The sequence below is a fragment of the Carya illinoinensis genome, chromosome 12 (assembly GCF_018687715.1).
Source record: "Carya illinoinensis cultivar Pawnee chromosome 12, C.illinoinensisPawnee_v1, whole genome shotgun sequence".
Lineage (NCBI taxonomy): Eukaryota > Viridiplantae > Streptophyta > Magnoliopsida > Fagales > Juglandaceae > Carya > Carya illinoinensis.
Window position 1 is genome coordinate 29,157,970 of NC_056763.1, and position 106,978 is coordinate 29,264,947.

Consider the following 106,978-nt stretch of genomic DNA (forward strand, 5'->3'; position numbering starts at 1 on the left):
TTTAAAAATTAAAAAATAATTTATATTTAGGTGATATTAAAAGAAAATTATAATTTTTTTTTAATTTCTCATTTTGTCTCATTACCTGGACTGATGTGTGGGGTAAATATTTAAAATTTTCATTTTATCTGATATTAAAAAAAAAAAAATAATTTTTATAAATCTTAAATAAATAAGTTCTTGTAAAAAAATAGACATCACCTTAAAAAGATATTAAAAAAATTATTTTTTATTAATAAGATTCACTCTTTTATAAATAATTTGTATGAAATGTTTATTTTAAAATTGTATCCAGAATTACTTTAAAAGAAAATCTCATCTCATAAAAAGGGCAAAAACCCACTCCACAACAACCAAATACAGCAATTTAAAAAAATAAAAATAAAAATAAAAAGGAGGCTACTCATAATCCTACGTCACATATTATATATATTTTAATTTTTTATATATTTTATTTTATTTTTATTAAATTAATTAAATTTTTCCACTCATCATCTATATATTATATATTTATTATAAAAAAATTAAAAGAAATATGAGGTGATTGGATGAAAAATAAAATTTTTAAAAAGATAATAATATGGTGGCTATCAAATATGTCTATTAAATATGCACACTAATACAAATGAATTTTTAATTTTAATTTTTCTTTAACCATTTTTAAATATCTTTATCCATTAAAAAAATTATTAATAATTACTTATTTAATTATTAAATAAAAAATAAAAATAAATATGATTGGAGAGGTGCGTAAAGGAAAAAGTTAATTTACCTCTCAATTTGTACCACTATAATATATTGTTATATAAATTATTATTATTTAATAATTAAAGAAGTAATTTTAAATATATTAATATATATTTTTATTTTTTAAAAATATTTAAATATATTATTATTAAAAAAAAAAAGCCGCCTGACTAACACGCAAGCGGTAAGAGGTGGCGGCATAACAGCCCGACCCCTTTTTAGAATGGAATACCGGGCGCTGGAATGTATATTCGCAGCCCAACATACTTGCGGCTTTGACTGACTCAACTCTCATCTGTTTTTGTAATTTTTTGGCGATTTCGATTTGAAAGCACCACATTTCTTGTGAGAAACCCCCAACGAATGTGGCACGCAACCACTTAACCTCACCTCACACGAGGGTCCCACGCTCAATGTCCCCTTCCGCCAAAGCCGAAACCCCGCCGACGCGCCGGCTTAACTGTCTGTCAGCTTCAAACACGGCACCGTCATTGCACTAGCCCAAGACATCCGTACTATCCACCACGTGAAATTGCCCACTTGGAGAGAGGTGATTGGCTGAAGGACCGCATCATAGTAAAACAGCACGAGAGTGAGAGAGATAAGGATCATTACCTCGATTCGCGGATCCCAGACGACACCACAGCCTAGGACCCACCAAAAGCGGCCGCCGCGCCCCTACCTACGAGGTCTATTTCACACGTGGACCGTTGCTGTCTCTCCAACAAAGTTTTAATTAAAAAAAAACCCCGAAAAAGAAACAGAGTCGGTCTCAACCTCTTCAACATCAGCCCAAACATGTTTGCGTTTTCTCACTTTCCCCCCCCCCCCCCCCCCCAATATTTTCTTCCCACTTTCTTTTTTTTTTCCCCCAATTCTTTAAACATTATTTTAAGGAATACCCACGATACGAATCATGAATTTATGATAATTTACTTAAAAGAAAGATATTATTATAGACTTAGATATTATTTGATTTGTCATGCTATTAAATGTTTAACACGTACCCGTAGACTTCTGCACCTGCGGGACTTTTACCACATAGCATTTAATTATAATGTTCTGAGTAGTAAAATCTCAGATTAAAGTTTCGAATTACCTTTTTTTCAAGAAAAAAAAAATTCTCGAATTACTTTTTTGCAGAGACGATTATTTATATAGAAATGATATTTTTATGGTATATCTATTGAATAAAATAATTTAAATAATTTAAAAAATAAAATTAAAATATATATATTCTTATATCTATAAAAAAAAAAAAAAAAAAACTGATCTATTACGTCAGTGCCGGTATAATCCGAGTAAGCATTGATTTCGTAAACGGTAAACCATAACAGAAGAAAAAAAAGTAAAATAAAAAAGAAAACCATAAATAATCGGACGGTGGAGCTTCTACGTGACGACTACCCAAATCCCGACATGTACATCCCCGTCAACACGGTCTTTACTCCAACCGGGGCCCGCATGAAGAGCCGCCCCCTTCTCTTCAATTAAATAAACCCAGCTGTTTCGCCGTCGGTGCCGCCACTAATAATAACGAGATATGTGGGAAATATTCATGTATATATTATCCAACACAAATGCAAACGACCAAGTCGTCTTGGCCCACCTGTCGCCTCACCATCCATTAGATTAAATGAAACTCGAGATTGGTGCCCAAGATGACAATACCCAGACGTGAGTCACGAGGGTCTCTGAGAGAGAGCAGACATAGGCAGCGCCCCCACCCCAATCCTGCTCCGTCCGTGTGTTTGTGTTTCACAGCTTTTACATATTATTTTATTAACTGTTTTAAAAAATAAATCCGATTGGATTTTGTTATACAATCAAACAACACTTCAATATCTCTTTTTTTTTTTAATTTTTTAATATTTTTTTAAATTAATTTAATTATTTTATTCATTACTTATATATTTTTTAATTTTTTTAATATTTTTTAATTTATTTTTTTAAATTAATTTAATTATTTTATTTATTATTTATATATTAAATATTTGATAAAAGATAAAATAATAAAAATTTCAAAAAAAATAAGAGTATTAAGAAATTGTGAAGATTTTTTTATATAAAAAAATAAATATTTATAATCGTAATTATATTAATAACATGCAATACGGTTGCTCCGTTCAACTCTGCCGATCTACTGCTTTCCGGCGGCCTAGGGCGGACACGCGCCCCCTTTTTAGCTTCTCCTAGTGCCGATCGTCTTTCTGGCGGAAGGTATCTGTCCATCCAAGTGCCGCGTTTGTCACACGCGCGGCTTAAGCAGCGCGTGGTTTTCACGAGCCGCCGTGCCTCGGGGAGCTTTCCGCCTTCACGCGTGGCAGTTTCGGGATCTGCGACATCTGATCTTTCAGATCCTTCATGTCTTGTCTCTCCAGTTGTGGCGAGTGGCCTGCACGCGCCGCCATCGCCGATTCCGCCAGCTCGCCGGAGTTTCGACACAGTTTTCGGATGCTCCACTATGTTTCAGCTTTTCCTAACTAAAGATCAAGTAAAAGTGGATGTGATAGTTTCTTCCAGTCAGTCCAGACCAACACGTTGCAGCACAACCCCCTTCACTGCGGCTTCCAGCTGCAGTTTTATTGTCTGTTTATCAGACTATTTTAAAACCGTCGCCAAGCGGTATTCCCCTTGTGGGAATTGGGTGGGAGCCATTTATTTGGTTCTGATCACTCCCTTTATTTTTTCTTTTTGTGTTGTATTGTGTGTTGGCTTTGGGAAGATTGTAGGGGACTCCCACCCCATCAAACTTGTATCTTGTTTCTTATAGTTTATCTATAAAGGTTCTACTTGCTAAGAAAAAAAATATATATATATATATATATTAATAACATGCAGTCATTTTAAAAAAAATAAATTAATATAAAATTTATATAAAAAAATTATCTTTTTAAATATATAATATTACTAAATTAAGAACCACGCGATTGCGCGGAGCTTAAGAGAGACGCAAAAAATGCCGGCAACGTGTCTTTTCGTTCTTGCACAACAACCCAAAAATGGCGTGGAAATCAAAAGTAGTAAAAACCGTGTTTGGGCGGAAGGAAAGTGCGAACAATAGATGATGTCTTCTTTGTTTTTTTAATTTTCTTCTCTCGAAACGCTTCGATTTTAATAATTGTTTGGGTGCCAGGGGAAACAGGAATGTTGGGTCCCCACAGTTGAAATTGCCAAACGAGGAGAACGGAGAGAGATAATGGCGCAAGAAAATTTTTGACTTTTAACTTTCTTTTCAAAGGTGCAACATACAACACGTACTAGCAATAATGGCAGAACAACAGTGAGAAAGTCTAGATAGATATCTCAGTTGCAAAAATAAGGGAGAGTTTGGTTATCAATGTACAAAGACGGAGGAGTCATCATCGGCGAATCCGTTCAACAAGTCAGCTAGCTTTCTCCTAACTAACGAGATCCACTTTCTATCTCGATCGGAACCCAAACAAAGGTAAGAAACTGAGAAATAAACTCGGATACTGAATCTGACGCCTGGAAAACTCGGATCTTCGCCTGCGATCAGGTAGAATTTGAAGAAATCAGGCAACCTCCGGCGCAGGGAGATTGAGGTCAAGGTCGAGCATTCTTTGGGTTGAAGGCTGGTGGAAATCGACGACGGACGATGAATCGGAGTCGCTGTGGGCCCCACCGCCAACGGTTTGGTGGAAATCCGTCTCCGCTCGACCGAACCTGCACAAATCGCGGTGGTTCCCGCTCATATTCGCGAACGCGTTGAAAAAGTAAATCGGACGCACAGCCGTGACCACTGGAAAGGCGACCGTTGGGCCGGCCGGGTACTGAGCAGACCCTCCCAGAGTGAGATCGAGTGGCGGGGGCGGCGTGGAAGAGGAGTCGACGGTGCTGCTCTGGCTGGGGCTGCGGGTGGTGGAATTGTTGTTAAGTGATGTGAGGTCGGAGCAGGTGTTGGGAAAGTTGGTCTTGGCCTTGACGCCCCGAAACTCGCGAGCAGCGGCGTCATAGGCACGTGCAGCCTCCTCGGCTGTGTCGAAGGTGCCAAGCCAGACGCGGGTCTTCTTGCCCGGGTCACGGATCTCGGCGGCGTACCGTCCCCATGGCCTCTTTCTCACGCCCCTGAACCGCATCTCCTTCGAGTCTGAGTCCTGGTTAACGTTATCTGATCCGTTTCTCGGAGCCATTAGAGGTCCCGTCGGGTGTAAGTTAGGCATGTAGGTGGATAATGACAATTTGTAACGGGCAAAGGTCGTCGGAGACAATCGATGCTTGATTGAAGAGTGGATGCAGGTGGGATTTTATAGAAAGGGGTGCAAAGGCAAAAGGGCATAAGAGAGATAAAAGCTACGTTCCTTTTGGGCTCTTGTTGTGTACAGTTTAAGCAGGACGTGGCTTCTCTACCACGATCCACTTTGCCAACGTTTTTTTTTTTTTTTTTTTAACCATTCACTTTGCCAACTTGCATAAGAAGCAATGTTTTTGAATATCGTATCAAATGTGTATGGGTCAAAACATTAAAATAAAATATTTTGATATTAATATTATTTTATATATTATTTCAGAATAGTTAATATATAAATAAATTATATATATAAATATATATATTAATAATATTTTAAAATAATAGTGTATATATAAATAAATTATACATAAATACATATATATATATATATATATATATATATATAAATTATAAATAGTTTGGTCTAAGTTGAGTGTCAAAAAATGAGTTTGTAATTTAAAAAAAAAAATTTAAAGTCAAAATACTAACTGGTATTGGCTGGTGCAAGTCGAAATCAGTCGAAATATAGTATGATTTTAAAAACCAAGATAAGACATTCTCATGTTTTGCCATTTCAATAAATATTTTATTTATGTTTAAAAAAATTATTTTTATACTAATTTTCTGTCAATTAATAATCAAATTTTTTTATAAAAATAAATTTATAAATTAAAATAATTTTATATAATACATTAGAATTATTTTATTATAAAAATAATTTTATAATCTAACATATTAATCGTAATAATTCTTCCATTTATTTTTATAAAAAATTTGATAGCCAAATTGTTTCTCTATTTTTTTTATTATCTCATCATGATTTAAAATTTTTAAATAATATTTTATTCAAATTTAATGAATAATATCACCTTAGATAAACATATTGGCCAACTCTCAATTATAATTTTAAATATACTATATGTTATTATATTTATATTTTATTCAACTTCTATATAAAATTTAAAAAAATTATATTTATAAATAGATGTAGATAACATACTTAATAAAATATTTATATAATTTAATTTAATTTTAAAAAATAAAATTAAAATTTTATAAATTAAATTTTATTATTTAAATACTGTAGATAATATGCATTATGCATCAATATGTAATTTTGATAACATAATAACACTAAATTTGTGATACCCTTACTCCATTGGACAGTGAGATGAAAATTCTTAAATTTAGAAGAAAGTTTAAAATATTATTTTTTAATATTATTATTATTTAAAAATTTTAAAAAAATTAAATTAAAATTTTAAAAAATTATATAATAAAATAAAATAAAATAAGATAATAATTTTAAATCTCATAATTTCATCTAACTTGCCAAACCTATACTAAATATTGTCCTCTTCCTGTCATACAATCAGTTCGATGACAATTTTTCTTTCAACTTCTGTAGTCGAATATTCGGTTTTGGATAACTTTGGAAATTGCATACATTATTTATTTATTTAAGAGGAAGAGAAGCATTGCCACGTGGCAATATCGCGCAGTTCCGGTTGCGAGTGAGAAGAATGAGTAGCAAGGTTCTCTGATGGCTGTACTTTTAGTCCTAGTTTTTGACATGGAATAGGGTTTGATCTCATTTTATATTATTATTATAAGTTTTTTAATTTTTTAAATAAAATATAATAAATAATTTAATTTTTTAAATATTAAAAATAATATTTTATCTAACTTTTATTTAAAATTATATTATATCATATTACTATCTAAACTATACTTTTAGGCTAAATTTGGATTAAATAATTTCATAATTCATCCCAATCACTCATTATAATTTTTTTAAATTAATATATAAATATAATTACTAATTCAAATTTTTTAAATTTTAAAATAATAATAATAATATTAAAAAAATATTTTAATAATATTTTATTTAATTTTTAACTTTTATCTCAAATGATCATTTAAACTTACATTTACGTTGTCTCTAGATTTTGAGATTATTTAAATTGTAAATAATAATATAAACCTTATTGACATAAATTTAATTTTTTAGATTAAAATATATAAATTAAATTGAAATGAATTTAAAAATAAAATAATTATAAATTCAATCAATAATTAATTTAAAATAATTAAAAAAAGTTGAGTTTGCTCAGTAACCGTTAGATTCGTTGGTTCCCATGAAACGGCGACTTTAGGTGACGGCAGAGTTGCTTAATTTATTTTATATATATATGTTACGTACATTATCAACCCGACATATTTGTCGGCATGCTCCACCTACTCGCCGCGTGAGATCGGCAACCGTGGGCGTATAGAACTGTGTTTAATTTCAAAATGCACCAATTTTTTTTTTTTATTTTTATTTTTTTTCATTTGATTTTCATGTTATAAGGGTAAAAACTTATATTTTAGGGCAGTTGCCTCCAAATTTGTATTTAGTAAACCATATTTTAATTAATTCTCGTGTTTTATGAAACTATATTAAAGTATATTGCCTCGAGACTTGTATTTAGATAGAATTATAGAAATATGTAATATTTCATTGTTATATATACTAATTTCAATAAGCTAAATAAACAAGTTTAAGAACATTGTTAATAGATTATACGTATGTAAATAATAATTTTGATGAATATAAGATGAATTTATATTTAAGTTATTCCATTTATATAAATCTTTATATTGGAATAACTATTTTTTATTATATAACAATAAAATAATATAAGATAAAATTGATTTTGGCTATTTTATATCAAATCTATACATTAGATTATCTATTTATTTATTATATAGTAATGAGTAATTAATAATTTAAAAAATATTTACTTTTTTTAATTATTCATTTATTTTATTTTATCATATTTTATTTATCCATTATTATTATATTTTATTTTATCATATTTTACTATTTAATTTAAAGAAACTGATGAAATTTTGTGAATATAGACAAAGATAAGAGAGGGTGTTATAAAAATAATAAAATAATATTTGTTCTTTGTATATTATAGATCAAATTTTATATTTTCCTTTAGAATACTATAGCTAAAAAGCTACAAACTTTGCCGATAGCTAATCCATTGTAAGTTTTTTTTTTATCAAATAGTTAAAAAGTATAAATTATTTTAGATATAAGATTTCCAATGAGACGGATCTAAAAGGGAAATGAAATTAGATAAATATATATATATATATATATATATATATGAATTCTAACCATTAAATCAAGGATCTTGAGCTACAAGATGGCTAGGTTGAATTATTAGAGTTTAGTGGGATGGGCCGGGCTAGCTTTTCATTCTACGTTTATAAGCTTCAATAAGAGAGCTTTGGGCTCAAAGCCATCTTCAACCATGTAAAGTGGTACTGCATAGGGGTGGACAGTAAGAGCTCGCACCTTACTACCCTGCCTCTATATAGGTAGGTGGGCAAGTTGACTGCAGTGAGAATTTTACATTAATTAAATATAACTATTATATTGACTTTGCCTCCTATATAAAAATTAGCTTAAAAGATCAAAATAATTCAAAGTATAATTCTTAATTAGTTTAAAAAACTATGTTAGTTTTAAAATTTTGTTGTACTTATAAATTTTAATTATATTATAATTTAAGTCTAAAAAATAATTTTGAACCCATAAATCATTTTAAAATTCAATGAGCCATATGTAGTGTTGATTTGGATGGAGATGGGGTGGATGAGGTGTTCAACCCCACCATCGCCTATCGGGGGTGGGGTGTGAGGTTGAAAAACCTTCCCCCACATGGTGCGGGGAAGGGTCCACCCCACTTACACCATGAAAGTATCACCTCTACTTCATCATAGAGGTTCTCCTCTCAAAAAAGAAAAATTCTCCTCGTTACAAAATTTTTATTAAACAACCATACATTATATAATAATTACTGAAAAATAAAAATATTAATAATTTCATAACGAGCAGCTTGAAAGTCTATAAAAAACACTATATTGTATGGAATAGTAAGCAAGTTGATGAAAGTCACAACTGGAGATCCATGCAAAAAAGACATTACATTCTATTTTTTGATGTAGTAGTTAAGCAAACAGGTAGTAATGTAGCAACAATCTGTGAACCAAAAAAAGGCACCCAATTTTTTGCTGTTACAAAACACTTTGAAAGCCAGGATTCAAACATGGGAGAGATCACTGCATTGCTTATTGGCCTAGCATAGGCTCAAATTATTCAAGCAAACAAGATTGTTGTGACCGAAGACTCTTTAGTGATTTTACAAGCAGTCAATGATTCTAATAGTACATTGGATTGGACGATCTAACCAATAATTAGCGATATCATGAATGTTCTACAAACTTTAAAAAACTAGCAAATCAAGAAAATACATCGACATTTAAATTAATGTGCACATTCTATTGTGCAATGGGCCGGTTCTAATCAACTGTATGGAATCATTTTTCTTGATTTAATCCTATTGATTTCCTTAGTGAAAAACATTCCTATAAGTATGTAACTATTTGAATGACTCCATTTTAGTTGGTTTGTTTTAATGAATTAAGCTTGTTGAATAAAAAAAAAACCTACATCTCGAGCTCGCCTATCGATGCCTTATTAACTTTGGCTCTCGCTCGTGTTACCAAATGAACGCCATAGGATTTTCTACCCAATCTCCCATTTGTTTTGGAGTAGAGCTAGCAGGCCGCTTGCAAGCTTTTATCGTTTCAAGTGATGATCTTTAGTGTAAAATTAGTATTTTTTTAATCTAATTTTTTTTATTTATTTTTGTTATCATCTTTAAATATTTTTTAAAAATATAAAAAATATATTAATATATTAAAAATTATTTTCTTAATTATAAATTTAAAAAAAAAAAAAAATTTACTAAACGGTCAAATGAAGCGAAAAGCATTGGCGGCAAACTAGTTTTTTCCTTTGTTTGGACTTCAAAACCTTGTTCGTCTTTCTCTCTCTCGTACGCACTGCATCCCATTATCTCGGATTTTGACTCGAGCATTTGGTATCTACGATTCACAAACTCGCTCCATTTTGTTCAGGATCGGTGATCCTGTCTCTGTCGGTGATGTGTTTATGTGTTTTAATATTAATATTATATTTTTGTAACCCTTGATTTTATTTATTTTTTAAAATAAAATTCTTTTTCCTATGTATATATATACAAGAAACTTGCTTGCTTGTAGTCCAAGTTGGAGCAGAGTTATTTTGGTGACTTAATACTGCATGTTCATGTTTCTTCCTTTCTCACAAAGAAAACCACACCAAGAAATCGCTTTGAGATCGCCGTCCATGGAGTGGGTTCGGGTTGAACCAGTGGGTCATGGAAGCTTTGCAACCGTGAATTTAGCCATACCCAGAAACGGTTCCACTCATGCTTCTCCGTTAATGGTCGTGAAATCTTCCGAATCTTCCTGCTCTGTGTCGCTGAAGAGCGAGAAACAAGTGCTCGATCAGCTATCCACTTGCCCCCAAGTAATTCGGTGTCTTGGAGAGGATCGCAGCGTCGAGAACGGCGAGCAGTTGTACAATCTGTTCTTGGAGTACGCATCTCATGGTAGTTTGGCCGACCAGCTCAAGAACCGCGGCGGCTCGTTACCCGAGTCCGATGTTAGGCGATACGTGAAGTCGGTAATCAAAGGTCTTCGTGATGTTCACGCGAGAGGATTCGTTCACTGCGACATAAGGCTTCAGAACGGAGAAGCTGTAACTTTTGAACTTGTAATTACAGTAAATTTAAAATTAAAACTAAATTTAATATATACTATAAATACGTCAAATACTTATTCTATTCTTTTTATAACATTATATTTTCTCTATCTACGGCTATAAATTACGTCACATTTTATAACAATTTTGAATTAATGCATACTAGGGTATAAAAAAAAAAAAAGAAAATTAAAGTAGAGTCAATAAACAATAAAGGAAAAATAACATTAAATATAGTTAATTAAACGTATTTAATTAAACGTTTATAGTTAATATTAAATAATCATTAAAAATATAATTTTTTAATCAATAATTTAATTATAACATCATTATTAATTGGGATGTGGACTGCACTTAGAATTTTTCATAGATTATATGTTAATTAATAAGAAAAATTCTAAGTGCAGTCCGCACTTTGGGACTCCCCACGCACGACTAGAAACGAATCGTTTCATTAATAGTCAAAACGCTATCGTTCTATTAATTGGAGTAAAATACATAAAAGAATCTGGCCCAAAATCATCCGAAATCGTCGTCGCCTTCAGATCGGAAAACCGTCGCCTTCAGATCGAGATCGCTGTCTCCGATCCTTCATCGGCGCGGGACCGTTGTCCCCTTCCTCAGCTCGACAGGGCCGGCCCCTTCGATCAGCAAGGCAATCTTCTTTCGGATGAAAGGTTTCAGCTTTCCGTGTGAAAGCAAAAAAAAAAACAAACTATAAAGAAATCGACAAAGCCAGCAAAATATCAACAAACGCAATACAAAAAAAAAAAAAAAAAAAAGGCCATGGAAAACCTATAGAAACCTACCAGCAGAATATCAACTTGCAATAAAAAAAAAAAAAGGCAAGTTTTGCCATGATTTATGAACAAAACCAGTAGAATATCGAAGGCAACAAAAAAGAATATCTACAAAACCAACGAAAACTTGAAATCCAAAAAGACCAGCAGAAAACCAAAGGCAACAAAATTGACTTCGTGTAAATCTACCCATGCCGATATAAATAAATCTTTCCAATAAATCCTCACAATTCCGATATAAATCTAAAAGAATAATTAACAAAAAAACAAAAAAGGTTCGTTCAATGTTAGAGGTTTGATGTGGTCGGCGGCCAGTGGAGGAGAAGATGATGTCGACTATGCCGGACGGAGCTCGAAAAGTGACCAAAGGCGTTGAAGTTTTACGCTGGCCCGTGTTCTGGTCTGGAAGAGAGAGAACTTTGGTCTGTTGGGAGGGAAGATGAAGTTAAGGGTATTTTTGACTTTTGAACAAAATTTTAGTAAAATGACGTAAAAACCCTCCTCGTGCGCACGCAGGCTCCCAATGGGGCCTGTACGTAGCACATCCCATAATCTATTGAGGAAGCTCTATATCAGATCATCTCTGATGGCTGTGTGCCTTGCCACGTGGCAAGGCCAATGGGGGCAAACGGAGGGGGCACCAAAAGGGCATCCCATTTTCCAATTCAAATGGTCACTAAACCTCTGAAAACCCTGAAATATCAAAATCCCCATATCCTTTGATCTTCTCTCTTCAACTTGTATCGACCCGTAAGGTACTCTCTCTCTCTCTCTCTCTCTCGTTTGTGGGTTTTTAACCTATTGGTCTGTGAGGACGGTGTGGAACAATTGAAAATGAATGGGATATTCCACATTATGGTTCATATTAAAACTTTCCTTGATGTTTTCTATGTAAGCTTCTCTGGGATCTGGTTTTATGAAAACTGATAATTATTTGGTTGTCAAGAACGCCGTTTTTCATTTATGGTAAAATTTAAGAATAAGTTAAGTAGTGAATGCTGGGAAAATGTACGAACAGAAAGAACCAGAAGATTTTCTACTGACGCGAAATAATTTTTAGCTTTTTTGTTTTTCCTTGAAACAAACTATTCCCCCCCCTTCAAAGTTTCTCCAGAATGTGCAGCAGCGATATACATATATTTTGGGTCAAGAGAAATCCCAAACCTACTTTTTTCTATCCCATTCTCCATATGTTTTGGGTTAATTTTTATTGCAGAAAGTGGCAATCTTAGAAATAATTAGAATCACTTCCATGCTTCTTTTCTCCATTGAGGCTAGGTCAGATTCACTCTGCGGCCATCCTAACACTTCCGCCCTCTTTCGTGATAAAGTAGATTGCTTTATTTTTACAGCGTGTGGCATGGGCTAGTGTTGAAGGTTCAGGATGATTTACCTTCAAGGAGCGAACTTCTCCTTATATATTAATGGTTTGCATGATGTAACTATCTGCAACTGGCCTTACTGCCTTCTGAACTGGGCTAATCTTTCAACCTTCAAGTCTTACTACATTGGTACAACATTAAGTTTGGCTGCTGCATATCTTTGTGAGATTCTTCATTGGTATGAGCTAGTAGAATTCAGGCCAATTGTACTGGGAAAGGAATTAATTCTATTACTTAGACAACAAATTCTTAAGCCATGAATTTGATTAAGATTCTGTTACTTAGCAATTCTTTGATTTTAAAGAATCTGGTTTATCATCTAATGCTCCTATACTCAAAAGCAGTTTAATGGGTTTTAACAGCCACATATGGGAACCAGGGGAGTTATTAGTGATAGGTGGTCTATGAGGATTCTGTGGCTCTGTGCAATCGGAAGTGCAGTGGGTATGCATTTCCAATCTTTTTTCGTTTTATGAAAGGCATCTGATTTGACAACCCCCAACCCTCTTTTTGTCATAATTTTATATCAATGAATCTTATATGATTGCCAAATCGAAAGGTTGCAATTAGTTTATTAGTACTAATCGCCTCAATGATCTGTTTTTTTTCCCCTCTTTGGTGGTGGTGCTTACTACTTGTTTAGGCCTATATATGGTTGCTGTAGAAAGACAAACACAGAACAGGAACCGGATGTTGGCTGAGAATTTGAAGGCAATGGAGGGTGAAGGCAGCGACGAGCATGCTTAAATACAGGCATGTAACATGATAGAAAGTTTGTAAAATCTTTTTAAAGTTCTTTCCCAGGTTTCCAGATTGGGCCATCTGTTTATGCACAATGTTTCTTCTTTCCCCCTTCCCCCTCTCATGACATCAAATTTTCCAAACTGGTCGGCAGGCCTCTCTTTGATAATTATTTACTTTCTTTTTAAGTTTAGACCATAAATTTATCCCATGCCAACAGTGATTTATACACATTATGTTCCGTAAGGGATCGCCATTAAGTTTTAATGGAAAATTGAATGAGTTTATTGGAAATGCCATTTCCCATGTTATTTGTATAGTTTGCTCGTGAGAAGCAGATGATGCATGGCTTTTATATATATGCCTTAAAAGAACAAGAGAAATGATATTTGCAGTCGTGGTTGTGCAAGCGGCGTGCAGTCGTTTTGAAAAAATAAATTAATATAGGACCCACATGAAAAAAAAACTAATTTTTTAATCGTGGATCCCACTCTTTTTCAAAGTGATTGCGCAGCGTTTGCAATTCCACGACTGTATGTAGTATTGCTGAAAGAACAATCCCTAATACTCATCTGGAGGCCTCCGCTTACCGCTGATGGACAGAGACATTGTGGCAGAAGGGATCTAACCACTTGCGGAAAATTAGGGTCTTGGAGACTTCTTCTTCGAGTTACTGAAATCCTCCAATTGCGTGCACTGGCCTACCAAACCCATACCAAGTTGCCAACCGTGTCAATATGGATATTCTCCATGTCATTGTAGAAATCCTCCAGATGTAAGGGCATGGACTGTCTTCCCAACTATGAGCCCATGAGACCATCGAGGTGAAAAAGATAATTAAAAAAAAAAGAAGAAAAAAGAAAAAGTGCCACCAAGGAAGATGTTGAGCCTGTCCCACCAAGCTCGACATATGAGACACCAGCCTGAGACAAATCTCAACATGTAATTCTTATGGAAAACTCTTCTTGCAGGCACTCAGCGTATCCAATCGCAGACCAATATTGACGTGGAAAAATGAAACGGCGCGTTTTAGGTGATTTCGTTTTGTTTGGAGCGGGAAAAGAGTGGTTTTGGTGTTTTTTTTTTTTTTCCTTTTCTTTCCTTTTCTTCAGACTAGGTTGCTCAAAGACTCCCTCCATCTGAAACTCCTCCCCCATTGAAATTTCCTCCAACACTCTCTCGCTGAAGACTAAGACGCTCGAAGACTCCTCCCCCTATCAGATATAAGGGATTTGCATGCTCTGTCTATAGGGTAAAATAATCTTCGAGAAGGGACCAAAAAGTTCGAGTGAAGAGATGCAGTAGTCAAACAGGTAAAAGCTACGATCCAAACTCGAAAATTCTATAATTTGCACAGTAACTCACAGAGGAAAAAGGAAGGTGTCGGTAGCACACCCATTTGAAGATAAAGGCACAAAGAAAGAGGAACACTGTGCGACTGAGTTGGGCTGGTTGGAGTACAATGGCGACAGAACAGAGGGTGGCTCGACTATAGCATATTAGTGTGGCAGAAGACAGAGATAGAGAGCAAGATTTTAGAGTGAGAGACGGAGAAAGTTAACGAGAGTGCAGACCGAGAGAAGAGAAAAAAAAAATGTTGAAGTGCTAACCTCGGGAGGATGATGTGCGATGGCGAAAGGTGCTTCAAGGTTGGCTACGCTTGGCTTGAGGGAGAAATTGCAGAAAAAAAGTGGGTGGTGGATGCTCTGTTTCGGGAAGCTAAAATAGAGGCTTAGGGTGTTATATAGTGAGTAGGTAGTGATGGAACAAACCGTATTGCTTGAGGTAGAAGAGCTGCGAGATGAAAGCTGAGCAGTGGTTAAGGTTGATTCCTTTAAGCTCTACTGTATATAATATAGATACTGCCTTCTGCTGTTAGCAGTTTCATATGGTTGTCTTTTCCGTTTTGTTCTTTCCATTCAAGCAATCCTGCTTTTTCGAGCAAGTCTAGGTCTAGTTGAGACACAAGTCAATGCCCCTATTGTAAGGAAAATGGCGAGAATCATCTTATAGAAGTAGTGTTCTTGATTGTCGCTACTGCAGGTAAGAGTATATTTTTCTGCCTAGTCTTCCTAGTTGATTTTTTATTTAGAACCACAGAATGTTTGACTTGGCTTCAGAAAGTTAGAGCAGGTTCATCCTTGGTGATGGAGGTTTTATGACCAACTACTGCGGCGTCGTCGCTTGGTTGCGGAGTTGAGAGTGAGGGATACTTCAAGGTGAGACCACTGAGACGTGTGCCGAACATTTTTTAAAGAACAAAAATAAATGAAGAAAGAACATCTAATAAAATATTAAAATAACATTTAGTACGCGGGTTGGGTGCGCAACTCGCTTGCACTTAGCAAGACTCAATTCTCATACTCGACACGTTGGTTTCAACTCATTCTTTGAAAAGTATTTGTATGATCCAATGTAATTTTATACGAAGCTTTGTATTTCTAAAGGTTTTGAAGTGGCAAAGATCTTCCTTCCCTCCAATGCCAGCTCAAACTGGTATACGGTCCCTATTATTGGCTTCACTTCAATACAATATTGAAAGGCATTCAAATCAAGGCCGAACTTCGAGGTTTAGATGGTTCAAGGTCATAAAAAATCACTCGTATCTGAGGAGGCTCCTAATGTTCAAGAGATACATGGGGCAATACACAGTAATTGATCACATGGCTCAAGGAGATCCATACTTTGTTTGCTTTGGATCTATATGGAATTATCAGCCGAAAATGTAACGTTTTATCCAACACTAGTGTTACTCTTTCCTTTTAAGTTCATGCTTCAAACCACCCTTAGTTTGTTCTGCTATGAAAGGGATGTTGCCTTGGGTTAAAAGGCTGAGAAACTAGAACCTGACATGATCATTATGTTTAGTTTACATCCTTAAGTTTTCCGAATTTGTTAAATCAAAATCTTGTATGTTGGCATCCACTATGATACAGCTTATATCTCGCGACGTTCTAGTTCTATGACTCTGGGATGAAGATTATTATAGGGAACGATAGATCAAGCATCTCTCTCTACACATCTGAAATCCAAATAAAGCCTAAACTCATTCATGATATTGTTTTCTTCTCTTTCTTCATCGTCATTGATAATTGCTTCATTATCTTCGGATTGGCATAGAACAAGATCTTGAAATACCTTCTATCTTGGAAGACAATGTAACCGAAGAAGAAACTGAAGCGGAGGGTCGAAGGAGGGGTGCACTCACTCTGCTTGAGGTTTCATTGGCAACTGTAGAGGGGTTGGTTGCACTTCCAGGAGTTGGTTGCATCTCGATCTCAGTTAATGCACCACTGGAGGTTTCAGGGGCATCATCAAGCAACTCGTGATCTTCCTCGATTGACATTACCATGCTTGTATCCGTGTTTACTGTGGAGTTATCAGTTAAAATACCAAGCCTTCTCCTCCTGGCTTTATTTCTCCATACGTGGACAGTCTCTCTTATCCCTTGAGGAATTAAGGCTGCCTTATAGTTTGTTCCCATCTGAAATTGAAAAATTATACTTTTAGGAATGTTAATAGATGAAATTTCAAAGTGATTGTACGACGTTTGTACACTCACGATTGCAACTATTATTTTCCTCTCACAGGTAGTAGCTCCCATCAAGTAATCTCAATTTTTCAAAAGATCATGTTAGCGATCATACTTATGCCACAAGAGAGTACTACTAAATAGGCAGTTTCATGCCTATGCTACATTAAAATCTTACGTTTACACATAATATAATACCTGAGTAACCAGTGCATACAGAGGCAAGGTGCTGTAGCTGCACAAACACTGTCCAGCAAACCTACAGGATAATGACAGTTAAAAAAGGCCCCATGATGCTACGTATCCAAAACAAGGACATCATTTAAAAGTTTGCCTACCCCAAAGCCAGCCTTTGATACACGAGCAAATGATTCCCAATAAAGCAAGAGTTATACCCAAATTGCCACTGTAATTATATCAATAAAATAGTTTAGTTGGCATGCACAGACCTTCCATCCTAGCAAAGTAAAATAAAGGAAGCACTATCTTTTTTCTTCTTCTGTATCTTTTGAGGTGTATGATCTTGTAACCACTTAATGCTTTCCATAATTTAAACAGATTTCTCAAAGTTCTATCATTTGATCGACTAATCTTCGTCAAATGAAGAACATCAGAGAAAATTTCCAAGACAATATGAGATGATCAGTTTTGAGTTGAAAAGTCATCTCCAGCACCCCAATTAAAATGCCAAACTAGTCAAGGAAGAAAAAGAGAGTACCCAGAACCAAAAGAATGAAGCCAATTCAAATGCATTCTGCAAAGAGTTAAAACAAAGAAGAACATGCACATCAGTTTTGCTTTCCCGATTGAAAGTCAGTCCATAGAAATTTAAGAATGAACAAGAAAACAGATTTGCAACTATCTGCAGATGCGTCATGCTTTTTCCAACCTGGAACAGAATAAAATGGATCAAGGACAACAATAGTTCTGGCTTCTTAAACCAGAAAAGATCATCTCGAGGCCTCAGCTTTGCTCCTGTGAAGAATCCAGTTATACCTGCATTCTCTAATGCCAAGGTTGCAATAACATGCTGCAGCTTTGTGCCCACCAGAAGAACAAGCTGCACACAACATGTAGAACCAGATGACAAGACATTTACATGAGGGGAACTCAGAGCTATGTTATGTTGACTTTTCATGCTTTTTTCATTTGTGAATACACATCTATTATACCACCTTAGAATGTACACACGTATTCAATCAGCCTAGAAGTAACTGTGAAAGCTACAAATAAAAAATAAAAAAGAGAACTTACAGCAATAGGAATGATTGCTATCCAGAAATAGAGATTAGACCCTGTATCAAGCATCATAAACAAATGATCACAAGTTTAGAGAGTTCAGAATGATAGGTATGATCAAATCAGACTACAATATATTGATGGGAAATAAAGCTAGATGAGAAGTCCACGGTAATAAGCTATATTGGACATTGAGAATTTCTACTGAAAGAACCACTTGAAGAGGGATGAAAAAGTAAATAAATGAAGATAAAGGGGCCAGATTATGTTCAATTCAACACAATTAAACTTTTCCTTCGTATACCCAAAACAGGCAAAAAACAACTATTTGTGCCTCATTTCAGTAATAAGCAGTACCGTGTACATCAAACAGCACTAAAGCAACAACGAATCCCCATAGTGGACCACTGCAAGACATTAAACAAACAGGTAAATTAGAGGTCAATTTCAGAAGGGAAAATTCCCCAAAGAGAAGAATGAATTCAGAGAACCAATCATACAAAGTAATATTAAACCAGCAGCAAAAAACTAGTGACTAAGACAAACATGACTGAAGGTCCCAGAGGCAAGTATTCCCCAGTGCCACCAACCTCCTTCTTGTCCTAGACTAAACACAAAAATTCCTGATGCATATCATACACGCACACAGATATATAATGCCAAGTGACAAATGGAAAGTTAGGAGTGTTCCCAAGTAATCCTGTTCCCTCATCCAGATGCATTGTTAGGCATATAGAGATTCCACCTGTGGACCTCCAACTGCTTTCAGTGAGAGTTCAATGACAGTTCTTTACAAAATTTTTGCTTTAAATTGTTTTCATTCAAGGAATTTGTAATCACAGTAAGCTTTTGAGATAAAGAAGAAAGTACAATAGTTTGTCCGAAAAATGAACCCATAAGGTAAGTAAATCTGATGAATGCCAATTTGGTAATCATGTCCAGGAAGTATAAAACCAACAAAAAGGAATGAATATTCTGATGCAATAACAATTCCAGCAATGATTCTTAGAACTCAAGGAGGAGATATGTGAGCAGAAACTAATAAAAACAACTTCTGAACATGACATGGCGGTAAAAGTGGTTGAATTTAAATTATTTATTACCTCACACCAACTATCATTTGAAATTCTTCTTCCATGGAGCGAACCATATAGCCATGAAAATCATATTGTAGTTTGAGATTATGGTTCTGCCATGAATAAGGAGAAACAGAAGTAAATTTAATCAAGTAACAGGCATAATAGTGTTCTGAATATATCATCAGAAAACAACTTTTAAATTGCCAAATCCCTCACTAATTCAAATATCAAAAGTGGAGACATGAGAAGAAATCAGATTTTAGAATGTTGCAAACATAACCCATGGAACTGCAAGAGAACAATAACAAATGAGAAATCCGTAAGGGAGTTCCACAGTGGAACCCAGGACAAGTTCAACATTGTTAAGACTTCCAAAAACCTGAAATAATATGAATACTTCCTAAAACAATTAAAAAATGATATGTACAGTCTCCTATGAACAGAGATGTCTGTTTAGTAGATTGTGATCGTAAGATCATCATTCAGAACCATCCCACCTGTCCATAAATAGATATCATCTTCCTCTTTATTATCAGAAGTCTTAAATTAACTATTTTTTTTTCAGTCAAATATTGACATCGCATAAGTTTGTCTTAGCATGACTTGATCTGTACACTTTTTTCCAGCATACGGATCTGCAAGCTCGGTAGACAATATACAACAGTGACAAATGATATCTGGTAGCTTGAAGACATAATCTGTGGATGACAGAGTCTATAGGAGATTAAAAAAAATAGAACAAAAAACATAGAAAAAAAATCTGTATTACTGACTGTAAAACCAGAGAATGCCAGACTAAAGTTCTTATGTGAACCTGTGTGAGTACTGCATACCATGATGAAGCCCTCACGGAGTGTAAGGTAATCAGCACGAGCCACCGAATGCCGAAATTGCCGGAAAAAACATGTCTACAATATAAATGAACCATAAAGCTTAATATAAATTTTAAAAACTCAACAACCTCGAAGAACAATAAAAATGAATGTTTTTTCAATGAGAAATATAAAATTGCTCTTACAGCTGAGTGTGAGAGAGAGAGAGAGAGAGGAGAAAGAAAGTACACATGAGCTGACATCGCTAAAAAGCAGTAGAAGAAAGTGAAAACAGCATGGTGGGGGGAGGGAGAAAGTAAATATTATCCTCCTTGCAATTACCAAATGTTGGTTCGCTTGCACATGAAGACATTTACTGAAATTTAGAGAGTGAGGAATGAACTCACAAATCTCAAGCAATTACTGCCCTTACAACTGCATCATGACAATGTTGCCCATTCTAGTACTTAAATAAATTACAACTCAATTTTTTTCCCCTTTTGAAAAACATCTCAGACTTTCAAATTCCACTAATATGTTCAAAGAGCTTCTTAAATTCACTTCCACTAACCCTCTGACTAGATCCCTCTTGCATTGATTATTTAAAAGAAGGAAAAAGACAATATGTAGCTAAAGCACCCATATCAAACACACTATAAGTCCATAGTCTAGAGTTTTCTTTGTTTTTTCAGGCACACTATTATATTAAGCAGACAGTACAATACAGGAAACTAGAGAAAGTTGTGTACATACCAACCAGACAAGGAAACCATTCCTGACCAAAGGATTTGATGCATGAAACTTGACAAATGTTGATTGCCTTCGCAATGTCTCCTCTCTCGTGATTTCTATTACACAATAGATATATTAACAATTCAAAATGCAAATTATCAAAGAAAAAAAATGACAGAAACCATAAAATGGTCATACTTATTCACATCAACTAATAGATATGATTTTCAATTATAAGCATGCTGAGGAATATAAATGATCACTAGAAAACCAGTAGAATACTTTGAAAACTGTGCCTGCATGTTAAGAATAGTTCCTATTCTTTGTAAGTTGACTGAGAGTCAAAAAGATGCATAATGTACTAGTTACCAAGTAAAAGGCTTTAACCAAAATGTGGGAGCCCCTAAAGATGATTGGTATTCAATTATACTCACTACCAGTTTAGAGCTTACCAGTTAATGAACCGTGCCGGTACATGTGAGCCTCAATCTCCCATACCCTCCAACTATGAATCTGGTAAAATTGTTACAAGGTTATATGAAATACCAATACAACAAAGACGTGTTCTATTTTCATTGTTTTCAACTAAACGACTCTGCATATCAAGAGAATGAGTCCGCTTCAGAGAAAGATGAATGCATAGTCATTCAATAATGTAGCATTCCCTTCAAAAGTTTTTTTGAAAGATTATTTATATACAAACAGTTTTTTTTTTTTTTTTTGGGGGGGGGGGGGGGGGGGGCGGGTGTGGGGGGCATATAAAGCGCTCTTATTTTGACACATACAAAGTCAAGATATTAGGTCCTTTAGATCCTAAGGCAGTGCCAAGAGATACTGCTGGTCATAAACTATGAAGGTATGTTCTGACAACTGTACTAACTAGGACCAGAAGTAGAGGAAGAAAAAAACAGATCGTATAAATTTACAGTCTGGAATAATCAAAAGTGAAATATCTAGTTCCGAACCAAAAGAAGCAACAAAAGATTCAAAATATTAATTACTTCATCCAGAGGTACTTGTTTCTCTATCTGCAAGCAAACCATCTCAGTAGCACGAACATTGCTTTCATGGTTTCCAACAACATGTGCAACTTCTCCATTTTCTTTCATTGCTCTTTTGGGTGTTCACAACTTCTTAATTGGGGAAACCTGTACCCTCCCACTTCCTATATCTACTTGATAGAATTAATTGGCCACAAAGAAGTATGCAACCTCTGATTAAGATGACCCAGTAGTACCTTGCCCATGTTGCCAGGTCTTGACCCATATTGACAATATAAAAACAAGAAGATTCGACATAAATATGAAATCATACCAAAACAAGACATCAATATTTCTCCAAGTTTTTGCATCTCCTAGAACAACCAAATTTGAAAGAAAATGAACAAGGAAATTCTCGGTTATGTTTAGTGTTGGTATACCACAGAATGTACAACCTTCACAATTGTCAGCAACATCGTTAAGCAGCTGTAAGATATGTGAGTTATTGCCATGACAAATATGAACCGGTGCAACTGCTCGAGACCTTGATACGACACAAATGGCTCGTGACCCTGTAGGACAGAAGAAATTCTGAATTACTTCAAGACTATTCGGAAAGTAACCAGTACTTATAAATTACAGAGATATTTATACGTACATATATATATATAAATGTATGTGTGTGTGTGCGCGCACGCATATGACTGCATACAAGACAAAAGAAATTGTTACTTTATATTTTAAGAAATCACATGCCTCTCTGCAGGTATTTTTTTCATTCAAGTCACTCAACATCCTCCTAAACGAGTGAGGTAGAACAGAAACCATCAAGAGATTACGGTGCTGGGATGACTTCTTTTCAATCTCCGATATGGTGCATGGAGCAAACTTGCTTTCATAGAACTTCGTCGGTATGCAGATATTGGATATCATGCTTGAGGAAGCCGTTAAAAGGAGAGAAATAAACCCAAGCAGCATCAACTCTGGTGATAGAAGTCCAGAAAATAGAAGTTCATATATCAGCACAAATGAACAAACATGTAAAGAAGAGTCACTGATTACCAATGCATGAGATGGTAATGCCAAATACCTTCTTTCATTTTCTCCACAGCTGCAAGCAAGGGTTTTCGGTTAGTTTTCTGCAACCACTGAAACAAAAGAAATCCTTTTTTTTCATTAACCAATTCATTTTTTATACCATTCTTACCAAACACAAGGATGAAAAGGTTAACATATGCTCAATGTTATCATTTTTTTTTTTAATTAAAAAAGCTCTCTCAGTTAATACAGCTAAAAAAAAAAAAACATATTTGGATGGGCTTGAGTCGGCCAATTACACCGGTTCTATGAGCAATTAAAAAAATATATATTAAAATTGGTTAGGTCTTTTTCCGATTTCAAATTGAATTAGCTGAATTGATCCGAATTGTTATTTCAATTATCATTGATGGATGCAAAGAGAAGTGTATATATATATATATATTTTTTTTTTACAAGAGAAAAAAAGGAAATGTACATAGAATATAAATTTATTAAACAAGGCACGCTAGATTTAATAAGCAAAGAAAATGCGGGATACTACTACTTACAGAGCTTAGTCGGTGGATTGATCGTTCGACGAGAAAAGAAACGGCAACAAAGATCGTCAAGACAGTAGCAACAGACCACGTCGGAGTCAAGGCCAAAGACCTCATTTCTTGTGCTTTTTCCACCACTCTGAACTATTTTACCAGCAGATCTTAAACCTTTATCCCAAATACTACCCAATAACTCCCATCCCGCACCAGTCTCAGCAGAATTTTCTCAAAATTATGACCGAAATTTCTTGTCCTTTGATCATAAACAGGACCCATATTACGAAGACACAATCAGAATCATTTCTTGATTCTAAGAAAACATACAAATATTATGTGATCCCTTATGACACCCTGTTTCACTCACAAAAATATTTTTAGAATAAAAACTGCATCATTTCATTAATCAAACAGAGAGGTTTCAGGGGGCACTAACCATATAAACAAACATATAAGCAGCCAATTCAAAAAAAGAAGAAGATGCGTATCCCTTAATACTTATTCCCAAGCCAAAGAACATGCATCTTCGTCTCGGAATCAGATAAAGCTTCAAGAACCTCTCTAACCCGAAAGTGTAACTGCTATTTAAATCAAAGACTCGGCTTTTCATTAAAGAAATACAAAATCTTTCTAGTACCTTCAACTGGAGAAAATGTCTACTTTAACTGCAGGTTTCTTGGTGAACTACAGAACTAGTAGTAGTTATATTCACACTCTCACTCTCTCTGGTCTCTTTCTCGTTTAAAAGATTTCCTCTGGACTAATATTTTTTTTTTGCAGCTTCTCTTCTTACCAAAATGCCTGACTTTTTTTCTACGCAAAGACTCCGCTCAAATTCGACCCTTCAGAAAATACGGCACCCGCATTCAGCTCGAATTTACGTCAACTATGAAAACAGATTTAGAACGAGACAGCTGGTCCCTCTCAAATCCCATAATTTATCTTGCTTGGATTTCTTCCTCTGGCGCTTGGAGAACCAACCGCCACTTGGTGCACTGTATTGTTACGAGTCTCGCGTGTTTGGGGGTTGGGAGTAATTCAATATTTTTTAATATACTCGACTGTTATTTAATATTTTATTATTATTTATTATTATTATTTACAACATATATCAACATTCTCAATACCTAAAACTGGAATGAGAAAAATTTGGAGACCTCCGCCATGAATTAAGACCTCAAGCATATTCCTTCCCGAGCTTTAATCGGATGACAAGAAATTTATTTTGAAGTGAATTGACATTACAAAAATCTTAAGTACTTCAGTTTAAACTTTAGTATATGATCTTAAAAAGTTTATACATAGTAATATAAAAAGAATCTTATGTAATCAATCATTCTAGCACTTTCTTCTTTTCCAAAAGTTAGGAGAATCCTTTGGGAAAAAATCTATCGTATCGGTAGTCTTACTTTTGACAAAAGTACTTGAAACATTTTCATGCAATTACAATCTTCTGGGCCCACGAAGATTGTCCCTACCACTTCGCAATGTCCTGTATGGTGTTTTTCTGACGGAAAATTTTAATTGTAAGTATAATTGTGTACTAATCTGTATATCAATTTAATGTAATTAGTTAAAAAATAAATTTTATTAAAAACAGTATTAATTTAAATTTTAAATATAAAAAAATCAATATTAATATATAGATTAATACGCGATTTTATTTATATGTACAAAAAAACTCTTTTCTAACGCCTCCCATCACAGCAGAATTGGCTGAGCCATCTTCAACCGTTTCAATTAGAGACAGTAAAGACAGCTGAACTTGACATTACAAAAAGAAAATTGGGTTCCAACCACGTCCTCCTTTTGTGCTTCAAGTTCAATCCACGGCTCACCCTCAAGCATGTTTTACTTTGATAACACACTCAGTAACTAGTTGCGTGTGCTATGAGAGAATGTCTTTTCCACTTTTAAAAATTAAACATGAATTTCACAATTTATATATTCTCAAATTATCTAAAGTCAAGTCATTCAACTGATCTGACATTCATTTCATTTGTTTTTAACCATATTAACAGTGGGATTAGGAGATTTGCAAGTATCTGGCATAATAAAATATTATTAATTTAATAATAAAATATTTTTAATTTTTTTTCATATTTTATAATTGATTAATATTATATAAAATTATAAAATACGTAAATACTGTCACTTCAAAAAAAGGTAAAATCTACATTAAAAAAATATATATTTTTCATATAAATTCTTATTTATTCATTTTTTTAAAAGTAATTGCATGACACCTATGAAATTAAGACTATAACTATCATATCTCTTTACAATTATATTGAATACATGTTAATTAATAATTTAATAATATTTTGGAGGAGAGATAACACATAAAATATGCAATAGATGGAAAATAGTAACCCTCCAAATAAGTAGATTTAGTATAGCCAAAAAAATACATTTACCTCTTCCAACGAAGACAAATTAGTAGGGTTGTTAGTTAAATCTTGATTTGCATTTACATTTACCTAATACCTACACAAATACTAGTGCTTAGGTATGCAAAGCAGTAGTATGCTTTCCTTTAATTATTGCTTGAATTAACACCTAATGCCTACACATTTACCTAATACCATGTTGTGTGCAAATCATTTTCCTTTAAAGTATGCTTTCCTGACTTTTCCTGGCTTGTACACGATGTTGAGAAAAGAACAACCTTGCAATATGGTATAATTAGGACAAACTAGCAATTTAATACATCTGTAAATTAGAAAAACAAAATTTCCCATACTAGAAAAGACGACTGTCGAACCTGATACAAAACAAAAACCTATGACTCACTAGCAGGAAGCTGGTCGGAAATCTTTTCCTCAGTTGCTGGGAGCAACTCCGGCAAATCACCCATTGTGGGTTGGAGCTGCTTGGATGTCTCAGCCTCAGTAGCTGGAAGTGGTGCATCTGTGTCGCCCTTCAACTCATTCTCACTGAAGAGATCCCTTTGAACAGGGACTGTTTTTTGTTGCTGGGATGATATAACATTTGCAATGGCTTTAAAAGCTGCAGATGCCTCACTACTCTCCACACCTTCATCTTTGTCAATACAAAAAATATTGGGTTCCTCCAATGACTCGTCTTGTCGTGGAGGAGGCACAAAAAAGGGTATCTTACCCCTCTGCCAGTCGTGGAGGACCATCTTTGCCACAGTCGTCAAGTCAGGTTCCCCACCCTAGTCAGCCCATTCATAATATAGAGTCAGTCACGAAGCACAACTATTTATTTCAATAGCAATACATGAAGTTTTCACCGTTATGCATTTAAGTTAAAAGAAGAACCTTCAAAAGCTTGCCAGTCAATTTACATAGCTGAACCAGAAAGTCGTTTTCATCATCCCTGAGAACATCACAATAAGAAATAGTTAACATATTGAGGACAGTGTTGGGTAAAGGATTAGTAATCTCACACAGAAACATAGACAAAAGCAAGTAAAATAAAGTGTTGCAACAAAGTAATTGCACTTTACTGCACTTGTCACAGATACTTAGGTTAGAAAACAAGGCAGATATTGAACCACCCTGTTCTCTAATTCACTAAAGTCAAACTCAAAGATGACAATCACCTGAAATTAATTGAAAGCAACAGGTAATATGTGAATATTTGAAACTTTGCTCATTGATGCATCTCTAAGGAAGGTAAGTCAAGTGCCATGATATCACTAAGATTCCAACTACAGAGAGAGTGACATACCAGTCTTTTATCTTATATGCTCTTTTCAGGTGCTCCTTCTTTACACGTTTCAAAACTTCTCCAATGTGTTCAGAAGCATCCTCCAAATTTGTGACACGTACCTGGAAACAAGGAAAAATCCTTATTTTCAAAAGACATTGCTCAATAAGCCGCAGAAAAACATTAATATGAAACAAATACACACACAGCAGAACTCCCTGGCTTCAAAAGAATTAGGGCGCAATAAATGATTTAACAAAGATCCAACATTGCAAAAATTGGGGGGAAGCAAGGGAGAGGACCATATATAATAAAGTAAAATCCATATAAGTAAGCCCCAAACACAAGATATAAAGTATTATTAGTTTATCGATACAATGAAGCCATTCTCATTGAGCAAGTGAAATATATAAAAACTTAAAGATAAAACATTTGAACGCCAAAATCAAAATAAAGTTGTGACACCATTAGAGATGTTTACATATTGTTATACAAGGCCAAGACCAAATATTAGGAAGAATAGCTATAATGATATATATTTCCAAACAACAATCTTCTGCTTAATTGGAAAATTGAGATGTGAGTTTGCATAAGTTTATATGACCTTTGTGTGGGGTAGCATGAGTTTAGATCGGTTTCTGTCCTAAGAAACACTAAACTAATCGAAACGTTTTAACTCAAGTTCAAGACATTTTGTGTACAGAGATCCAAAGAAAGCCCAAGTCACATCTAGACTTAATACTCCAAAAGGACTAGACAATGTGGGATCCCATTCACAATCCTCGTATAATAAATTTGGAGTATGGTAATCTCTTGCCTCTCTAACTACCCAAAGAAGCTCAAACCACATCCGAACGCATACTCCAAAAAGACTAATAAATATCACAATTAGAACCCAATGAAATCATTATAAAATGCAAGAACTTATCACTCCTTGACAATGTTGAACTCCATTTAGTATCCTCACTTGCTAAATCTAATGTATTAATTACCCTTTGAACATGAGGCCTATCATAAGTCACTTTAACATAAAGGACTATCATGTAGCACAACTCAATCATGAAGACACTGATCCATTGGCTCATTCCTAGCAAATCAATGCTTCAAAAATGTTTACAAAATTTACTATAGAAGCAAATGATTAGAACATACCACACCCTTAAGTACAATATCTGTTTCAGAGTCACTGTTTTGGTAAACAACCCCAGGGCAATCAATCAAGAAGATCCTCTTTGTGAGGGTTATATACTGCCACACTTTAGTCTCGCCTGGAATTGGAGCAACCTTGCAAACCTTGCATGAAAAAAAGGCACACAAATATTTCAGCTATCAAAACCATTAAAGTAGCAAAATCATCATCCTCGTTAAAACTGGACTCACTTTTGACTCATAGCTAAGGAAATTGAACCCCTCCCTCATCAAGGAATACTAAAATAAAAAAATCCTAACAACTGGACTATGTCCTTTGCAAGAAAACTTCCTAGTGGTGACAGCAATATTAAATGTCAATGCTCTGCACAATGTGAAGCATCTGGAGAAATCCTCTTGCAATGGTGTCATTGAAGCAGAGAAGACAACATCCGAATTACAAAGATTGTACAAGAAAAAAAAAAAAAAGACTTTGCACTGACAAAAGGCTGAAAAAATTATTAGCTTTAACAACCACCACTACAGCCATGAAGCTTGCAACATGAATTTAATTATGATTTTCTTGTATTTAGCCTCATAATGATAGCTCCACACTAGCACATGTGATGTCATCCATGCAGTAGGCTGAGTAACATCCCCACATAATAACACCACAAGCACAGAGCTTTGAATGTATGGGCAGGAGTATACAGATTATCTGTCTAGGACTAGATGCCTGAGCTCATATAACATATTCACATATCCTAACATTACGGGATAATCAAGATAATCAAAGTCTACCACAGCAGATAGCCAAAAGAAATACCAAGCCTACAAATTTGGAAGCAATCCACAGCATATAACCAGAAGATATAGATGTATTTATAGAATTATGTCTATGCAAAAAATATGCATGCATGTCTATAATTATTGGTGTTTGTGTTTCTGCAACTCTGATAAAATTGCATTGAGAATGTAAAAAAAGTACCAATAAAAAAATGTCAGAGAACTGCAACATTGGAGGCAGCAAAGGAGAGAGAAATCTTACATTTTTTGTACGCAGTGTGTTAATAACTGAAGATTTTCCTACATTAGGATACCCAACAAATCCAACAGATATAGCTTGCTTGTCACTTTTTAACCGAGCGAATTGTCTCAATACTGACAGAAGAGAACCCTGTTTCCAACAAAGATACAATTTTGAAAAACAAACATTGGAACCAAAAGAATTAACATATCTAAAAACTTATACAAAGCTTTCAGCTTCTATATTAAAAACAAATCAAAGACATTGACTAAGTGAAGAATTGAATAAGCGTTTATCACATATGCTATTAGGATCTTTGTTTAGACTTAACTATAAAAAATGATTTTGATTAGACTTGTTTTATGGCATTATTGTTATCCATAGTTTTTATATGTTGGATTAGTTATATAAGAGGGTTGATCAATTGCACACTTGTATTTAGAATTTTTTTTATAAGTAATAAGAAGTTCTATTCATGAGAAAAAAGGCATAGCCCAAGTACACATGATGTATACATGAGAATCGTATTTGTAACTTTTAAACTTATATAAAAGGAATTTTAACGTTTAAAGAATTCTTAATCCTTGCGGTATCGAATGTAATGAAGTAGCATTACTAACCTTATTAGAAAGGGGTGTTACATGTATTGACCATTTTAACATAGAAAACTGCACATCCTGTAAAGCTAAAAGCCCTTTTCTTTTCTCAACAAAATAAATGCAATGAAGGAGATTGTTAATTGAAAGTGTGCAATATGGCACTGTAAAGAAAAGGTGTGATAATGTTACGGAAATAGATTTTAAATGGAGATAACAATGACTAATATGCAAAGCATATGACAAGTTGTTAGAATTCAAGAACTTAGCTGTTCTTATCTTGACCACATAAGCTGAGAAGGGTACCTTGCCAAAAGACTTGTTGATGCTTGCATGGAATGCTAGAGTAGGGTATTCCTTGGATAACACTCTAAGCCATCCTTTTGTAGCCCAAGCAGGAATCAAATCGCACTAGACAAACAGGTATTAAAATCTTCAAGCAGCTCAGGTGGGAACATGGAATAATAAGGAAATCCTTAACGGTCTCATAAAAGTCTCAATTTGTAAGATGAAACCAACCTTGTTTAACAGAAGAATCAAGTGTTTATGCTTGCAATGCTCTTTCAAATGTCTCTCTAGATGGTAACATCTAGAACCTTGTGGGTCCCTTGCATCCAAAACCTGAAATGCATAAGAACAAATTGAAGGAAACAAAAGAAAACTGGAGAGGGAAGGAAAGATGTTCAGTTACGCAAAATGTGTCCTACTAGCAGTACCTTGGTATGAACAAGCATGGCCAGCAAGCATAAGCAATTATCATTGATAGGTTAAAAAAAATTATAGTTCTTAATATACAGAAATATCTGATTACTCTATCCATCCATGTAACAGGCTCCTTCCATGACATTTAAGCAAAATAACGTGGAGGAGGCTGAAGCAAGCAATACTGTGAACATAAAACATCAAGGACCCTAACATATGCTTCTTTAATAGCAAAAAGAAGCACGAGTTCAATGTCTCACCATATAATTCCTAAATCTAACCCATGTAAAAAAATAACTTTATTCATTGCAGCCAGGCGAAAAAAGAAACACAAACCTGGACAACCACATCAGAAGAGTCAATTACTTTATAAAGCTCGCCCCATATACGTTTGCTTTGACCTTTCTCGAACATTGTATGCCGAACCAGATCCCTAAGTCCATCTTCTTCAGTTCCTTCTACAGAGGCACTAGCAGCATGTTTCTCCTCAAAGGCATCTGAGCAATCAATAAAAATAATATTTAATACATAACTATTTTAAATTTGATTAAAATGAGTTATCATATCAGCTGCTATACAAAAATTTTCCACATCCGTTCCAACCATGATCCAGCCCTAAAAGAACAACCAAGTAAATGGAAAAAAGAGAAAGAAAGGGAAAAGAGAGGGAAAAAGCATTCATATACCCTGAGAACCATCAGCTTTCTTAATCAATGACTCATAATCTGTTGCCAATAGCTTTGGGCGCTTCCTCTTAGTCTTAGGTCCAAATGCATCCTCAAATGGCTCAGTGTCAAGAAGATGAACTCTGGATTGCTTCAAAGTTATATAAAATCCTCTTGATTAGAAAAGCAAATGCATGGTAATTTCTGCAAAAAAACTAAAGTTCTGCCTAGGAAGATTTCTTGAAAAATAAATCATGTTAATGTTTAACTGGAGGTTGGCAATAATAAACAAAAGAGGCCCAAGTTTCTCATAACTTTTTTTTGTCAAGTATGTTTCTCATTCATAATGAGGCATTATATTATAACTTAATACAAGTCATTTAGAGATTTTTTTTTTTTTTTGAGAATTTCTTTTTACTTATAAAAAAACCTAGCTACGATGTAAGCAACAGGCACAGTGAGAGATCGTATTCCCAACAAGATAGGAAAATTTGCAGTCCTCAAGTGAGACTTGGCAGAAGTCAAGCTCATCATTTGATGAGTCAGCTTAGAAGCAGTCTAACCTCCAGGCAAGCATTGCAGGGACTGCACACATCTAAATCAGGTAAATTTGTTAAACGATATTGATTAACACTTGAAAATTTAATCATCTATCCACTGCCAAATATATTATCAACCAACCTCAAGTTAACCATGAGTCCTTATGTCCTACAAAAGGTGACCATGGAAAACAAACGTTCCATGAAAGGAGACAGACAACTATAGTTGGGCTAAAAACAGTGCGAGAGATTTGCCATTTTTCTTTGGGTGTACAATGCGTAATTCACCTTCAGATTCCTGCTCAAAAATTGAAAAGGGAGCTCAAATTAAGCAACCCTGCATACCTTTTGGCGATCATTCAGGAGGGACAAGGGTAGTTTCTTCTCCCTCAAAATGACATTGTAGTTACTGGACATCCGGTTTTGAAGTTCTTCACGGAAAAATTCAAGCTCTTTCTGATTCACAACTCGAGTATTCCCTACAAACTCGGCCAAAAGTTACCATGAAAATTGCAAGTTTGTTAATTGTCACCGGATTAAAGATCAGAAGCATTTTCTGCTTCTTAGTGGGAAAACGCTGGATCATTCAAATTTCCATGCCTTAGAGTATCGTCTCCGTGCATAAAGGCTTTTAATTCTTCGATAAATAAGTACTTCCCCGAACAATATATTGTAATAAGTAAATATATTATAATAAGTAATATATTATCTTACCTTTATGCCATAAGTTTATTGTAATAAGTACTTCCCCGGTGCCTATTGATTGTAATTATTAAGTTTTTGATGAATAAATATATTATCAACCAAATATATTATCAATCAAATAACAGTTCATTATTTCTCAAGAACACTTATAGGCACCGGTTAATACAATCAATAGGCAGACACTAAACCCCAAAAATTCAACAAAAAACTGTCATCTCCCTTCAAATTCATGCATCCAAGTCAACCATTAATCACAGATAAGCACCTCATCTTTTCCAGATAAGCCATAAGCAAAAACTCGTATCTTACCGAACCAGCGGCGGTCGGGTTGGATTCGAGTGTTGGGCAATTCCTTGGACTGAAACTCGTTCTTAAGGACCTTTCCTGCGCTGTTCCGCTTGGGCCTCGTGTTGTACATCTTGAGGCGCCGAACCGTGGCGGCGCTACGCGAGCCATCGGTCCCATCTTTACGGTTCGAGTCCAGCGAATGCTTCGGCTTTCCGGAGATGTTCACTTTCTTCTCCTTCGCTGCCTTTGTCATCTTAGAAAGAGTTTTTGGGTCTGCTTGGTCGCTGGGAAACTGGGGGAAGAAATAGCGGCCGATCTTTCCTCCGACTAAAAAAGAAGCCTGGGGTTTAAGTAACAACAACAGAGGGTGGGTTTTTTGCTTTTTCCCGATAAACAACGACCATAGTCCGAGAATAGTGTTGGACTGGACCTTAGTGGTTTTGGGTCAGTTTAGTGTCGGCCCAGTTATAAGAAAAAAAATACTATATATATACACACGAGTGGGGGAACTCCCAAACCCAAATTTGTTAGGATTGAGATGGGAAAAGTCTACCAAGCCCAAGGAAAGGTTCGTGAAAGTTTCAAAAGCCTTTTTATGGATAAGTGGGCCTATCCTTCCACCCACGGTATCTGTGTGCGGTAGAGTGAAGACCACCTTCTTTCTGCGAGTACTGTATCGCGGCGCAGAACTCCATCCCTCACGCACCCCAAGCTCTCTCTCCACGCCACCCCAGCCCCGCCATAGCCACCGTCGCGGCTAGACATTGCTTAAGTCACCATGGTCCCTTTTTAGGCGCTTCGGACACACACTGGCGGTGCAATTGTACTTCTGCTACTCACGATTCCTCTTCCCTGCTACTCAATACAGCTGCCATCGGAAGCCCAGCCCTTATCAGTTCAACAGACAGACCGACGAGACCAGGTTGGATTTCTTCCTCAAGCTCTCGCGCTCATTTGTCTGTGACCGTCGCGCTCTCTCTCTCTCTCTCTCTCTCTCTCTCTCTCTCTCTCGCTCTATTTTCGGAAAACCAGCCCAGCTCCACTGCCATCTCGCACAGAAGCCGCCAATCAGCCACTCTTGAGCCACTGAGTTGCAGTTGGACTCCGTTTTGCTGATAAACCACGCGGAACCCCTCTAGGTTCAAACGGACGTCGCCCAACGCTGCATCCTCCTTCGGCCGTGTACCTCTCGGTAACCATGCCCCCCCTCCCTTCTCTTTCCATTCTCGAATTGTTTAATGCGTAAGAGCATTCCAAATGCCAGTGCAGCTATATTAATGCCAGTGCACCAGAATTTGGGCCACTGTAGCAAAGTCATATGCGTTTTTTATTATTTCCTGAAACCCTATTTCGTTTCTTTCCCTCGGCTAGGCTCTGTTCTCTTCCTTCTATGTTTTATCTCTCCCCAGCTCCTCCCCGTTGCCATAAACACTTCCGGTTGAAGACAATAGTTCAGAGCCATAAACAACATCATCGCCACTTCGTCCCCGTCGGCAGCCCGTTCCCGTCGAGCTCGTCCATCATAGACAAGTGCCCGTCGCTATTTCACAGGTGAGTTTTCTGCTCTATTTATCTTTCAGTTTCGGTACTGCCATTTCAAATCATGAATCCCGACTAGATATGGTTTTTTATCCATATTTTCTCTTGTTATTCCAAGCTTTTCTCACATGGGGTTCCAATAAAAAAGCTGAAAGAAAATCCCAATACAACCACCAGGCCTATGCGTCCGCTTCTCTGCAGTAATGGCCAAACACTACGACGCTCTCCCCGGATTCTCATTCATTTCTCCTACATTTAATAAGCCCTGAAGGACAAGACACAAACCCTTCTCAACCACTCATAAACACCCAAAAAACCCACAAAAGCCCCCAAATTTCTCAAGCTGGATGCTGCATTGTCGTAAAAAAAGAAAATCATTGAAACCCAACAACGTCTCTCACTGTCTCTGAAGAAAATCACGAAAGTCCCAAATTTCTCAAGCGAATGCTCTTCATAACTATCCCATTATTTAAACTGAGATGTTTCGTTTGGAAAATTCTAGTGGCCATAAGCAAAAAATATGGAAAATTTTATTGGCCATACCCACAAAATATTATTCAGGAAAAGCCTAATGAAAATTGATGTGAGTATGGGAGCATGCCAATTTTAGGAGTGATTTACCTTTGTCACGAAGAGTTGCATTCTTAATCTTATCGAAGATATGAAAACCCAAGAAATGAGGACAGAGATGGTAGTTGACAAGTTTGATTGAGGTCTTTTGAGTATTGGGATCGCTATGATTTGACTAGGGTTGTATGAATTCATTAGCTACAGTAGCACGCATGAAATTTAATTTTGGTTTTGAAGGCAATCTATGCATGTGTTGCAGTGCAATTCATTTGCTGATAATCAGCTTTGTGGCTTTTATCCATGTTTACTTTTTAAGATTGGAGTAACATACTACTTATTTTTTCCCATGATATTTTCTTATTGAAGTGTCTTTTGAGTTTAAGCTTTTGCTCATTGGAGATTCTGGTGTTGGAGAATCTTGCTTTCTTCTGAGGTTTGCTGTAAGTTTCAAGTGTCCTTTTATTCCATTCTTATAGCCAATCCATATTTTAAAATTTTTATGACAGAAGCGATTGTTTGGTATATGTGTTTGTGTCTGCTGTAAGTTTAAGCTGTAAATTTATTTTCACAAATAACTCATATAGGCTAATAATTTACTTGTAAATTTAGTGAGTGGTCCGTAAATTTACTTGTATCGGATAACTTCTTCCCCATAGCATTGTGAATGTCCAAAAAGGGGCAGGCAGTTTTTTGGATGCATAAAAACTGAATGTGCATCCAAAACCTGTCAATCCCATGATAGTTAGCATCTCTATGCTTTTGTTTCTCTAGTTGACAATAAAAATAAAAATAAAAAGTATTTAACAAATAAAAAATAATTAAAGAAATATAAATAATAAAAAATAATAATATTTTATTATTATAGAGAGTGTGATGGCTAATCTAATGTAGACTTCAAGTTTTAAGTGATTAGCTAAAAGCAAAAAAGTTACATATTAGTCAAATTTTAAAGATTGGGATGGCTAATCCAATGCCAATGCTCTAAGGGAGCGATGTTTAGTGCATATATTTTCGTTTTGAACTTTTTTTTCATTGCTTTACTTTTTGTCTTTTTTTTTTTTGTTCGGAGTAGGTTTTTCATAACTGTCCATTAGGTCAGGTGAGCTGTTCATTTCTGTACTTGCATTGATATGCACAACACAAGGTACCTAGAACAAATTTTTTTTAGAGGATTTGTATTTCTACTTCAATTTGCTTGTTGGGTTTGAAAAGAAATGGTCAGAGTCCTCAAGAAGACACATTATTGCAAAATTGAAGTGATAGAAATCCTGAAAAACAAATAAAGAAAAAGTAAGATCGAGTGTTCAATTGCTCATTTACTTGTATAGAGTTCTAAGAAAATGAGTCTTGATTTCTGCCTCTGGTATGAAGTTTAACACTTTGATGGTGAACACAATGCTTGACATTTCAAACTGACTTCCCTTCAACATGTTTAGGATATGGAGGTAAGCTCGGTGCAACATCATCAAGGGGATGAAGAAGAATTCGTATTGCTTGATCTCAACAGTGTTTCTGGGCAACTTGACATCCCGTCAAATGCACCATATGTTCTCTCTGTAAGTTCTAGACATGCTCGACATCATTATTTGAAAATAATATATGTGGGGTGTGTGTGTTTATGGAGTTTCTATGTTGATGTTCAGCAACATTTTGAGTTTATATATTTTTTTGGTAGTTGGAATTTTTTCTAAGTCTTTCGCCCAATTTCAATTTGTTCTTTGATTCAGTTCCACATGGATCTGTTTTAGTTTCTTCAAATCTCATTACCATTCGTTGTATTTTTAGGGCCTGGACACATTGAATCCAGTATTAATTATTGATGACAAATTGAAGTTGGTGAGTTTTTTTCCTATGATAATTTTTTATTGCTTTGAGTGTGAAGTTAATTATCTAAACAGGTGTTTTTTTTTTTTTTGTTGTGTTTTTCCCCTCCAGATTTTGAATATATGTTTTCTTTTTCTTTTTTTAAGTTTGAATATATGTTTTCTTTCTTTCTTTAGGAGTTGTTGTCAGACAAAATTGTTGTCTTAATATTTGTTGGGATAATTTTTGTCTGACAGTAATTTTCTTCATTTCCTTTTGTTTAAGAATTCCCAGAAATAAGGCAATATGTGAGGCAGATTTTATTGAATATCATTTGTTGAGATAAGGTCATAAATATATAGTACAATAAATACTTCTGTTTAAGTGTCCTTTTCTGGAGTGAAATGACAATCTTGATTTAAAACTTATGATATCAGCTTTGTGTGGAGATGGCCATGTCTTTCATAAAATATAGATAGACAATTATAATTTAGGCTTTTAGCTAGCGATAGTCAGAATTAATCTTTACTTCCTCCTTGATATTCCAGATGGAAATTTTAGCTTTGATCTATTCATTATATTGGTAGTTAGTATGTTACTCGATATTGGTTTTTGAAGTTGATGCATTGATGGAATAACTAAACTTTAAGTAGAATTTAGTACTTTGGTACCATGAACTCCAATTGTTTTATCTTTTGTTTCCTCGTTGATTCTTGTGTTAATTTGTGAGGCTTGAGTCATGGTTCCTTTTAAGCCTTTACTAATACTGGTCTCCTTACAGATAGGTGAATATGAAGAAACAATTGGCACATGCTTGGTTTTCACGGAAGAAGGTGAATGGTTTTGGTTCCTTGTAACATTTCATACTCGGTTTGTTTCCCAAGAAGTTAAGAGGGATTCAGAATTTCCCCCCACTTCCATTATTTCGAAACATATGTAGGGTAGATTCTGTTCCAGAGTATTTATACTACTGTTTACTTAATTTCACTTTCATGAAATGCTTGCTTGTTAGTGTTGTAGAAGGGAAGTTTGGTATATAATATCACTAGAATGATGGTTATTGCAGCTGCCTTTATTACCTTGGTCGAGCACTCGAGCCCCCCCATATGACAGAAGAAGTCACATTGACCTATTTGATCCAAGAGCAATCGTCTATAAAATCATTCCTGCAGCCTCACTGCTGTCTTTTCTGGCTAAAGGATGTGTGCTAAATCCGCTTCTCTTTGCAGATGCTACCCCAGTGGTTCACGAAGAGACAGGACCATCCGAAGCAAACCTTTTCTCAGGAAAATGTATAATAGATCCAAGTCGAGCGCGAAGCAAGGATGTAAAACCAGTGGCACGGCTTCATAAGATTCTGAAGTTTAGATTGGCACCTGATGCTGACGATCAATTTGCAACATCTGAGCAGACTGAGCAAGTGTGAAGAATTCTTTGGTTTCCCAAATCCACACAGAATGTTGAACTGGGAACTGTAGCCGTTGCATGAGCTTTAAGCTTTGGGCCTGATTGGACAAGTTATGACGCTACTGGGTTCTGTTTTTAAAAATAGAGAAAAAAAAACAGAGAGATATGGGTACTTCTTTGCACCATCCTATGATATAACAACGAGATCCCCCTACAGCATTTCCTTGCATTTTAGGCCAAGTTTTGAATCAGCTGCTGAATTAAGCAATAGTTCAATTGATTTGATTCTGACTGGCTTGGTCGTTAAGGCTAGCACCTCGCCCCTCGGTATCTCTTTCATTTATATGGTTTTTTTTTTAATATTTTTTAAAATTAAATACACAAATTAATATAATTTGACTCGAAATGATAAATTTCTTTTACAATAAAAATATTTTTAAAATATAATATATTAAGTAAATTCACGTCAGGATTTATTTTCTAAAATCTAATCACTCAGAGGATACCGGATAAAGTATTTTTTTTAATGGGTGAATTAACATTTCTGTAATGAATATTGTATTGTATTGGGCAATCAATCACGGCGCTTTGTTGCTTCAGGGTGGGGATGACCCAATCATCAATACGCAAGCCAATCCAACGCATGCACCGACACCACGTTAGAAACACGCGCCAAACTTGTCAGGGAAAGCTAGCCAAAACTGTCAATTTGGTGAGAAGATATAAATATGTTAAATGAGTTTTGCTATACATAAATATCATCATATATTAATGTATGTATTAATATTAATTTATTTATATTTAAAATTTAAATTAATATTATTTTTAATAAAATTTATTTTTTAACCAATCACATCATGTTAATATATAATTGTATTTGTAATTATATTTTTTCATGTTAAATATATTATTTTCGAATCAGAAATGATTTGTACAGTCGGGAAATGCAGTCGGCTGTAAAAAAAAAATTAATACGGGACCTATATGAAAAAAAAAATTATTTTTATAACTTTTTATAATTCATGTAGGTCCCCCTGAATATAAAATAATTTTTTTATAATTTTTTTTTATTCATTCCGTACAGCCGACTGCACGCCGACTGCATTTCCCGACTGTATTTAGCAAAGCCCTTTTCGAATTATTTTATTTAAAAATTTTTACCCAAACTTAATAATTTTGATTTAAAAAATATATTTTAAAATTTAAACCTTATGAATTAAAAAATTATATAAATAATATATGATATAAAAGATTTTAAATATATTAGTCATAATTTTTTTACGGTTTAGAAAGATATTACTTTTGAGAGTACCCGCGCGACATTTCTATTTTCTGGGTGGCCGGGACACGTGTTCCCCAAATAGCGCGACATTTCATTTTAGAGTACCCGCGCGACCACTTATCGCACAATGCTTGGAATGGAGAATAGTACCCGGTGACGCAAAAGGCCCGTCATTCTGGCTATGTGTCGCCACCCAAAAGCCACACGTGTCATCAGACACACGAAAAGACAAGGGAAGTGGAAGCGAAGTTGTTGGAGAAGCCTCCCTCCAAAATCCCACGAAATTCCACGCACGAAGATTGTTTGTGTTTGAGGGAGGAGAGAGAGTCACGGATACAGCGGGCTTAGACTAGAGAGAGAAGCATGACAGCTAGGAAATGCCGCTATAAAAGAGCGCTCGAAACCCTAGAACTTTCTCTTCTGTCTAGTGGAACACTTTTGTCAGTTCACTCCCCGAATTCATTATTTTGGAGCTTAATTTAGCAATTTGTCGGCCAAAAGACCAGTGATCGGCACCGTAAAGCGTCACTACTTCCACTTTCCTCGGTAAGATTTCGCCAATTATGTGCTTCTATTCAGCTCTTTGATTTAAATTCGTTCTCCAAAACCTACATTCTCGATCAGCTACAGCGAACTAAGCTTCCCCACCCCCACCCCCCGCCCGCGGGACTCAGCCAATTTTTGTATCATTAGTTATTAATCATTTTGCTTTCTGTTGATGTCGTTGTTATAATTCTCTGTTGTTTCGATTCTTTCCCCTGATTTGCAGGCAAACGCTCGCATTGCTTCGAATTCACGATCCTCCGGGGTGTGGACTTGACTCTTCTGATGATTTATTTCCAATCACTGTTTCAACCACCCGTGAATTTCTCATCTAGACCCCCCTTATCCTACTCAATTTCCTATGTTTTTCTTCCTTCCGATGTGTTCTTTATATGCTGCTTCAATTGCCTTAGATTTCGCCTAAAAATTTGATATTACATCAGTGTTCAATAGGTAAAATCTAATTTGAGTTTGTACTTGTGGGGTTGAGTGAGCTCAAATTTAGCAAAATGGCGGATCGGTTTAGGTCGGTTTTGATCGAGGAATTGCCATCACATTTGATTTTGGAGATTTTGACCTCGGGCCGACTCAGTGCAACTGATCTTGTTTGTTTGGAGTTGACTTCTAGAACCTTTGGTGGGAATCAGGGGTTATACCCTAAAAAATTCCGGTCATTGGTGGACTTTGCGGCATTTCAGCTATGTGTGTCCAGCAATGTGTACGTTCGGATGACTGAGGTGGCTCAGATGATGTTGACTGATCGCTGTGGTGGGAACTGGAAGCGGCTGTTGAGGTTTTTGCAATTGGTGGAGCAATCGTCTGAGATGGTGGAGACCTCAGCAGGCAATGTACTATTTCTTTTACACATGCTGTTGCTTTTACATGGTTAAACTATGTGCACGTTTTGGAGGTGGGGTTTAGGGATGATCGAAGCAGTGTGCTTGCTTATATAATTGTATAGACTAATATTGGGTACTTCTTTAACTATCATGTTGAAAGTAAAAATAATTGAGTATACTGGAATTCAGGTAGAGGTTACGTAGGCTTAGCCCTGAATTTTACTTGGTATGGAACCTCAAATATGTGGAAAGAGGATAATATTGAGTTTTAGTTTCTCTTGTCTCATATTTGGGGGTGCTCTTTTGTACATCTCAGGATTTTTTTGAATGAGTTTACATAGAAAATAAGTCTTAAGTTTATAATCTCTCTCTCTCTCTCTCTCTCTCTCTCTCTCTCTCTCTCTCTCTCTCTCTCTCTCTCTCTCTCTCTCCTTTTAGCATGTTGAATAATGTTAATCTATTGTCACAAATTCTTTGGTACTGCAAATTTAGTTGTTTAGGAATATCAAACGCCATTACATTGACCATTTTAGAATCACGAGAATATTATTATTCAAGAATCTCCTTAGAAAATGATGTTGATAATATTAATCTGCAAGATGGTTGATTTTTTATTTTTTTTACTAAGCTCCTCTTTTTCCTTTTTCTTTTTCTTTTTCTATTTGGTGAAAAGTTGTTGCATAGCAGTAATTTATTGTCAATTTTTTGTAAGCAGATGCAGATTACCACCGGAAGGTATCACACATTGCTGATCAACAATTCATCAGTGTACTCTTGTGGTTCCAGCTTGTCTGGTGTTCTTGGTCATGGTCCTGAAACAACACAATGTGTAGCATTTACCCGAATTGATTTCCCATCTTTAGCTCAGGTTGTGCAAGTTTCGGCCTCCCAAAATCATGCTGCTTTTGTCATGCAGTCTGGAGAGGTTGGTAACTGCTCATACTTGAACAGTCTAATTATTTTGAGCGAATTAATAGGTATTAGCATGTTCAAGGTAGTTTAGTGTCCAGCACCATATCTGCCAAAAAGCTCTAGTTCAAGTAACACCTCCTTTTCCTTTGTAAGAACAGGACAGAGGGTGAGGTTGTCAATTCTCATATCATGGATAGGTGTGTGTGTGTGTGTGTGACTTATCGGTAAAGAAAAGAAAAAGGGAAAACGAAGGTTAAGGTGACTATATCAGATTTTCTTCAAGGTCATTATTCTGGTGTATGAAACATAAAAGTGGGTGAAGAACTGTTAGACATGGCAATGTCCAGGCAACACATCTGAGATCTGTGCTATTTGTCTTTTGAGTCACCCGGATGCCCGAAAGGTGCTGCATGCGTCATATCATTCTTATAGATTTTGGTGTGGGACAAGTTTTGTGTGTGCGCATGTGTTGTGCTGCCCATTATTATGAGACGTCTACCATAATCATGTGGTGCTGGCCATTATTGATGCAGATTTTCACTTGTGGAGATAATTCATCATTTTGTTGTGGGCACAGAGATACAACACGCCCCATTTTTAGGCCTAGGCTTGTTGAAGCATTGAAGGGAGCTTCTTGTAAGCAGGTACTTGAATACTATGATTCTTATTTTTTAAGAATAATTTTAGACTTTAGTTATTTCGTTTCTGGATTTAATGGATTTTGATATGTTTTAGTTGATAGTTTCTATAGATAGGCAAGCTCATGTGTGTTTCTTTTCACATTATCCTGGTATGCTTTTGTTTTTCTTTTTCTTTGTACTTTGTTTTCAATTTTAAGTTTTTAATGTGAATGAGGAAGTTGTTGAAGTTTGAGTTATTGGTTGTTGTCTGTGTTTATGATTGTCTAGTTGTCATCCAAAGATTGACTTTCCTTCCCAAGAAGTCTTTGCTCCTTAAGTTCAATGATTGTCTGCTTTATGTAACAAGTATATAGTGGTTGTGAGGTGAGATATATGCATTAAGTCCTAACCTTAGCAGTCAGTGAAACATCATAAATTTGAAGAAACTACTGCTGACTCTGTGCTGGCTGGTTTTAGCATTCTAAGCCATCTCTAAACGTACCTTTTCTTCCAATGATACATTTAGCACCGTGAGTTTAACACGAGGGCAGTATGAATTTACTGAAAGGTTTTTTTTCCTCGAAATTTTTTTTATTCTCAAGCCATTGTGTAGAGCACACCTAGGAAAGTGCTTACATGGCATAATTTGATTTGGAAAATAAATTTTAAAATTTGAATCTTACAAATCAAATCTTACCATTTAAATGATGTGGATAGTGTGCTCTATATACCGGTTTGAGAATATAATAACTCTTTCCTCTCACCATTAAGAGGCAATAATATGCTTTCTCTTCTGCTCTCTTCACCTTAGTGCTATGTTTCTCTTCTCCTATACTCCTACCCCTCTTCCCCTGCCCCTCCCCATCTTCCTTCAGTTATAGAGTTGATTTTGGTTGGCCTCTGTCAGTTGAAGACTTGATTTTGACAAATTATTCTTACTTTCTTCCTGCAAGAAATTATTTAATATGAAGTTAAATTTGTTTCAGGTTGCCGCTGGACATAATTTCACAGTCTTCCTCACAAAGCAAGGCCAGGTTTATACGTGTGGGGCCAACGCCCATGGTCAGCTTGGTCATGGTGATACTCTAGACAGACCAACTCCCAAAGTGATTGAAGCGCTTACGGGTGTTGGTTCTATAGTTCAGATTGCTGCAGGTCCAAGTTATGTTTTAGCTGTTACTGACAATGGAGCAGTCTACTCTTTTGGATTGGGTTCTAATTTCTGTCTTGGCCATGGAGAACAGCATGATGAGTTCCAGCCACGTGCAATTCAGAAATTTTGGAGAAAGAGTATTCATGTGCTTCGTGTCTCTGCTGGTGATGAGCATGCCGTGGCACTTGACTCCAATGGACTTGTTAGTCTCCAAATTCAAAATGTTTATTATTATTGTAATATAGGCTAAGAGCATGCCTTTTTCCTGTTGCTTTGCATGGAATGTACATGGTTTTTGTTTACTTTCAATAGTTGCAAGAATTAACTCTCTGCTATGGTGGTTCAAGGTATATACTTGGGGTAAAGGCTACTGTGGTGCTTTAGGCCATGGAGATGAGGTTGATAAGACTACTCCAGAACTTTTGAACGGCCTTAAGGACAATCTTGCTGTGCAGGTTTGTTCATCCATTTACTTCCATCATTTATGCTGAAATTCATTATTACGTGTGGAGAAAACTACTTTCATCCACCATCTCTCTCGTTAAGAAAAACATGCAGTAGTTTATTAACAAGGAAATGGAACATTTATTGTTACAAAACTCTTAATTTCATCAAGCTAGAGTTATCTTTACTCCTTTCTTGTGACTGGATTACTGATTCCTATCCATGATGATGCTCAATGCTTATCATCCTGTAGGTCTGTGCAAGAAAAAGGAAAACCTTTGTTCTGGTTGATGACGGTTCTGTTTATGGCTTTGGGTGGATGGCATTCGGTAGCCTTGGGTTCCCAGAGCGAGGACTATCTGATAAAGTCACGAGGCCTCAAATCCTTGAATGCTTAAGAGCTCACCGAGTTTCTCAAATTAGCACTGGGCTATACCACACTGTTGTGGTCACTAACCGCGGACAACTATTTGGGTTTGGAGATAATGAAAGAGCACAACTTGGTCACGACACTTTGAGAGGATGCCTTGAACCTACTGAAATTTTTATCCAAGAAACGGCAGATCATAACACAGACGTCTCTGAAAGCGCATAACACTGGTGGGGAGCTACCATCTGCTTTCTGCATGTTGGTTGTTATATTTTTTTTGTTTTAGTCAGAACTGAGCTCCATAAGATTATTTTCCCTCTCATTCCTGTAGAATTTGCATAAAATTGTAATCGAGAATGTTTGGTAATCTATTCTTCAAGCGATATTTGTTGCTAAATATCAAGTTTCTTCAAAACTTCTGCGTAGTTCTCATCTTGTATAACATTTTCAAAAGTATCGGCATTCTCTTGTCCAACAACAGGGTTGAAATTTGAGAGAAAGCGTACTTATATCTTGCTCATTTTAGTTCCGATCGGCTAATTGATTGAAACTTTTGCGGGTGAACCAAGCAATCTAAACGACATTGAAATGTGTCGAAGAATATAATATAAATATTTAGATTTATATTTAAAATTTTAAAATAAGTGATAATTTTACATGATATCAGAGTAGCGTGTTGGACCCGCTTATTAAGAGAGAGTGTGAAGAATATAATATAAATAATCAATAATTTATGTAGACATTAATCATTCATTTTCTTGAATAATTAAGAACATTAATGTGATTGGAATCACCTAATAAATGATAATTAAGAACATTAATGTGATTGGAATCGCCTAATAAATAGTAATGTTATATATAAGTTTAGGAGGTGCAAACGTAAATACTTTAAAATAAAAGTAGAACACACCATAAAAAAATGAGTATCTCATGCAACTCCTTTACATTTACAAAGAACCTCATGAGGTTTGTATCCCAAATTTACCTAAATCATTTATAGATAATAAATGCACCAAAAATGATTTAGAACCGAAAGATTTAAAATAAATGATATTGATATAATTATTTTTACAACTAAACAATAGATAAACTAAAGTTCTTAAAATAAATTAGGTTATAGACTTCTCTTACCGCAGTCGTAGAAGAATTCGATGTGCAAACCCTCTTTGGAATACCATTGAAGCTTTACAAAGTAACTTTATTTGTAGGTAGCTCTAGGTTTCATGGTTTCTGGTAGCATGAGATGCAAAATGTCTGCCTCAAATTATTTTTATAATTTGGATAAATATATTTACAAAATGTGACGTAATACGAGATATCCACTGAAGAAAATTATAAAATTGAACATCCATTAAGGTTCAAAACAACCAAACAATGGGAATACTCTGCCCACAGAATACTCTGGATACAACGAGCTATATATATTAGAATTAACACCATCTAGCTAACATGATAAGAGTAAGTATTTGAATCATATCTTTCATCTTATTGTGTCAACAAAAACCAAAAATTTCCCTTGGAAAAATAGGCAGATTTGTCGTCTTTGGAAAAAAAAAAAAAAAAAAAAAAAAAAAAAGGAAGGAAAAATATAAGAGCATTTCCAAGTACGAGAATTAATCCTTATCCATCGCACTAGAAGATAAAACATGGCACCTAAATGTCATAAAGATGACAACATAAATACTCCAAGAACTCTCCTGACTTTCCCTTCACATCGATCTGAGAGGGAGACTCAGAGAGAGAGAGAGAGAGAGAGATGTTGGCTATATTTCACAAGGCTTTTGCTCATCCGCCCGAGGAGCTTAACAGTCCTGCATCTTACGATGGCTCTAAGCAGCCTAAGCTTCCTGAGGAAACTCTCAATGATTTCCGTTCTCATCATCCTCGTAACACTTCGTTCATGACCTTTGGAGATGCAGCCGTGCTTGCTTATGCGGGGCATGACCCTCCTTATCCACTCCATCAAAGGTAAGTTTCTTTTCTCCATACACTCAGTTGTATTTCTGTTGAATTTGTGAGTGATTGCAGGTTGTTCTGTGGGATTGAAGATATATATTGCCTCTTCCTGGGGAGCTTGAACAACCTATTCTCCCTGAATAAGCAGTATGGTCTTTCAAAGGGCAGTAATGAGGCCATGTTTGTGATCGAAGCCTACCGCACACTTCGTGACAGGGGTCCATACCCAGCTGATCAGGTTATCAAGGATCTTGATGGCAGCTTTGCCTTTGTTGTCTATGACAGCAAGGCTGGAACTGTCTTTGCTGCACTGGTATGCAAGCCTTTGTTCTTTTACCCATCTCACCCACCCTAGGAAAAGAGTAATAATTTTCAATATGGTGATTAGAAGCAGCTTGTGATGATATTCACAAAAGTGTCCATTATGGAAGCAGGGTTCTGATGGTGGTGTTAAACTTTACTGGGGTGTTGCTGCTGATGGCTCTGTGGTGATTTCTGATGATTTGGAAGTCGTCAAAGCTGGCTGTGCCAAATCATTTGCCCCCTTCCCAACAGGTAACTTAAGGGAGTTTCAGGAATTCTTTTTCTGTTTTCTGGTTTTCTCATTTACATCTTCAATCAAAAGTGATTCAAAACGGCTGAAATCAGTTTTTCATGGAAACACCCTGGCATAACATGATGCGCAGAGCCAATTTAAATAAACCGTATCTTCTCTCTATATTGCGTACAAAAAGATAACGTGGGCCCCGCATGGTGGTGGTTTGTATGCGTGTGCAGGGTGTATTTTCCACAGCGAGGAAGGTTTGATGAACTTTGAGCATCCGATGAACAAGATGAAAGCCATGCCAAGGGTAGACAGTGAAGGGGCAATGTGTGGAGCCAACTTCAAAGTTGATAAGTACGCAAGGGTCAACAGCATTCCACGTGTCGGAAGTGAAACCAATTGGACGCACTGGGATTCACATCAAGCTTAGTGTGCTCACTGTTCTGTTGTCTTTTTATAGTCTTTTTTTTTTTTTTTGAAACTGTCAGTCTTTTTATAGTTCGTTCGTCTTTCTTTTCCAGTGGACTTTAGGTTACAATCTCCGACAGGGTCAAGTTTTGAAAATAAAAGATGAAAAGGAGAACGTGCCAAAAAGTTGGATCAACATGAATGAACATCTATGATGGGTGTGAGTGACGGCTCAAATAGCTAATAGATATACGTCTTTTCAATTGGAGGCACTAGAACTCGTGAGAACAAATGAAAAATAGTCTTCTTTTGGGTGGCAAGCAAACTACATCAGCAATTCAAACAAATGGGTCTAGTCATTACTTAGAATGGATAAATAGTGTCGTGTTCGACAGAACAAAGCGAGTAATCGATAAGTTTTCACCTAATTTGTGGGAGATACTGCCAATTCTACATCCTGTCTCAAGAGAAATGGGTGGTACTAATTTTTGGCGAGATGTTTCATGTTCGACACCAAATTAACACAAACAGTTACTCCTGACTCCCTTTAGTCTGGCTAGCAAACCAAATATACTTGCCCATCGGATTCACTCGCACTACTGTTTCGGGGAGGAAGAAATAGCTGCAGCCTCGGTAGTTCTTGTCAAGTACACAGTAAGATCTGGATGTCAATATCATTTGTAGAGGTCTCTGTCAGCAATAATAGCTAGATATTTGTCATGGAAATACACGAACGAAAGGGATTTAAAAGAATGATATGAAATAATAGCTAGATATTTATTTTGCAACACAATAGGAGAAAAAGATAAATCATAACAAAGAAGCAAATAAAATATAGAAAATCTGGACAAGCCCCAACTTGAACACATAAGCTAATCAACCGGGGAGCAATATTAAACACCAGAAAAGGCAGGATCATTTTGTAAAATCTGCCGTTTAGAGGAGGATACAAGGTGAAGAGGAAATTCTGCTACTTGTCACCAGAAAGTATGAGGTCTTCAAATGTATTATTCTTTCCACATATCCGCAAATTCGTCAGGCTCCAATGGGTCAGATAGCTCGTGCATCTTTCTCCTTGTCTTTGCTTTGACTTTCTTTGCATACTTCCCAGCCTTTTTCCTTTTTTCCAACGCTCGAATCTGGAAGCACAAAATTGATGAGAATAATCCATGATTTATAGGAAATTATAAGAATAAAATGGAAAGAAAGGGTAGAGGGGGAGGGCGCGACACCAGTGAATACCTGATTTGGTGATATGTAAAATGGATTCTCGTATAGGGTAGGTCCTCCAAAGCTGCCACTGAATATCTTGATTGGGTTCAAGCAGAACCGTGGACCAACCTATACAAGAGCATCTTCAGATTAAACTACTACGACAATTACCTGATACAGTACATATATTATGAAGCAAATTGCCAAATCCTGCAAACCTCAACAAGGGTCATATTCTCAACACCCCATCGGGGCACTTTATCTGCTTCATTATGAGGAACAGATATCTGCCAAAGAAAATCAAGAAATATATGCATCAATATCATGACTAAAAACTTTCCTATGTATTACTGTTGCTAGATATTGTAAATTGAGAGCTTCAAGGTCTTTTCAAATCCTTACAGGAGAGGAACTGTTATTTCTGGAAAACTACAACAGAAACCAGATCCATAAATCACAAGGTACAAAGCCTAGCTTATTTGAGGGTGGCTATTGGCAACAGAATCCAGATCCATATAACTATATGATATATGCCATGGATTTAGTATGTCCCTCCCTCCCTCCCTCCCTCCTTCCTGTGGCCAAACAACAGAATCTCTACTCACAAAGTCCTACTCACAACAAGTCAACAGTCCTTGTCTTAACAATGGGGAGGGAAAAAATTCACTTGTTCTCTGTAAAAGAAGTTTCTGCCCTAAAAATACTTGCATCATCAGGAAATGCTTACCACATAAACAGATATCACACCCTTCACACTTTTTTTTTTTTTTTTGTACATACACCCTTCACACTTTTAACATATAGAAACGCTCACTCAAATAAGAAAAAAACCAGTACCAACTTTTGAACCTTAAAGTAAGCCTAAAGTCTCCATTACTTTTTTTTCTCTTTTGATAAGTAAAGTCTTCATTATGAATTTATCCTTTTACCAACCTGATAATTCCGGAACCATATGTGGTCATCAACAATGGAGAAAACAAACACATGATCATGATAAGGCTTAGATTTCCTGTGTTCCTTTGGTATTCCAAATATCTGGGGAGTTGAAACAAAAGAATGTCAGTATGTGCAATTGACACCAATATAACAATCTGTAAAATAAAATAGTAGCATAGAATTATGAAATTAATTAAGATCAGAAGCAGCTGAACAAAAATTCATTTTAAGATAATTCTTAATACCGAATTCATGGCATACTAGATCCACATTTTATATAAATAAATAACACAGTCTCTATAAGTTACTAGGCACACAAGCATGTAATGGTGTTGGACAATTCAACAGAAGAAAGTGAAATATCAGATAACAGCAATTATTAAATGAAATAATTTGGGCTAATATAATGGTGTTGATCAACCTCTAGGGGTTGGCTATAGTGGTAGAGGGCGTTGTCTTGGTGGTATCTCTGTTCAAGTCTAAGGTTCAAATTCTCTTGGGTGCAAATAATTTTTAGGGACCATCGGATTGGGGAACTTCCCCTTGAATTACCCAAGGTGCACTTGCAGAAAACTCCTTACCGAGGGCCTGTGCAACCCTCAGATTAGTAGGGACTTTGTTCTCGAACGCCCAATGCCAATAAAAAAATATCAAAGATGGTACATTTGAGGATTGAAAGAATGATACTTCACATTACACAAGGAACTATAATATAAAATTAATCTGTGTAGATAGAATATAAATGTGATTTACAATTGTTTGAAGAATTGTTGCTTCAGCGGAAAGGGAGAAAAACCAAAGTACCTGAATTATCATCTCTTTCAAAATTTTCCAATGAGCATCTTTGTCAAAATTGTCCGAGAATGTCAAAATAGGACGAGCCCCTTTTAGATGATTCCCAGTAAGCTTCAGTTCCTCCATTGTGTGCACTGGAAATGAAAGGAAAAAAAAAAAAATCACATTGTTTCTCACCCATCTTTTCTCAAATTTCTACAGATACGTATTAACCATGTCTATTTATGGAAGTAATTGAATAATCTCATTGCACAAAATGGTTTATTTACATCATTCATCCCATATGAAACTCCCATGTAGTTTTTTTTTTTTTTTTTTCAAGAAGAGGAACCGTACCCCCATTTTTTTATAGTCCTCCTTTTCGGCGGAGGAATACCAAACTCCCATATAGTTAAAAATCAAAAGAGAAGCTTACCAGCATTAACTAAAAATTTGACAGATGGCCCGTTGGGGCATTTCGCCATCCATAGATAAAGATCTTGATGCTTCCTGCACTGAAATAGAATAAAAACAAAACGTTTCATTCGTAGATGACAGCTGAAGTAAAGCAAAAATGAATCAACTAATCTTCTTGAATTAAAACAAATCCATAATAATCAGCTTGCAATACGTTAACTTAAATCCCTTTTGAGTACCAGTTATATACCATGTCTACTAGCAATTATTCACAGCATATATGGATGTAATTCCTAAATCAAATAAAAATAAATCACCTCGAAAAAAAGGCAGGAAGAGCAACCTTTCAGCTCGACCAGCTCGTTCAAAGTGGAGCCCTTACTAGCCTTCGACTCGACCTTGTTATCCTTCTTACAGTGGGGCAAGAGCGACACCATATTCAACATCAAATGCCGGTACCTACATAGAATACACAGACAATGTTACTAATATAAAAAACAGATAACGAAAACAAATCACCACCAGGGAATGCAAGGAAACTAGATTTCCGACCTAAAATTAATGCGACGAGAGCAAGTCACCAGGACCTTCTCTCTGTTCCTGAAACCTGCGGAATCACTTTCTTTCTTCACTTCTTCACTCTTGTCTTTCCAACCCAATAGGGTCCTTTTAGGTCTCTCCTCAGCACTCATATCCTTCTTAGGCGGTGCCACCACCTCCGTCTCACTGTGTTTTCTCTTCTTCCCCATTGTTTTTTCTTGTTATTGTTATTCCCTTAAGACAACTAAGCATTCACCACAAGCATATCTGTCAAAATTCTCCCCAAAAGAAGTAAGCTTGGAGCATATTACAACAAGAATAACAACACCCAGGAAAAAAAATTATAAAAAACAAAGCTAAACAACAAATGCAAGCCCTTCTTTGTGAATCAGAGCTAATAGAAAAGTAAAGAATTAAAGAAACTTCTATTAGCGTGAGCAAAAAGAATGCTTTTTTAAAAGCAAATGGAGAAAGATGAAACCTAAGAAGTAGCCGGAGAGAATTGAAGGGAAGAAGCGACGGGTTTGATTCAGAGTGAATAACGTATACAGAGACAATAAACCCTTCGGTAACTCGGTTGCAAACTTGCAAGGAGGAGCCGAAACGTAAACCCTAAAACCTTTACGGCCCAATGAGGCCAGATGATGAAGTTTTCGCTGGGTTGGATCAACTTAAGGGTTCTCTTCTAATGATTTAGGCCCGTCTGATGTTCAGAATGGGCCCATAGTAGGCCCAACCAGCCGCAAAAGGAAATTCCCTTTTACTAATTTTTACCGAACGACTTCAAGAAAAGGGGAAAAAGTGCTTAAGACCCTCTCATTCATCTATACATATCAAAACAATTTTAGTTAATTAAGTGATTTATTGGAAAGACGATTGAGTTATTTTTAGCAGTAAATTGTAATTAATAAAACTGAATCGAATTCGCGGGCATCATGATGTTATCTACTAAAAAAATGGTGTAACTTTTAAAATGAACGAAACAACATTCTCGTCATATTACGAAAAATTACTGGACACTCGAAATATAGATAGCATTGTATTTTCATTTTATCTTAAAATTTCATAATATCAAATATTATTTATAAAAATAATATGAAAAGTCATCAAAGTATCAGTTTCTATAGAGGGAAAACCCATTTTTGCACCGGCCACTAATATCGCGACGCGTAAGCATTTTTAACACAATTCTCGTGTATCCGGCAACACCAAATCAACTCTCTATCTGCTTTCTCTCCCTCTCCCTGTCTCCGTTCCCTCCCTCTCCCTTCCTCTCCCAAATCCTTCACGGTCTCGTACTTTTCCATCTTCCCAAAATATTTCTTGACCGTTGCTTCAACAACTATTTCAAAATTGATCTCAACAATTAACTATGCATGCAACTACTTTCACAGCCTCTGTTCTTGCAAGTTGCATGCACATAGGAAAGGAAACTGAAACTTTCGGAGGAGCACTACCGTCTGGGTTTACGTCGGTGTACAAGGAGAGTGTGGGATTGGATCCAAATCCTCAATTTATATATATTTAAGGATAGTGGAAGTGAATTCAGGAGGGAGCTAGTATACACGGGGGGGAGGTGTTAGAAAAATGGGGTTAATGGGTATAGGAATCCATGACCATCTTGAATTCAATCACCGCAACTCCGTTGCTTAATCCATACATGCATCCATTACTTTTTCTTCATTTATACATATTTAAATTCATATGAGTTGTTTGCTATTGGATCTTTAAAAATGCCGTTGCGTTATGAGACACAATGTTGAGTCAATTTGACTTTTTTATGCCTTTTTCACAAGCTACCCAGTAATCTTGCCCCACTCGACGGAAGCCCCACTCGACGGGACGCTGATGAAAGCCCTGACACCAACGAGCCCCACCTGCACTCGTCTTCAAAGCTGACGGAAGGTAAAAAAATTTGTTTGAAAGCCTCTTTTTTTTTCGGTGCAACTTCCTTCATTGCTCCGTTTCGTTGGTGATCTGTTGGTTTTTTAATGTGCAACATTGTGAGAGGTAGTGAGAGGGAGAAAAGGGAGAGGGTAAATTTCGTTGAGGGCAGAGGGAGAGAAGGTAAATAGAGAGTCAGTTTGGTGTTGCCGGGTGCAAGAAAATTGTGTTAAAAATGCTTCCGTGTCACAATATTAATGGTTGGGGCGAAAATGTGTTTTAAACCCATCCAGCTGGGAGCTTTTCTCTTCTATAAATTGACCAATGAACAAAAAGAATATCGAAATCCTCTTCTGGTGCTTTTGCAATGGTTAGAATCGGTTGTGTTTAGTTTTGTCAAATTTCATGGGCAGATGATGGTTGGCCTTATTCTAAGGAGGAGACCAAGGTAATGGCATTCCTCTCCAATTTTTGTTTCACTCATATTTTTGGAAAATTCAAACATCTAGGATGAAAAATCACAACTTCCGGAGGGTGATTTGTGCTTTGCTAGGAGCGAGTGATATTTTATTGAAAATCACAGTCATCTTCTTAAGAATCATATACGTCTACAGAAGAAAATTGTTAATCTGCAACAACACAGGCTCTTGAGTCCAGACACCACAACTCGATCGGGACTGGACCGAGCCTTAACTGATATAAATCATCCTCTCCCGTGCAAAAGATGAGTTGACAAGGGCCACAAGGTTCTTGATAGGGCCAGACCAACAAGTTTCTCACTGATTTCCCAGACCTTCCGAGCCTTCGCTTCATCACTCGCTTCTTGAGACAACTGGTTCTCAAATGAAGCTAAATCTTTGTTCCAGTTCAGGAAACACCAGACTTTGTTAAGCTCGGATCACTCACCACCTTATACATCTCATACATCAGAAGGAACCAATTAATATCATACACGCCAGAAAATGAAAAACAAAGAACCAAAAAAAACAGTTTATTACTCTGCTGTCATTACCTGAGCAAGCCTTTTCCCAGATTCTTCAGAAACAAAGCCCTTAGCGATGTGCTTCTGAGATGAGGGGAAGAGGAGCCTGATCAAGCGGGTGAGCTCCCTAAACAAGCCTGTTGTTGTAATGCAACCCGGGTAAAGGGTAGAAAATGTTATGCATGTATCCTCGTGGTAGCGCATGTGGAAGTCTTGCATGGTGAGCATGTTGTAGACTTTGCTGTCCTTGGAGGCCTTGGCACCATTAAAGTTTCCACCACCATTCAAGGCCGAGGTGTTTAGCCCATTTAAGCCCCCCGCCAGTCCCTTCAGTTCTCCGAGGTTTGCCTCGGGTACATTTCCAGCCAAGATATTTGTCTTCCCTGATTTATTTCATATAAATATCACACAGTAGATACATGATGCGAGTGTTGGATTTATTTCAATGGGACAAGCTAGCTGAACTGAAGTATTCACAGATATAAAGAATATAACTCGGAATGAATGAATAACACTAATTGATCCCACAATGATGAGAGGCCTTGATTGGGTCAGATTTCTGCAAGTCCTCAAGCAGCATCCTGGGAGAAGGAAGTCACCGAGGTGGTTAGTGCCAACACTAAGCATAAACCCTTCAGCAGAAAATGTAGGCTCTTTAGCAGTTGGCAAATAAACGACTTCATTGCAGACTAACACATTAAGTGACCGATATGACCGTCTGAAGTAATCCGCAAATTGACGGACACTGTCGAGTGAAGCAAGGTCCCAGTGCAGCATTATGGTATAATTTTCCTTGACAATTCCAGCGGATTTGGCAGCCCTTTCAGTCCTGAGGAAATCACTGCATGCATGCCATAATTACGTGCCATTTTCCAGGGGAGGCACCAGCAAGTAGCAACCACGACACGTCCCCTTCTTAATACCCAATCAACAACCTTTTCCTCTCTTTGATTAAATAAAACGCCCAAAACAACGCTTTTCCTCGCTTTAAGCAAACGCGTGCGCAACTACAATCACGTGCGCTCAGGCTTGCGAACCCCCTAACATGCGCGGGGCGGATGGGGACAGCGTAACTTAGCACTCCACAGACACGCAGGCGGCGTGTCGAATCACCTCCGGAAGATCCGCCCCTCTGCTCCAGTCTCCGCCAGCGGAATCGTACAGCAACACTAGCCCTTCTCTCAAACCTCTTAGTCCCCTCCCGCTCCGCCTCAATAGGTCGTCGATACAGCCCGTGACTTGAACAAGCACCACCTTTACTCCCACTCCTACGCAACTGAACCTCACGGTGCTGTCCAGCCTAACCTGCGCCAGGAGAGGAGGGCTCTTTAACCTGCACCACTCCCCAAATCCACTGTTAACGCTGCTTCCGTTGTTGCTATTACTAGTGGTTCTTCTTCGCGCATCGAATCTCCAGAACGAGAGCTCCACGGCGTGGCTTGCGAGAACATACACGTGCCCGGCGGCAGCGCAAGCTGCCACTACGCAGCCGCCACCGGGGACGGCTCGGCTTCTCAACCATGTACGCGCCTCCACGTCATACAAGTCCATCGAGCTCGCGTATACGTGAGCCTCCGCGTTGGCGGCTCGTGAGGACTCGTCCACCGAAGCTCCGATCTTGAGCCCACCGATCACGTAGAAGACGCCGTCCACGGAGGCCCCAATGCAACCGTACCGCTTCCTCGGGCCATGCGCAACCACGCGCCACGTGTCGGAGTCGGGATCGTATTCCTCCACTGCGCTGGTCCTTGAACCACCTCCAGCGGCGTATATTTTCCCTGAAACGACGGCCGTAGCGAATTTCTTCCTATGGAAAATCATACCCGATCTGGCTACAACAGTCCCCGACCACGTGTCGTAACTCACCATCGAGTTCCGACCGATTATGAAGATTCTATGACCGACAGCGGACAGCCGCGCGTGGGAAAGCAAGCCATGGAAACTCCCGAGAGAAACGGCGTCGTTGGGGAGGAAGAAAGCGACCTTCCAGAGAGCATCGGCATCGTTATGGAAGCGAAGACTAGCGGCGTAAAGGCCGGAATCAGTGGCAGAGACGGCAAACACGAAATTCTCGAGGCGACCGAGGCGTCGGCGGAGATCGAAGAAGTAAGGGGACTGGACGAGGCGGGCCCAGCGGAGGCAAACGAGAGAGAGAGCAGGGAGAGAAGAGGGAGGGACACGGGAGAGGCATTCAAGAAGAAGGTCATTGGGAAGAGAGGAAACAGTAGTGGGGAGGGAGCAGTGATCGGGGACGTTGAGGGGAAGACGAATGTGGGAATGGGGATGAGAAAAGGAGTTGGGGGAAGTGTGGTTAGGGTTGGGAAAGCAGGATTTCATGAGCCATGAGAAGTGGCGAGAGTTGCAGCTCTGTGACATAATAAGGTGCGAAAGAAGCGGGCTGCAAAGAGTGTTTATTAATTATAACAGTGAGAGCGAGCCAGTGAGAGTGGGGGATTCATTTCTCTTCCATTTATTGATGGGAATATTTGGGGAGAGGAGGATGAGACTAGTTTTGAGTGTCATTTATGGCGACAAGGTGGGTTAACATGAATAAAGGGACCTACCTTACATCTAATGTAGACCAGACCAAAGTGGGCAGCCTGGAGAGCTATTGGCACTCGCAGAGCAAAGCTCCTCCAGCCGCTTTGATTTCGGTCTCCAAATCTTTTCTTACAAGTTCAGAAAAATGAGAAATGATTTGCCGCTTTGATTTGGGTCTTCAAATCTTGTCTTACAAGTCCAGAAAAATGAGAGACGATTTTAACAAATTTCAAAAGATTAAGTTTGGTGTAATCTTTTTGTAAAAAAAATAAATTTCTTCTTAAAAAAAATGTAAAAAATTTAATTTTTATTAGTAGATCTATCTTTTAACAAAAGATTTATATAAAATTTATATTTAGAATTATTCCAGAAAAATAGATTAGGGCTGACAAAAATGGAGCTGAGTATAAGCTTTTGAAAAGGAACCCAAGTTGTATTTGGATATGAGGGGCAGAGAGGATAAGATAATTAGGAGCCCTATGAGTCTGCCAGATATATCTCCAGCAACCAATGAGGCTTTGATTTTTGGATTTCAATATATTTTTTTATGCATTATTTTATTTGCTTAGAGAAAAACCTTCAGGCAGAGTGCGGTGCCAAGAAGCAACCTTGGTTGCTTTATTTTCTTTTGTCAAACATCTTGCCTGCAACCTTTTCTCTTTTCTTCATGCATGATTGCTCCGTTGACGTGCTATAAACATTCAAAACCAACCCATCGGATGGTTACACCATCCGTCCGGTTCAAATGGAAACTCCTTTGCTTAAGGGTATGGTTGGTGGGTGTAGAAAGGGATATTTTGGTCCCCGCTCACCAAAGTGCTCGACTCCCTAAAAGTAGTGGGGCTGGGGAGGTAAAAAAGCTGAAAGAGGATAGGATAATGTGGCGGGTTTAACCATCTGAATTAGCTGTTCTTTTTAGGTATTCTCGTTCACATATTAGCCGTTGAGTTCTTAAAATAACCACACTGGCACTGATTCATATTCGGAAAAACAAACTCTGAAGCAGATTTCGTCGAACCTCGAACAAGAGCACCATAAGCTAGCTCAAACTGACTCTGCAATACCACAGTCCAGAAATTTGATGAAAGAACACTAGTGAGAATTACTGGTAAAAGAATTTTCAATTTATAATTCAATAAGCTTTTCCCATGCTCATAACTCTACAATTCCCGATCACAGAAATTCATCGGTTTCCAGATTCAGGGTGTATTTTTTTTTTTCTTTTTAACAAATCTATTCTTTTTTTCCCCCAATGCTCAGTCGGACTGGATCTCCTTATGCACTCCACATCCGGCTAGCACAAGCACCAGAAGAAATGAAACACCGCTAAATGTTACAAATCTCACCCAATTAATTCTCTGTACAAATTTTGCCATATAAGTAGGGGGGAAGTGGAGAATTGCCTTCCGTGGTACAACTTGTTTCCCCCAAGATCGAGGTTGAGGTTTGGCCCCCTTAAATTCGAACCGGCAACCCAAAATTTTGAAACGTTCTAATTTCCCCTCGAAGGCCAGCAGTTACAATCACCATACCCCAGGCTGACATGCTTGGGTCCACACCATTGGAGAGATCCACACTGACACAAGGGCTGCTCCGAGTCCTAGTAGTGTGAAGAAGGTTTTCCTCTGGCCACGTTGCTGAGATTCTATCAAAGAAGTAACTATTGGTCGCACTAGAAATCGTTCCATTAAGTGGACTATTCGAGCAGCCAGATGCAGGTTGAGAACCACCATGAATCTCCTCAACAGGGGTCGGAGGATGATTGGCTGTGGAGACCTCATCAAGGGTGTTGTCAAGCCCGTTTTGTTCCTTGCAATAAGTATCTTCTAATCCCCAAAAGTCACTAGTGCCAGGCCAAGGTATAGCCACAGACACATCTTGGCAGTGGAAAAGTTCATAGGAGCGCGTAACAGTGACACCTTTGCTTCTACTAGGTCGGGAATCGGCTTCATGTTTCCACACATATACATGGGAATCCTCACTGGCAGAAACAACATATCTTCCATTTGCTGCAAGGGAGGCTGATATTTGACTGTTTTGGTTGCGAAATCCTGTCATGGAAGGCACCAACTTAAGCTGTGAAAATTGCTGGAGTCTGAACAGGCATTACATGCCAATATAGTAGTAGATGAGTGCATAAATAAACAAGAAAACATTGTTCATGAGTATCCAGAAAACACAGATTCCCTAACAAATTACTTTTAATGGGCCTGTGATGCCGCTCAATTATTTTTGAGCAAACGTTTTTCATATACTACCCTGTTTACTGATCGATTGCAGAGAATGATTTCTAATTAGGATGTACCAAACCCTGAACCATATGATGTTGGTACAACCAGTAACTAAAAAATGCCATAACTTGTGCCTGAGCTTTACGTCTAAACAACGTATTCTAGCACAAGTGGTCCTACCAAAAATGGTGTAGGGATACACCGGAAGTTGAGCTTGAATAACAAGAATGTAAACCCACAACCATCACAATCCATGTAGATTTGGCCAATCCACTCACAAGACTCCATTATAATAAGGATAATGATACAGTTACTTCCTCCTACCACCTATTTACTACTTTCACAATGCACTCTTAGATATCGTTGCAGACTCATTAGATGCTGAAACAACTAAAAAAAAGGTCAGATTTATCTTTCATCTCATATTCTCCTTGTTGTTTCCAACTTCTATGCTAGCACTACAAACCCTATCATTTTCAGAGGTCACCAGCTGATTTCAAATCCTGGGTGAAAATTCATGTGCTTGTCAACACCATTCTTATAAAGACATGCTCATCCCATGTAGCTTATTAAATAATACAGTTAAAATAGTACATGTGATCACCTTCTTGATTTCAAGTAAGAATAATTTAAATTTCTGAATCGGCCATCCAAAACTCCTACCAAAGGGGTATGGTATTGGACAATATTCCATCTGGCTCCACAGATGAGCACCAATCTAGCCTGTTGGTGTACACTAGATTTTGATGGCTCTACCTATGATATTGATAGGCAGAATTCAACCACTGATCTGAGCCAATCAATCTCAAAGACCAAACTGAGTTGAACCAATGGTGATGGGTGAATTTGGTCGTTTGGGCTGTAAGTATGATTTAACCCGCTTGAGCCCATCACAAGTGGCCCATTAGGTATTAATTTAGACCTGTTCAACTTGTCTCAAATTTTTTGAAATCAGCAAGCCTATTTTTGACCTTTTTCTATTATTCCTATTTGCATTTTCAGAATGTCCTAAACCCAAAAGTTGTTAGGATTTTGAATTTTCTATCACCAGACTCCAAACCAAAGAAAATGCTACTCTTCCTGCTGGTAGCACCCGCTGGGGGCTACCGCTGTTTTTTTTTTTTTTTTTTTTACTTAATGATTAAGTGAATTTTTTTTAATAATTTTGTGAATTTTTTTTAAATATATATTTAAAAGTGTTAAAAAATATGCGAAAAAAAAAATACACACCCAAAATGAACTAATGAGAGCTCCTAGCGGTGGCTGTAGAGCCACCCCCAAACAGAAACTGAACAATGCTCATCAGAAACCAACCAATTGATCTAGATACCACAACCTCATTTTCCACTACTTAAAATGGGACAAAGCATCATCATTTGAGCTAGAGTTCGATAGCTAATTTACTTGTAGTTGTCTCCATCAAGAAGTAAATTGACCCGTTACACATAAGTTTCAAGTACTTACCAGTAGAAAACATATCCTGCTTTACCGCGTCAATGAGGCATAAAATCTAATTTTACAGTTAACTGCACGAATAGGGAAATAGTGAATATGAGACGCATGAATATGGATGACAACACAAAATAGGATTACCCCTAACTCGGTGCCCAATCAACCCAATTATCAATCTTGATTATCAAGGTCAATGTAATAAGGAACTCGTGAACATCTAAGCAGGATCAATAAAAGGCTTTTCGAAGCCAGGTAAAAATCTCACTAAACATAGGTCCGACAGTGCAAGGCTCTATGCTTTGCTCCTTTGACTGACTTTTCACATCAGATCTCAGATTTATCTATTGCACTCCCTAAATATGGTTTTTTCACCTTTCCCACGCGTTAGTTGTTGTCCAAGGTATTGAATCCATTGTCCATCATAGAGATCATATTTTTTAATCTTATATAAATCAGAATTCAGAGACATACCATTAAAAACTTCAAAAAAGAAAGAGTCATGGGCATTCTATTAATCAACCAAAACGGGTTCAAGGCAAAAAGCTTCATGTATCAAGCATTTTCATATGGCTAGAGAAGATATAATGAAGGACCATTTGATATATTTTATTCTTACCTTTAAACTTGTGCACCAGATCAACACCATCCACAACCCGAATTCGTGAATCTGTAGATGTGATGAGAACTTCTGATGAACTTCCTGGAGCAAACTGTTCATTTTTAAACTGATCAGCAAATGAAAGGATTACAAAAATTTATGGTACAAAGTAGGCATGAAAACAAGCTCTGCAAGGGGAAAACTGAACTGAACTGAACAAAGAGCAATTAAAAGGAAACAAAATCACTTCTGCTCTTCATTTCAGAATGTATGATATATAATAATAATAAATAAAAAAAGCTACAGAAGCACCAAATTACCTGGAAACCAGTGATTTTCTTGTGATTAGATTTCTTCTTCTTGTTCTGCAGATTAATTTGATGTTTTTGTTGTAACTTATTATCTGAAAGCATGAACAGACGGAATTATTATTAGTTATGTGCAAAGCACTTGACAGAACTAGGCAAGCACATCCACAACAATGCAATAACACCACATGGAGAAAGGGAGCTGTATGATATCGTACCAGATGTATTGTATAAACGGCAACTCCCCTTGTATGAACCAACCAGTGCGCCCTTCAGAAATCAACAAAGTTTCTTGAGCTAATTGAACAGCCTTATTTTACACAAATTCAACTTGTCTTTTTATACAAGGACAGGGCATATTAGCTAATGACCAACCTGACCATCCGGTGTATAGCAAGCAGCGGTGACCATCTCATGCACATCATTCCAATCAACAACCTGACGATCAGGAATGCTCCATATCCGAACCTTAGCATCTAGGGATCCACTGATGAAGTAATTGTCATCAACAGGATTAAACTCTATGCAAGTTACTGTGTCAAGACACGTCCAAGACATAATGTAATTAGCAGTACACAAAATAGTTCACTGAGGAAAAAAAAACTTATTTCTTGTAATGAAAAACTCTCAATAATAAATCACAGTCACATCTCTAAGTTCTAAGTAAACAATTATCATTTTTTTAGAGTGAAATACTATTTTCACTTACAATAAAGGATGAAATATTATTTTCTTCATGAACATAAAAGTTAAATAGTTTCATGCATCAATAAATGATTAGTTCTTTACTCTGTAAAGGAGCATCCACATCAATGGCCTATAATTCAACAGGAACTAAAGAGAGGCTGAATAAGGGAAAAGAAAGACAGCCAGGCCACATCAACTTACCATAATCACTGTGTGAAAAAATTTTCAAACAAGACTCGCTAGACAAGTGCCACAGTCGCACTGTTTTGTCCATTGAAGATGAGAGCAAGTGCTGAAAAAAAAAAAGGCACATATTTGTAAGTCTATCTTCGCTCAAAATTTGACAAAAACGTTCAATTACTTAACTTAGAAGAGCTATTCATCCTATGCATAATTATTCAATAAATATCCACTGAGGCTTCTGCTGAAGGTTGCATGAACATTAGCCATCATTAAGTCTCCACATCAAACATTTAATTGCACTAAAAAAAGGTTACGCAGAACCAAGACACTACAAACTCGCTGCCTAGCAATATCCATGTTAACAGGACATTACATGCTGTTGGGTATAGGGTAGCAGACGCTTCAAATTGGTGGTCATTGGAAAACAGGGAAATATCATGCTTCAAAGTCTACTTGCACACAACAGCAATTCTCAAGTCCATAATATCGGCCAACCTAACCTTCAATCACACAATTAAATATAACCTAATAGAAACACAGTGCATAAAGTAAAAATTTTAAAGTAATTTTGAGAAAATATCTATAATCCCAACAATTACATCCTATTTAGCCCATTACTTCTACTAGAATACAAATCTCTCAAAACTATCTTATAAAAATAATTAAAATCCTATAGTAACTTCTGCTTATAAAGTGTCTCTAGATAATCATGCTTCTCTTCTATAGGTCTCTTGTACTTGTTCTATATCTATTATCGTCAATAAAATCCTTGTTGACTGATTTTAAAAATTTAAAAAAAAAAAAAAAAAACACTTCTGCTTATGAAGTGAGAATATTGGACAATCTTTAACCATTGTCTTGAGAAAGAGGGCCGATTTTGCAAATGTACTCCTCTTATAATTTTCATCAACCCTAACGCTAAATAGTTCCTAAATTACTTAACATTCAACAAACGTTCACCTGTTAAATAAAAGTATAGTTCCCCTAAAATAGGGCTACTATCCAAGAGTTAAAATAAGTCGCATGACTTCAAAAGTGGATCAAAATATTAATTATTTCGGTAACTTTCTTGTCGGAAGACTGAAACTCCAGCGCTACAATTATGTTACAAAAGACTTGGACCTACATATGTAAATAAACGATAGAGCACAACAAAACGGACGCATAGGAGCACATAAAAAATAGCAACTAACCTGAGACTTGGACCATGAAAGGTCAAGCACGTCATCAAGATGTCCACGAAATGTACAAATGGGTTTTTCTGAAAGTGAAAACACGGTCTCTGGCACCACAACATAATCCAAGCTCACTGATTTCCGGCTTATTGATGACCTCCCCCTTCTCTTTTTTTCTGGATGATTGTCCATACCTGGAGATAACGAAGTCGGTTCCGGCGACCCATTGGCAACAAAGAACAAATTTAAATTCCCATCATCCAGTTTCTCCAGCAAAAGATCCCCCTTCCTCTCCGATTCCACAACCTGCCAAACATGAATAACACGATCCTCACCGGCACTGGCGAGATACTTCCCGTCCAAACTAAACTTAATGGTCCATATAGACCCATTATGAGCCTGTATCTCCTGGCTCTTGTAGAGTGCGGCGAGCTCTTTATACGACTTCCCATACTGCCTAACCTTTACTCTTTCCGGTCCATGAAACGAGACATCCTGGCTATCATCTGTAGCAGAGCTAGACCTCCGCCCGCCCTTCTCTGATGAGGTATCCCTCTCATCACTGCTCCGTCTCTCCTTATGACCCGTCACCGAGCTCGCCACATTCCTTATACTCTTCAACCAACTTCCTTTCTTCTTCATTTTTGCCCCGCTCCCACCAACCCCATTTGCATTCGAATCCAGGCTATCCTTATTCCCATCCTCGACATTCTGCCTCCGCATTAATTCTTGAACAATCGGCGAATGCCCAACGCTCATCTCAAACTCCTCCATAGTCAACTGCCGCCCAGTCCCTACTTCTTTGAGTTTGTTCCACATCCCATCTTCCCGAATCTCATTCACCACAAACTCCTTCCCGTTATCAAGGTTCTTAATTAAGCACACTTTATCACTTTCCCTCCCAACGCCATCACAATCCAAACCCTCCTCCTCGACCTCCCTACCACCACCACCTACATTGCTATTAAAATTGACGTCTAGACCCTCCGTGGAATCGCCACGGATCGCTTCAACCTTTTTAGAATTACTCTTACCAACTGGCTTCTTATTTGGCAAAGCAGCGACACTAGCAACCGGTGATTTGCATTCTCCGCTACTATTATCGCTCCGGGACTTGACAAGAACAGCGTGGTTGCAGTGGTAATTATCATCATTATTATTTACAAGAGAGCCGCAAGAAGGAGAAGAACAAGGAAATGAAATAACAGGGGGAGCAGGAGAGCAAACTGAGGAGGATGTCGTTATAGCATCATGTTGACGGTCATTCCCATCTGATTTTGATCGAACCATGGTGAAAGCACCGGAGTGATTGGACAAGCGGGCGGACAATACCGATCGGCCAATGTCTCCACCGAATCCGAAATCTCGGGTGGGTTTGGCGCGGGACAAGGAGGGGTCGTTGCTGAGGCCCATTTGACGGAGGAGACACGAGCGGCGTTCGGAGACGGAAGAGGGCTCGGAGATCCAGACATCGTACTTGTTGGACGCGCCCATTGGGAATTTCGGTACCGACCCATGATTAGGCGAGGCCGAAGAAGAAACGGCGTCGTTCTCCTCGGTGTCGGAGTTGGAGTTGGAGCATGAGCAGGATGACGAGACGATGCGGTCAAGGGACTCGTAGAAGCACTCGTTGTCGTCGTCGCTGCGGTTGTCGTTCTTGTATTCTTCTTCGTCGTGGTGGGTTTTGCTCATCGTTTGATACTAATACACCTCGCGGGCATTTCCCATTTCAATGGAGAAATGCCCGGGTGATCGAGTGGATCAGAATGGCCGACTCTGTCTCAATCTCCGTGAGTCCCACTCTGTCTGCCCGTGAAACGACGGCGTATTTGTTCGATCTGTGTGGTTTTTGGGGAATTCGGACAAGAAGAGATATGGGTTTTGGGGTTGGAACTCAGATCCAATGAGAGAGACGAGGGGTTGCGGAACGAAGTCCTATGCTGTGGGGAGTTGGGGTTTGGGCAAAAATGTTTGTGTACGTAGAGAGAGAGAGAGAGAGAGAGAGAGAGAGAGAGAATGGGGGAGGGAGGGAGACAGAGACTTCTTTTCTCGTTTCTTTCCGACGGGAAAATGAAGTGAGGAGGTAATGTAAATAAAAATATCATTTACCATTTTCTAGGTGCCGTGATTTTATAAATTATTGATGTGTAGTCGTCAAAGTAGACATCTACTTAGCAAACAAAATTAATGAATAATTTTTTCAATTATCTAATTATGTATCAAAATTATGGGTGGATAATGATTAAAACCATCATCAAATTTAATTATAGTAAATTTAATAACTAATGACGTGTGATTTAAAAACCAAAAAAACTATTTACTCAAATGCAGGCACCTAAAATAGATTAAAATTTAAAGTAGAATAATATTTACAGTCATAAAGTATATAAATTTTAAATATTTTTTTTAAAAATAATTAACTAAATATAGACCTTATTTTAAAAAAAATTAATAAAAAATTATACTTTTTTAAAAAATAAATAAACAGTATTTACTTAATCTATAAATATATATAACATTATTTGAATTTAAAATATTTGAATTTAAATTTAGATTGACTGGAAAAATGGTAAGTCGGTAAGTGGGGGAGTGCGAACCTTTTGGATTTCACACTTCTTTTAGTAGAGAAGAAGATGCTCTCCTTTCATTTTTTTTTTTTTTTTGGTCTTTGCAATAACTTCAACCTGCCCATTGGGCCACTACATTTGTGGTTGATATTATCTTTCATTTGAGCCATTTTCCTTTATTTTTTGTGAAGGGTATTAATTAGGATAGGCATTAGCTAGGTTCAAAACACACAGAACATTGATTAACCTGGTATTACTAAAAAATAATCAGACACGATAGCCATGTTAGAGTGGCCATCCAGTAAACATGTAATAGTCACGTTAGGATAAAGCAAAAAAAAAAAAAAAATGGATTGGAAAAAGCCCAGAGAGAAAAGAACAAATTTAAGGGTGGTTTAAGGATTGCTTGAAATTTTATTATTTTAATCAAACAATAATGACAGACCACATGAGCAGAGATTGCGAGAAGCAGTACATCAAGTTGGTAGGGCCACCAAAAATAAAATAGGAAAGAACAAAGGTGCCTTGGGAAATGAACCTGAAGGAAAAAGGTCGGATTCTTTGGGCTTGCCTCTACCAGAAGAGTCCAGCCCCATTACTACGCTGTCCAGCCCATTATTTGATTAATATGGCTGTAATTGACACTACATTCATAATTGAAAGGGAACCTCCTCTCCATTTCCTGCATATGCTTTTCATAGCCTTCATAATTGCCACCATTATTAATAAATTAGTACTAATCCATTATAAATAAATTAAACCCACGCAAGAAAAAATAAAAAAATCCATCACACCCGAAGACACACCACGTGGCTTGATTCCCAACAGCCTGTTTGAGCTCGAAAAAGAATTCCATGCAGAAATAGAATAGAGGCAAAAGGAAAAGTTTGAAGCTGATCGTATTGATACTAAAATGATATGCTAATTGCAAATAAAATATAGAGGAGACAACACTTTTTTTTTTTTTTAAAGCAAGTGGCATTAATTAGATAAATCTTTGAGTCAGTCTTGTTTCATTGACGATGTGGCAACAGACAATTGGCTTGTAAAGGATCAATGTCCTTGTTAATTTAATTACCGCATCATTAGCAGGAGATCAACATGTTCAAAATCTCATAAAAGTCACAGATCGAATTGAATCTTCTTTTAAGTTGGTGTGATGACAGTTCGGGGCATAGCAATCTTTACTTTTTACAAGGGATAAAGTATTTTTATAGATAAATATTTTAATTACAAAATAATTTTAAAAAATAAATTTATAAACTTACATGATTTAAAATAATACGTTATATGATAAAATTATTTTTATTATAAAATATATCTAACATTATAACATATTATTATTTTTTATTTTTGAAATACTTGATTGTATCACTTCAAATTGGGCTTATACATTTTAAGAATGTGAACGATATAGTCTCATTTGTACAAGGATGAAATTAAATAAAATTAAAATTAAATAAAATATTATTAGAATATAATTTTATAATATTATTATTATTTTAAAATTTTAAAAAATTATGATAATTAAATCAAATAAGATGAAATGTTATGAAATAATTTAGAAAAACAAACTGGGCATAGCTCCTGTAGAATCATAGAAGAAAAAGTTTATAAAAAAATAAAAATAAAGTAAAATCCAACCTGACAAAGAATTGAAAATTTCATTTAAACCTGCGTTCAGTTATTAAATTCATATATACTCATTTTATTTAATAATTATAATTTTTTTAATTTTTAACATAAATTATAATAAATAATTTAATTTTTTTAAATATTTAAATATTAATCATTTTTAAAAATAATATTTTTTTATTTTTTATTTTTTATTTTTCTTCGTCTTCACTTAACTTACTGTACAAACCAAACCGGCTCTAAAGGCAAAGGGCAAGAAGGAGCCTTGGTTTCAGAACTGTTTCAGAGAGATCTTGTGCTGAACTGGCTGAGGCTAGACTTACGTATCTCAACAAGGATTTGATGTTGCCATATGTAGGAGTTAAAACTGAGAGGCTAGGGGCCCCTCGGATTGACCAAAATAAGGTACATTTTATCTCAGAATGCACAGACAGGAGGAAAAGATTCAGAAGGCTAGGCTAGCACCACAAATATCAAAAACATGATGCATGCATCTTGCAGACTTGCAATAATATCAAAGAAACGGCCCATCTCTGTTGAAAGCCGGGGGATCAGGAGCATATGATATGACAGGTATATACTCAGGCTGGCTAGCTAGCTAGGAAATTAAATAGGGGGAATGACAAAGGTAACATTTTCTAAGGTTTTCCATGTGCACTGTACTATTTCCATTAAATAAAAAGATAAACAAACAGAAGCAACAGACCAGAAACGTAATGAAGAGGCTGGCCGCTGGCCTTTTCGTCAATTGCTGTGCTCCTCGAGCAATAATAATGTCCTTTGTTGCTCTTAAGTGTGTATGCACGATTGTATTGCATCATCGGAAGATACAAGCAATAATTGAATGGAAATTCCCTCATACTCGAATCTGCACAAAGGCAAGTGAGTCCAAGTTCTCTTTATCTCATTCTCTTCCCGATTTACACCACAAGAAACTGCATTGAAAAGGCAGTACTGAACCCTGTGTTCAAATCAAAATGCATTGGAACACCGCATGAAACGAGCTTTTATTTTATACAGTAATTTTGTTTAAAAATTTTATTATATACAAATACGATCGCGTGCTAATCTGTATATTAATACTGATTCATTCATATTTAAAATTTAACTTAACACTATTTTTAATAAAATTTATTTTTTAATCAATCACATTATATTAATATACAAATTAATACATAATTATATTTATAACTATATTTTTTCTTTATTTAAAACGTTCAATAATCACAATCAATGAACCGGGTTTCAGCAAAAACTATTCTCCAGAACTCCATAATCGTACGGTATCCTAAAACTATTATTAAGTGCATGCCCGGGAGCTGGCTGGATCTTTTTGTCATCCATGAATCAGATATATGCAGCTTTATGTTATCAATTGAGAGATGGTATGAACACTAGTGAACTAGGGATTGGCCTTGGGTTGGGAGCCGGTCCAGTTCCTTTCAATTTCCAAGTCGAGAGCCAATTAATGCGCTTTGAATTGATATGTACGGAATTTCTACTTCTAAAAGCTGCTGCGAGCATCACTCATATGGTCGTGTCATATGCTACTTCTGGTACTGAAATACGAGATCGCGACGTGACAAAGTCCAGCTTTTGTTCGATTTTCTAGGGAGCCGACCTATGAATATCAATAAATAGTTTGTTGCTCTCCATGCAGGTTGTGATGCTCGACTTAGCCCCCGTGTCAATCTTATCTCCTTTCCTCGTTAAAACCTTTTTAAGTTTTTATATAAAATAGAATAATTAATTTAATTTTGTAAAATTTTAAAATAAAAATAATATTAAAAATAGAATATTTAAAAAAAAATGAAATCTATACTTTTATAAAGATTGAGGTCGGAATTTATCTATTTAAAATGGGTAAGTATAATTTATTTTAAAAATCTCGTATGACTTGGGGGCATGTCCATTTTGCTTTTGGTATATTGGGATGGGTGAGAATTCACGAGAGCCAAAAACTCGGGAGTTACTCTGCCATGCCCTAGGAATGCACCAGTCGTTAACAAGCTCGGCTACACCAGTTTCTCGTCAAAATTAAGTTGATTTCGACTCTCCTTTTCCTTAAACGAAGGAGGTTAAATTATTATTATTTTTGGAACAAATGCGTTACAAGAAAGAAGGAAAATGGAGGAAGGGGGAAGGTATCGAGTATTGATGGGAATGCATTGATCACAGTGAATGGAAGCCGTCCCATCGAATGGTATTATTGTACTGAATAAAATTGGAACTTGCGAGAATCTCGGAAAGGATTCGACTTAGAAATGTTCTGATTCTGCTGAAGGTGTTGGTAACCATATCTCTACTGATAGGACAGATTTCTTCAATATACGAGGGTATTTTGTTGTTCAGAAGTGACATCCGTGGAGGCTCCTTCTAGTTTTTACGATGATGTAAATATTTTTTAGCTGAAATTCCTTGACTATGGTCCATTGGGGTTGCTTACGTTTGTTGGAACGAGGCACGCATACTAGCTTTGTCTTTTTGGCCCATTTACAATAGCTGGCATTTATGGTACAAACGAGAATCTCTCCACTTTATTCCCGGAAAGTTTTTCTTGGGCATCGGCTCCATTTTAGTGGAAGATAATCTTGGTGAAGGGCTTGAAGATTGCTGAATATTACATGTTCACTTTTCTTTATGGTCCAACTTTAACACTTGGTTTTCGGTCTCGAAATGTTGGGCTAGTACAGTCCAGGCTGCAGCTTGGAGTGGGTGTGTTTTGGGCTCTGTAGAGGCAACAGTTTCAGAAATATGGGCTTCTTAAATACTACTTTAGAATAGTTGTAGCCCGAATTGGCAAAACTAGCGTGGAAGATAATTACGAAATCTACCTGTTAATATAACTTTCTAATTTCTTTCCTTGTATGTCTGATTTAAAACCAATATGAGATGAAAGTCGTTTGAACGCAGAAAGGATTAGAACAGTCTCCATATGAACACGTTATATAAATGACCTAAAATACACATTCGATGGATCTTTAACAATTCTATTTGCACTTATTTGAACACGAGCAATCACCTTATAATCATACATATGACAGCACAAAAAATACACAGCAGCATTGAAGGGGAGAAAGGGAGAAAAAAACATCAATATGGACTTCGAATGCAAGTTATCACCAACTATTTTGGACCTAAAAACACAAAATGCAACTCAAAACAGGCAATTGAAAAAGCAAATCAATGCAGGGAGTCCAGACAGTCGCATCTATCTGCAGAGTAATGGCTACAAATTGATCAACTTAATCAAGCTCATTTGTAGGTTCCCATACCCACAGCAGGTTCTCTATTATATGGTTGGAAGCTTTCTCTGGCCTTTGAATAGCACACATAGTACAACTCAGAGACTATGGAAGTGAAGAAAACGAAAGCTGCCCCTGCTCCAAAAACTCCCTTTCTCAAGGTTGAGCAAGAGGGAGGATCTGCAGCGGCTATTGCATACTTGGTGTGGTAGGCATTCCTCACTGAGCCAGCCAGCAAGCAGATCTCAGCAATCAAGAAAAACAGCCTGAGAGAGATAATAGGATAAAACAACCATATCAATGCAACGGTGTATGAAGTAAACCCCAAGTGCTTGATAAAAACTGGTTTATATGGGTGGTTTTCAATTAAAGTTATTTCATCACGAGTATCGGAGACCTAAGCTTATCGTTTAAGTTGTTAAGGGAACATACCAGCAGACCATGAAAAGTACAATTGCCCAGGCTCTTGAACCTCCGGGACTCAAAGGCTTTCCGCAGCAGAAGCATCGGCTTGCCACCATTATAATGACTTGACTAGCCATGAGAAACAATAATGCACCAACACCGAAGCCTGTTGAAATGTCCGAGTCATAGACACAGTACCTATAGTTTGCTTCACCATCCAGGGAAACCGTGGCCTGCCGAAGAAAAGTTTAGTTCCAAACCAAAGGGAGAGGTACTTTCAGTATCTGTTTATTCATTTCTATGACATTTCAATTGAATCTGTTCTATGGTTAACGATTTGAATCAGCATTAAGTTGAAAAATCACAAGAAAACCAAGTGTCGACTTTCAAGACATTTGCAGTATTCTGGGAAATTATAAGTATTAACCTCAAACCGCCAACTACTATGAAACAAGACAACCGCAAGTTATCATTTTTTACCTGTTTCTTTTGTTGTCCTATCTCCCAAACATGTTTCTTTAATTAATAAAACCCGAAACCCCCCAAATCTCAATCTTATCTCCCACCCTGTGTTTTGTATGGGTGCATGTACGGGATAGAAAAAGAAAGACAGATAATTATATTAGAAGTTCAGGCAAAAATATAATTTCGATTACAAGATCTGGCATTTTCATCAAGAACATATGCAAGAAGATTACTCTACTGATGAATGGTTGTTGAAACCTTATGGCGAAAATAAGAAAACAAATAATTAGCAAAAAACATAGAAAATTTCATTGCGCAATTAACCCTATTCTCGTAACTGTTGTGTGCCAATAAGAATTATTAAAGAACTAAACACAACAGATTGGAAATACAAAGAAAATGCAAACCACTTGGACATAGTAAACCGAGAAGAAAATATTGACTTGAGCTCAACACATCCATAAACGAACTAAGTGCCTCGAAAATTAGCGGCGAAAAGATTTTAATGGACTAACAAGAAAGGTAGCAAAGAAATAATTGAGCTGTAGAAAACAGAAACGATAGGAATGAGTACTCACAGTGCTTCTCCTTTGCTCAGCAGCAATAGCCAAACCGAAGGCGATGATATCAAAGATGAAGACTGTAATCAAAATCAACATGGAAGCCATGAATGAAGCTTCAAGGATCAAAACCCAACCAGATCTACCTTTTCTCTCTGCCCTTCTTTTACTCTAAACTATCTCTCCAGCTCTAAATATACGAAAATCCCCAGCAAGCGAACGACACAAGCTATTTACCAAAGAGACAACAACATCACGCCAAATGATTGAAAACATCTTTCACCTGCAACTTCCAGATTCCGAAAATGCCCCCCAAAAAGAACAACTGTTTCTGTTGGTGGCACCGCCAAATTCACTGTTTCCTTGTTTCTGTAGTTATTGGTTGCCAGATTTATTAATGTGTATTTAATTTGGGTCGTTGAATAGAAGGGACAATTGAGGTATTTTGTCATGCCCAGGAGGTATTACCGTATTAGTACGCAACTGACGGTGTCGGTGAGGGGGAAATGGGAAGTGGGAACTGAAGAGTATGGAAGAAGAGAGTGGGGCCCTCGATGCTTCTTCTTCTCCTTCTTCTCATGACGTAAGGGGAATCGATGGATGGGCTTTATTTATTCCTTTTCTACTTTCTAAAATTGACCCGACCCAAAAAGATCCAACGGCTGGTGTCTGGGCTAACTTTGGATCCGTGAGATTTACGAAAGAGTTGAAAGGTGAAAAATCGAACCCATAGAGCTTTCATTGCTGGTACCCATTCGCTGTCATTTGGGCCTTTGCTTGGGCCTGTCTCATCCTCTCTTCTGTACAGTTGCTTAAAGTTCACGTGATCCATTTAATATTTTATTTTTTTCCCTTTAATTATAATTTAGACAGAATTAAAAATGTCTCAATCCTTACCTTTCCAATTAATAATTCTATGCTCTAAGCAATTTATGTAACTAAGAAAAATAAGATGCATGATATATATATATCGCGCCATATTTAATATTGAAATTCATGTTAGAGTTTTATCTATAAAAGTAATTTAATATGATATATTAAATTGTAAAATTAATTTTATTATAGAATAGATCTAACAGATCACATGAAATTACGTCATTTTATAAATTTATTTTTATAAAATCTCTTTATGGTTGTTGTAACACTTCTCTTTGTATACTGTCAAAAAGTTTCTAAAAAACAACAATAATGTTATGTTGCTCCTCTTATTCATTGTTGAAAAATGAATCAAGTAATCACAAACATTTTCTATAATAGAATATCTTATACCTTTCTTGCATGATCATTAACCTTCTGATAACGCAAAAGATTTTTACGTAATTTACACATGGAAACAAGTGATACACTTCCTTATCTTCTTCTTTTTTTCGTTGTTCATGCAAATATTCAAATAATTCTTTTTACCTATTATGCGTGATCAATAAGCGTTGAAACGTAAGATCATCATCGATATCATGAAAGTCCTAACATGGAAACAAGTGATCGTATGCATAATGCATAATTCCTTTCGTCATCAGTATGTCTATGCATATACACAATGCATCACCCCCTATCCCTCCTATTTTCTTCTTCTTTTTGTGGCCATCAATTAAAGAGAAAAGAAAAGAAAACCAAGACATCATCATCAATGTGGTCTCCTCTACTTCGTGCCGTGCTTCTGTGGACCAAAGCGTCAAGGTGGAAGAAAGCCTCGAAGTGGTAAAAAGAAAGAAGTACTCGATCCCTTCTTGTTTTCTTTTTTCAAGTGGTACTAATTAAAATGCTTTGCATGATTCTACCTAGCTTCCGTTTACCATTCAATCGATGGGAAAAGTAGTACCACTTTTTGCATTCCAAAGATTGAAAACCTTTTGTTTAATTTTGAGTTCAAATTATCAAAACTATCAATTGACAATTTTGAATTTTGATCATTCACACACTCATTAATTAAGTTGAATCTAATTGTTAAGATTGATGAAAAATAAAAGAGAAATGTTCTTTTTAAAAAAATGAAAATGATACTCCCACCAATAAAGTATACCAACACTTTGTACCGATCAATGTCTTTTCTTATCTTTTTTTGGTCTAAAGTATTTGTGTGTATTTATATTTTAGTACTTAAATTTTTAAAATATTCACACAAATGATTTTAAACAAAAAAAAAAAAAACATTTAACACAATCGGTACAAAGTGTCGGTACCATGTGTCGGTGGATGTACCACCATTCTTAAAAAAAATGGATGTGTCAAGGAATTGCATGAAAAAATTATCTTTTTAATAATAAATATTATTTTTCTCAAATAAAATATACTAAAATTATATATAGCATTATTCAAAATGAATTTTTTTAGGTACAAGTACATTTCATGCACCGCATATCGATAAATTTTTTTATTTAAAAACTATATAAAAAAATTTGTAAAAGAAAAAAAAAATCTTATATCTCATAAAAATTATTTTCATCTTCAATTATTATCGTTTAATTAAATATATGCCTTATATATTAATATCGGTATACAAAATGTGCTTACAAAAATATTTTTCCAATTTCCTTTCCTCTTACATCAGAAATTGCTGCGTGTGAAATTCCAGTAAGCAAATGATAAAGCTGGCTCGGCTTCGTCTAACTACCCAAAGGAACAGGAAATGTTCAATTGTGAGACAGTCACGTGCGGATATTGCTGAGCTCCTCCAGAATGACCGGCTCGACCAAGCCTTAGCCAGGGTACATACTTCTCCATTTCTGATAGCTAAAATTCAAATAATCTGGTTTTGGTCTTACAATTTATATGGGAGTTTTCCTTTATGATCATTATATTTAGATTGGAAAACTCTACAAGGATCAGAATCTATTGGCTGCATATGATGAAATAAACGATAACTGTGAATGCATCATCTCCAATTTCGCTCAGATTTGCAAACAAAGGTACATATCTAATTGTTTTAATTACAGGAGGATTTTCCTCTATTCAGGTTCGTCAATAAGCTGATATTCATGATATTATCATCTAATTCATCAATGCAGCGACGTACATTCCTTGCCTATTGATGTTCGCCAAGCCTTGGCAAATTTGATATTTGCAGCCTCTAGATGTGGTGAACTGCCAGTACTACATTCTTTGCGTTGCTTTTTCGGAGAGTGTTATGGTCATGAATTCGAAATAGCCAATGTTGAATTACATCATGGAAATATGGTGAGTTCTCAGATAAAGGAGAATCTATGCAAAAATTTTGTGCCAGATGATGAGAAACTTAAATTGATAAGCGAAATAGCTAAAGAACACTCCTTTTCTGGAGTTTTGGGATTGTCAACAAAGCTCCAATATGCAATGCCATAAGGTAGGTTGACAGTAGTATACATGAACAAGTTTTCCTCTCTCGTATCTTTTACACTTACAAGTCTTTTTGATACCCTCTATTCCAGATAAATAGCCTTTCTCACATAGAGTGCAAGCCTGCTCAGAGAGCTGAAGTTCGGGATTTGGATATATTTGAAATGTATAGCGACAATGACTTGGGTAATAGTAATGGTACTCCAGCTAGTTCTAATCGGGTCAAGATAGATGTACATGTACCTAAAGTGGAATATAAAGAGGCGTTATCGGCTAGGACTTCCACAGATGGTATGACAGCAACCCCTAGGATGAGTATTGTATATCTTGATGATGACTTGGACCAGAAGTCAGTGAACCAAGAACACTGCAGCATGCCTCAGATTGATATTGCTCGCACTAGTTTGGACTCATGGGGTGGAAATGCGGACTCAATGACTGATCCGAGAACTGGTATAGCCAACAAATGTTCCAGTGATAAAACTGCACCACCAACATTCAGTACAGGCCTCGCTCCAAGCTAGATAACATGGCAAAGAATGGAGGGAAGATGGTCAAAGATCGCCATCCATTTCGCAGTCCAAATGATGAACTGAAGAAGAGCAGACAATGTTGCGTGAGTCATGTCCACCCAAATCTTCCAAACTATGAAGATGTGGTGGTTTGGAAGATTTGGTGGCTATACTTGCAGATATCAATGCAGGGTATATTGGACATAATAATCAAATCAATGCAAATATTATCCTGATTTGATTTTCATAATTATCTCCAACAGAGTGTGGTCAGTACCTTTTGATAATTTACAGGATTAGATATTTTAGTTTTTTTTTTTATTCGTGTTCCTTGTGATGGATGTCACTTTTTATGCATATCTGCTCTTAACTTTTAGGCAGTGTTTACACCCTCGGTGATGTTCTAGGAGGGAAGCCTTTGATGGCTATGTCAGAAGGTTGAAAAGATGATGGTAAGCAAGGTATAGAAGGCCATTTCTCCAGGATATAGCTTGTCATATATGGAACATCCTAATGATGATAGCGTTTCGACCCTTTCAATCATAAAAGTCTTAATGATATAGCTTGTCATAGTGTGTTTGTCATGTAAAAGTTTGAATCCATCCCAACCTGATACATATCCAGATTGACAAAATCTTTGAAAGAAGTATATTGAATGGAAATAAGATAGATTCTCCAAGCTAAAAAATTATTAATGAAGCAGCCAGAGAACGCCAACCATGAATTGTTGCTGAGCTTTATAGTACATACAACAGATTTTTTTTTTTATAAAAGAAATTGGAATACATAATTAAAAAAATACACTCCCAAATGTATATCCAAGCAAATTCAAAATGTATACACATGAGATCACCTGTTTAAAACCGAACTCTTCAAATTCAGATACCTAACATCCAAAATCCCCACATGGCAGCAAAACCCAAAGCCTTATTATCACGATTCACGAGAGCTCTCAATATTCTTCCAATCAACAGCTGTATGGCACATATCAGCAACATGATCAAACAATTATTACAAGTTACCTCTTTCTTTCTCATGAATAAACAATAGTCTAAGCAAGGGTATCATGGATTGGTGTGAACAAATAAGCTGCTGGCACAGAGATCAACCAAGCACCTCAGGATCAATTCATGAGTGACTTTCAGCCTTTTTCCTTCCAAACAAAAGAAGCCTTCTAAACCCTTTGTTAGGTTTAGTTGAGTTCTCATCACTGCCCCATTTCTTCCTATAATGGACTGTCCCTGACACTGCGTCATCATTTGCGGGTGGAGTCGAAATTTCTATCTCAGAAATTCCAGGCGAGAGTGGAAAATTTTCATTTGTTGCTTCATTTGCTTCAAGATTCTCAGCAGAAGCAATCGAACCTTTGTTAAGTGACACTGGCATAGGCTGTACAGAAATATCAGGAATATGGTCGCAGGGACCTTCAGAAAGTGTTTTTTCTTCAATATGAACAGAAAATGCTTTAGATAATCCATCAACATTACTTTCTAGCTGATCCAACTGCGGAATATGATCTGTAGGCACAGACGAGGCCACATTGAGTGAATTTCCACTGCAAATTCCATCACCCAAGCTATCCAAATGTGAAATCGAATTTTCACCATTCTTCTCAGTTGAAGATGTACCGTGCAGCTCCTTAACATCTTTCAGATGAAGGGCATCATTAGCTGGAGTTATCTGTGCAGCTGATGACTTCACTGGCAATTCTGCAGTGGAATTCATGCAATCCTTTGCTTGGGCATCAGAGTAGGAAGAAAGCGCCTGAATTGAATTCTTTGGGACCTCCATCTCCTCTGAAGGTTTGACTTTGTTTGGACTTGCTTTCTTATTCTGTACACCAGCAGTCTTCTTTGTGAAGGTGTTGGCACCTGCACCAGTTGGCTTCAAGGTTGATTTTTTGGGTGGCTCCAATTTTGATTGAGTCGATGAGACCTGTATCCGTGCAGTTGCAAGGCGATCTATGGTGGAATTCCTAAGAACTGGCTTTTGTAGTTTCTTGGCCTCTTGGTTTGAGGTCTGGACTTTGGGCTTCTCAGTCTTCGTGGAAGCCATGGCAGTCTTATTTACAATAGCTGTACTTTTGGTTATTGCAGCTCTAGATCCGCTAGAAGCACTTCTTTCAGCTATTCTCTTCTGGCGTTGAAGCAGCAACTCCTCCATTCTCTTTCTTTTTTCTTCTTCCTATTGGATGAGAGCCAAAAGAGAGATTAAAATCAGTAGAAATAAAACAGGGAAAGAAGTTAAACGATAACCATAGTGACTAATTGCCTAAAAACTCCCAAGAAATTGGAATATTCTCAGGAATTCAAAGAACATATTCGTGTTGCAGTGGGACAAAACATACAATCAAGCCATAGCCAAAATGACTGGAAGAGAGATAGGAAAAACATGATTACCATTTCATGATATTTGATAAAGATTATCTCCTAGCTTTAACAAAATTTCAACATGAAATTAGATTACTCTAAATGATAAGAAAAACATAATGGACTTGTGCTTCCATGTCAAACATTATAAACAGCTCCAAGTTTTGTTGGAAATTTATATGCTCCCTCACATCCGCTTCCCTTGTGAGAGCGTTCGTGTCTCATACCAATGAGTCACTTCACTTCCTTATAGTAGAAAGAATGAAAGATGGAAGTAAAGGCTTGAAAGTTCCCATTTTTTCAGAAACAGGATGGGGATCTGAACCCAGATCTCATCCTCGAGATATCAAGATTAGTATCGCTTTAGTAAAGGTCATTCACTCCAATTTAGACCTCGTTTGTTTTCACAGAACTCCCATCTCATCTCATTTTAATCATTACAACCTTTTCAAATTTCCATACAAAATAAAATAAACAATTCAACTTTTTCAAATCCCAATACAAAAATAATATATTTTAATAATATTTTATTCAACTTATCTCATCTCTGAAAACAAACGAGGCCTAGCCTTTCAATTCCAAGCTTGAAAGTTATTATAAACAAAGGAAACCATAATATTCATCAATTGAACCAAAATGTTTTTCAAATACCTTTTCAAATTTGCTCTTTGGAACTGATGATTGGCTTCCAGAAGATGGTTTCTTGCTCCCCGATATAATGTTAGGATTTCTTTTACCAAGGGATCCATTTAAAAGTTTAGATTTTCCTTTGCTCTCAGGAGACGCATCAGGTTTACCTTTTGTACCCTTACCATTAGAAGGCAGCTTATCATCAACACAGCCCGCTGTTTCACTGTCAGAATGCCTTTTATTGACTGCAGTTGATAAAATGTTATTTTCATAATCCATTTCTGGTGTCCAAGATGCCAGAGCATGCTCCACAGTTGAATCGCGATCAAGCACCATGTAAAGGTCGTCTGGCTCATGAGTGGCAATGGCTTCAGGCCTATTGTGTGAAATTTCAGGTGTCCCATTTTCACATTGAGTAGCTCCAACGATGTCTGCAACAATGCTTATGTCAGTCCTTAACTGTGAATGAAATTCATTATCTAATGATCGAGCTTGAACCATGAATGAGTCATCAGCTAAAACATCTTTATTGTTTTTTTCAGCATCAAAATGGTCAGCAGCTACCAGCGAATTGTAAACGCCACCAAACATGCTGAGATCTTTGCTTTCATCCCGATTTGATGATTTATCTGGTTGGCTGGTTATGAACCAGTCTCCTTCTTTTTGACATTTGATTATGGAAGATTCAGAAACACAATCAGATTGAATAGCATGGGAATGATTCCCTGACACTTTAATTCTCGGTAAAAACAACAACTCTTCAGTTGTGCTATCTGCTTTCCTAATAGCTGGATGAACATTTTCATCAACTTCAAAGTTTCCAAGGTGAGTTTTCTCCTCCATACCCATATTTCTCTCTGTTACAACAAAGGAATCACTTGTTACCATTTCTTGCTGTGTAGCTTTCTCTTGTTCCAGGTTAAAGGCCCTTCCCTCTTCAGTGTACTTAGTCATAAAATAGTCCTCCTGAACCTCTACAGAGTTTGGCTCTGTAATTGTCTCATCTCTCATAAGAAGGTTTTGGAAAGCATCCCAGTTGTCATTTCTCTTTTGTCCCTTGGAAGTATTTGTAACTCCATTCTTAGTTTTCAGATCAGTGGAATCATTTGAGCTATCTACAATGCCAGGAAGCTTGACCCCAACTTGTTTCTTATGATGGCGTGAGGCTGACTTATGTCTTCGCTCCAATGTTTCAACTGCTTCCTCCACTTGTTGTTTGAGTGAATCCCCATTGATGACTGCATCCTCATCAGATGAATTCCCCTCAGAGATGGTGCCCTTCTCTCCATCCCTCATAGAGGTTATGTAATTGATATTTCGAATGACAACTTTTCTTGAGGACTTCTTACCGTGCTTTTTACATGGCTGCTCTTTTGAAGAGGTTTTTCTTCCATGATCCAAATCATCATCTGATTCACTCTCAGAACAGGAGTCACTGGGTTCAGTTAATGCATCTTGTTCTGAAGTTTCCACTGCTTTACCGTGCGGAGGTTTCTTCTTATTTCTATAAGCTGATTTATGACTCCGATGATTATTTATCTCCTGATCAAGACCAAGACCAGAATCTTCCACATTTGAAGCCCATTGCATATTCCCAGGATAATATGAAGGAGGAGGCTGCATACCAGGAAATACATAGTTTGGATATGGGGGCATTTGTTGAAATACAGGACCCTGAAAATTGTGCATGTACTGAGGAAGATGGTTCAGCCATGAGATTGGTACTTGAGCTCTCCCATTTGTTGATGGAATTTGAGCTGATGCTGGCAAGCCATTATCTGTGCAAAACAGTGTCTTCATAGTTGGCAATTTCAACATAAGCTGCATTCAAAGGTATTTTTCTGTACAGAGCACATTTAAGGTGAAAAAAAAAAAAAAAAAAAGTCTACGATATAAGAGTGCATAAATTTACAATTGCTTGGTCTTTGGAAATCTGAAGTTTTGAGTTTTGACCCGCACCAGGTCAAGATGTAATTTTTTTGTAAAAAATGTCATGTCATCAGAAGTGCAATCCATACTCCATGGAATGTTTAGCAAACAATATTTCTAGTTCAGCTCTTATCCAAACTAATCCTGAAATAACATAAGATCAATTTTGAACTGTTTTTTTTTTCACATCAGGTTTGTCTATACTCAAATTTATAACAAGTTTGAATTAGCATGTAGTTTGCAACTTCTTTCTGTATTATATTTAGCATTTCTGGAATATACACACACATGCACACATACATCTATGTCTATCTGTATGTACGTATGTATAAATATAGGTGTGTGTGTGAGGAATATAGAAGGCAAACTAGCATAATTAGTATCTAATTCATTAAGAAATTAAAAATAATATATATATTTTTTTTTTGATAAGTAAGAAATTAAAAATCTTGAAGAGCCAAAATTCTTTGAATTTGAGGATCACTGTGGACTGCCATAATCAACCCATGTTCCATTTACATATAAACTTCTCATTAATCAAGAAGCTTCTATGGATTGTGTCACAAGTCAAAATATGTTTTATAATGTAATGACAAATAGGACCATACCTTGGCTAACGTCCAAACTTCCATGACTTGCAGTTGAATCTGACACCGATGCATCTACAGAGCCATTCTGTTTCCCAACAGAGAGACTATTTGGGTGAACATTAATCATAAGATTCTGATTATCATCAGGGTCTTCACCGGCAAGTATGATCCCAGATGTTCCCAAATATGGCAATTCTGAATGAGAGCTAGCCTGCATTGCGGCAATTTCATCTACCCAAAGCATATCTTCATTCTTTTTCTTGCATAGATCAATGAAATTGATGCATGCTTCCCTGAATGAAACCAGACACATTATATTCTTTTACCAAGATTTTAAAACAGTACCTCCCTACAAAACAAAAGAAAAACTGAAACAAATTGAAGATTGAAAGTAGGGGCAGTCCTCAAAGAGGATAGAATCTTGACAGTGTACAGTCCTTTAATTAGATAAGAATCATATGAAGGCTGAAAAATATCTAGATAGCCCTTCAGTAGATAATTTAAAAAAAAAAAAAAAAAGAAGAAGCAAAGCCACCGATCTAAGCATATCAAAAGTATGATAACAGAAAAAATATAGATGAAGTAAAAAACTGGTATGAACTATTGCAATACATACAGATGGCAGATCTATATTTCTCCTTCATACCTTAAACGGGAAGCTCCAAAAGCATCAGCAAAAGAAATGAGATGGTCGATATAATTCAGATCAAATCCAGCAACTAAAGCACGGGCATAAGCCATTGCTTGCTCTTTACGGAGCATTGCCTTCCGAGTTTCCAGAGCACGCTGAAGACGAATCCTGTTGATTACCAATGCTGAACAATGAATGCATGAGAGTATAGATGTGTCGTTACTAAGTTCATAATGATTACATGCAACCTATAGAAAGCCAGAAAAATTACTTGGAGTTTTCTTCTGTTACACCGTCTCCTTTTCCATTGGATTCACCTTTGGACTAAGATACACCATTGAAATAAAAGGTCATTTTTCTTATTATAAACTGTCAATAGTTTGTGAAAACTTCAAAGAAACATTCAATTAAAAAAAATTATTATACAAGCACTTATAAATGATGACATACACCGGAAAAGGTGATCGACCTTTTGGAATTCCCATCAGCAACTGATCCATTTCCTGTCAATAATTTCATCTTTTGTTTTTAGGTTTCATGTGTTACTGTCAGATAATAGTGCACACCTGTAACCTAATAATATGAATTCCAATCAAGTTCGCCCATTTAAAAAAAGGGGGGAATCCCAACAAATTCTACATTCTTTTATACAAAATCTACAATGCCCAAAAATGAATATTTAAGGAATGAGAATACCCCAGTTCAGTCACAAACCATTAATCGATATGCTCAGAAAATATCCCAAGCATCGTGTGTTCTTCCAAATAATTGGTAAAAATACGAAAGAGAAAAAAAGGAGCCAAACTGAAATGAAGTTTAAAGTTTGACTTTTGACATTTAACAAAAATAGAAAAAATTGGGAATGGAATTGATTCGCAGGACATACGTCAAAAGAATTACTACAAGGGATATGATAAATGAGTATGTCCAAGCATTACCATCTGCCTCTATCGATTCACTTGATTGTATCGAATTCTCAATCTGCACAATCTCTCTCTCTACAGTCACAAATCTCTCGAGAACCTCTGGGGTGCTTACAAATCTCACAAACCTGTTTTTCATACAAATAAAAGAGACTAAAATAATTAACAAAAATGTCAATAATTAAACAAATTATCAGCGAATAAGCAACTATTTGGCCCATCCAATCTCACAGAAGTTTTTTAACAGCCAAGAAGAACAAATCCGTGAGGTTTTTTCTTAGTGCCCGTCGAAAACAAAAACTACAAATTTTGAAACTTGTATATGAATTCAAAAAATACACATTCTATATTAATTTTTTTATTGAATTCACAAAGACCGCAAACCAAACACCAGTATTTTTGGCTGGAACACTCACAAAGCCAGCCAAAATGCTTAAGTGGATGAAAAGAGGTGAATACCATTGTTAAATTGTGGAGTTTTGAATCTAGACCGCTCAATTAATACCATTGTTAATAGACAAATTATTCGAAAGTTGCTGATGGTAATATCAGAGAGGCAAGTGAATGTTTACCTTTGCAGAGTGGCTTTGGTGAACCAGTAGGCATATGAGCCCGAAGGACGCAAAGTGATTGAATACCCACCTCTCGAGATCTGATCTTTGGCGCATTTCAGGTGCAAAACGAAGGGTTCCAGAAGACCAGACGCCAACTTCTCGCTCTGACCGCCGGCGAAAATCACCAAATCGCATCTACAACAAATGAAACCAAAGCACGAACTTTTAGAAGTCAATTCAGTCACAAAGCATATGGATGTAGACATCTAGAAGAATACCTGGTTCTGGTTGGGGTGAGTTGGAAAAGAACATGGTCAAGAAGAGTTGCGGAGTCCATTATGTTGTGCGTTCGTGAGAGAGGGGTAGAGAGAGCTCTTCAAAGGCACACAATCTTAGTTCGTCAATACATAGGTCCGGACCTCAGTTTCTGCATGTTCACCATGTTTCTTCAAATGTAGCACATGTAAATGTAGAGAGAGACAACGGGAGTACCACCGCCACGGTGCCACCCAGAAGACGAAGAAACTTAGCACATGGAAGTTGGCTAGGAATCGAGGAACGAACAAGGAGGCTTGTTTATTATTATTTCGTGTTCCATAAGGGTCCCGCTTAAACATGCCGACAGCACATCTAAAAATATATATTATTCTCTCTCTCTCTCTCTCTCTCGCACACACTGACGGAGACACGCGCTCCTGCCCTTTCCCAAGTTTCTCTGCGAAAAAGAAATTGAATTATAGGAGAAGAGTATAATGATGTGGAATACCGAATATGGGTGCTGCACTATGCAGTACTGGGTGTGTGGTTGAGATGTCATTTTGTTCTCCTTCTCTTTCTATCTACCCGCCCTTGCGGTATCTACGCTTGTCATACAAGAGAGCAGAAAGCAATCTCCCTCTGTCGCTTTGCTTTGCCATCACTATCACAGTGGAAGAGTGAAGAAGTGGGCAAAGAATAACAACTGTCCCATCAGCCAACCATAAAAATGGCACCTTTTCTATTAACCACGTACTTCACAGCAGATCCATGGATAACTACTACATGGCTTCCATTCTTTTATAATTTTTTACATAATTATGTTTTAAATTTGTAATATGTATGTCAAATCATTTTAATATCTGTTGATTATTCATTTACTAATGGTTTGTTTTGTGTTTAAGTGCATGAAGAGCTCGTGGCTCGAACTGGTCCCGTGAAGCTTAAATCTGTCTTCAACAGGCACGTGAGGAGCTTGTGCCTTTAATCTGAGTATATGAGCTGAGCCATTGGATCCGATACACGTGTTACAATCCTGATGCACCATATATATATATCTTGTTCTCTTGTAACCCTAGGGCAGAGTTCATTTTGGTGTTTCGGCTGAAATAAAGAGGCAGAGAGGGAAAGGGGGAAAATTCTAGGGTTTCTAGGGTTTGAGCTTGAGGGAAGAAATCGGTGTGATTTCTTTGTGAGATTTGAGTGCTTACGGATGTATTTGAACTGAGGCTTCTCTGTGATTGATTTGATTCATCAATAAAGAGCTCTGAGGCCATTCCTGCCGTGGATGTAGACCATTAGGGTCGAACCACGTATCTCGGTGTGTTCGTTCCTTGCTTTCTTACTTCTTTCTATTTTCTTGTTCTTATATGATTTCTGTAATATCCTGATATATCTGTTCTTGCTTATATTGTTGATTCGAGAGATATATCTGATCTGGATGATGCTGTATATATATTGGTAGATGGATCTGTGTTGGTATAAATTGGTCTTGTGATCATAGCTGTTATATACATATGCTGTGTTTGATGTAATCTTGAGCATTCTGTTTTAAAGTCACAAGATAAAGACGTACGTGTATATTGTTGTTCTGTGACCAAGCCTTTTATATAGATTATTAAACAGTGAATTTCCATACAAATCTTGGCATTTCTTTGTAAATATAAAACACAAGTTTTATAACAATTGGTATCTAGAGCCTAGGTTCAATGGGGACAATGAGATTTGATATAGAAAAGTTCACTGGTGATAATGATTTCGGCCTATGGAGAATAAAAATGAGAGCACTGCTAGTCCAACATGGACTACAAGATGCTCTCCTAGGTGAGAAACAGAAGGGCTCTTCCTCAAAGGAGGAAGATAAGGGGCTTGTCCAAAAGGACATTCTCCAGAAAGCCCATAGTGCCCTTATCCTCTCTCTTGGGGATAAAGTCCTGAGAGAGGTGGCTAATGAGGACACGGCTGCAGGCATTTGGCTGAAATTAGAAAACCTATATATGACAAAGTCTTTAGCAAACAGATTACACAAGAAAACAAGACTGTATACCTTCAAGATGACCCCTGGGACTCCAATAGGACAGCACCTAGATGAGTTCAACAAAATCATATTAGACTTAGCCAATATAGACATTAAGGTGGAGGATGAGGATCAGGCCATCCTCTTGATGAGTTCTTTGGACTCATCATACCTAAGTCTAAAAGAAACCATGATGTATGGTAGGGACTCTTTGACACTTGATGAAGTACAATCTGTACTTCATACTAGGGAACTTCAAAGTAGGGGAGATACCAAACAGAATCATGGGGAAGGCTTGTCTGTAAGGGGTAGAACAGAAAAAAGAGAAAGGAAGGGTAAAACTGAAAATAAAAGATATAGGTCTAAGTCAAAGGGGAAACAATTCAAATGTTTCCACTGTCACAAAGAAGGGCACTTTAAGAAAGATTGCCCTGATAGGAAAAATAATCCTGGAAATAAAACCAAAGAGGCAGGGGATGCCGCAGTGGTTTTAGATGGGTATGAGAGTGCTGAAGTACTCACAGTGAGTGAGGTTGACTCAAAAACAGAGTGGATAATGGACTCTGGATGCTCTTTTCATATGTGTCCAGTAAGGGAGTGGTTTGAGACTTTCTCTGAACAAGAAGGGGGACATGTAATTCTAGGCAACAATAAGTCCTGCAAAGTCATGGGAATAGGGTCAGTTAGGCTTAAAATGCATGATGGAATTGAAAAGGTTTTGAGTGAAGTCAGATACATACCTGAATTAAAGAGAAATTTAATTTCTCTTGGTATGCTTGACTTGGCAGGTTATTCTTTCAATTCTAAGGCAGGGGTACTTAGAGTTACTAAGGGTTCCTTAGTTATCATGAAATGAGAAATAAAAAATGGGTTATATACACTACTTGGGAAAACAGTAGTTGGGGAAGCTTCCCCAACTCAAAACTTAGTAGAGAACAAAGCTGTACTATGGCATAGGAGACTTGGGCATGTAAGTCAAGGGGGGCTTTTAGAATTACAAAAACAAGGGCTGCTGAGTGATCCAAACCTAGGAAACTTGCCTTTCTGTGAGGATTGTATCTATGGAAAGGCAAAGAGGGTTAGTTTTAAGTCAGCAATCCACAACACTAAGCAAACCCTAGATTATGTTCATTCTGACCTATGGGGACCAGCAAGAGTAAATTCACATGGTGGGGGAAGTTATTTCCTCTCTCTAGTGGATGACTACTCTAGGAAAGTTTGGATTTACAACCTTAAAAACAAGAGTGACACCTTTGAAAAGTTCAAGGAGTGGAAGACCCTTGTGGAGAACCAAGTAGGTAGAAAACTCAAGATCTTAAGAACTGACAATGGTCTTGAGTTTCTCTCAAATGAGTTTAACATGTACTGTCAAAAGGAAGGAATTCTTAGGCATAAAACAGTAAGGGAAACCCCACAACAGAATGGCCTAGCTGAAAGAATGAATAGAACCATATTGGAAAGGGTAAGGTGCATGTTGTCAAACTCAGGACTGCCCAAAACATTTTGGGCAGAAGCTGCCACTACTGCTGTACATCTTATTAATAAGTGTCCTTCATCAGCCATAGGTTTTAAAACTCCTCATGAGTTATGGTTTGGAAAACCTCCAAAGTATGACTACCTAAGAGTTTTTGGGTGTGTTGCTTATGCACATTCAAAAACTGACAAGTTGGAACCTAGGGCACTTAAGTGCATCTTTATAGGGTATCCTGAAGGTGTTAAGGGTTATAAGCTGTGGGTAGATGGACCAGGAAGATATAATAGCATAGTAAGCAGGGATGTGACATTTAATGAGTCACAAATGGCTCGGGTACAGGGAGAAAGGGTAGACCAAGAAACTGTTAAGTCCCCAAGAGGATCTCAGATTGAGGTGGAGCAAGTAAAGGCCCAATCTGAACCTAAAATTGGGGAAAGTAATCACCCTGAGGAAGAAGACTCAGGGGACATGGCTCAAGGTGGAGCCAACTCCTACAACCTAGTAAGAGATAGGCAAAAGAGAGTTATTAAACCTCCTATAAGGTATGGACAAGCTGATTTAACTATGTATGCCTTAACAATAGCTGATGAGATAGTTAATCAGGAACCTAAAACTTATAAAGAGGCAATGGCTAGCAAGGATTCCCCCAAATGGATCCTTGCTATGCATGAGGAAATGGAATCTCTAAATAAAAATAAAACCTGGGTTTTAGTGCCTAAACCTAAAGGGGTTAAGCTGGTTGGATCCAAGTGGATCTATAAGAAAAAGGAAAGCATGCCAGGGGTAGAAGGGACCAGGTATAAGGCTAGATTAGTAGCCAAAGGGTTTACACAGAGGGAAGGAATTGATTTCAATGAAATCTTCTCACCTGTAGTTAAACACAGCTCTATTAGGCTACTGCTAGCTTATACAGCTTTTGAAAACTTGCATCTAGAACAGTTAGATGTTAAAACTGCTTTTCTGCATGGAGAACTTGAAGAAGAAATTTATATGCAGCCTCCTGAAGGTTTTACCAAAGAAATTAAAAACAATCAAGTGTGTCTCCTTAAAAAATCTTTGTATGGTCTCAAACAATCACCTAGACAGTGGTATAAGAGATTTGATACACACATGATTAATAATGATTTTAAAAGGAGCTGTTATGATAATTGTGTCTATTACAAGGAAGAAAAGGGAATATTTGTTTATCTCCTTTTGTATGTTGATGACATGCTGGTGGCTTGTAAGGACATAGTTTTAATTAATCAAGTTAAAAGCATGCTAAAATCAGAATTTGAAATGAAGGATTTGGGTCCTGCTAAGAAAATTCTAGGAATGGAAATTGAAAGAGATAGGAATGCTGGTTTGCTTTACTTATCTCAGAAAAATTACATTTCTAAAATTCTCAACAGATTTGGTATGGAACATGTTAAGCATGTATCTACACCCCTAGGACAACATTTCAAATTGTCATTAGATCAAGCCCCTAAAACAGACTCTGATATTAGTTTTATGCAACAAATCCCTTATGCTAGCATGGTGGGAAGCATAATGTATGCTATGGTTTGTTCTAGGCCTGATCTAACCTATGCAGTGAGTGTAGTTAGCAGATTTATGGGGAACCCAGGAAAACCCCACTGGCAGACCATTAAATGGGTATTAAGATATTTGGCTGGTACTATTAACTTGGGTCTTACTTTTGGGAACAATGTGAAAGAGGGTTGTGAGTTGGCTGGTTTTGTAGACTCTGATTTTGCTGGGAGCATAGATACTAGGAAGTCTTTAACTGGATATGTATTTACTGCTTTTGGGGGGGCTATTAGCTGGAAATCACACTTACAATCTGTGGTGGCATTGTCCACCACAGAAGCAGAATATATAGCATTGACAGAAGCTATTAAATAGGCCATATGGTTAAAAGGGATTGCAAGTGAATTAAATATTTTCAGTGGTAACATCATAGTGCATTGTGATAATCAAAGCACACTTCACTTAGCTAAAAACCAAGTTTTTCATGAGAGGTCTAAACACATTGATATACGGCTTCACTTTGTGAGAGATGTTATAGAATCCAAAGTGGTAGGTGTGGAAAAGGTCTCAACTGAGGATAACCCCTCAGATATGATGACCAAGTCAGTCCCATGGTCAAAGTTCAGACACTGTCTGAACTTAGTAGGTATGGAATCAAGAGTCAGTCCTCATTAGGAGGACAATGCAGGAATGAGCCAATGATGAGGGTTACTTGTAAACATTAGGCAAATAAATGTTTTGCCAAGGTGGAGAATTGTAATATGTATGTCAAATCATTTTAATATCTGTTGATTATTCATTTACTAATGGTTTGTTTTGTGTTTAAGTGCATGAAGAGCTCGTGGCTCGAACTGGTCCTGTGAAGCTTAAATCTGCCTTCAACAGGCACGTGAGGAGCTTGTGCCTTTAATCTGAGTATATGAGCTGAGCCATTGGATCCGATACACGTGTTACAATCCTGATGCACCATATATATATATCTTGTTCTCTTGTAACCCTAGGGCAGAGTTCATTTTGGTGTTTCGGCTGAAATAAAGAGGCAGAGAGGGAAAGGGGGAAAATTCTAGGGTTTCTAGGGTTTGAGCTTGAGGGAAGAAATCGGTGTGATTTCTTTGTGAGATTTGAGTGCTTACGGATGTATTTGAACTGAGGCTTCTCTGTGATTGATTTGATTCATCAATAAAGAGCTCTGAGGCCATTCCTGCCGTGGATGTAGACCATTAGGGTCGAACCACGTATCTCGGTGTGTTCGTTCCTTGCTTTCTTACTTCTTTCTATTTTCTTGTTCTTATATGATTTCTGTAATATCCTGATATATCTGTTCTTGCTTATATTGTTGATTCGAGAGATATATCTGATCTGGATGATGCTGTATATATATTGGTAGATGGATCTGTGTTGGTATAAATTGGTCTTGTGATCATAGCTGTTATATACATATGCTGTGTTTGATGTAATCTTGAGCATTCTGTTTTAAAGTCACAAGATAAAGACGTACGTGTATATTGTTGTTCTGTGACCAAGCCTTTTATATAGATTATTAAACAGTGAATTTCCATACAAATCTTGGCATTTCTTTGTAAATATAAAACACAAGTTTTATAACAAAATTAATATGTTTTTATTTTACATTCTATAAATTATTTTATAAAAATGCATTTACCTTAAAAGAGAGTTATGAAAAAAATATACATTTCATTTTCCATGAAAATATAGACATGGCAATTTCTTATCGAATCAGTAACATTTTTCAGAGAAGGGTCTGGATTTTGTTTTTCTATTCCAGATAAAAATAATAATAATAATTAAAGAAGTGTTCTTATCACATTTTTTGAGATATTCTAGACAAAGTTATTATTTTCTTAAGCAAGTGCATAGAACTGAAAACTTAATCTATATTATTTAAATGATAATATTTAATTTATAAGATTTAAATTTTAAAATTTTTATTATAAATTAAATTATATCATGCAAAAATTTTATTACATGTATTATCCATATTTACTTATAAATAAAAAGTTTTCCTCCTAGAATATAGCAAGAGAGTGAGCAAGTCGTGGGTTTACTCAAAGTATAATAGATATGTTTTTTAATTATCATTTAAAAAAAAAAAAAAAGAGTGATTTTGTGATGGTAGTTGTATAAAATGATACAATCATATGTGCCTAAGATCAAGCTTTTAAACCAATCCTATTCAATCTTAAGATGTGAGACAATCATTAGGAATTTGCTTTCTTTCTTTCTTTCTCTACATGATTCAATTATTATGAACCGCTACCTATTAACTACCATTTTATGCGTATAGTCAAACGCTACCGATCGAGCGAATAATTAATCACAGTCCGGCCCATAACCACCATCTATTAATTATAAATCTCTAATTAGAAATCTATTTTATTTCATTAATGATGGCCCACTACAGTCTGGAAAGTTAACGAGGAATAGGATATGTATAATATGATTGTCAATTAAATATTTTCTAATCTTAAATTAATGTGATTATCTTTTTTTAATTTTGTGCTCGTATTATCAAGCAGGACAAAGAGAGATTTGCTTCGGCAATAATCGTGCATTCCCATGTTTCCAAGTCCTAACAACGTTGTTATATATTAGATTATTTCAAGGGGTTCAAGGGTGGAGACGGCAAAATTGCTGTCTTGATAATTAGTAAAAGAGAAATAATGATTATAGTCGTAATTGTGTAAGTGTCACGTAATTATTTTAATAAAAGTGAATAAACACGGATCCATGTGAAAAAATTAATTTTTAAATAGTGGACTCTAATATTTTTTAAAACGGTTGCACGGCACTTACCTTAACATTAATTTTTTTATCAGTGAAAACATATAAAATGGTTCAGCTTAATTATATAGATAATATAGGTGGATTTAATTGCAGATCCTAATACGAAAAAACATGCCACCTGACGGTCGAGCTTAGCCGGATATAATATGACATATTGTCTTTGGTGATAAGGACCAAACACCCATATCAACAGGGACAGTAACATTACTGGGTCACAAATAATTAATATTGATATGAAATTGTAACCACCACCACCAGAGGACAAGCAAAGCATCTTGCAGTTTAGAGATAATCCACAGAATAATTTGAGTATATCATAATGATCATCTTGGACCCTAAACAGAAGTATTAATTGGTGGGTTTACTTGATCTTTCTTTATGGACTATGCCACTGCACCTTATAATTAATAACCAATAATTCAGGAATCACAAAAGAATATATAAAGGTTGAAGAAAAACAGAAAAAGAAGTACCGCTTTTGTTTAATTACACTGCTTAATAGGTGAAATGGCATTGCTGATGGAGGAACTTTATCTTTTTTTCAATCAAGTTACTTCCTTTGTTAAGCATTCTTAGTTTGATAGGTCTTGTTACACAAAAAAGATTAGTGGGATTGTTTTATAAAGGCATAAATCATGACCTAGCTGTAGTTGTTGTGGGGGCATATGTCCAGCAGATCTGAGTAGCTTTGGTTGACTTCTGAATCTTTCCAATGAGGATTAGAATTTGGCATGATGTGCGACAAACCACCTCTAATCAATTCAACTTAAATTGCATCTTTAAACTTTTGGATAAGTTTTAAACAACGTTCAATTCCCTGTGTTAGTATGAATTCCAATTAATGACGTCGTTGGCTATCTAATGTGAGGTTTAGAATAAGTATAATATAAAAATAAATGTTTTAATTACAAATAAATTTAATAATTGACGTGATTTGATGTGATATGTAAGAATATAAAATATATACACTTATTTTATGAACTATATTAATTTATAAGTTTATTTTTATAAATTTTTTTTGTAATTACAATACTTCTCCAATATAAAACATTGTAGTCTTAGGATTTTCATGAGATGTACAAGAAATTATGAACGTTTAGAAAGCAAAAAGAAATGAAAGCATTTAAAAAATGGCTATTACGTATTTGGAAGCATTACAATATTAATATCATATGTAGATTAAGCTTTCGACATTAATGACTGTCACCTCTGCAAAATTGCTAAAAGTGTACAAAAAAATAAAAATAAAATGTACTAACGGTTAAATCTAGGGAGCAAACTATGATCATTTTCTAAGTTGCAGTTGGTATTATAAAAATAGAACACAAATTATCTAATAAAAAAATATTGCATCTCCCCCCAGAGTTCGAAAATGAATTCACAGTGTAAAATATTGGTTTTGTGAAGCATGGTATTGTTGGTGTATCTGTCCGATTTCATCACTTGACTTAATAACAATGCGTTATGATTTTTTTGACAGATTTTCAACGAGGCTTGGACCATGAACGCATGCTTGCTGTCTAAAAAAACACTAAATAAAAAGTTTGATCGAAGTTTGCGCGACAAATAGCTTGTGAATTAACTCATACAAAGATTTCACTCGAGTCTCACTCAATAATTAGCTCGAGTGAACACTAGACAAAAATCTTGGTGGAGGTGCACTCAAGCGAATAATGAAAAAATCTAAAAATTAAATTTTTTCGTCGTGTGATACTATAAATGTATACTTAATAAATATTTAGTAAGTCCATCCTTATTAAATATTTTGAATAGTGAGATTTTGCATCCAAGTATATTTTATAATTTCTCAATATAATAAAATTATTTGTAGCTTAGACGTAGACATATTATCAAATTATGTTAATTTTGATACCGTGTATTTGATTTACTTACGTTTGTTTCACTTGTTTAACACGAAAGATTCCCACCCATACGTATGTATCCCACTGGCCACTATCCAAATAATAATAATAATATTAAAAAATATTTATTTTAAACTTTTATTTAAAATTAAATATTCTCATCACCCAACCTAAACCTAATTCAACTTTGAAAATTTGAGCACCTTCTATTCATTTCTTACAGAGTTTCCGGTACAGGCAGCTTCATTGGGGGACTCTGACCGGAGATTCTAGCGTGAGCACAAGCTTTTGAACATGGTAAAATTTCCATAAAGTACAAGGCGGTTCAGGGAGCACATATCGAGGTCTTTTTGTTTTGTTTTTAGTATCGAAAATTAAAATTAAAATGGTTGGTGTAAACTCTGAGTTCATATTGGAATATCAGAACTCACGAGGATCCATGCCCATTAATTCGTGTCACATCACGTAACGTCTTGGGTACGTACGTACCTCATTTACTCGCACTTAGGCCGAAAACGGAGCAAGTCACAGTGCGTACATCGCATCACATGAGCGAGTTAAGAGAAATGCCTGGCAGTCAGACTGCACGCATGAGGGACATCTTACTAAAGGCACCCAAAGCCTCCATCCTGAACTCCATAATTTGTAAGATTCATGTTCTCTGCATGGCTCAACACTCTGGCTTTCCAAAACGAACCAATTCAGTGAAGGATAGAAAACCTTGTGAGCAGTACCGTTGGGCTCACCCATTTTCATGTGACTTCCCTTCACCGTATTATACGTGCGGCGGCCTGTGATACACTTCAATTCCTTCTCTTTTTGTCGCGCCCCCCTTTTAAATACCATCAATCTCTCACGACCTATATACCTCGCTCATCGATCTCGATCTTTCTATATCCAACCGGGAAGCCAAGGCCATGAGAATTTCCATCTTTTTCGCAGTACTAGTACTACTACTCGTTTCATTTCCAGCCAACATGATTGCCAGGCACATCGGCCGCTGGGCTTGGGAGCAGTCATGTATATATACTCTTACTTCTAAGAATCTATGTATCTTGCATATAGTTAATTTCTATTCGGTTGAATTTTAGGATTTGAAAAAAGACTTTTATTTTATTTCTTATCAATTTAGATTTTGTCATTCCAACCTGCACACTTACCATACATCACATATTTTTTGCAAATATATATAAGAAATGATTCTTCTACAGATTAATTTCGTAAAAGTAAATTCATAATTCGAAGAAACTTGATGTAGTAAGTAAAATTGTAATATATTTTTTTATTACAAAGTAAAACTAACGATGTCATGCATGCAAATATTAGGTCGCTCCATGAACGGATTAAATCTCTTTTGAGGCGGGCTAGCTCGGGCTTCATTTGATCAATTAATCACATATATATAAGCCATCCTTATAAGTTTTACTTGATAACTTAAATAAATAAATGAGACATAATCTTGGTACGTATATATGCGTTGACATCAACGTGAAATAGTTGCTCTGACGATTGACAGATAATGGCCACCATCACGAAGGGGAAGATACAACATCGGCAATTAGCACAGACATATTGCCACCAATGGACAGCGGTGAAGGGCAAAGGGAAGTGAAAAGAGGCCACTTACTCCAAGTCGAAGTTGCTGGCTCAAGGTTACCCGATTGCACGCATGCTTGTGGCTCCTGTTCACCTTGTCGGTTGGTCATGGTTAGCTTCGCATGCGTCACGCTCACTGGGGCAGAGACGTGCCCTATATCATATAAGTGTATGTGTAACAATAAGTCTTATCCAGTTCCCTAATCAGTAATCACCTCTCTCTCTCTCTCTCTCTCTCTCTCTCTCTCTCATATTGTATGTAGTGTTAGTCAGCTTCAAGTAGCTAGAGATTAGTTGCTTCGACATGTGTTAATTCAATATATAGTACTATTTTCACGGTTCTGGTAATTCAAAGCATTCGCGCGTTTTGTGCATAGCCAGAAAGGACCGGAAATCGATTCATGAAAAATGTATTCTATTCTACCCAAATTCCTGAAACAAAATTAATTAGGAGAAAGTAACACAGGCTTTTCCATGGTTTTGCATGGAAAGAGTCCAAAATTCTTAAGCTAATTAGAGGCTGTAATAGCTTTTTGAATTCTAGCATTATGGACTAAGATTCATCGAAGTTTAATTTTATCTATCCATCACTTTGGGTGGTTACGATTGTATTTTGTTGTCTGTCGTACGTTATGTTTTCCAATATTGAGGAATAAATAAATCATTACTTACACATGAAAAACAAGAGGAAAAAAAAAAAAAATTTAACCCAAACAGTTCTCATCTATCCATTGATTAAAAAGAACGGCCAATCGAAATTAATTGACACATGCATACAGAGTACAGGCCAACCTTGAAAAGTCTTTACTAGGAGGACTTCGGTCGGGTTGGGTCCGGTCCTGGGAAGTTTTGTGGACTGGACTGGACTAAACAGCCAAATGATTAGATTGGTTCGGTCTGTTTGGTCTACCCTCGATCTGTTTTATTTATTTATTTATTTATTTTTATTTATATAATGACATTTTATTTAATAATTATATAATTATATTATGATATATTAAATTATTAATAATTTAATATGTATACACATAGTATACTATTATATATATTAGTAATACGCTAATATTATTAGTTTATTAGTATATATTAAATTAGTAATAGTCATTAACTTATTTAATATAACTAATAATATACTAGTACTAATACTATAACTAATAACTATATGTAATACTAGCGGCCTCTTTATTGACTAAGCCCGATCCCAAACCTCGTCCGCGTAATTCTTGCTTAACTAACCCATCTACTAGTTTTGTGCCTCTTCTATTTTGTAGGCTCTCAATGCTGAGCCCACTATCCCTTCGATGTTTGAGCTAGGGGTGAAAACCGACCCATTTGACACGATTTTTGGGCAAAACCACTGCTGACCGATGAGAGGAAAAACAGTAGACGGACTGATCGTAACCGGTTGACGGGGAGGAGAACAACCAGCCGTATCGACTCCGGCGGTTCTCTGGCAGTTTACGGTCGGTTCTCGATTCCCTTTCGGTGGCGTCGTTCGTCTGAGAAAGTAGAGAGAGAGAGAGAGAGAGAGAGAGAGAGAGGGTTAGAAATGCAGATATGAGGTAGAAGACGACTATGTAATATCTAAACGGCGCTGTTTGATTTAATACTAGAAGATGCCTTTCTAATTTTTTTTCACCTTATAGACAAAACGACGCCGTTTGGTTTAATAACAAACGGTGTCGTTTAATCTGTGTGTAAAACAACAACGTAGGAGTAAAACGACGCCGTTCCACTTAAACTTAAGTAGAACGACGTCATTTCATATTGATTAAAAAAAAAAAAGAGTATTATTACATCAGCCGGTTCAGCGGTTTGAGCCGACTTCAGACCGCGATCGAACCAACGATAGGTGGTTTTGCTAAAACGTTGCCGCCCGCCGACTAGTTTCTTGGCGGTTTCGGCCGGTCTGAGTCGGTCAGGGCCGGTTCCACAGTTTCTTGTACACCCCTAGTTTGAGCCCTTGCATGACTCCTATCTCTTGCTTGTTGGTCTAGACCATGACACTGAAGCATTCTCCACTGCAGTCTCGAGCCATCCTCCTTGGATTGGCACTCATATGATGCAGACTCTGGCTAAATCTGGCATTTTCAAGCCTGCCCATCAATCCCATATGTGTACCGTTCCTCACATTGGCTTGCTTTAATCTCTGCTCACCATGTATGAGCCCAAAAGCTTCAAGTCCACTGCTAAACATCTAGGCTGGATTGCTACCATGGATGAACAAATTCGAGCCCTTCACCAGAATCATACATGAGATCTGGTACCTACATTGCTCGACAAAAATGTTATGGGCTCCAAATGGGTCTTCCGTATCTAATATATCTCTGATGGTACTGTGGATTTTCTTAAGGCTCGTCTCGTTGTAAAAGGCTACACACAACAACCAGGCCTTAACTTTACTAATACTTTTAGTCCTGTTGTCAAGACTTCCACAGTCAAAGTTGTTTTATCCTTGGTTGGCTCTAATAATTGGTCTTTCTAGCAACTTGATGTAAAAAATGCATTTCGGATCAACTACCTGGATATATTGATTCTCAATACCCCACACATGTTTTTTTGGCTCCGCCGGGCTCTCTGTAGTCTCAAGTAAACTCCACGTGCTTGGTTCCATCGCTTTAGCTCATTTCTTTTGGTTGTTGGCTTCATTTGTAGTCATGTTGACTCATCTATATTTGTTCTCTCCAAGGATGCTAAATCTATTTATTATTCTATGTTGACGACATTATCGTGACTAGCAGCAATTTGGCCCTCCTTGTTGGATTTATTGGCAATCTGACTTGTGAATTTGCTTCCATGGACTTGGATCTTTGAACTATTTTTTGGGCTTGGAAGCCCATCTCACTACTACTAGTCTCTTTCTTAGCAAAGCCAAGTATGCCCAAGAGATCTTACAGCATGCAAAGTTGGTTAATTCCAAACCGGTGGGTACTCCCATAGTGGTTGCTCAGCATCTCTTCACAGCTGGTCTAGATTTTGATGATCCATCTCTCTATCGGTCGCTTGTAGGTACCCTTCAATATCTCACAATTACTCGTCTGGATATTACTCACGCTGTCAGTGCTATTAGTCAATTCATGCATAAGTCGTCTATTTCTCATTTTCAAGTTGTTAAACAGATACTTCACTATGTTAAAGGGACTCTTCGATTTGGTTTATCTTTCACTCCATCTTCTTCTTGAGCACTCCTTGCTTATTCTAATGCCGATTGGGCTTAGTGTCCCGATACGCGCCGTTCTATTTCTAGTTATGCCGTTTATTTCAGAAAAATGATGAGTATTTCAACCCCTCTTTTTTATCTAATGCTGAATCGATGACCTACGTATAAATTAAGAAGAATTCTTTGGATTTGGAAAAAAGAAAAAAAAGAAACAACGTTGCTGACAATTATTTGTTTGGTCAGAAGAGTCCTACGAATATTCTGGTCTTATATTAGTGATTAGTTTTGATATCTTTTTCAATATGAATAGAGAAGGGAGGATAGGCTCATTATATTCAAAAAAATATGTGAATTTCTCATAAATAATTAAAGTAATTGGGGCAATTTGGTGTCTTGGAGTTCCAAGAAGCAACCCATGGTTCCTAGTCCAGCTGCGAATCTGAATATTAAGCATTGGCCCTTACTGACGCTGAGGTTAAGTGGTTGTGGCATCTTCTTTGGGATCGTCATGTGTCTCCTCCATCTCCTTCGATCATGCTTTGTGATAATCAAAGTTTTGTTTTTCTTGCTGTTAATCCGGTTTCTCATAAACATTCTAAGCACACTGATATAGATTATCATTTTGTGAGATAATTGGTGGCCTCTGGAGAGCTCAAGATCTGCTATGTCCCTACTCACTTACAAATTGCCGACTTGTTTACCAAAAGTCTCGGCTGACTTACCTTTACCTTTTTACGTTTCAAGCTTCGCATCTCTGATTCTGAGACGCTAGACTTGCTTTTTTAGGGGAGGGGGGGTAATTACAGTTATAGAAGAATCTACAAGATCGTCCTCAAATCATGCTAGCAATATTGTATTTCTTATCAAAACTCAATCATTATAGGCAATCCCTTGATTATAGACAATAGCTATAGATGGATATGTTGACTTTGTATGTAAATTCTTTTGCTATAATATTCTATAAATGATGACGAGCACAACCAGTAAAACGATCGAGCGATGGTTTTTAAAACCTTCTCATATATAGAAATCTGTGTTGTTCCAATCTCAAACTTCTTTTTACATAATAAAACGTTTTTTCACAATAAAAGAAAATCCTTTGTACGTTTTGGTCTTCATGATTAAAAAAAAAAAAAACCACTAAATTCAAAGCAACTTTCACTAAAATCTTCTTCGATCTAAAATATACTTTCGGTGAATCCACCGTCTTCAAGACATGTTTATTAATCCTGCCCTACAAACCCTATTTCACTCGAGACATGCATGCATGTCTAGACAGATTCAGATCCCATCTAATTCATTGTCCAAGTTAATTATCGGATGAGATTTGAGGACGGGTAGATAACATATATGTATGAATCTTAGGAGTATTCTTCACTACTATTTATTATTTTATCATTACTTTTTACTATTTTATACTACTATTTAATACTTTTTTATTAATTTTTTATTTAATTTTCACTATTATTCACAGAATATCTAATATCATCTCATTATTTGAATACAATCTTAATCTTGTAGATGCAATATCATCGAACATTAATATGAACCCATGTAGTACAGTACGTTTTCGTCAAAAATAGTCTTTTTAGTTGTAAAATAATGGTCATAAAAATTCATTTTTCTTATAGCATATATGGAATGTTTCCTCTCAATTTTCACCTTTTTTTTTTTTTTTTTTTTAATACGTGGGAAAGAACCTTGGCCCCCAATTGAGGTACTGTTGCCAATCGGTCAAAGGACCTTGGCCCCAAATCTCAACTTGGAATTCACTCCATAAATATATATATAATTCATACCTAGCTACTTTGGAAGATTGAATATATATAATTTGGGCTTTGCCTTGTCTGTAGCGCTATGCATGTATGGTTGTCTCGGTCAAGCTCCGGGGGTGGGTCGTGAAAGAACAGTGACCGCAATGCATGTAACACAACAATAAATTAAGATATATATCTTACCATTTGTCTTACACGTATAGTACGGTAAAGGCAAGAAGTTAGGCTTTTCTGCCAATCTAATTATATTATATTGTATACGTTCTCTCTAATTCATGTCTTTTCAATAGTCTAGCATGACTCGAAATAATTCAGAACTAAAATGGCCAACATGCACCTACTTTAAACCCTGATTACCATGCATGGTGCGCAGAAACTACATATACTTAATTTGTCAGCTTGCGTTTAAATAGTCAAAGAAACCCTTTAAGATCGGTACTAAACTGTAAAAAGCATTGAACATCGATCTATATAAAAATATGAAGTACTCTAAATTTGATTAATTTTTGTTCAGACCTAACAAAATTGCTTTGAATTTATTCCTTAAATCCAAAACGAGGCATGACCATTGAGTGCAGAAAGTCGCTGTCCATGTCTTCAAAAAGATTAAAATATTCCAACCTCGAGGTTGGAAAGCAGGAGTTTTGTCGCAAGAAAGTAGCCCTATTGATCATGCAGCAATGGAGGCGCGGTGCGGGCAGGGGTGTTGTGAAACCAAATATGACAAATAAAATAAAAGCAAATACTAGCAAATAATCACACGACACAAAATTAATATAGTTTAATAATGTGCGTATGTCTACAAGGTCATAGAAGATTTTATTATATTGTAGAATCAAAAAATATAATTTGTGACGAAATCTCACTGTTCAGAATACTCAGAACCTTCATAAGTACATATTATAGTATCACATGGCAGAAATTTTAATTTTTACTTTTCTACATTATTTGCTTAAACAAAGTGTCGAGTGCGCGTTAAATGAACTCTCTGTCTTAACAAGTGTCGAGCAAATTTTATACTTAATTCCTTTTCTAATTACAAGCAATGCCAAAATTTCAAGCATGCACTCTATGCCACAAGGTTTATTAAAAATCTACCCAAGAATGTATTGCACCTTTATCGGACCGAGTTTTCAGATCGGACTGATACACCAACAAAATCAAGCTTCATAAATCCGGCGAGGGCCGAGTTACAAGAAACAGTCCATGAACGTGTTTGACTGTTTATTTTCTTAGAAGTGGTCAACATTTTTTTGTTCATTTCCACTCCTGTCAAATCAAAGACACGTTTGCGTTGATTTTCAATCTCTTTAATATGGCAAACATTCCTTCTTCAAAATCAAGTCAAAATTTCCAAATAATTATAATATTAAAGAAACAACATTAAAAGTGGTTTGATAGCGGCCTGCCTCTTTCTTACAGATATTATATATATGCACACATATTTAAGGCAATGCAATTCACCAAAAAAAACACAAACTTGGCGAGAGATCAAGCCAGTACGTACGTACAACTCCTATTCCAAATATATCAAGCAGTAGGAAAGAGAACCTAATATATAGGAAAACCATGCAATATCATCGTTCAGCAGTCCAGTTGGCCAGGCGTGTCATTAAGCCCTGCGATGTGTTTATTAATCATAGAGGGATTGACACAAAGCGAACAATAGCCACGTTGTTGTACGATTATCTGTCTCGGCTCAATCTACGTCCCTTCTTGGACAACAAGAACATGAAGCCTGGAGACAAATTGTTTGAAAAAATTGATACTGCAATACATGGCTGTAAGATTGGTGTTGCTCTCTTCTCGCCTAACTACTGCAAGTCGTATTTCTGTCTGCACGAACTGGCTCTCTTCATGGAGTCCAAGAAGAAGGTCATCCCTATCTTTTGTGACATTAAGCCGTCTCAGCTGCGTGTTCCACGTAATGGAGTTTGTGCGGAGAGCGAGCTCCGGAGGTTTAACTGGGCTCTCGAAGAGGCCAAGCACACCGTCGGGCTTACGTTCGACTCCTTCAAAGGGTGAGAATTTATTATATTTTTGGTTTTCAGCATAGTTTCTGCCGTAGGATGCAGTAATATCGTACATTCATCGTAAAAACGTTAGAATTTTATCCATTATTAATTCCATGATTTCGATTGTGTTTATAGGAACTTCACAGATGTTGTAACAAGCACCTCGGAAATTGTGATCAAGAGCTTGATAGAGCTTGAGAATGATGAGCAGATCATCATGAAGCGTCGACGGAAATCTCCCCTCTCTTCATAAATGACATCGACAACTGATCATTCTTCATCATCTCTCCTATTAATGGGTGGTTCTGCATCGTTTTTGTTCAATATCGATTTCTTTCGGTCTTTAAGCCAAATTTCATTCTTTGTAACAGGGAATTAACTATTTTTTTATTTATCAAAAACTCGGAAGTTTTTTTTTTTTTCCCCTGAAACTAATATTCCTTAAATTTTTTCTAATAGCAGTACTGTACAAAAAAATTAAGAAATAAGGGAAAAAGCCAAATAAGCAGAGCTCCTTTTGTTCATTGTGATGTACATTTACTGTTAGAAGTGTTTAAAGTTATTGACGTTGTATCATGAGTCTATGACTCGACGGAAATGTATCAAACAACATTAATTAATTTCCTCAGTTTTTTGTCTCTTCATTTGTTCTTGGGAGATCAGTAATGTTTTTTTTTTTTTATTTTAGATTAGTTTCCTTTCAATTTAGATTTTTACTTGAGCTTTTAAATTTAGAACTCGTTTGAATTCAAAAAGTGTTTCATTTCATCTTATTTCATTATTATAATTTTTTCAAATTCTTACATAAAATATAATAAACAATTCAATTTTTTTAAAATTTTAAAATAATAATAATATTAAAAAATAATATTCTGACAATATTAATTTATTCAACTTTTATCTAAAATTATTTCATCTCATTTTTAAATCCAGACAAACCAGTGAGAAAGATAGACACATACACTAGACCATATAATATTTATTAAAGAAAAAATCTATTCATGATCTCAATTATCATAATTCCATGATGTAACATTAGATAATAGGTTTACAAGTAAAATATAATAAATAGTCTCAAATCCTCTAAAGACACATCATAAGATGATAAGAAAATGATAGAAATTTGAATGATAAGTAGCATTACTCTTTATTAAAATATAGTTAATATTGTCTAAGAAACTTAATCAGATACAATAAATATTGTAAAATGTACTGTATGTATCTATTGTTCTCAACTTTAAATTGAGCTCCAACGACAAGACCATTAACGTCGTTTATAACGTCGCATGTGGTGTTGATCTTTTTTCGACAATGACGAATACGCGTATTAGGTAGGTCTACAAGATGGAAACTTTTTTGGTTAGAAACTTTTAGAAGTTCTAACTTCCAACGCTGCTATGTGATCAAGACCATGAGTGTAACATTCAATGTAATTTAGGGCATGTTTCGACACTTATAATATTTTAGAATTTTGTAAATAATTATGAAATAATTTGAGTGGAGATATTTTATTAGATTTTAGAAAATGAAATACAAAAAATTGAATCAATATTTTATAAAATTTAAAAAATTTGATTGAATATAAATATTTTTTAATATAAGTTTTTTTTTTTTTTAATTTGTAAAAGTTGTATTGATTTTTATGTTTTGTAAATAAATAAGTTTGTAAAAGTTATATTAATTTTTATGTTTAAATAATGATTATGTAATAATTAAATTAAAAAATTTAAAATTTAAAATTTAAAATTGAAAGAATGGGCGTGTCCAAGCATACTCTTAAAAAAAAAAAAAAAAAGTGTATAACTTGCCTTTAGATAAAATGGAACAAAAAGTGTATATATGAGAAAGTATGAGCCTTTGAAAATCTGACAAAAAAGATAACTGCTTGATGCATGTTTAAAAAAATTATAAAAATTAAATAAGATGAAATAATTTGGCTTGTCTAACCATACTTGCCGAATCAAGAATTCTTCTTCACGCGATCGATCATTAATGTCAACACAAAAGGCAAAAGCAGTAACGAAAATGAGTACCGAAAACGCGGAGGAAAGAGAGAAATAAAAAGTACCCAAAACTATGCCGATCATGAGCAGATCTGTAGCTAGCTTCCCTCAATCCTCAGAAATACCAGCTAGCATTACAGCGATCATTCCTCGAACTCCTTGAAAGCTTCGCCATGGCCTCCCGGCGAAGAAATTATGTAGTAGTTGAGCATGCAAGGAAGATTAGGCAGATGAGAAAGCAAATTAGGAAGGCCTAGTACTGCATCTGATCATAATCCGTTGAATTGCGTGGACCATCTTTTCCGCCATCTCCCCTGCGTATCTCATCAGCATTCCTCTTAAACTAAGTGCCCACAACCCCACCACCGCCATTACTATCTCTGCTCCCAAGCTCATCCCTGCCTAATTTTCTTCTCTCTTGCATTCTATTCTCGTCTTTAATTCTCTGCTAGCTTCTGTAAATTACGCTCATCCACCACCACTACTGACTTTAATTGGTATAGTAGTTTTGTGGATTAAAATTTTCCAGCTGATTATGTTTGTGAACTGACTAGCTAGCTAGGTGTGGCGACATAATGCTTATCTTCTTCTTGAAGTTCATCGTAAAAGTTTCCAATTTTCCATTCCCAACTAACAGTCTTTGGCTGGGAGTTGCCACTCGTGGTAGCTTTTCCTCGTGCATCTTTTGCATTGACTCGTCTCAGTTGTCACGTTTGCATCCATAAAATCTCAAAATCTCAACAACTCTAATCTGTATGACGATTATATTCGTGATATCAAAAACTTAATTTGTCTAAAAAAAATTGTCACGGTTATATTGTCTTAAAAAATATTGGCAGACATACATTATATATATTGTCACGGTTAAAATGGCATATAGACGAAATAAAACATTTTGTTGAAAATACAAGATCCAATAACCAAATTTATTGCATGTTGAATGTAACACCCCGTTCCCAATAAAGTCACTTTTAATTTTAGAAATCTTGGAGAACAGATGTGCTAGTAAACTTGAACTTAAAAAAATTTTCTTCTTAGCGAAATATCAGATACCAAATATCTCATAAATAAATAAATTCAATCTTTATCAAATACTTAAAATTCAAAAGAGATTTTGCGGAAGTACTTATTTAAATTATTAAAGTCACGTGCTTATCAAAATAACTTATTAAATTAAAATTATTAAACTAAGCATAACTTAAAGTGTCTAGCCTCTATCTCACCTCCTTGAGCCAAGTTATGCGTAGTCTCATCTTCGTAAAGATCATCATACAGTAAACATAATAAACATAGTGTCTTGAAAATATGTATACTTATAAATACATATGTAAATAATATGAACATGAACTTATCATGCACTTGTCATAGGCCAATACCCACTATTGACCCTCATGAGTTAGGGTTAGCAAATCCAAGTAAATTCCAATTCCGTTTAGGGCCGTGGGTTGTGGAATCCATACATAAGGCAAATTGGGTGCACTACCTACATGTACAACTTGGCAATGAAATATGCCCATAACATGCGATACCTTCTTCATATCATAATCATACTTGCAGGCTTGTCATATTATAAATTTCAAATGAAATTGTTTATTTCATAAAATATCATGATACATGTTTCTTCAATAAAAACATGATTTTTCATAAAACTTTTTATGCATAATTCTTCACATAAAATAATGGTTTTTCACAAAATAGTTTAATACATGACTCTCACATAAAATCGTGTCTTTTCATAAATATTTTGATACATAATTCTTCATATAAAATTATGGATTTTCATAATTTTATAATGACTTGGGTACGTAAAAGGGGCTTCTAATAGAGGGCGTATATACAAATATTTTTATAAAAGGACATTATTTACCATGCATACGAGTAAAGATATCATCAAGCTACTTATCTCGTAGCGTCAGTCTAATATTTTCAAGGCACGACTGATTTTTTTATAAAATACACATAACTTACGTAAATTTTTAATTTATCAGTGCTTAGAGTAATTCAAACCTAAAATACTAAAATAATCTATATTTCTAAAAAATACTAAAATCTTCAAAACTCTAAAATCTCGCCACTCTTCGAATAGTCTGATCTTCACGAAATTTATCCAATAATCATGCGATTAAACCTTCCAAATATTTTTATGGCTAAACTTCTATTCTCTCCATTTTATTTAAATCATATGGTTAATACCATCTGGGCATGGGTATTATTTGAAATTTGATAGTCTAATGAGGGAACAGAAAACGTGGAGTGGAAGGAGAGAGAGATAACGTGAGGGAGAGGCTTACGTCGTGCGATGGTCGATGAATGGTAACTAGAGGAGGCCGATGGTGGTTCACGTGCAGCAGCAAGGGTCTTCATGGTGGATGCTGCAACGTGGTACAGTTTCTAGGGGTGGTGGCGTGAAGGAGCTGTTGCAAGGCGTGGGCCCTGGCTCTCGGTTTGGCCTGCTATGGAGGTGCTCTGTTTTTTGTTGCTTGAAACAGGGGCTTAACCGTTGATGCATTGCTGGACGTGTAGGGGCAACCCGTGCGGTGCTCCCTGGCAGAGAGAGACACTGGTCGAGGTGCTTGTCGGTCAGTGCATAAGAAGGAGGTGGTGGCTTGACGTGGTCATGCTGTGGCTAAGGGAGGAGACGTGGAGGAACTTCTTGTGGCACGGGGTGGCTGGACGCAGAAGAGCATGCAGAGGCTATTTTTCGGTGGCTGTCCGTGACTACTGCAGCGTGGAGGACAAATTTTTAACGTGAAGGCTGAAGGGTGGTGCACTGGTCGCGCATGGAGGCTGTTTGCCTTGAGAAGGGACAGAGCTATGGTGTTGCGGCTTGGAGCAAGAGGCTCACGGTGGAGGACTTGGGGCTTGGGCGTGTGATGGTTTGAGGTAATGTGGTGGCAGCCAGTGAGTGGAGGCCGTGAGGAGTGAGGGAGGAAGTGATGGTAGGTGGTTTCCGGCGTGCATGGTGTTTCGGTCTTGGGCTGTAATGCGAGGTATGTGAGGTGCAGCTGGTTCTGGTGTCATAGTG

The 106,978-nt window shown here is 36.5% G+C and overlaps 13 protein-coding genes, 3 long non-coding RNA genes and 1 pseudogene across 33 annotated transcripts; 7 read left to right on the forward strand and 10 right to left on the reverse strand.

Annotated features, from left to right (window-relative positions):
* Positions 1 to 3,947: 3,947 nt before the first annotated feature.
* On the reverse strand, positions 3,948 to 5,054 carry LOC122290466 (ethylene-responsive transcription factor 4-like). The gene has a single exon (XM_043098194.1). It carries the CDS (start codon positions 4,929 to 4,931, stop codon positions 4,284 to 4,286), a length of 648 nt encoding a protein of 215 aa, XP_042954128.1. The 5' UTR covers positions 4,932 to 5,054; the 3' UTR covers positions 3,948 to 4,283.
* A 6,961-nt stretch (positions 5,055 to 12,015) lies between these two features.
* On the forward strand, positions 12,016 to 13,783 carry LOC122289772. The gene is made up of 3 exons (XR_006236224.1): positions 12,016 to 12,204; positions 13,194 to 13,275; positions 13,475 to 13,783. It is a non-coding gene; the product is annotated as an uncharacterized LOC122289772 (long non-coding RNA).
* Positions 13,784 to 16,243: 2,460 nt separating this feature from the next.
* LOC122289770 (MLO-like protein 11) lies at positions 16,244 to 24,633 on the reverse strand. 6 transcript variants are annotated; one of them, XM_043097043.1, is made up of 16 exons: positions 24,158 to 24,631; positions 23,536 to 23,776; positions 23,037 to 23,094; positions 22,703 to 22,929; positions 22,387 to 22,518; positions 21,419 to 21,479; positions 20,988 to 21,082; positions 20,256 to 20,330; positions 19,447 to 19,532; positions 18,701 to 18,750; positions 18,359 to 18,399; positions 17,994 to 18,164; positions 17,823 to 17,858; positions 17,443 to 17,510; positions 17,303 to 17,363; positions 16,244 to 17,056 (listed from the first exon to the last, which is right to left on the reverse strand). In XM_043097043.1, exons 2-16 carry the CDS (start codon positions 23,638 to 23,640, stop codon positions 16,673 to 16,675), a joined length of 1,650 nt encoding a protein of 549 aa, XP_042952977.1. In that variant the 5' UTR covers positions 23,641 to 23,776; positions 24,158 to 24,631; the 3' UTR covers positions 16,244 to 16,672. The 6 variants fall into 6 exon arrangements, with proteins under 6 accessions (XP_042952977.1, XP_042952976.1, XP_042952975.1 ...); XM_043097042.1 differs by having other exon boundaries at positions 23,536 to 23,874; XM_043097041.1 differs by having other exon boundaries at positions 23,957 to 24,631.
* Positions 24,634 to 26,172: 1,539 nt separating this feature from the next.
* Positions 26,173 to 33,196, reverse strand: LOC122290108 (nuclear/nucleolar GTPase 2-like). The gene is made up of 11 exons (XM_043097650.1): positions 32,867 to 33,196; positions 32,198 to 32,331; positions 31,335 to 31,464; positions 30,985 to 31,145; positions 30,466 to 30,567; positions 30,253 to 30,357; positions 29,372 to 29,500; positions 28,348 to 28,488; positions 27,217 to 27,317; positions 26,805 to 26,862; positions 26,173 to 26,698 (listed from the first exon to the last, which is right to left on the reverse strand). The coding sequence occupies exons 1-11, from the start codon at positions 33,096 to 33,098 to the stop codon at positions 26,303 to 26,305; spliced, it is 1,689 nt and encodes a 562-aa protein (XP_042953584.1). The 5' UTR covers positions 33,099 to 33,196; the 3' UTR covers positions 26,173 to 26,302.
* A 211-nt stretch (positions 33,197 to 33,407) lies between these two features.
* LOC122290110 (general transcription factor 3C polypeptide 6-like) lies at positions 33,408 to 38,393 on the forward strand. Of its 9 annotated transcripts, none has more exons than XM_043097653.1 (7): positions 33,448 to 34,037; positions 34,217 to 34,396; positions 35,321 to 35,394; positions 36,391 to 36,510; positions 36,740 to 36,790; positions 37,539 to 37,693; positions 37,824 to 38,174. In XM_043097653.1, the coding sequence occupies exons 4-7, from the start codon at positions 36,394 to 36,396 to the stop codon at positions 37,966 to 37,968; spliced, it is 468 nt and encodes a 155-aa protein (XP_042953587.1). In that variant the 5' UTR covers positions 33,448 to 34,037; positions 34,217 to 34,396; positions 35,321 to 35,394; positions 36,391 to 36,393; the 3' UTR covers positions 37,969 to 38,174. The 9 variants fall into 9 exon arrangements, with proteins under 9 accessions (XP_042953592.1, XP_042953590.1, XP_042953589.1 ...); XM_043097652.1 differs by having other exon boundaries at positions 33,449 to 34,037; positions 35,338 to 35,394; XM_043097657.1 differs by having other exon boundaries at positions 33,460 to 34,037; positions 35,338 to 35,394; positions 37,539 to 37,590; positions 37,987 to 38,393.
* Positions 38,394 to 39,732: 1,339 nt separating this feature from the next.
* LOC122290109 (ultraviolet-B receptor UVR8-like) lies at positions 39,733 to 44,724 on the forward strand. Its single transcript, XM_043097651.1, has 7 exons — positions 39,733 to 39,992; positions 40,216 to 40,837; positions 41,544 to 41,753; positions 42,274 to 42,384; positions 43,347 to 43,715; positions 43,861 to 43,968; positions 44,211 to 44,724. The coding sequence occupies exons 2-7, from the start codon at positions 40,499 to 40,501 to the stop codon at positions 44,550 to 44,552; spliced, it is 1,479 nt and encodes a 492-aa protein (XP_042953585.1). The 5' UTR covers positions 39,733 to 39,992; positions 40,216 to 40,498; the 3' UTR covers positions 44,553 to 44,724.
* A 1,297-nt stretch (positions 44,725 to 46,021) lies between these two features.
* On the forward strand, positions 46,022 to 47,431 carry LOC122289840 (stem-specific protein TSJT1-like). Its single transcript, XM_043097179.1, has 5 exons — positions 46,022 to 46,295; positions 46,356 to 46,596; positions 46,718 to 46,838; positions 47,061 to 47,256; positions 47,349 to 47,431. Exons 1-5 carry the CDS (start codon positions 46,084 to 46,086, stop codon positions 47,356 to 47,358), a joined length of 780 nt encoding a protein of 259 aa, XP_042953113.1. The 5' UTR covers positions 46,022 to 46,083; the 3' UTR covers positions 47,359 to 47,431.
* Positions 47,432 to 47,572: 141 nt separating this feature from the next.
* On the reverse strand, positions 47,573 to 51,755 carry LOC122289839 (ribosome biogenesis protein BRX1 homolog 2-like). Of its 5 annotated transcripts, none has more exons than XR_006236233.1 (10): positions 51,596 to 51,755; positions 51,127 to 51,358; positions 50,892 to 51,033; positions 50,594 to 50,672; positions 50,188 to 50,312; positions 49,381 to 49,482; positions 48,666 to 48,734; positions 48,478 to 48,576; positions 48,186 to 48,374; positions 47,573 to 47,941 (listed from the first exon to the last, which is right to left on the reverse strand). XR_006236233.1 is itself a non-coding variant. In XM_043097178.1 (8 exons), exons 1-8 carry the CDS (start codon positions 51,321 to 51,323, stop codon positions 48,243 to 48,245), a joined length of 945 nt encoding a protein of 314 aa, XP_042953112.1. In that variant the 5' UTR covers positions 51,324 to 51,712; the 3' UTR covers positions 47,975 to 48,242. The 5 variants fall into 5 exon arrangements, 1 of the variants encoding a protein (XP_042953112.1); XR_006236232.1 differs by having other exon boundaries at positions 51,127 to 51,381; XR_006236235.1 differs by having other exon boundaries at positions 47,573 to 47,925; positions 51,127 to 51,713.
* A 1,788-nt stretch (positions 51,756 to 53,543) lies between these two features.
* Positions 53,544 to 54,832, reverse strand: LOC122289063 (annotated as a pseudogene).
* On the reverse strand, positions 54,755 to 56,696 carry LOC122289062 (F-box/kelch-repeat protein At5g26960-like). The gene has a single exon (XM_043095973.1). It carries the CDS (start codon positions 56,354 to 56,356, stop codon positions 55,055 to 55,057), a length of 1,302 nt encoding a protein of 433 aa, XP_042951907.1. The 5' UTR covers positions 56,357 to 56,696; the 3' UTR covers positions 54,755 to 55,054.
* Positions 56,697 to 57,623: 927 nt separating this feature from the next.
* Positions 57,624 to 65,218, reverse strand: LOC122289061 (WD repeat-containing protein 44-like). Its single transcript, XM_043095972.1, has 7 exons — positions 63,174 to 65,218; positions 61,999 to 62,089; positions 61,486 to 61,643; positions 61,329 to 61,380; positions 61,123 to 61,205; positions 60,821 to 60,914; positions 57,624 to 58,572 (listed from the first exon to the last, which is right to left on the reverse strand). The coding sequence occupies exons 1-7, from the start codon at positions 64,845 to 64,847 to the stop codon at positions 57,977 to 57,979; spliced, it is 2,748 nt and encodes a 915-aa protein (XP_042951906.1). The 5' UTR covers positions 64,848 to 65,218; the 3' UTR covers positions 57,624 to 57,976.
* Positions 65,219 to 70,331: 5,113 nt separating this feature from the next.
* Positions 70,332 to 72,270, reverse strand: LOC122290470. The gene is made up of 3 exons (XM_043098199.1): positions 72,051 to 72,270; positions 71,035 to 71,240; positions 70,332 to 70,868 (listed from the first exon to the last, which is right to left on the reverse strand). Exons 1-3 carry the CDS (start codon positions 72,138 to 72,140, stop codon positions 70,613 to 70,615), a joined length of 552 nt encoding a protein of 183 aa, XP_042954133.1. The 5' UTR covers positions 72,141 to 72,270; the 3' UTR covers positions 70,332 to 70,612.
* Positions 72,271 to 74,583: 2,313 nt separating this feature from the next.
* LOC122289663 lies at positions 74,584 to 76,379 on the forward strand. Its single transcript, XM_043096853.1, has 4 exons — positions 74,584 to 74,737; positions 74,835 to 74,938; positions 75,038 to 75,351; positions 75,437 to 76,379. Exons 1-3 carry the CDS (start codon positions 74,612 to 74,614, stop codon positions 75,348 to 75,350), a joined length of 543 nt encoding a protein of 180 aa, XP_042952787.1. The 5' UTR covers positions 74,584 to 74,611; the 3' UTR covers position 75,351; positions 75,437 to 76,379.
* A 128-nt stretch (positions 76,380 to 76,507) lies between these two features.
* Positions 76,508 to 84,174, reverse strand: LOC122289662 (COP1-interacting protein 7-like). Its single transcript, XM_043096852.1, has 9 exons — positions 83,761 to 84,174; positions 83,501 to 83,677; positions 82,944 to 83,056; positions 82,456 to 82,508; positions 82,277 to 82,329; positions 82,021 to 82,173; positions 81,393 to 81,667; positions 78,877 to 80,633; positions 76,508 to 78,040 (listed from the first exon to the last, which is right to left on the reverse strand). Exons 1-9 carry the CDS (start codon positions 83,817 to 83,819, stop codon positions 76,985 to 76,987), a joined length of 3,696 nt encoding a protein of 1,231 aa, XP_042952786.1. The 5' UTR covers positions 83,820 to 84,174; the 3' UTR covers positions 76,508 to 76,984.
* A 9,792-nt stretch (positions 84,175 to 93,966) lies between these two features.
* Positions 93,967 to 95,348, forward strand: LOC122290348. The gene is made up of 2 exons (XR_006236361.1): positions 93,967 to 94,424; positions 94,921 to 95,348. It is a non-coding gene; the product is annotated as an uncharacterized LOC122290348 (long non-coding RNA).
* Positions 95,349 to 101,414: 6,066 nt separating this feature from the next.
* LOC122289111 (TIR-only protein-like) lies at positions 101,415 to 102,350 on the forward strand. Its single transcript, XM_043096052.1, has 2 exons — positions 101,415 to 101,956; positions 102,086 to 102,350. The coding sequence occupies exons 1-2, from the start codon at positions 101,505 to 101,507 to the stop codon at positions 102,201 to 102,203; spliced, it is 570 nt and encodes a 189-aa protein (XP_042951986.1). The 5' UTR covers positions 101,415 to 101,504; the 3' UTR covers positions 102,204 to 102,350.
* A 713-nt stretch (positions 102,351 to 103,063) lies between these two features.
* LOC122289112 lies at positions 103,064 to 104,640 on the reverse strand. Its single transcript, XR_006236115.1, has 2 exons — positions 104,019 to 104,640; positions 103,064 to 103,287 (listed from the first exon to the last, which is right to left on the reverse strand). It is a non-coding gene; the product is annotated as an uncharacterized LOC122289112 (long non-coding RNA).
* Positions 104,641 to 106,978: the final 2,338 nt, after the last annotated feature.

Bases quoted from the DNA above. Each gene is read 5' to 3' on its own strand.
- LOC122290466 (XM_043098194.1), bottom strand. From the start codon at position 4,931: ATGCCTAACTTACACCCGACGGGACCTCTAATGGCTCCGAGAAACGGA.
- LOC122289770 (XM_043097043.1), bottom strand. From the start codon at position 23,640: ATGAGGTCTTTGGCCTTGACTCCGACGTGGTCTGTTGCTACTGTCTTG. The intron at 21,480-22,386 runs GTATACCAACAC...CAATTTTACCAG, and splicing joins TGAAGGTTGTACATTCTGTG to ATTCATAGTTGGAGGGTATG. The intron at 18,400-18,700 runs GTACTGCTTATT...TGCTTGATACAG, and splicing joins AGTGCTGTTTGATGTACACG to GGTCTAATCTCTATTTCTGG.
- LOC122290108 (XM_043097650.1), bottom strand. From the start codon at position 33,098: ATGACAAAGGCAGCGAAGGAGAAGAAAGTGAACATCTCCGGAAAGCCG. The intron at 31,146-31,334 runs GTATATGAATGC...TTGATTGCTCAG, and splicing joins GAAAGCTGATGGTTCTCAGG to ATGCCTTTGAGGAGAAACAT. The intron at 26,863-27,216 runs GTATGTCACTCT...TGATGTTCTCAG, and splicing joins GCATATAAGATAAAAGACTG to GGATGATGAAAACGACTTTC.
- LOC122290110 (XM_043097656.1), top strand. From the start codon at position 36,394: ATGGAGGTAAGCTCGGTGCAACATCATCAAGGGGATGAAGAAGAATTC. The intron at 36,511-36,739 runs GTAAGTTCTAGA...TTGTATTTTTAG, and splicing joins ATGCACCATATGTTCTCTCT to GGCCTGGACACATTGAATCC. The intron at 37,694-37,823 runs GTAGGGTAGATT...TGGTTATTGCAG, and splicing joins TCCATTATTTCGAAACATAT to CTGCCTTTATTACCTTGGTC.
- LOC122290109 (XM_043097651.1), top strand. From the start codon at position 40,499: ATGGCGGATCGGTTTAGGTCGGTTTTGATCGAGGAATTGCCATCACAT. The intron at 41,754-42,273 runs GTTGGTAACTGC...TTATTGATGCAG, and splicing joins TTGTCATGCAGTCTGGAGAG to ATTTTCACTTGTGGAGATAA. The intron at 43,969-44,210 runs GTTTGTTCATCC...ATCATCCTGTAG, and splicing joins AGGACAATCTTGCTGTGCAG to GTCTGTGCAAGAAAAAGGAA.
- LOC122289840 (XM_043097179.1), top strand. From the start codon at position 46,084: ATGTTGGCTATATTTCACAAGGCTTTTGCTCATCCGCCCGAGGAGCTT. The intron at 46,296-46,355 runs GTAAGTTTCTTT...GAGTGATTGCAG, and splicing joins CCTTATCCACTCCATCAAAG to GTTGTTCTGTGGGATTGAAG. The intron at 46,597-46,717 runs GTATGCAAGCCT...TTATGGAAGCAG, and splicing joins GAACTGTCTTTGCTGCACTG to GGTTCTGATGGTGGTGTTAA.
- LOC122289839 (XM_043097178.1), bottom strand. From the start codon at position 51,323: ATGGGGAAGAAGAGAAAACACAGTGAGACGGAGGTGGTGGCACCGCCT. The intron at 51,034-51,126 runs GTCGGAAATCTA...TATTCTATGTAG, and splicing joins TCTCGTCGCATTAATTTTAG to GTACCGGCATTTGATGTTGA. The intron at 50,313-50,593 runs GTAAGCTTCTCT...TTTCATTTCCAG, and splicing joins CAAATTTTTAGTTAATGCTG to TGCACACAATGGAGGAACTG.
- LOC122289062 (XM_043095973.1), bottom strand. From the start codon at position 56,356: ATGTCACAGAGCTGCAACTCTCGCCACTTCTCATGGCTCATGAAATCC.
- LOC122289061 (XM_043095972.1), bottom strand. From the start codon at position 64,847: ATGAGCAAAACCCACCACGACGAAGAAGAATACAAGAACGACAACCGC. The intron at 61,381-61,485 runs GTTGGTCATTAG...TGATTTCTGAAG, and splicing joins GCTATACACCGGATGGTCAG to GGCGCACTGGTTGGTTCATA. The intron at 58,573-60,820 runs GTAAGAATAAAA...CTTCCATGACAG, and splicing joins TCTGGTGCACAAGTTTAAAG to GATTTCGCAACCAAAACAGT.
- LOC122290470 (XM_043098199.1), bottom strand. From the start codon at position 72,140: ATGGCTTCCATGTTGATTTTGATTACAGTCTTCATCTTTGATATCATC. The intron at 71,241-72,050 runs GTGAGTACTCAT...TTTCTTCGGCAG, and splicing joins CTGAGCAAAGGAGAAGCACT to GCCACGGTTTCCCTGGATGG. The intron at 70,869-71,034 runs GTATGTTCCCTT...TATCTCTCTCAG, and splicing joins GTACTTTTCATGGTCTGCTG to GCTGTTTTTCTTGATTGCTG.
- LOC122289663 (XM_043096853.1), top strand. From the start codon at position 74,612: ATGATAAAGCTGGCTCGGCTTCGTCTAACTACCCAAAGGAACAGGAAA. The intron at 74,738-74,834 runs GTACATACTTCT...CATTATATTTAG, and splicing joins TCGACCAAGCCTTAGCCAGG to ATTGGAAAACTCTACAAGGA. The intron at 74,939-75,037 runs GTACATATCTAA...TCATCAATGCAG, and splicing joins GCTCAGATTTGCAAACAAAG to CGACGTACATTCCTTGCCTA.
- LOC122289662 (XM_043096852.1), bottom strand. From the start codon at position 83,819: ATGGACTCCGCAACTCTTCTTGACCATGTTCTTTTCCAACTCACCCCA. The intron at 82,509-82,943 runs GTAATGCTTGGA...AATTATTGACAG, and splicing joins TGAATCGATAGAGGCAGATG to GAAATGGATCAGTTGCTGAT. The intron at 82,174-82,276 runs GTAATTTTTCTG...GGTAATCAACAG, and splicing joins GTAACAGAAGAAAACTCCAA to GATTCGTCTTCAGCGTGCTC.
- LOC122289111 (XM_043096052.1), top strand. From the start codon at position 101,505: ATGCAATATCATCGTTCAGCAGTCCAGTTGGCCAGGCGTGTCATTAAG. The intron at 101,957-102,085 runs GTGAGAATTTAT...TTGTGTTTATAG, and splicing joins ACGTTCGACTCCTTCAAAGG to GAACTTCACAGATGTTGTAA.